This window comes from Maylandia zebra, linkage group LG15 (genome assembly GCF_041146795.1).
Source record: "Maylandia zebra isolate NMK-2024a linkage group LG15, Mzebra_GT3a, whole genome shotgun sequence".
In the NCBI taxonomy this organism is placed as follows: domain Eukaryota; kingdom Metazoa; phylum Chordata; class Actinopteri; order Cichliformes; family Cichlidae; genus Maylandia; species Maylandia zebra.
Window position 1 is genome coordinate 40,235,092 of NC_135181.1, and position 142,774 is coordinate 40,377,865.

Sequence of the window (142,774 nt, forward strand, 5' to 3'; positions counted from 1 at the left end):
TCCACGTACACGTCGTTTCCCGGTGATGATGTCAATTAGCGTTCTCTTGACGTTGCGTAGACAAAGCACGGAGTTCAAGAATGAAGCTGTTGAAGCCGAGAGACGCAGACACACCAGCAGTTTGAGAAGCCAATTATTTTCCAGTTGCAGAGGCTGTGAGAATGCACAGCTAATTATTGAAAACTGAGCTTGTTCAGTTGCTGAAAAGCTGCAGATACTCTAGAACAATTTGCTCCCATTGAGTACCTAGGCTAATTAACGTCAGTCTTACATTTGAAAGAACATTTTTTTAGTTATCCATTTACGTAACACACTTTGATGCACCACCTTAACTTCAAAAGTATTTTAAGCAGCTGCGACGCCGGTGAAAGGAAACAGAAGTTTGAGGGACCTTGAGTGGTGCATGTCTTCCTTTGGGTACATATATTTAAAATGTCATCTTCAAAAGACGGGGCTTTCTGAGACATAATGGGAGCAAAATAACAGCTATGATTACTAAAGTGATTTCATGCCGAATTACTATTCTGCCAGTGAAACAAACACCCAGTTGCCTAAATACACAATAGAGACACACACAGAGAAACATGCCTACACATAAATGCATGCACACAAATTTCAGATTAAGTTTAGGAAGTCTAATATTACACATCCAAAAAGGGAGAACAAATAAGGTCCGTGATGTGACTCCACACCTACGATTTATGAAGCTAATTGTGGCAGTCTTGATCTATGGGAGAAAAGCTTTTTGTGAGTCACTCTGGGATATTTACCAGACTAGACTAGACGTTTGCTTTCACAGAACGGTCCTAGATACCCCCGGAAAAAGTCACAGGAGAGGTCGTTAACACCGGTGACCTGTGTCCGGCTTATTGGTGCGGGATAATGGCTGGAACAAAATGAAACACGGGGACCTGTAACAAAGACAGTCAGACAAGCGATGTGGAGTCAGAAAAGATAAAGGGATTGCAGACAGTGGAGGGGGAAAAAGAAGCTTCCAGCTATAAGAGGTTAGCACGGTCACCAAATAAATTCTTTTTTTTCTTTTTTGACACAGAATGAGGTCACGCTGATGGCTTTTTAAGTCATTTGAGAGGGATTCAGAACGGTTGCTGGCTCCAGAGACTAAGTTGTGGTTTCTGCAGTTTCCACTGCGCAGGAGCTGCAAGCAGACAGGCCAGAGAGGGCTCCCCGTGACTCATCAGGGGGGTAAAGTGAAGATTTAGAATGATTTGCTGCTACCTGTTAGTCAAAAGCCAAGAGGTGAATTTTAGAGTTGAATATTGGAAAGTGCCGTAGCAAGTCATGCATCCATTAACCTCAAATCATTGAGGGGTCTCAGCGATGTATCTGTGGTTATGCATTTAGATCAAGGTTATGCTTTTTCTTTCAATTTAAAATTAAAGTAGACGATTATTGAACAGACAAAGCGTAGTATTCACAGTAAGAGTGTAGAATGGGAGGAAAATTACAGGAAACCATAGAAATATCATTTCTTTGGCATTCATTCAGCACCCGGATGGTCTCAACCATTTGCAATTTTCACAAGTAAAATACAAGGTCAGCCTCCTCATTACACAAATGGAATATAAAGCAACTCTGAAACAAAGTGGAGATGGAGATTTAAAATACAGGGGCAGTGACACTGACACGAGACCGCACACAAAAAAGAAAAAGCATTTCCTTTGGAACAAGGCTCTTAAAAGGGGAGGACTAGTGTAATTACAGGAGTGGGCAGCACACTGTAAGTGTCGGTGTACCTCAGCACCATCAAAGACACGGGACCGAACAAGAAAAGAGTGGAATAAGATTATGAAGCAATCTTTGAGAGAAGGAGCTGAAAATAAGTCCATTTACAACGAAGGCTGAAGAAAAAAGTTCGCAAACAGAGTGAAAAGACGAGACTGAGGCAGCCTTTGAAATAAACTTTGAGCAGGTAAAGATGACGCAAAGATGGAGGACTAGTTGGCAGAAGCTCCAGTCAAACCAGCTGTTCCCCCTTACACTGATGCTCAGCAGTAGACTAATAGGCAGTGGGAGTCAGTGGCTCCGTCTCCTGTCTCCCAGGCTGCCTGAAGGGGCTGTATTGATAATATCCTAGCCTGCAAGGCTCAATCCATCCCCTGGGGCGCTCAGCAGCAAGTGGATGAAGAGTCCCCGGACGGTCTTTTGGCTCCACCGCTAGACATTGCAACAGAGGAAGAGATCTGAACTCGCTCGAGTGCAGGTACACGCATGCACAGACACACACGTGCGCGCACAAACAGGCACGCTGCCCGCGCACCTTCCCCACACCTCATTTATTCTCATTTTGAGTCTCCCTTCTCACACTCGCAGCAGAGCGAGGGGCAGAGAGCAGTGATCACAGAGGAGGCGAGGAGATGTATGAGGGAAGGGATGGAGAGACGGGGAAAAGAAAGGAGAGGAAATGACAGCCTGCGCCAAGGAACGTCCTGCTCTCTTCTCTCCCATCAGAAGTGCTAATCCAACCAGCGGAGGTGCAGACCACCGCTCACATCTGCCTTCTCCTCTCCATCTTGTTAGGGACCAGATGGGAGAGAAAGTGACTTCCCGCTGTACTTCCACTACATGGCTTGTTCCCTCACATTAATACCTTCGCTGCTCAGCTCCATTTGTTACACACACTCCAGACACACACTCAGGGGGAGCCTCGGGCTGTGAATGATGGCCATATGCAGAACTGCGCTCATCTATAACCCCCCGTGGCTGCAACAAAGTACAGTAGGCACCTTGAGTGTTTCAACAAAGGTTAACATTTAGAAGTTCTGCGGGCCTGTCTGATTCGGCATCTCTGTGTAGTGTTCTCAGCTGAGCCGTAAAAAGTTATCAAACTGGGTTTGTAGGTAGAAGGTCACTGGTTTAAGTTCACGTGTGTGTGTGTGTGAGTAAAAATCCATCAGGAAAAGTGAACAAGTAACTCAGCATCCGCTTCAAGCAACCGCTGTGAGAAGTCACGTGACTGCTCTGCATCCAACAGCAGCCAGCAGTCGCCGCACAGCTTCCAGGTGTGAGAGCGTGTTAATATGTAATTTGGAAACAAAGCAGAGGGGGAAAGCGTGCATGCTCAGCACAACATTTCCCCTGATGGTTATAAAAAGAAAAATACAACACAGCTGATGAGACGAGCGAGCGAGCGCCCGTTAACGACCAGCTCACCATTAAAACGAATGAAACCAACAACGACCCGCAAACCAGGGGTGTGTAGATTAATACACAACGAGTGGCGTCGCGAACAACTGTGTGTGCAATCGGCTAGCTATTTGTTTATTTGCAGAATGCAACTTTCTTTATGAGGTTGGCTGTTTACTTTATGTTCACTTAAAAACGACAGTCATCACCGTGTGCACTTCTAAATGCAGCGCTTTTGTTTTCGCTCCCATTTTCATCAGCTGAACTCAAACATCTGAAATTTTTTCTACATACACAAAAGACTCATGACTCTCAAATGTTGTTCTTAAATCTTTATAAATCTGTGTTAGTGAGCACTTTTCCTTTACCAAGATAATCCTTCCCCCCTCCCAGGTGTGGCATATCAAGGGGCTGATTAGACAGCATGAATATTGCACAGGTGTGCGTTAGACTGCCCACAATAAAAGGCCACCCTGAAATGTGCACAGTTGTGCCACCATTTGCCTCACGCAGGGCAACACATCTCCGTCGCATAGAGTTGATCAGGTTGTTGATCGTGGCCTGTAGCCTGTCCACTCCTCTTCGATAGCTGTGCGAAGCTGCTAAATATTGGCAGGAACTGGAACACGCTGTCGTACACGCCAAACATGCTCAATGGGTGACATATCTGGTGAGTATGCTGGCCATGCAAGAACCTTGCAATATGGGGCCGTGCATCATCATCATGGGGCCGTGCATCATCATGCTGCAACATGAGGTGATGGTCATGGATGAATGGCACAACAATGGGCCTCAGGATCTCGTCACGGTACCTCTGTGCATTCAAAATGCCATCAATAAAATGCACCTGTTGTTCATAACATACGCCTGCCCATACCAGAACCCCACCGCCACCATGGGCCACTCGATCCACAACGTTGACATCAGCAAACCGCTCACCCACACGACGCCACACACGCTGTCTGCCATCTGCCCTAAACAGTGAACACCGGGACTCATCTGTGAACAGAACGCCTCACCAACGCGCCAAACGCCATCGAATGTGAGTGTTTGCCCACCCAAGTTGGTTACGACGACGAACTGCGGTCAGGTCCAGACCCCGATGAGGGCGACGAGCATGCAGTTGAGCTTCCCTGAGACGGTTTCTGACAGTTTGTGCAGAAATTCTTTGGTTATGCAAACCGATTGTTGCTGCAGCTGTGTGGGTGGCCGGTCTCAGGCGATGTGGAGGTCCTGGGCTGGTGTGGTTACACGTGGTCTGCGGTTGTGAGGCTGGTTGGATGCACTGCCAAATTCTCTAAAACACCTTTGGAGACGGCTTATGGTAGAGAAATGAACATTAATTTCACGGGCTCAACAGCTCTGAGCTTCCTCAACAGCTCTGGTAGACATTCCTGCAGTCAGCATGCAACTGCACGCTCCCTCAAAGGTTGTGACATCTGTGGCACTGTGCTGTTTGATCAAACTGCACATTTCAGGGTGGCCTTTTATTGTCTAAGGCACACCTGTGCAATATTCATGTTGTCAAATCTGCCCCTTGATATGCCACACCTGTGAGGTGGGATGGATTATCTCGGCAAAGGAGAAGTTCTCACTAACACACATGTAGACAGATTTGTGAACAATATTTGAGAGTCATGGGTCCTTTGTGTATGTAGAAAATGTTTCAGATGTTTGAGTTCAGCTCAGCGAAAACAAAAGTGTTGCGTTTATAATTTTGTTCAGTGTATATATGTGATCCTGTGTGGATTAGAAAAAGTCTAAAATAAATTCAAACTTGTGTGACCAATTCTTGTTTTTTAAAGACATTAAAGACATATGCTGTACAATCATTCCACTTCTGGAAAACAGCTGCACAACTTGTAGGAAGTTTAGCTCTAACCAGTAGTTGAAAATTGTACAGATATTAATAATAGGTTGTCTTGTACATGTTCAAACGTACACACACGTGGTTTTGGTTCATTCCTGCATACACAGTCGTATGCACACATATTAGAACAAGCAGCTACAAAAAACTGGGGAAAAGGTTAAAGAAGTGCAAACAGAAATGAGTTTTCAGCACAGAAACCACAGATTCAGGCGATCGAATAGGCCTGTTCCAAAGTTTAGTAGCTACTGCTGTATACACAGTGCCCTGGCCTTTTGGGGCTTTATGTGATATTGATAACATTTTTATGTTACTTTTGAATTTCACTGGAAGAAACTGAAGGGGAGCAAGAATAGGGCTGATGTCGAAGTGTTGTTAGCCGAGCTGCTGCCTTTGGACCAGCTGAGAAATCACCTCTCAGTCGTTTCTCGTGACTGTAGAAACAGTGAAATGGGAGTTTCCAAAATGGAAACAGGAAAAAATTAAAAGTGTGTAGTGTGACATTTATAAAGAATTGTTGAAGCAACTATGAAAAGGCTCTAACCATTCAATTAATGACCTAATCTATTAGGCCGTTATTTAAATTGTTGGTAATCACGCACTTTGTGTTTGAGCACTGCTCCTACAGACACTCATCTGAGGAACAATAGGATTATCCTGTCACGTGTCCCATTTTTATAGCATTACTGCACAGCCTGCCACAGGTTATTATAGAAATAAAGAAGAAGTAAAGAGATCCCTCCACTAACTTCAGAGGAGCTGTTATATTAGAATCTGGAGAAAATTAGCAGATGCGCTAATGCTCACAGCAGAGCCTTTCTATTTAAAGAGTGAGCAAACTGTTCAGACCATAATCTAGTTAACTACATTAATGATGGGATGAGATGCATCAGGATCTGTCTGATTCAGCTCAGCAGGTCACACTCTTTGATTGATCGCATTACTTTGCGGTAATAAATCAGAGCAGCGACTGAATGCGGGGAAAAGTCGAGGCAAAACGGCTAATCAGTTTCCCAGGGAAGTGAACGGAGACCTCTTATTTAAATAATTTTACACCCAGTTTAAAATTTTTGCTCATCTGTAAAATATATGAAAATAAAAACTTTACTCTGAAAATACCAATTTGTTGCGGAGAGGCAGAAGCGCACACGCAGTGAATAACTGGAGCCGGCAGGATGAGACCGTCCAGGCTCCGTGGCGTGCATGTGTTTGTTTATGTGTCAGTTACATGCAGGATCCCTGCTGAGAGCAAAGATGTTGCTATCAAGGCACCACACATAATGCACTGCAGCGTGTGTGTCCCAGTGAGAATACACATAAAAACACACACACACTCGGATGATGTCAGGACAGTGAGGCAGGTGTGAGGCCTGAAAAACTAATAAAATACAACTCATGTGAACATGCTACACACACACATACAACAATGAGCCAAAATATAACTGATTTTCTTTTCACAGCAACACATGTGGGGACACAGAGTATTACAGAGCTGGTGTAGAATCAGTTATTGTAGTGAATTGGATGTGGTGGAAATGGACAGTAAAGGACTAAGCAACTTTAACAAGGGCAAAGTCATTATAGCCATATGTCAGGGTCAGAGACGAGCGACAGCCTCAGAAATGAAGCTGCTGTAGAAAAACAATGCAGTTCCTCTAATGTCCACTTGAGGCTTGCAATAAAAACGAGCTTTTTGTCTTTATAGCTCATTTCGACCTGCACGCTTTTTCCTCTAGCTCAGCCTAACCTTAGTAGCTGCTGTGAAACTAAGGCTGCTCACAGAGGTCTAGAAAGCAGTCAGTAAACCCCTCCCACCCTGCGGTAACCGTCAGTCAGTACGGGAAACTGGTGGTTGCTGGAGGTTAGCGGCAGTCACCAGGAACCCAAAACATGCTAGCTGTGTTTTATCATGATTCATATAATACTGATGACGGAGTTTTAGGCTAATAGTCAGGCTAACACACGTACCAATCATCTTTTCTTTCCTCACAAAACCACTTCTTTTAAGTGTCTTAGCATATTTTGGTTCCTGCAACTGGTCCGTCGGGTTATTGTTTCCCCAGAAACACTTCCCTTGTGCTTTTGGAAATCTGTTTTTTCCTATTTCTGTTTTCTTTTTTCCTATTTCTGTTGTGTTTTGTGTGCTTTTGCAGCTGGTGTTTTCTTAAGTTGTGTGTTTGGCCTCTCAGGGCCACCGTAGACTTGGATCATTTCCTCATTTACTCTATTCTAGCTCTAAAATCTAAGCTGGACATTTCTGCGTTTGAGATGCTTAAATATGTTGGAGAGAACTCACACAGAGGCGATTCGGATGTTTGGGGGTGTCTCTGCCCACGATATCGCCATGGCAATGACAACAAATCAACACAAGGAAAGTTAGCTACACTTTGATTAGCAGATAGCATCATCCAAGCTAGCTTCCTGTTAGTAACTCTGTTTGTCCAGACCAGGTTGATTGTTCACTGGAGTGATCAACTTCTCCCACATTCTGACACCAAAGTGCACAGGTAACCATGATGCTATCTCATGATATTTGTATAGTATGGCTGATCCTTCAGAAGTTGAATTACTCTCAAGTCCCCCTAGTCAGCAACAGTGATTTCCTACCAACATGTCTCCAAGGAGGGACAAACCATTAACTTGCAATAGAGGATGTGTCAGAACAAGTCTTATCTGCGGCAGCTCCACCTCACACCTTTCAGGACTTAAAGGATTTGCTGCTAATTTCCTGTTGCCAGATACCACGGGGCACTTGCAGAAGACTTGCATGTATGGGTCAGAGCTATTTTGGCAGCAAGCAGAGGACCAACAGCAAATAAGGCAAGGGTGGTCATAATGCTTTGGCTTAAGTGTACAGCGCATGCTGCCATTACACACCCCATTGGTAGGAGAGAGTCATAATCCACACACACAAACCCCATGTCATACACAGGCAGTAAACAGGCAATATTTGTCTGATAAGAAAGGTCACTTTTGTTATTCGAATGCACACAGACCACTACAAGCTCCACTTTTAAAGCTTCGATTGAAAGAAAAAGGAGGGCAGCTGGGTTTCTGGACACCTCGCTCAGGCAGTCATAATTACAGAATAAACCACGCTGCTCTTTTCCCTCCATGTCATTTGGAATAGTGGATTAAGAGCAGATTTGAAGCCTTGCCATCTGTGTTTTGCACCAGAGTGTGCTTCCTTATCTCATCTGAACCATCCACCTCTCAAACAGCTCCCAGTCGCTTTTGTACTCTCCAAGCCGAAGAGGTCGGCTTAGGGCCCCGAAACTGGGTCATCTGGGTTTAGCTCAAAAAAGAAAGAAAGAAAAAAAACCAGGCTGGACTCTGGCTGCAAAGCTGCCTGGACCACACACAGGTAGGGGGAGAGAGGGATGGAGCAATCAGTGGGGATGGGGATGAGGGGAGTGACGGGTAGAAAGGTCAGGACTGAACAGTGCAGTCCCATTGCAAGGGGGGGTGGGGGTATTTTTGGATGGCGCGGCAGGGTCACAGAGCCAGACAGTCACTGCCCCTGCTCTCGTCTGGTTGTGGGGGCCGTGGCCAAGGCGAAGGCCTCAAGGTCACGCCCTGCAACTCTTCTGTTGACAGGAACGGGGAGGGCGAGGTAGAAAGGGCACAAGAATCTGTAAGGTTAGCTGCTGTTACAGGTCTAAATAAAACTGGCTCTGTCCTCTGTCTCCACACGCACAGACGTCAGTGCAGGGTATCTACAGGTCAAGACAGAACGAGAAATAGCTGATGCACACACGCTCTCATTTCTGAGGCAAGTGGCGGGTCAGGAGTGTCACCTGTCCAGCACGGCCTCTGCTGTGAAATGTAATATCAGTTGGAGGTTAACCCACATGGATATCGAATGGACAGGGAGTTTGAAAACCATTAGAGTACAGCAGCACTTAAATTAAGTGTTTGCACTTAGTTACACTTGAATTTGCCTGTTTGTTTTTTTTCTTTTCACTTTCCATTTCAACACCTACAGATTTTGACTTAATGGTTCTCGCTCAATTATAACATAACTGTCTCAGGTCAGCATAAGAGACAAAGTTATCCACACCTCGAGTTCCCAGACTCGTGGCAGGCCATTAAGTTACTTCACAGCATTTTTTTTTGTTTACACTCATCTGCAGTAATTAGCCTGAACTTGATGTCGTGGTTAGGTTGTGTTCAGGCTCTGAAAGCTAAAAGCATATTTAGTCACCCCACTCCCACTTAGTCATCACAAAAAAGTCTGACTTTGTGTTTATTGTTGAGTGTTTTGTACAATTTAAGGCAAGAAAAAAAAGGTCCTCCCGGAGTGTCTTCCCCTCCTCTCAGCTGACTGGAGGGGGTGCGTCAGGGTCTGCGTTTGATTGGCCTCCCACCAGCTGCTGCCAAAGTGTCAGCACTACAGCAGGGAGCGAGAGCCAAAGTAAAGAAAGCTGTTCTCCTGTGTCACGGGCAGACAGTGTGTTTGTGAAGAGTGACGACCACACCGGCATCTAACCAGACCCGAGTGACATTTGCATTTACATTTAGATGCTGTTAAAAGCGCTGCAGCTGAGCAGCTAATTATGTGTTTAGCCTGGAAACCAACCCCAGCAGTGAATGGCTGTTTGACACCCTAAACTACATGCTACAGTTCAAAAGTTAAATAAGGCAGATACTTCAGGAGAGAAAAAAAGTTTGCATGAGTCGTTCAGAGTCGCCTTCGAAAACGTAAAAAGTAGTCCATCAACTCAAATACCACAACAGTATTTGACTCAGTTACTGCGAGAAATAGAGGGTCCTGTCCACCTGTACAGTACAGTTTGCATCCAAGGAGCCAGACTTGTCAGTTTTTATATGCTCCTTTATTCCCAAGAGGTTGACACAGCGGGTAGCTCTGCATACTTTGATTGGTGGGACTTTTTACACTTGGCTTTTTTCCTGATGCATCCCCCAAATGGATTGATGTCTTATCCCAGGATCAAACTGGGAATCATTTGTTTGTTTTCATTTGCAAATGTATAACTGCTACACTACGGGGCCACCTGTAATTTTTAAGTGGTCTGGAGTAATACTTCCATTTTTTCTTTTCTTGCTTTTTCCACTCATTTTCAGTCCAGTCCTTGTACCTGATCATTTTCACAGGAATGTTTTTATGTTAAGTCACCTAACACAAATTTCTTGAATCATCCAGGCACAAAAAAAGGCACCAAACACAAAGAAATGAGCAGTGGTGCACATTGTTGTGTGTTTACATATAACAGAAAAAACTCAGTAAAGGACTAAACTGCATCTTAGCAGCCTCTCACAAAAAAACAAAACATCTTTTGTTTCAATTTCTTTAGCTGAATCTATGAAAAATGCCAAAGATAACTCAGTTTGACAGGCATAAAATAGTACTTTTTAACAGCAAGGTACTTCTCAAAGAGCTATTAGCCAAAAAAACTTGGCATAGCTCAGCATAGTGTGCAGTGTGTTCTTAAATCTTTTGAGAGAACTGGACAAGTGGAAGACAAAAGAAGAAGTGTCGAGCTTGAATTTAGAATTGATCTGCAGCAGGTGAACGGGTCTGAAAGTCATGCCTTTAAGAAGAAAATACAGCAAAGACTTGACACAAGACTCAAGAGATGCATCTGTCTCTACAGTTGATCCAACTACTGTTCACTGAAGCCTCATCAGAAATGCTCTCAGTGGAAGGATGGTTTTCACGAAGCCATTCTTAAGGAAAGGAACCAGGAGGAAAGGCTGAGGTACGCCAGGTTACACGAGAACTGGGCTGAAAATCAGTGGCAGCAGGTCTGATGAATACAAATTAGAAGTTTTGGGGTCAAATCGTTGTCAATATGTAGAAGACCTACAACAGTGAGTGTCTACAGTCATCTGTGAAACATGGCAGAGGCTCTGTCATGGCTTGGAACTGCATTTCAGCCTGTGGTGTTGGGGATCTGCTGAGTTTAAGAAAAAAGTGCCATCAGATTAAAGTTTTCATTTTTCAGCCACTGCAGTAAGTGCATAAATGGGTAGAAATGGAGCACTATCAGTCATGGATTAGCCCAGACCTCAACATTATCGAAGCAGCGATGAAAGGTCATCTCGACAGAGACTGGAACAAAAGGCAGCAACATCCAAAAAAGAGCTTTGAATGTCCTTCGAGAAGCCTGGAGGACTCTTTGTGGCCGATGGGCCTGGTTCTGCCGGAGGTTTCTTCCTGTCAAACGCGAGTTTTTCCTTCACACTGTTGCCGAGTGCTGGCTCGTAGCGAGTCATCTGATTTTGGGGTTTTCTCTTTATTATTGTAGAATTGTCACATTACAAAGCTGTTCTGATTTGGTGCTATAAAACAAACTGAATTGAATTGGTGGTCATAACAAATATTGACTTTGCACCTATTTCCCATTTTCATGTGGCTTTCAAGGGTTTGCGGACGGGGTCGTAAAAGCGAAACTCCTCTTCACATTTTCTTTTTTAAAATGTAAGTCATACTCGGCTTACTTTTCGTCTCCTTTTCACAATCTTCCATTTAATCTGCGTTCTCTGTAATTTTCCAATTCAGCACCAAGGCTACATTTGATTGAAAAGGAAAGCAGAGCACAATCTGTAACTACACTGCCACTTTTTAAAATAGTGTAAAAAAGTAATAATAATATTAATGAATGAGAAAAAAGGTGAAATCAGTTTGTTTAAATATTTTATTGCTATGTAAAATTAAAAATCTCATACCTCCAATGAAAAAGTCCGGCTCTTAAATAAGACAAATCAATCAGGCAAAATAAAAATGTTTGGCATTGTGAACGGATGCTGGGGACGAGGGGAGAGTTCAGTTTGAGCAGATTTAGCGCAGCATTGCTGCTACACTTGTTAGTCAAAACTGTTACAAAACGCACCGTAGCGTACAGACTACCATCTTTGAAATTCTAGTTATCAACTCATGGGCTAGTACACATAGTAAACTACGAAACATGGACACAATGTTTCTCCCTATTAACATTTAATCATTTAACCGAAGGCTTACAGTAGTTCATGACACATTAACCTTAAATAAAAGTCAACCAACACATGATGCAGACGTGCGTATTATTGGCACATCTGTGAAATCCCGAGCACTTAACTACAGTGCGGTGGTGGGTGTTGGGGGGGGGGGGGGGCTGTAGCTGCTCATCCCAGCCAAATCTCTGCTGTTACAGTACAATACATTTGAACAGATCAGCCAAGTAATTCAGCGTGTCGAACAATCTCTAAATCGTGCAACAGATCCTCGTCATCCCTAACGCATCCAAACTCGAGACGACAAACATAAAAGTGAAGTGTCTTCTTTTCAGTGCAGCCAAACACAAAGAAGATGAGAATAATTAATGTCAACGCAGAACTTCAAGTATATTCCAAACGCAGCTCCTTTGTCTAACCACTACATCAGAGTCTAAAGGGACTAAAATCTAGTCATGCAAGCCACTTTTCTCTCTCTGTTACAAACTGCAAAGTGCATATTAGGAACTGGTGTGTGCTCTCTGAGAGGTTTGGCTCTTGATGCTGTGGCATTAAAGTCGTCTCATTCTCTAAAGAGGCAAATAGGCTCGGCTTTACTACACTGACATTCTAACCGTTGTGTTGCTCAATAGTGCTGCACTTAATAATATCACACAGGGAAAACATGAAGCGTTAGCGTTCAAAAGGCGACCCGTTTTCGGGTCCTCCGGGCACCACATCTGGACTGCAAAAAACCTCCAAAAGCGAGAACATAAAGTGACCGTTGTTAACATAAAGCCTCTTATAAGTTACGAAATAAATAACATTTCAACATTTCAGAAAATGGAAACAAAATAACTGATTATAGTCGGCAAAAATAAGTTTTGTACATCCACTTTTTTTTAATTTAAATGATGGATAGCTTTGTTAGTCCATGTGCATTATGCATCAGCATTCACTGCAGTCATGGAAAAACCTTAGAAAATAAATAAGTACATAAATAAATAATCCTTGCATTGTTTTAGTGTTTGTTATTCTTTTCTTTTACAGTACCATGACTTGTAACTGTACAGTGAGTATAATACAGCAGTTACAATGAGAAACGCGGGGCAAGCCCATCGCCTGGCATTCGAGGGGCTAGAGGGAGGGGACCGAGGGTAATGGTGGTCTGCTGAGCAGAGTGAGCAGCTCCCTTTAGCGATCCCAAATCATCCAGCCTTGCTTTGTTGATCTTCCACAAGGAGACTGGGCCAAAACCAGGCCCCAACCTGGGGTCCAGAGCAGCACCAAATTCAGATCTATACCAGGACACCTAAGATCTGGGTTTGGCTAAAAAAGTCAAGGGAGGCGAGGTTGGGGAGGAGAGGGGAGGTCAAAAGGCCAGGGTTGCCACGGTGACCTCAGAAGTGGCCCATCCTGGCGGCAAAAAGGTTACGGGAGCGTGGCACGGCTGAGGAGATGCTGCCAAAGCTGGACGAAGGCCACTTCATGATGAACTGGGAGGTCACTGGCAGCAGATACCTGGACAGACGGACAAGAGCGAGGGACGGAGGGATTAGGAGAGAGGATGAACATAATGAGAGGATTAGTCATGCAAAGGTCGCAATTTAGAGGTCGGGGCGCCTGAGTAGGCACTGAGACAGCATATAGCCAACTTTTCATTAATGGTTCTACCACTTATGACCATCTCCATTTGCACAATTCAACTTTAATATTTGCTTGGAAGTTTGAAGATTAAAAAAGGAAAGAAAAGGAAAGAAAAGGAAAGAAAAGAAAAGTGAAAAGAGTAGAAAAAAAGAAAAACTGGAGACTTGTGAGATCCGTATGAACTGCAGCACTTGTTAAAACAGCTACGTTATTTTTTTAGAAAATTCCAGAAGAAAGTAAAAAGCGCCAGTTGTACATATCACCACGGACCAAGATGGCATCTTCAGATGTTTGGTTTTGTTTGTTCAATGGTCCAAAAAGCCCCAAATAGTCTTTTTTAAATCACATTTAACCAAAACAAACAAATAAAAAAATCTTCACATTGAAAAAGATGAAAATAATAAACATTTGGCTTTCTTCTCTTTGCTTGGCGATTCTTGCGTTTATCAAAATAATGATTTATGTTCTAATCTTTTAATCTTTTCAGCTCCAGTTTTGTGTAATGTACCAAATCTAAAGTATCATACACACAGAGCTCTTAGCTGCGGTCCTGTTTAATTAGGTTATGTGCAGTAATTATGCATCTGCTCGTACAGTAATAAATCATGGACCTCATACCGACTGTCTTTTCTCTCAGTACAACTGTTTTTTGGGGGTTTTCAGCTTTGATCCTTACATTATTTGGTATCATGAACATAAAATCCTCACCTATCATTCCGAGGCACAGGCGTCAGTACCTTTCTAAGACTTTTCTATGACACCTTCCACCGAGACAGAGCAGTGAGGCAGCTCCTGCTAACAGCGTTCCAGTACCTGAGAATGAGACCAGTGTCAGGTTGAGTCAAGGCGAGGGCTGAACCCCGCTTCCATCTTCCTTAGTTAAGGGAAATGAGTCAGGTATGGTTGTCAGAGAAATGTCAGATGAGATGATCGGGATCCTGGACAAGGTTAACTGAAGGTTATGCAAATGTTAGGGTAGCGTTCAGAAGACATGAGACGGGATGCTTGGATTCTTCTAGACTGATCGCTTAGAACAAGATTTACATTTATGGGCTTTCCCAGCACACATTCATATTGTGATATGAGACATTATGCGATCTTATTGCTATATCCGTGGCAAAAATCCTAAGCTAATAATAAAAATACATCTAATATTCGTTTAGTTAAATGAGTACAATGGTCAAAGGGAACGGTCCCCATGGAAGCTCTTAAGATGTGACAATCTAATCAAAAGGGAGCCACTGGCGCTGAGGATTACAGAGCGAAGAAATAATATCTCCTTTTAAGCCAGAGCAGCGATAGCACACTTTTTCTCTGACAGCCCTCGTTTCTTGTGAAATAGCTCTTGGACAAATTAGCTGAGCAGCTTCTTCTGAAGTCGACCGGAAAAGGGGAGGAAAAAAAAAAGCATGTCGCTAAGGGCATCTGTTTCAACACAGCCCCAGACCCAGGAGAGTTAGGAGGGATTCAAATTAACTTGATTTACTCCAATGAGAGTGTCCTTGAAACGGCTTCAAGTGGGCCGCAGGTATCCCTCCAGCACATCATCTTCATCTGTGACTGGACTCGGCTGAACAATGGCTCAGTCCGACACTTCATCTCAAAGTTCTCCACTTAAACCCCAGAGAGGTTTGCAGGATACGCTCTGCTCTCGGCCTTTCACATACGTTCCCAGCAGGTAGCTCAAAGTGCGCTCTTAAAAGAGCCTTCTAACGATTTTATAGCACGGTGTTGGGTGCCACCCTTTGGATTAACTCCTGCTTTACTTATGTTTCTCCTCTCTGTGCTCGACACCTTAAAACATGTAAAGATTCACCCTACATCCACCGGGAATTCTGTAGCTTTGCAGTGTCACGCTTCAGTTCGTTTCCAAAGTTTTTGCTGTAAACTCCAAGAAAAGACACGAGGGAGGAAAAAAAGATAAGAAAATTGAATACTGAACATTCATTAGGGGCCAAGTGTGTGTTCTCTGAGATCCTCGGCTAGTCACTTTGAGAATATTCAGCTCATAAAAAGAATCACTGTGGTGATACTGGCAAGGGGTGAGATGGGGTGAGATGAGGGGGGGATCTTCTCATGTCCAAATGGCTGTCATCTCTGCAGGCTGCATTTAATTGGACCCTCGTTCAGCTTCTTCCAGGTTTGTCCTCTGTTTGATTGTTAAGAAGGTCTTGGCAACAATGTGCATGCTTGAAAGCCAGTGGGTTGCGGCTCATTCATGCACTTGTGCTTTACTTCAATCCATCAGTTGACAGGCACACACTCTATGCACCAATCCATACATGCAATGCTACAATCTAGTGCAGTTCCTCCTGACAGGCCGATCTTAAGTCCTCCATCAAAATTCGACTGCCGCAGTGAAATGACAGAGGCCCCGACAAAACAAAACACCATGACTGAGGAAGGAGAAGGAGACTGCTGCGATAGCTGATGCAATCAGAAATAAGAGGTACAAAAGAGGCTTGAAGGTTATCTGCAGCCCTCATTCAGCTCCACACCCCAATTAACCCTAATTACTGCCACAGTTTTCAGACAAATGAAAGTTAATAGGATCTGAAACTTTTGTCATCATGGCAAAATTGTCTTTGGGTATTGACAGCAATTCCAAGCTTAACAAGAAAGTCATTAGTGGGGCTATTTGGCTACTCCTTCTCATCTGCCCACACAGGACGAAGGACTTGCCTATAACCCCGCCAGGTTGTTGACACACCTGATCGGGGCACTTCTCACGGGGAGGATGCTTGAACTCGAGCAGGCAGGTGTGGTCAACAATGGAGACCCCGTGGACCCGATCAACGCTGATGTGTGACAAAGGCTGGTGTATGTGTGTGCACGCACATGAGACAGTGGGTTGAATTTACAGTACAAAACTCATTTAAATGTTGCATAGCAAACTGTTTGAGGCCATCATAGCTATCTATAAGATTTAAAAAGGAAAGCCCAATACAAATGGATCATTCTATGAAAAACATGTCCTTAAAAGCCTTTGAGGAATAAGAAATATGAGTGTCAATAATGAATATGGTCTTATTATACTGCAGTGTTGCAGTCTTTGACAACAGCAGGTGGATGAGTGTATTTCATTTTTCTAATTCAGGCCTGAAAAGTTCTGAAAGCTTCAGTTTATTATTGTAAAGTAATTAGTAACAATGTATTTATTTAAAAGTCTCAATTAAAGCAACCATTAACCACATTCTAATGTTTAGGTATAATGGTCATTACTTGTGTGATGCAAATATTCATTCTGTCTGTCATGCAAAGATGCAGTGTGTTTAGTCCAGCTGATGTCGCATCACCAAGAAAACAAAAGCAAGCACCTTCCAAAGTTTAGCGTGAATTCCACTTTTTGTGGAAGATGTTGCTTTAAAAACAGATAAACTCAATCAAACAGTGACATATCCTCCAAATTTCCTGTGCAGCTGGATGGGAACAGAGCAAAGGAAAAGTAGTTGGAGGTTAGTGGAGTGCGAGTTACTGAAGAGGGACTGATGATCGTTGTGTAACAGTCACATGACATGTGCATGCACACCCACGCGCTCTCATACACACACAATTTACCCTCTCATAAAAAGCTTATGCATCAATGACAAAATAATCCTAATTGCTTCTCAGCTATCTGAAGTGGTGGTGGGTTGCAACTGTCCCCTGCATGCCTGATGGAGAGATGCGAGCCACTTGTGCCGTGAAACTGCAAGCCACGCCATGTGAGGCCGAGCCAATTTCTGCCTTCTTGTGACAAGAAGAGAGGGGTGCTTAGGGTTGATCATGGCACTGATGCGGTGCAGGTGAGACGCTCAGCTCCCGCCGAGGCCACTCGTACTGAAAATGCACTCGGGGTGAGATGCTCTTGATAAAAAGCACTGAGTGAAAGGCGCAGTTGTAAAGCATGTGGTTAAAAAAGGATGATGCGCTGCAAGCTGGCCGAATGGTTGCGGGGTTGACCAGCAGAGCTCCAAACAGTCTGAATACGCCTCTTTCCCTCTGAACACACTTTGTCACCGTTTTGCTCTATTTGAGCATTTAAAACACATCCTGTTCTTTTGCCGTATCAATTAATCTCAGCGTGGCTTATTTATTAAATGCTAGTGAGGGACAGAAGAGGAGACCATGCTAGACTGTTGGTTGTGCAGCCAAAACAACCATCTCTGGGCAAGTGGGATCAAGCCTGTGTTACAGCTGTGAGGGTGGTGGAGGCAGCAGAAAGCAGTGAGTAGGGACAGTGCTGGAAGATGGTGGGGAAAGGGAGGGGGGCGGGGGTTTAGCAGAACTAAACCAAGCAGAGACCTGCATCGAGGGGCGAAGAGACGGAGGAGGAGGAGGAAGCGGCAGCGACAGCAGCAGGAGTGGAGCCATGGGTAGAGGTTGGTCCAGCAGCAAATGGGAAGCTTTTTTTACACAGACATATATAGACACAAGAAATAGGGAGAGACACACCAACGCGTGCTTAAAGGATACCTACAGCGAGTATCTGGACACACTGGGCTTGATGGAGCTATGAATTCTAGTTGTTAGTTATTTCATCGCGTTATCACATCTGAACAAACTGAGTTAAGAAAAAACATGAGCAGGATAGTCAAAACCTAAACCGGCTCTTCAACCATACACAAACCCTTAATACTTTTTTAACAGCTGAGGTTTTTATACAGTAGGTGCAAAGTGATAGCCTGTTAAAATATGCGCAAGAGTCATGAATCATGTAAAGTGAGGCCCCAGGAAATAAGGAGCTCTCTCTCGTAAGGTCATTTGCTGCACAGGCTCATCTGGGGTCTAATTGAATTAAGCAGGCCTCGAGGGGCCCCGGGCTAACCTGAGCGCTAATCTGTGGGCCATTATTTCCTGTTAACAGCACACTCCCTCTCTCCCACTGCCGACCCAGCTCCCTCCCTGTCTGCCAGCCCAAAGCATATGTGATTTAAAAGTTCACTCATTACAAACCCAAGCTGCTGTCTCCTGCGGGGATCAACCTTAAAAAACAGAATGAGGCTGATTTTTTTTTGCTTGTTTGTTTTTATCAGGGTCTCCTAATGAAGATGATGTCTTTAAGGCTCTGCGGAGGCGAGAGAGCAAATGTTTTCTGACAGAGGTATAATGATGATAGGGCTGGAAATTTTAAATCAGAGTCTTTTTCTGTCTGTATCAGTGACTTTAATCAGTTTTGTTTCAGTGGGTTTTTGTCAGAGTTGTAAGTTTATTAATAGGTGCTTTAACAAGTTTCCAGCTACACCTAAATATTGGAGGAAGACACTGAAATAAGTGTCTTTGTTCAGAAGCCCAGTGGAGAGATGTGCAGAGCAAATAATGTCTAATTCCTTTAATTTGTTGCGATACCATTATGGCTAAACTGTTGCTGGTAATTAACTGTAATAATAATGAATTTGAGACCCATTTCTAAAGATGCCTCCTGGACCAAGCCATTACCATTTTTTTAAACAGTTCAATTCAATTTTCTTTGCAGGAGTTAATCTCAACATTGTGCACGAGGATACCTATGACATTTGAACACCCTCAGATCTTATACAGTATGGAGGATGGATAATTAGCTCTCTGTGGCAGCGGGAAGCTAGAAGAATCTTTCAAAAATACAGCTGAAATGCTCGGATGTCCATCTCACCTGGTGTCATCCCACTCCGGGCTGAGTCCGGTCAAAGAACCGCGAGACTCTGAGACAAACTTGTAGACGACCAACAGGCAGTCTCGGCACAGCTGGACCAGCCTGCGACAGCACTGCAGCTCCTGGGGTGACACCACCTCACTGCTCTTGCTGAAGATGGTCTCCCAAGATGAACTGCAGAGCAGAGAGAAGTAGTTTAACACACACACACACACACACACACACACACACACACATATATATATTTAAATTCTTCTTTTTCGCTTTAACTCATCATTATGAAGTCAATGTTGCTTGCACAATGTAATGACAGCGTTGTTGTTAAATTAGTTCCCTATAAGTCTTTGTCGAGCCGATTCGGTCTCCCTCCAGGCACAAAATTACCAGCTGGATGTCAATGGCATCTAAAAAGTATCATTTTAATGTACAGTGTCTAGTGTACGCATGATAACCACATACAAACACGCAGCCTTTCCCTCTCCATGCGTGCGTACACAGCGCAGACATACAGGAAGACAGACACACTGAGGGGGATAAAACAAATCCTGGTACAGTTAACCCCCTTTACAACCCCGGACATACCCCTGACTGTGAGAGAGCCTCAACAACTGAGGAACACAACCCCGGGGGGTACTTTTGATGTCTACCCCGTTTCACTTCTTGGGAGGTGGGGGTGGCTCCTCTGAAAGGGTTCAAAACAGTGTGCGTTTCCATTCTCTTCCTCAAAGTCGTTTTCAAAGCCTGTTGAATTCATCAGCAACAATAGCTGCGAGGCTGTTTGATTGTTGTTAAGTCCCTCAGATAAAATATCAAACAACAGACCGAGAGGAGGTTGCGGGGGGAGCGCTTCCCCTTGGATTTGGCGTGTGCTATCCGAGGTGCGCCGCTTCACTGTCTCCATGTGATATCAGGGCCCCCTGTTGGGTTCATCCGTGTTGGGGCCGTGGCCCGCTGTAGGGAGGGGCCAGACGATAGGCTAGCAAGCTAGCTGGATGATCCTGGGCAGGCTGTGATCAGACAAAAGCTGGACGGGGTGCAGCATGATGGGGGTGGCTGAGGCTAGGGTTGGCTAATCCTCATGAGCCACATGAGCCAATAGCCCTTCTGCCCAATCTCTCTGCTCTCTTTTTACCGTCTCTTTCTCACTCGGTCGCTCCTCCACTTTTTCTCCAGCCACACTTCCATAAAACGGGAGCTTTCACCAGGGAGCAGCACTTTTTGAAGGAATTCAACATGTTTCAACCACAGGGAACCAGGTCTAAATTAAGTTCTGGGGTAATTAGTTTAGCCCCCTAAAAGCCCTGGGAAGGTAGTATTTTCTGAAAGTTCAGGTCCTCTGGGGTTGGAGCTTGAAGCGATAAAAAATGTTTGATTGGTCGAGCACTCGGAGCGTTTTAGCCGGCCTGAGACTGACTGTGCGATCACACAGTAAAAATAAAAAAAATAAAATGTTTGCTTACTTTCAGAAATACAGCAGGAATTATCGGTTACTGTCTGTAAACGCCACGTTCAGACTGGGACAGACGGATGAGAAAAAGCGAGAGCAGAAGTGGTCAGTCGAGTGAATGAATAGAGGCTGTGTGTCCAGAATCATTACTACATATTATTTAGTACACCAGGAAGAGTTTCAGTGGATCCCCGTATACAGTAGTTTGTAAGGAAAGCTGCAATCAGTAGTGGAAGTCAAAATTCGATTTTAAACTGAAGGAGGGAGCAGAGTTATTGACTGTGGCAACATTTTAACGCACAAACAAACACACTCAGCCCTCCACACCTCTGCACCACGCTGCGGGGAAGATTTTGTGTGAATGGTCGGTGGACTAATTTGCATCATCTTCAGGGCTCTTCAAGACCCGAAACGTAGACAGCCATCGGTCAAATTCCTGCAAACAAAAGTTTGGAGTTGTCCAGCTGCTGTCTTTCTTCTCTCACTGCGTATCAACCCCTTAATCTCCATCACCTTCTCACTCTCCTCCCCAGTCTCCCTTAATTGAGAAGGGACAAATGGAGAACTTAGAGCAGCGACTTAGGTTACATCCTCTGAGCCCACTGCATCAAGAGAAAAGTCGCTGCTGAACAAGTGAACTGTAAGGAATATGGAAGGAAGGAGATGTGAGGAAGTCACACCTTTATCCCAGAAGAGACAAAGATACTGGCAGCCACCAGCGTTACCCCTCAGCCTCCTAGTAGATGCACCTATGGAATAAAAGTAGTAGGTGACTTCCTTCCTAAATGATTGCACTTGGAAAATGTTCAGCAGGTCGAGATCACTGAGATTCAAACAGATGAAAATTCAGTAACACTTGATAATATAACCCACGGCTAAGGGCATAATTCCTCTGTTATTAATGGAATTTCAATGTATTTTATTTGAAATTACAGCATAATTATAGTTACGAATACTTAAATGTAGGCACACTAGAATAAGGGGGTAACAAGTCAGGCTTTTACAGGAAACAAAATAATTGCACTGCAAGTAAAGTGTCTGACATGTCTCGTGGAATAAAAATGTATTTTCCCACTGTAGGTATGCGTGTCTACTTTTTGCGTGTTTAAGCAAGTGGAAACTGGACGGTGCGTCTTCCTGACATGATCAAGTGAGCTGTGACCGCAGTGATTCATCTTGTGAGGATTCATCTTCTGTCGCTTCAAGAAGCGTAGAAATAAATAAATAAAGGCACAATAAAACTTCAGAGTATCAGATAACAACCTAAAGTGAAGGAACTCAGAGGCCTTCACTCACCTTCCCCTGCTTCTGTCCCTCCCCTCGCTTTCTTCTTGCTCTCACCAGTGAAAAAGCCTTGATTAACAGCCCAGATTTGTGACCTGAATCTGCACCCTGTCTACAAAGACTAACATGTTTCTTTCATGCCCAAAAGCTTTCAGGAAAGTGCAGTTAGGTCTGGTTGGTCTGTCACTCATTCTCTGTCATTCAGCTGCCATTTCTTCCGCAGTCATACTGAAAGAAAATGGCAAATTGTCCCTGCTGTCAGTGAAACTGATATATTGATGAAAAATGGGCTTAAGGACATGAAGGAAATTGTGTAGTGCAAGAACCTCTAGTTATGGAGATGGAAGAGTGACATTATGCAATGAATAAAGTAAGTGTAATTGGCCTGCAGCGTAATCACTTGTTTGTGTTGTTTCTGAAGAATTAGACTCCCCGAACATTTCCATTCATTCAGGCGACTTCTTTTTGATAACACGGGCAATTTTTCAAAGTCTCTTTTTTAAGTCCTGATTTAAGTAATTGCTTACCGTCTAAGTTGATGTTACATTATAGGTACGAGGCTGGTTTCATTCAGAGGTGCGTAGATTCGTTTTTACTGATCATTTTTTTTCGCATGACCCCGGAGCACGCTCAGCTGAAAGAGCCATTTTAGCATCAGTGGAAATAATATCAGCAACAATTGTCTGTTTATCTCCGTTGCAGCACCGCTCTGTGTGCGTCTGCAATAAAACCTGCTTGTTGGATCCATGCACACAACCGACGTTTGACTTTGATATTTGGTGTGTATGCAGCCTTCAAGAGGTTGATCTTTTTAGTGTCCATTTAGAGAGAAATTACGCAGTGGATGGATGTCAGTAAATATAGATTTTCAACCTGAATTTTATTTCAATAAAAGATCCGATGTGTGATTTTAGTGATTCTGTGCAGAGATTTCTTCATCAATTAATTACTTCTTTTCTTTTTTGCTTCTGCAACTTATCTTCAAGTTGTTTCTGTCCATCCAGTCTCTTTCTAGGAGGTTTTCTACCTTGAAATATAAAATGGCACCAGGGTGGATGAGCTAGCTCGCTTCCAATAAGTTTGGGTGAAATGTAAAAATTTTCCAATTGACAATCGTCAGTCCAATAACCGACGACAGGCGATACATTTGCACATGCACAGACTTTTTGATGGACGGAGCAATGCAATCATGCACGGACTGATTTGCACGTTTAGAACACAGAAGAAGTCCAAACATGGACGAACGAATTGCCCAATTACAGACTGGAGGCGAAGGCGCAGATAGAAACGGACTGTTAGCTCAGCGAGGAGGTCGTAGGCGGAGAAGACGATCCACTGGTCTGGACAATGCATCTCCCAGTGAAGTCACGGAAATATACCAGCCACAAGCACACCTCCAGGACGCATGTTCAACACCGCCGGTAATATTGTTAACCACCTCCGCAAACATTGCAGTAAACAGGAAACATGCTTGTTTTCCTGTCAAAGAATTTAAGTTTTGTTTGGAGGGAATGAAGCTACTCTTTGGATTATTCCTTTATTTATTTATTTGAGACTTAACGTTACATCGCAGCTGGAAGAGACGATTTTTAACTTGTTGTTTGGTCGAGTGTGTCAGACAGATAAACACTGGATCGGCCTGTAAACAGGGTACAGCAGAAAAAAGAAGCCAGTTTGTCTTTGTTTCCCTCCCCACCATTGTGTGTTTTGTTATTTAAATAAAACGCTTTTTTCTGAACATTGGCTACTGCTGTTCTTTCTTTCTGTCATGAGTTTGAGTAAATGAATCGCTGCTACGTTTGGGCGCACTCTGAGGAGGGTGCCGTTAAAACAGCGGTATTATTTATTTCTGTTGACTGCTTCAACCAACATTATCAACAAACTTACTTAAATAAATAAATGTTCCTTGTAAAACCCGTCGACGACAGTCGATATATTCGCCCAAACACCCAAACTTACCTACCAATAACTCCTTTGTCATTCTAAGGCCTCAGTCACAGCAGAGTAAAAATAGGACAGCAGCCTCCGACAAACACTACAGACTGATCGCATTGAATTTCTTTGCTGGCTGGGATCCACTGTAAGCAGTTGCGTTGACAAACTGGTTGCCCAGAGGTTCAGTGTGCAGAAACCTCAAACTCAGTCTTTAGAAGCACAGGTCACCTGGTGTGAGGCAGCCACAAGCTTTGCAATTAATTTCCATTTAATTTATAAACACAGAAGATTATTGTGACCAGCTGGAGTCAAAGAGCGAAACTCCACTCCATGAAATAATGAAACATTTATGGCAGAACTTTTACTGTAATTTGCACAAAGTTTAACACCGTAAAGCATTTCTTATTTTGCACTCAAGATGCGAGTGATAGTTGCCGCGTTGAGTGTTTAGTCCTTTGGAAGGAGAGGGAAGGAGTCCGTAATTCACACAGCTGGATGTCTCAAAGCTGTGAGCAAAAAATCCCCAAACTTTGGCTCTGTCGTTTCGCTTTTTTACTCAGGCTTTCGAGCCAGGAGCATTTCCAGAATATTTTAAATGGAGCGGCGAGAATGCAGCAGGGGAGCCACAGGAAATCAGAATATTCAGTCAGAAATATTTAATAAGTGTGAAAAACTGGTGTAGCTCTAAATCCTGTTGCAGATTTACTATGTGAAAAGTGAAGCTGCATAAGAATGTTAACATGTTGTTGTTTGCAAAGTGAAAAAAACAGTGATTTAGGTAAGAAGCCGTGTCTGTCTGTTTTGCAATAGGTGTATCACAGTTAATTGTGGCATTATCGCAAACACATTACACAGAAATGCCAACTTGACTCTGTTTAATCAAACAGCTCAAAGCATCAAAGTCGGTTTGATGACAGCGACTGACTGCGACCGGTCCCAGAACTGCTCCCATCTTTGAAGCAATTTCAGAGACCAGTTGACTGCACACAGTTGCAACAACTGTGGCCGAACCCAGTCCATCACCTGGCTCCGACTGGACCTACCCGGTGTTGGAGAAGCAGTTCCACATGCCCTGGCCGTGGCTCCACAGCAGCCTGTTGAAGACGCGATTAAAAAGCCGGTAGAGGTGAAGGCTCTCCACGTCCGGCTCCTTCCAGATCCGCTGCAGCACTGAGCGCACATTGGTACGTACAATGTCCAGCACCTGAGTGATGGAGAGAGTGAGCGGGAGTTGGGGATGAAAAGGACAGAGAGGCTCAGGCTTGAATGGGAACATGAGGGAAAAGTAATGCTACACCTGTCATTTCTTTTCTCCTTCGTTTTTTAATCTCACCTTAAAATCAGCAATGACGGAGGCCAACACAGAGAGCAAACTTGCAATCGCATATATACACATAATGTGCATAAAGAAAGATAAAAATGATTTGAGCGGGTTTATCTCCGGATTCAGGCCTGTGGACTCGTGCAAGACTGCATGCAGAGACATGCAGCCTATTTCTCATTTGTGTGCTTTTAAGGCTCTTCTACAGGCAGGACACAAAGTGCCGGGGCAGACAGTGGCGAGCACGGCAGAGGACTAATTGCTGCACCAACGTCAGTCTTGGAGATAAGGTGTCAGAAGTTCCCGGGCGGTCTAAGGACACCTGCGCCAGCCTTCCGTCATCCCTTCTTCGTTTTCCCATCCCTCCCCACCTCGCTGACTTCTCTTCCTTCCTTTTCTTTCTCTTTTCACCCCGCTCAGAGTGCAGCACTGTGGCTCTTTTGACTTTGATTCCTCGCTCCTCATTACTGAAGTGCCCATCGGACGGTGTGTGTGTGCATGTGTGTTTGGGATGCGAAGAGGCAGATTTCCCAACAGCAATATGAGGCGAGTGAGACATGCATACACACTCAGCCAAACTGATAGATGAGTAAACACACACGGATATGTTTTGGTATGGTAATCAGATAGCAGAGCGGTGGGCGCTATGTTCCTGACCTCTGCCTGCTGCTCATTAGGCTGCTCCACTCCAAATAAAGCATCAGCTCGCACCACCGCAGCCCACAACACGGCCAAGCGCAGTTGTGCAGAAAGCACTGGCTGAGAGATCACATCATTACTGACACGCCTACTGGATGCCATTACATGTCTTGTCCCCTCTTGTGTTTTGTTTACATCCTATTTGGTGTGTCTGCCTCTCACTGTCTGACATGGTAATGATCTTCATGCTCGTCTTATTTTTTTCTCTCGCTCTCTGAAGTTTGATTTCGAGGTTATTTTTCGTGCTTTAAAAGTTTTACAAAAGCTTTCAGAGAAACAGGTAGGAGAGGTGACATCTTTGTCACATTCGCCGGTTTTAACAACGTCCATTCTGTACAAGGTGACAGCGCAGACCCGGTGCCGGCAAGGGCAGGCAATTTATGCAGGTGGCAAAAGAAAAACGGGGATCTTTTTGTTTTACAGTTCCAGGATTAACATATCCAAGAATGACGCCAGTGTGTGAGGCACTGATTAGTATTTTGACGAGTATTTTTAAAAAGTTCTAATAACTAGACAAAGATCAGGTTTTGGGACGTTGCTCTCTGGAATTCAAAAGTCCACATTTCCGTCTGTCTTTGCAGATGGAAAAAAAAGCTACAACTTTATTTTTTATAACCTCTTTTTTGCAACCGTCTCTTGTTGTTTGCTGGGATTGCCTTCTTGTCTGCTCCCAAAAGCAGTGATACTCAGTTGGCCCTAAATCCACCAGAAAGTGACAATTTGAAACAAAACAACGGGAGCTGATACAGACCAGGAGCCAAACTGTTCTATGAATGACGAGTCAGGTGACCTCGCTCAGATCTCCTGAAATGTGGACGTCTGCACAGATTAAGAGGTTTGGTGTAAAAAAGCCCATTTGCGACTTTTTCGTATATGTATTTCTGGGAGTTCCTTTCTCAAGGTGCAAAATACGTAAGCGCACAAACTGATTTAGTAACCTTTACTTTTACTGGTAGTTGCACCTATTTTTATCTTTTTTTACTGACACGAACAAACTGGGCCTGGGTTTAGGAAACAGCGCAACCTTTGCTTGCTCTCACATGCCATTTCACATCTGGCTCTAACACTCACCTTCCGCTGTTTGGTTGAGTCCAGCTTCACCAGCCAGTAGGAGGCGACCTTTGGTTTATGATATTTCCAGTTATCCAGAATCTGTGGAAGAAAAGTAGGAGTTAACAACTGAAAGGTAACCTTAAAACCTGCTACAGATTACCTGCAGAGAAGTGCAATTATTAATAACAGCCTCTGCATCGTTCCAACAAAAAACAAACCAAAACAGACTACATTGCTACTGCTGTCTCCCAGTAGCAGTCCATCATACCTCGGGGTTATTACCGTGTGTTAAAGGGCAGTTACTGTGCTGTGCAGTTCAGTCACAATAAGAAAGCATACGAGGCCAGGAATACACCTCCAGGGGGAAACAGATGCACCTTTTTGACTCCAGGGCAGGCGGGTCTTGGTCAAACTTATTCTGTAGAGATTCCCTGTCCTCATTAAGATACTATACAACAACTTATCACTGCCAAGTTAAAGAGTGCAGTGCCAGAGAACAGTTAAACCTGCACTTTTACAGTACTTTAAAACTGAGAGAGTATCTCAGAAAAGCTGTAAATAAGAAAAATGCACATAAAATATATCATTTACATGTAGCACAAAAGAGTTATAATGATAATAGATTTTTTACAGGTTATGACCCTGTGAGTCAAAAACCCTGGATGTGTTGTTATGCTCAAAAGCTGTCCTGGATATTGCAATGCACAAGCTCCCACTGCCAGCATTACTGTGTGACTAAAGGCACTGTTATTGTTGTCATGTTGACACAGTCTACATCTCCCCACTGGTGCACATACCTCACACGTATCGTGCTAGATCCCCTGCAAACACTGCTCCCATCGGGAAGCTGCAGCGCAAACTTTATGTGTACACACACACTCACACACACTCACGCTCAGAGTTGGGTTTCCATCATTTCAGAGGACATTACGTTGACTTTCCTTTACATTTACCCCGTCTATTACCTCTTGCCTGCCCCTGTCACCCTAACATTAAACCAAGTCTGCAGTTAAACTTGGACAATTTGCATTTTTATCCCCAAGAGAGAGACGAGTCCCCACAGTGTGACAGTATAAACATCTATTGCCCCCCACCCCCTACACGAGTAACACATGTACACACCGTACACAGACAAACCAATGCAGCAAATAATTTGTTCACATTCTAGAAAGTTGCTTGTTTACTTGTTTAGCTTTCTCTCTCAGTAAGAACCCAACAAACAAGGTGAGAAATTGGTTACCGCAGCACATCTAACGCTTCTTACGTTTTGGGTCTTTTTTTGTCTGGTAAGCTGCGTGCTCATTTGTCACAATGTGTTTTGTACAGGCACAAATTACCCTCAATTTCATCTTTTTATTGGTTCCAACGCCGGCAAAAGAGACGGTTCTGAATGAAAGATAAAGGAGCCAATTACACGGATACAAACACATCATTAGCCCAATTAGACCCAAGTTTAAATCACGGAAAGCAAAAAACACCAAAGATTGTTTTCATGCCAAGTGAACACTCGTTTTCTCCTGAGGCAAAGAGTCAACAGTACAGGTGCAGCTGTTCGTCTGCGTTTCCACGGCGCTCTCATTAGGGTTCGTTAACAGTACAGGTGTGGCGGTAATTGTCTCCCACAACCCTGACACACCCAGATGTTACCCACACAGACACACACGCACACATTTTGCTTTAAGGTGTTTGTGTGAGAGCCACTAATAAGGTGCTGGTGGCTCACCCTAACAACAAAAAAAAATGCTGTTAATTTTTCAAGAATTGTCACTTGTTTGTCCATTTTTACATGACTTACCTCAACATAATGAGCATTTAACTTTTGACATTTAATAAAGTGCCTGTCTGACCTCTCACATGATGGCCCAATTTTTTTTTTTTTTAACGTAGGCCTTGCTTGGATCCAGACCAACACTACATTTGCTTCTGTCGTTGTTACTTTATTGCATTTTAAGAATGTGGTTACTTTGCTTGATATATTTGTAAGTTTTATCCTCGAGCTTTGCATGGTTTGCATTTTATTACCTGGCTTGTTACTATCATTTGGAAAATGTGTGTATTAATCTCAATCTTTAGCTACCTGCACACAGATGCTGATTGTTTTAACAGATATTTAAAGAAAACAAAAGTATCCTTCATTGACCACTATTTTAAGTTCCTAACTCCTAGGTTTAGCTTTATGAGCCAATTTCTTTACGTAAATTTGAGTAATAATTTGTAGCACAATCACACCTGTGAAAACACGAACACACCGGGATGTCCAGGCCTGACCAGAAGCAGAGGAGGAACTGATTGATACAAAGGGGCAGTGGGGAATAGCGCGGGGCGGTAAACTGTTCGACAGGTTGCTGCTGGGGTCGTTTGAAAGACAATGGGAACCGAGCCAGAGCAGACAGGCTATTGTGAGGGAAGTGAGGAGGTCACTTTTAGTTAGGCTGCACAGTGACCGCACCTGGTCACAGAGGGGCTCTGGGAATACCGCGAGTCTGGACTCCCGCTCGACACTACTCCGTGTTGTCTTCCACTTTATTTTTCTTACACGCAAAAATAACCTTTTGATTATTTTGTGAATTATTTTCACATTTTGCACAATGGCGATCCTTGACTCACCTCGTCCAGCACACCCTCGGCCTCCTCTTCAGTTTTGCCCGGAAACCTAATCCTCATGGCGGTGAGCACTGCCAGGGTCTGACGCACCAGCTCTGCCTCCTGCTCTTTACTCCTCAGATTTATCAACGGATCGCCCTGCACACACGTAAAGGCAAAGCATTAAAACTCGACAAAAAAAACAGCTTTTAATTTATAATATTGTGTAATCGGATGTGTTTATTAGGCCTAAAAAAATCGGGGGAATTACCAGATTATTTCTGTTATAATTACTCATTACTTAATGGTATTATGTTCTTGAACGTGACGAGAAAATTCTATTTTTGTTTTATTATCACATTTTGAGTTCTTCGGAGTTGCACTTGAATATATTAAGTTTTTAGCATTTATACATAATGACTAATGTATTTATACTGCTCACATTTTATATATGTGTTATAAATATATTATCAGTTATTATTTATTTCTATTTATCACAGTAAATTTAGCTTGAGATTTATGTGCTGCCAGTTTCACCAATAAATTTTGCTCCCGCCTGAGTTTCCGTAACGTTCAAAATAAGCTCAGTGAAATACAGCTCATTATGCTACAGCAGCGTATTCACTGCTAAACCTATATTTAGTTTCCTGTGCAGTTGAAGCTCGTGTGCAAGATGGCGAAAAACTGGGTGAAATTAGTGGATCTCATGTCATTTCGTATTCACGTGGAAGGACATTACGTGTTGTGGTGCTTGCTATGGCCTCTTTCAGGATGAAGGCTTTCCACTTTGTTCTGCTCTCAATGCCAAAACTCATTCGGCTCTATTTTATTTGATTCCACTGCATCCAAAGGTTACCAGGGCACTTTAAAAAAGGAAGGGGAATGGAGGAGACAGGTGGAAAGCAACAGATGGCAACATAATAGAAGGTTATTGTTGTGGGCTCCAGCGGGCCTATACAGTATTGACCGGACTGTTTAAACGATACTAAGCGGGTCTGGGTACAATATGTCAGAAAGGGTGAAAAGGGTAACGATATGATGGAATACGCACCTCCATCTTTAGTGATAAAGCTGTACAGTAATTCTCGATTGTTTATTTTAATCCTAGCTGGAGCATTTTAGAACATTTCTTGTGACTGACAACTCGCGACATATTCTGAAGTCTAACCCTACTTTGCGTGCGTGCGTTGAGTATCTTACTATATTGGAGTGGATGGTCCCCAGGCTGTTGCTGTGAGGCACCCGGTGAGCGGAGCCGCTGCGGCTCAGCGAATGCGAGCGGAGCGTGGCGGAGCTCGGCCTGACGAGGGGTGTGGCCACGGGAACCGTAGGGGAAGGCCTGGTGGACAACGCCCGCACTTCATTTGGCGACGACAAGGAGGCGATGGAACGAGGGCACGAGATGGAGCGCCGGATTGGCCCAGAAAGCGACGGTGACGCGGACGGGGCAGTGCTCGTTTTGAGCGACTTGATTGGAGGTTTCCAGTGCATGCGGCCTGTAGAGAAACAGAAGAGACGGAAAGAGTAGTGGGGGAGGAGCTCACTGACTCGCTGTCACACTTCGGTTTCTTCTCCTCAGCCTGTCTCAGTGCCGCCGTCACTGTCAGGCTCTCTCCTCTGGTTTCTATCTGTCTCCGGGTGGCTTTGGAGATGAAGTGTGGCATTAAAACTCCCACAGCTGCACTCTGGCACACTGGCCCAGTGATCCACTGTGTGTGTTATTAACAACCGCAGCATGTGTAGCCAAAACCAGAAACTAAACATTAGTCCTGTCTGGTTTGGGGATGGATTAAAGAGCATGCTTCTGTCTGTCTCACACACACACACACACACACACACACACACACACACACACACACACACACATTAGATGAACACATGTACACAGATGGAAAATGAAGTAGAAAACCCACAGTGACACTTTCTATCACCCTTGAAACTCTTCCAGTTTGTCCACTAGCCAGTGTATTAGTGTGTGCTTTCTGCTGGTGCACTGTGTGTGTGTCTGACACCAAGTGTGCACACAAGTATGGGTGTGTTTGCGTGTGTCCATGTCGCCGCTAACCCTTCTGAGGATCGGCCATTGCCAAATGAGAGCATTATGTGGCTTAGCCGTAGCAGTCCTTTGGTGGCTTGGTATGGAGTAGGGCTTGGCAAGGTTGCCGTCTCTCTCTGCACACACATGCACACACACACACATCCGTAGACGCTTTGTCCAAAAGTTGGGCTTTTTCATGGCTTTGTCCTTTACTTTGTAACAACTAGAATGAGCTCATGCAAGGGTCCTCTTTTTTTCTGGACTGGCAACCCATAATGCAACCAGGGATTTTTTTTTCTTTCCTTCCAAGGTCGCCACATAGGCTGCAGTGAAAGCTGCTCCCTTTCTCACTTCTGAGGGCTGAAAGTGAGTTGATGTATGCGACTTATGTGAAATTGAAGGAATGCTTGAGACTTATCACTCTAACTATAAAATAGACTATTTCAGCATTAAACTCAAGGTGTTTTCAAGGTGCACAACAAAGTCCTTTTTCTCTTTCTATAAAAATTCCTCCTTCTCTTCATCTCTGCCTCTGCTTTCACCTTCTATTCACTGGAACTGCACTGGTCAGGACACTTTTCTTCCCTCAAGTGCTTTTCAGTGCTGCAGCATTTGTGTATGTGTAGGTCCACAATTGTGAGACGTCTTTAGTGTGAGCAGCTCGGCAACAAAGATCCACGTTCGTCAAGTCACAGGCCACGGTCACTCTGCTTAGGCTTTAATTAGACGACGAGAAGGCTGATGAACACCTGTTCGCAGCACTTGCCAACTCAAACCACCAAACCTGACCTGCTTTGTTATTGAAGAGCGTGCACCACAGACGCTAATCAAATCAGCAGTTCTCGGCATTTGTGTGTGTCCGTGTAACTGGAAATGGGAATTTGCAAGTCTAAACGTGCTTTTTCACATGTTGATAAATTTGAAAGATACACCAGTGGGTGCACTGCGAAGCAAGTTCAACCTAACCAGGCTTTCCTTGGGTCAGCTGGCTTCACAAAACCTAAAATCCCAGTCACCGCCTTAAAAAACGTTCTTTGTTAAATTTGTGCGCTCACATAAAAGGGCGAGATTAACACGTCACTCGACTCTTCCCTTGCAAAGTCCTCACCCCAATCCGAGAAATTATGAGAGGAATGGATGTTAGAGCAGAACATAAAAATACAACACTGTTGCTGCAAATAAGATTAGAGAGTAACGCTGCAGAAATTCACTTCTTTTGAAATCGCGATCATCACAGGAGCACCAAGAGCGGTAAAATAAATATACCAACTTGAGTTAATATATTTATTTTAGAGCTCTCGATGCATTCCTAATGCGACAGCTGCACATTAGAGCCCTGCAACTTTAAAGTGCATCCATTTAAACATTAAAGCTTACTCGCTTTGTTTAGCTCTGACACTCTCCTGTGGCCTAATAAAGAAGACGCTAAAATCACTTTAGTGAAATCCATTTCACTGATTGTACAGATAAAAAACCTACCAATGTATCTGATCAAAGATACATTAGCAGGCTTTGTAGGTTCTTTCCTAATCAGTGCTCTATTAGTTGTTATTGGGACACCATGAAAGAGCCAAGCATAAAAACATTCATGCATTATGCAAACATTTCTGTGACTGAATGAATGTACAGGACAGTATAACCAATGTAAAGCACAGTTTTCTCACTGCACAGTTTCAACTGGTGGTGCTACGGCTCAACAGGTTGCATATATAATAAAAAAACATATTCATATAGTTTAAAAGAAACAGCCAGTGAAAAGGTGATTTTGAACTGAAACTCTGAACATAATCTTCTCTGGACCAGGTGATGCTTTCAGTATCAGTTACTATGGTGATCTACGAGGTAAAAAGAGAGCCACCTCTCTGAAATCTGTCTTAAAGCGCAATATAGCTCGCTAATCAATTAATCTCTCTTTGCAGTACATCCTTCAGGCTGCGTATCATATGTCTTGAAATTCTAAGTGCAAAGGTCAGGACATACATGTCAGCTTTGTTATACATTATACATTAGTCCCACTGTATGATTCCAGTCTGACTATGACAGAGACTGAGATGTAAAGTAAATCCTGACAGAGCTGAAATTCAAACACAAAATATTAAAAATGTGCAAATATGTAGGCGTGCGACTGTTCACATTCACAAATCTCAAAAACAAGGTTGTTTTAGCAATTAGGGTAATGCTCGTAATCAGACGGCTTCAGCTGAAAGAGGAAGAAATAAACAAACGGCAGAAAGAAAAGAGACGACTGAGAAAAGGGGAAGCGAGCGCAGAAGAAAGTAAACAAGGACAGATAACAGCTCCCTTTCTGTGGCGTTTGCATGTTCTCTCCAGGTACTCGGCTTCCTCCAAACACATGCAGTTAGTGGGGTTTAGGTCAAGTGATGATTCTAAACTGCCCATAGAGGTGAATGTGAGTGCAAATGGTTGTCTGTCTCTGTGTGTTAGCCCTGGTGACCTATGACCACGATAAGGACGAGCGGATGGATGGCTGCTTTCTGTATTAAACACGCTCTTAGACAACCTGCTCCTCTACCTGAGCGCTCAGCCAAGTTCTTCTCCTTGCTCTCGCCAAGGTCGTAGGAAACTTTCTTTTCCCCTCGCTTCTCTCCACTTCTTCTTCCTCCCGCCTTCCTCCTCTCCTCCTCCTCTTCCTCGTCTGAAGAGGAGCAGGAGTTATCGGCGCTGCTGCCGCTGGTGAAGTCGGCCAGGTAGTCTGGTCGCTGACGTCTTGGAGTCTGACTGCATTCTGGCATGCCGGTCAGGGGCTGGCAAGAGTACACAGATACAGGACGTATTTACACTCATACTATAGAGTAGAGTAGTATACATACATTCATAATTATACAGGAAAAAAAGAAAGACAGTTCACACATGGATACACACTCTTGCACACATAAACATCTTTTTTGCTTTTATCCTCCTGGGACGCTGCACTGAATTTATTTGCTTTTTAAAACCAAACCATCCAAAATGACCTCATTTTGGGAAAGCGTCCTCCTTCCAAAGGTCTGCGCCTCCACCAGAAGCTCACAAGGACAAAAGTGCAACGAGATAAACACACACACATAAATATGAAGATGTTGAGACGCTGTCAGCCTCACCTCACCCAAAGCTCATTACCATCTGTCACTGGGAGACCTGCCGGTGACACGGCCGGCCCGCATGCCCACACCTGTGCACGTAATTGCAGCCTCATTATGCACAAATACACAATCGCACACCTTCGCTGCTTTCTAAGCTGTCCCTATAAAAAGGAACATGGCTGGCTTCACGCGCAGAACAAATGTGGCCTGATTAGACACGTAAAGGTCGAGTTTAAAGTGAAGCAGCTTTTTGTAAATGCTGTAATTTTTTTTCTTTAACTAGTTTAATAAATTTGTTTGTGCAAATGAAAAAGCGAGAGCTCTGGAAACTTTTAAGAGCGCCTTTGACACCAACTTGCTGCTGTAATATCTGCTTCTGTAAGTATTTTCACCTAAACGTTCAGCTGTGATGCTTCACAGACGCAAGCTTTCTTTTGTTGCTTTGGTTTGTTTTACTTTTTGAGTTTATTAAATTTAGTGTGTGGAAAAGGACACGCTGAAAGCATTAATAAAGCATTTACACATCTGTTATTCAACAGTCAGCTCGGGCAATGCTGTCAGCCCACCCAAATTAATGGGCAGGAAGTGATCAGGGCTTACACAGCCACTGCTGGGTAGTTGTGTGGGTGAGTGATGGAGGATAGAGACAGAGAGAGATTAAATACATGAGAGGAGAATAAAAGGGAAGATGGGAACATCAGATTGATGGGCTGAGAAATAAAGAGGAGGACAAGGTGAATCTGAGTATGGCATATACAGAGAGGAGGCACTGAATAGATGGAGAGAAACGGAAATGAACATGGAGAGAAAGGGGCTCTTACAAGAGGACAGAGAGAAAAGGATGCGAGGACAGACGGTGAATAAACAGTGGAGGGTAAAGACAAAGGGAGAGCCCTGAAAGGATGAGATGAGAGAGAAAATGTGTAAAGAGAGACGTGGGAGTGACTGGGTAAAATCAAGTGATGAGCTGAGGAGAGATGGTGACACGATAAGAGCCAACTGTGATGAGCTATATGTCAAAATTAGCAGAGTTGGGAGTAAGAAAGAGCAAAGAAAGTCAATAAGAGGAAAAAGGGGACGAAAACCCGAGGACACTTGCTCGCTTTCTTTGTGCCTTCCCGCTTCTCTTCTTCTCCACCTTTTGTTCTCTCTCCGCCTGAACATTTTTCCCCATCAATAACAAACCTAGCTTTGTTTCCTTCCCTCAGAAATCCTGTTCCTAATCCCTCTGCCTCGCTCCTCTTTTCTGGCTTTCGCACACTCGTCGGTTCAGTTTCACCAGATGGCTCGAGAGCGCTACACCCCAAGGAGCGAATCTATCCGTCACAGCGTTTTCTTTCCCTTCCTCTCGATGTCTCTCTCCGCGCGCTCACTAACATCGAAATTGACGGGGCCCAAATTAATTTGGACAACAGCGATTGTGTCTGAACAAGTCCTCATTCCAGCTAAGGCCTCTCTAATGTGGCGCTGAACTGCCCTGTCGAGTCCCTAACACGCTCTAAGTGTTCCAGCCAATTTAGCTCTCGAATGAGGGATGGATGTAGATGTGCAGGAAGAGAAAGGGATGGAGAGGTGAAGGGAGGAGAGTGAAGCAAGGTGATGGAGGGAGTAATGTGCTGTCGTGGGAAATCGAGGGGGCGTATAGGTGCATATGACAGCGAGAAAGAGGAAAAAGGGGGAGATAGACAGAAAGAAAGATAGCAGGGAGAGAGTGAGAGAGACAGCCTGACAGCTCTCCCCTAAGGGAGTTGGGTCTTTTCTTTGGGCCTCTATCTGATTCTTTTCTTTTCTTCCTAACCCAAGACCCCCTCCTCTTTATTTTTCTGAATCACGTCCTATGTGCTTTCCGTGGGCGTTAGCTCTAGGCATTTGACTACCTGCCACCCTCTTCCCTCCCTCTTTCTGCCTCTGTCACTCTTCTTTGCACATTTTTTTAAGGGCCTCTGATGCATGTGGCCCCTATTCTCCCTATTCTCTCCTAGCTTATGTGTCTTCTCTCTCTCACCCACCTTAGGGCCTCTTTGCCTGGAGGATTTGCCCATCAGCTTCTCGTCGTCCAACTCGCACTGTTCCAGCAGATCCAGGATGTCCTCTTCCTACACAAAGAAAACACGAGATGAGAATATGGCAAAGGTGCTGATTTCGGTAAACAGAGCTTAACGGGGTAGTTAAAACCTCGAGGAAGCACTGATAAAGTTTAATAGGAATGCTTTGATATTTCACACTTTTAAGCAAACTTAAATCATCAAAAAAGAAGAAGAGATGAAAAAGTTTAACTTCAGAGCCATGCGAGCCTTATCTGGGAGCGAGGGTTAGAAGCGAGGCCCCGGCTGAGCACGCACTGCTCGCTGGCAGCGCTCGTGAAGGCAGCGTCATGGCGGTCGCCAGTACACTGAAGCCTTGGCCATTTGGCTATTGCTGAAATGCAGGCAAAGGTGATTAATGTTGCTTCATGGCTGCGACATAACAAGCTCCCACTTGCTGCTCAAATGCAGATGAAAAGTGATTGTTTTCTCTCAGATAAGCCATCAAGCTGCTTTCGGGGTTTGCGAAAAGGTCAGTGTGCCCCTGGCTCACAGTGTTGGTGAGTGTGTGAACATTTACAGTGGCATACTTCACTGTCTGGAAGACTTTGGACTTTATGGTAAAGGTATGCATCACTGGGTTCATACAGTTTGTAAGTTTTCGCTTTTTTCTGATTGCCATGCGGCTTTTCGGTTCGGTTGTTTTGGCGAATTGTCACTGTGCAGTTATAGAAGCTGCTCAGACAGCTGAGACAGAGCCACGTGCAGATTTACAATTCTTCATCAAAGCCTCGTAATTTAAGAAGCCCGGTAAAAGAAAAAGGAGAGCTAACAGGTAACTGCTGAGTTATTTAGGGCTTGTGTCCATATATTTTCTCTGGCAGAAAACAGGCAGGACGCTGAGGAGCTCCATCAAACAAAGCACCCCGTCACTGTGTGTGGGTTTTGTTTCCATGACAACAATATCCTGACAATATATCGCCGCTCCATGCATTGTCATGTGACAGAAAAGCATCACTCCTTTGCGTTTTATTATTGAAGCATAAAATGGACACAGCAGGGACAAACTTCTCCTTCGTTGTCTTGGTTATCGGGGTGACTAGTACTGTATGACACGCTTCCTGAAAGGCAGCAGAAGTGAGAACGCCAGTGCCTTTCTGAAAAGTTCTGAAAAGGTCCCGAAGCGTCTGCAAAAAACGTCAGAGTGCTCTGAAAATGACGCCGAGTGCAGGGCTTTCTCCCCAGCCTGCTGCATTTGCTCTTTCATCATTAGAGTGACTGAAAAAAGACAGACTGAGATGAATATGCTGTATGAACACAGTCTGAGTCAACTCCATCATTTTAAGCTGTATTTAAGTTTTTCATGATAACAACATTCAGTGTTGCGGGACGTCTATTGCAGTGAATGTTGAAACGCTGTTTATATTGTGGCTTTACTTTGCATTGCTCTGATAAATTCATTTACAACTTGCAGCCATTTCTATGCAGTAAAGAGCATGCCAACTCAATGCTCGCCTCCTTTCACGAGGTGAGCGCTTCCCCACCCACAGTAGTTTTAAAATCACTGAAGGACCATTACTTTGTTAAATTTCACCAAAGCAGATTACATGGATGCTTTCAAATGCTTTACAGTACGTGGGAAAACCAAATCTGACGCATATACAGAATTTAAGAGAAGCTGAGAGCTATTTAGCTTTTCTTAAGTACTTTTGTTAAGAGTTTATAAAACTGTGAAATTTAGGCTGCGACCTGCTACACTGTCACTACTCAGCTTTTTGTTCCTACTTTACTCCCAAAATAAACATTTTCAGCCGTGTGCCTGTGTGCATGTTACGTAAGCTGCATGTTATAGTACTGCACTACCAATGGTCTCTGTCCGTGTCGGATCCATGTAGGATAATAAACTGTATTTTACAAACACAGTACTTTTTATGTCACTGGACAACAAATTGTGTAACACAGAGGTCTTTAGGACTAACCTTTTTCCCCTTTTTAACACTGCAATTTGCTTTTAAATATTAGATACAGCGAGACTTACATGTTCTTACCATTCTTGTATTCATTTCATATATTTGCACCCCTTACCGCTTTCATGGGCTCTGCAATTGCTCTGAAGTGCTTGGAGACATCTTGTGCAGTTTGTATACTTGTGCTGTTCTGTTTCATTGGCAGAGCTCCTCAGGCAAACTGAGCGTGCATCTGCTTTACATCCTTTTTTTCCAGTCAGTATCCAAGTGAAACAGTTGCAGGATTAGGAAGACGTCACCTGAGCGCACAGGGAAACACTGGTAGCTAAGATAGACGAGAGGACTAACAGCCCGACTCATACCTGTTCCACCTAACTGTAATCAGAAAAGGAATAAAGGTGAGCCGAACCCAGTGGAAACCAGTGCAACCTGTGGCTGGGCTGTCTGTAGCACAGTGGTCCAAGTCAGGAGGGTGCTCTACAGTCAATCAGCATGTTTACAATGCAGGTTTTACTTTCCTTTGATCGTGTGACAATCCATGACATTTTTCAATTCGTGGCCCCAAGAAGCCCTCAAAGGCAGCAAACGTGAGTCTTGCAGGTACAGCGTCTGTCAAACATGATAAATGGCATGCTGGCAAATAACCTCTGGCTTATTTTAAATAAAAAAAATGCCTGAGGTAGCAGGCAGTGCTTGCCAGATGATGAATTCATAAACATGCAAAACACGAGATATTATTTATGTTACCAATAATAATGGTTTTGTTTCAAGTAAAGCTTAAGATGAGTAGATTTAAATTAGATTTAAATTTGGTCTATAATTTGTTGGCCAACGACACAATCTTTTTGTGGTTTTACCACTCTACATCATCACAGTGGATTTTAAATCAAATAATCATCGTGTCACTGGAGTGCAGGCTTTCTGGATTCATTTCAGTGAGTTTGACACACATGTTAATACACAGTCTCGTTATTAACTAAATTTACTGGCAAAACTGACAGAAATTAATTACAAGGATTGTTTTTAATACTTGTACTAATGCTAATCCTCTGCAGTCATCATTCTGGTTCACGTTGGTTTTATCTCACAGGCCGTGTACAGCCTCTTTTCTTGTGTGTAACTAGTGGTTTGCACTTATAAACCTCTGTTGTCACTGATGAATGCGTCTCTTGGTCATAGACTCTGGCAGTGAAACGTGTAGGTCCTTAAGAACATTCTTGACTTTGTTATATGTTGTTTTTTTCCTAATCATTGAAATAATTCTGTCATCATGCACTTTAGCTGTTCTCTGTGATCTGTGGGTGTTGCTGAGCTGATCAATGCATTCATTGCATTTAAGAACGCGTCAGGGAGCAGGCCTTACCTGGATATGAACCTGATTGTCAGTCCATTTTCCAATTAAATTTGAGTCTTTGAGACTACAGTATTGCATATAAAAATGTCTGTAATAATTGTAGATTAATGGACGTTTGTAAAATCTGCTGAATTAAAGCTAAAAGTCTTCACTTCAATGAAATGTTGATTGCTTGATTTAAATTCCACTCTTGGTGGTGTACGCCACGCTGTGGAGGCAAAAATACAAAAATTGTGCCTTTGTCCAAACAATTATGGACATGGCTCTGTACTCAAAATTGTAAACTTTCAGTTAAAGAAGTTTTAGCGTGGTTAATCTGGGCCAGAGGTGCTTAACTCATAGATACACTAAGAGTGAATATGGTTAAAAAAGGCACAGAAATGTGTTCTGTCAGCTATGAAAACAAGTAGAGCAGGTGTGTCAAGCTCAGTTTACATCGCGGGCCACATACAGCCCACTTTGACCCTAAGTGGGCGAGGCCAGTGAAACTCTGACTTTCTGTCAGTTACAAGTTACATGTTTAATGTTTTTCTACATGATAAAGAAAAAGCTGCTGTGACAAAGAAAGAAATCTCTCAGCTCGACTCTTTGGACTAAAATGACAGAATAGGTTCTGGTAGCTCAATGCCCAGACTGTCCAGGGTTTTAGTTTTAACTGTAGAAACTTCTACAGCAGAAACGGAAAAACAATCTTTTTCAAAAAAAAACTGAAACTTTTCTGTTTTTCACAAAGTTGCAAAGGTTTTATTAAAGGCATAGCTAAGCGTATTGCAATTTGCCCTAATTTGTAAAAGTTAAAGTTTCTTCTGTACTGAACAGCAGAAATTAGGATCTCAGAAACGCACAGAGATCGAGCTGTGCAGGAAGTGCAGCCAAAGCAAGAGGGAATCCATGACGATGTGCGAAGCGTAGTTTTGGGCTATTTAGCTGCTGGTTCAGTGAATTTTGGTCAGAAAGTGACAAAAACCTGCAGTTTCAGAATCTGTGAGATGACGCTTTCAGCATCTGGCGGCATGTCTGTGTTCATGCTGTCAGGTGAACAGACGGATCTGCGTTTTGTGTTTTTCCAGGTCAGGGACAAGTTCCTGCCCCAAGTGGAGGAGTTTAAGTATCTCGGGGTCTTGTTCACAAGTGACGGCAGAAGGAAGCGGGAGACAGACAGATTGGTGCTGCAGCTGCAGTGATGCAGACGCTGTACTGGTCCGTCGAGTTGATTTACCGGTCGATCTACGTCCCTACCCTCACCTACAGTCACGAGCTGTGGGTAGTGACCGAAAGAACAAGATCACGGATACAAGCGGCAGAAATGAGCTTCCTCCGAAGGGTGGCTGGCCTCTCCCTTAGAGATAGGGTGAGAAGTTCAGCCATCCGGGAGGGGCTCAGAGTAGAGCCGCTGCTGCTCCACATCGAAAGGAGCCAGCTGAGGTGGTTCGGGCATCTGACAAGGATGCCTCCTGGGCGCCTCCTGGGTGAGGTGCTCCAGGCACGTCCCACCGGGAGGAGGCCCCGGGGCAGACCCAGGACACGCTGGAGAGATTACATCTCTCGGCTGGCCTGGGAACGCCTTGGTGTTCCCCCGGACAAGCTGGAGAAGGTGGCTGGGGAGAGGGAGGTCTGGGCCTCTTTGCCAACCCGTTCTCACTCCCAAAGCGTAACATTTTACACTAGGTGACAAATCGTCACCATATTACGTTTTCGGCTACCCACCACGTTCCTAAATGACGACCTCGGAAAAAGAGGAAATATGAGAACCGTCTGGACTGAACCTACACATGTTCGCTCTTTTTCTTCAAATCGCTTAGAAACACGCTATTTAACATCATTAAAGTCCTGGTTAAGGTCAGGAATAAGGTTATGGTCAGGGCTAGGGATAAGGTTAGGTTTAGGGCTGGAATACAGGGCTGGAACGTCTACTACCGCGGGAGCGTCATTGCACTGGATTCCAGCCATAACCCGCCGCGTACCATAAGAACGCCGAAGGTCTCCTTTCGCGTTCCTCAGGAACGCCGCGGGACGTGACAAAACGTCGACATGTTACGCCTCGGGAGTGAGATCGCTCTGTCTTTGCTTAGGCTGCTGCCCCCCCAACCCGGCCCCGGATAAGCAGAAGAAGATGGATGGTATTTACATGCTCTTTTTGCTGTTTTAGCTTTTTGGTGGTTGTTGAAATGGTTTTGTGGGCTTTTGGATGAGATTCTGACGTTTCTGTGAAAACCACACGCTTCTATATTTAAATAACAGATCTGGCGGTAATTCCAGATGTTCTCCCTCTCGCCTCCAGTACTGGGGGCATTGGGGTTCAACAAGTTAATTGTTTATTGCTTAATTACTTTGTGTTGTATAAATGGCCATATGGGAGGTTTTTATCAGTAGGAAAAGCTGTGAAACTTGTGAAAAAGCAGTTAAAAGTGCAAAATTTGTGCTTGTGCTTGTTGTGGTGAGCGGCAGATTCAACAAGTTAAGAATCATAAATGGCTTTAAACGCACATTCAGATTCATTTAAACAATCAGAAACCCAGAGTCACTGAAATGCAGCCAGACGCTGCTCATTTTACATCTTCACGTGTTTCTTCCATTTTTCCCGACCGGCTCCCGTCTCTTTGTACCACAACACTTCCTGTCTTGGAAACGCCCCCTTCCTTCTTTCACATGATTATCCCGTATGATCCCAATCTGCCTTTGCATTTGATTGGCTGCATGGTGTGCCCATCTAAGCAGAGCTAAGGAATGATGTCTCAAAGAAAAAAAGCAACATCACGAGTAATGAAACTCCCTGATAAATTAAGTTTTTAATGCTAATCTAACTTAAACCAGTCTGGAGGTATTTTCATTTTTACACACTTTCTATTCGGTTCTCTTTAAATTCTGTTTGATTTAATTTAGACTGTCAAACAGTCTCAGCCGCTGACAATGACAGAACAGCTCTGGCTTCTCTCAGTCTCTCTTTCTCATTTTGTTATGCTTGGTTTAACACTTGTTGGGAAGCTTTTGTTTACAGTAACATAACAAGTTGTCATCTCTTCGAATGACATTATCTTCCTTTCACTTGTCTCTCAGCTGCTCTGCTAGGTGTGTTTTGCAAAGGGCACACAATAAAACAAAGAACAGAAATGGAAGGGAGGGAAACTAGTAGAGCCATGCACGACAGCAGACGCATGCACACGGAGCTAAAAAGAAAGCTCACTAATTTAGCATTTGAATCGTAATGATACGACCAATAACTATGAAATATACACCCACCATCTACTTTGTTAAGCACACCTGTAAAAATGCTTGATAAGGTTAATATCCAGCAATTAAGTGCATTTAAGCAGAAAAAGGCAAAGTCAGAGGAGAATGGCTGGTTTGCTTCGATCTGATAGGAAGGCAACAGTAACTCAGATAACTACGGGTTACAACCAAGTTCAGAAATGCAAAAGAGCATCTCTGAACATCACATCACATCAAAACCTGAAGCAGGTGGGCTACAGCAGCAGAAGACCACACCGGGTGCCATCCTGTCATATAAGAACAGCACGGGATCACTAACATCATCGGAGAAAATTGTACAAATAATAAACGTTCTGATGCTTGACGATTTCTGTAGCACAGTGTTGTTTAAACACTCTAGCCATTGTTTCTGACCACGTCCATCTCTTCATGACCACAGTGGATCCATCGTCTGATGGCCAACAGGATAACGTGCTGTGGCACAAAACTCTAAAACATCTTATTCTGGTTTCACTGAGTTCACTGTATCCAAATGTCCTGCACGATTACCAGATCCCAGTCCAACAGAGCACCTTTGGGATTTGGTGAAACATACGACGTAAATCACGGATGCTGATGAGAAAAAAAACTGTGACGCAACCATGTCAAGGTAGACCAAAACCTTTGGGGATTTTTTTAGCACCTTGATGAACTAAAGCAGTTCTGAAGGCCAAAGGGGTCCAACCTGGTGCTAACAAGGTGTACCTATTAAAGTGGCTGGTTAGTGTGTAACAATTTATAAGGGACAAGCAGCAAACTTCGTGTTGCCGAGTCACGCCTTACAGTGAGTCTGCTCCATCTGTGAGCTGACTATTGAAAATTGGCGTGCTTTATGTTTTCTGTGGGGGAATAATGAAAGTGTGGGGAAAGCCAGTTGGCAATTGTCAAGAAATGTGTACATGCTAATGCAGTTTTCTGAATAGGTCCAAAGTTGACACTGTGCATAGAAGAATAACACTTCAGACCGTCTGTGGGTAACTTTCATTCTCTCCATTCTGTGTTAATTCTTCTCTACTAGTGCGACGTACCTATTAAAGTGGCAGAGTAGTGACTAAACATAGAGCTTGGCTCCACGAGCCGCCTCCCCCACTGCTTTTAGAAAGGTACCTGAAAACACCCGCAGACTCTCTCAAAACTAGAGGAAATGTTTAAACATAAGGCAAGAAAACGTTTGCATAAGATGTGTTTTTTGTGCTCTGATGAATATCATACTGCAGTTCAGGAACATCTTTTTCCCCATAAATGGTTCAGATTAGTATCTCACACTCTGTCTCTGAATAAGGACAGTCGAGTTGTCACTCATGATCGTGTTATTAGATAGGAAACACAAAAGCAACACTCGCTGCCTTTATATTTTGTTTCGGCTCTGACCAGTCTTTGATTGACATCTCTAAAAATGCTCTGCAGAGATTTCCATTCTTTAAAGGACACACAATAAGTTTTTGAAAGAAAAAAAACACTGCGACAGGGTGCAAACTGCTGAGGCAGTTTCCACAAAAGCTCCGATGGCTCCATATGACAGTACTTTGATATGTACTTGTAATGTCAATACTACTGTCAAAAATATCCACATTCTGCACAGTATTCACTTCTGCTATTCAGTTGCCAAACGCAGTTAAGGCTTTTTTGTTCTATCTGCATCATTCCTCCTCATCATTGCTTCTTCGCTCCGTGTTTTTAAATATCCCACGGTTCCCTCCCCTGTGTCTTTTCATTCCATTGATTTGTTCCTCTTGAATACATAACCAGACATGAAAACCAAAAATTGCCCCTTTCTCTCCATTTTTTTGTACTCTAGTCAAGTCAAAACAATAGTAACAAAACAACTCTCTATCAGTGTCTCACCATCTTTTTTACTTTATGACTATATTATCCTCCGCTCATCGTTCCTTCATCTCCCATTCTCATCTTTCTGATGTAGATCAGCCGTTGTCCTCTCTTCATACCTTTACCTTCAAAGCTTAACTGAAGATGCATTCCTCCTGATACTGCAGAGTGCTGGTATATGTGTGTAAGTGCGATAAATATGTAATCAAACTGCATAAAAATGCATTGAAATGTGTGGCCAGCAACTTGGTTAACCTTTGCAGAAAGGAAGAAACGTAGGAAAACACAGAAGAAGAAAGAGGAAGTAAATAAAGTAATAAAAGTGACATTGTTGTTTGCTTTTAAAAGCTCATGTGCACAACATAATGAATATTTGTGAAAAGGCTGAATGACAGTGGAAAGGTAGAGAGGAGAAGAAGGACGTATTTTCAGGTGTTCTAACAAATACCAAGGGCTGCGGCACACTTTCGCGCTATTTGTGCATCCTTTTTGTCTCTATGGGCAGAATCTTAATAGAAATGTGTGTGTGCTTCTTTTCTTTTACGTTTGCTTGTCCACAAGTGTCTGAATATGTTTGGGTGTGGGTTTCTGCAGTTTTCTTTGCTTGTGTGCGTGTGTGAGTCCGTGACAGTCTGCCACTGACGTACGTGCCTTCATTCGTTTCAGAGGATTATTCATTTCCTTTTGAAGTGAGGCAGCTCGCCCGGCGAGGAAGGTCTGAAAGGCGGCCGAGAGCAGGCTTTCATACTTTTCCAACAGCAGCTTGTCGTCTGGGGGGTAAATACGTCTGTGGACCGCAGAGAAGGAGGGAGAAAGGAGAAGAGAGTGAAGACGAGGTGAGGAACAATGGACAAAGGAAAGGGGAAAATGAAGGGAAATGATGGGTCACAAATGGGGTCATAAAAGTAGAAGGTGAAAGAGACGGAGTGGAAGAATGAGAAAAAGGGTGGTTCAGGTTAAGGAAAAGAGGGATATGGGGTGGAAAGAGAAGCCGTGAAATATTCAGGAAGTCAGTGGGGGTAAAAAAAAAAGTGGAAAAGGGGTAAAGAGATTTAGAGAGACAAAGAAAATAAAAAAAGAACAGGGATAGAAAGAAAGATAAAGATGAGGCACAATAATTGGTGGGAGAGACAGAAAGGTCAAGGTGCAGCAAGTGCAGAGAAAGACAAACAAAAGGTGAGAGTGAAGGAGGAGGAAGGAGGCAGCAAAGAGCAAATACAGACAGAAGAATATTAATGAGACCTTAAGTGAAGAAACTGCATGAACATCAGTCAATCTTTTCACTCGGTGCATTAATACAACAGCTTTCTACACGCTGTACACCGACGTGTGCACGAGCTTCACTGTGTTTGCAGTCTTTGCTAATGCGCCCATTCACACATTCACATTTGTGCCCTTAAGACTAAAATAACAGTGCTCGGTGTTTATCCAAGGCCTGAGGGGATTAGAACAATGCCTGGTTACCCTCATAATACATCTGCAAACTCCCAATGCCATCGCTTTAGCCATTAAGTCAAAACAAGGTTATTGTTTTAATCAAGATAAGAACTGGCCTTAGTTATTGCAAAAGCATGAATGTAGTCTGGCGTCTGCACAGACGATATTAAGTGCTAAACTCCCCTCAAGTTGGTTAGAAAAACACTCACAAGCACAGACCTGTGATTAAAAGAGAAAACTATAGAGATGAATGAAGTCACAGCAAGGACACAGCAGTGGAAAATGTTCTACCATGGCACAATGACAGGCCGGCTCTTTTTAAATATTGATTAATAGGCTTTGAGCTACTCACAGATACACGTGTATGTGTAGCAGATTTCTGTGTAATGCCACATAAAGCTGAACTATTTAATTGGACCAAAGCCGTTACCCAGTATTATGCAAACAGGTACATTGATTGTGAGACCTGAGATAAAGCTGCCATTTGAATCCCATCCCTTGAATTCACTATATGTGAGACTTCTCAGTTTCTAGGGTGCATGTAATGGTTCTTTTCATTCCCAAGACACATTTTTATAACGGTCACATAAACGAAAATGGATTCATAACATATGAAAAGAGCCAGAACGTTTCAATCCTAAAGAGCGTCATGAATCACTCGACTGAGAAGCTTAAGGTGAGGCACTTTAATAGTGGGTGTTAACTGCTCAGTCTTTTTGGCAGCGTCTATCTCTGAGCAAATGGACGTTTTACGTGGGGGTGACCTCTCACTATTGTTTAACTAAAACGTTTGCTGGGCCTTACTTTCAGTCCTCAACTGGAGTTAAAGAAAAACTAACATCTGAAACTCTACTGAATAAAAACATTTGATTTGGTCAACAGGTCTTTAAAGTTTGCTGTCGCCAGACATTTAAAGGGGCCCGTTCACTCTGGGAGTGTGAACCACATCCCAGAGTGCGCAAAAGATACAAACAGCAGGCAGACAGGGCTTTATCCACTCGCATTAAGTCGACAGTGCAAAAAAAACCTGTCTAAAAACGAGCATTTAGAGTAGTCTGATGTCTGAGGGTCTGCTCACGGGGATTACTGTAGAGACATGTGAAAAAAGCAAGTGAAAACCTAAATGCACGCCATGATTCAATAGCTCACAGAACCACTTTAGCAGCAATAAGTTGAAGTAATTGTTTTCTGTATGACTTTATCAGTCTCTCACATCACTGTGGAGGAATTTTGGCCCACTCTTCTTTATGATGTTGCTTCAGCTGATTGAGGGTCTGCTCAGCATTTCAATCGGGTTGTCTGCTGTGGATTTGGTGGGATCGCTGTTGCATTGCCCAGTTTAGGCCGAGGGACGGGCCAGCTATCACCACTTTGGTTTTGTCTGTGTAAAGGAAGTTGGTCTACAAGTCTTTTATCTCCGAAACTTTCTTTTTCACATTAATTTACATATGCTGACCTTTTATTTCTATTCTTTATTTTAATATGAGCATTCTCAACTGTAAGCGTACCTCTTTGTGCTATGCACACATATATATATTACATGTATATATAAAACACAAGCTGTACCCTTTAAAGAATCCTAACTGAAGAGCAAATACCTGCTGGGTTTCCCTCGGATCACGGTCATTGTCTGTACCTGATACAGTTTCATCTAATAGCACAATGTAAGTCAGTTCATTACCCAAACTCATCTAATGAGAAGCACTGTGTTAATCAGACTTCAGCGTTGTGCAGGGACACTATTTGAATGCTAAGAGGTCTTTACCAGGGTGCTCCAGACAGACGCCAGCCTGCCTGATTGACTGTCTGACTGCCTGTCGAAAAATAGGAAGGAGGTGACAGCACTTCATGCAGGCCTGGATCAGCATTCAAAATTCACCAGCCATTCACTCAAGTGATGAGTCAAGAAGTCACTTAGAGTTGGGAAGACAGCAAGAAGGGTGTGTGTTGTGTGTGTGAGCCAGTTGTGACTGTTTGTCTTTGTTTTTGTGTGTAAGTGGGTGAATGAGGAACATACTGGGAGAGAAAAGCGAGGCGGGGGGGGTATGTGTTGGATTAAGGCAGGAAGAGACACAGAGGGAGGAAAGAGCATTAACAATTTATAAGGGACAAGCAGCAAATCTGAACTTTGTGTTGCTGAGTCATGCTGTAAGGTGAATCTGCTCCATCTGTGAGCTGACTATTAAAAATTGACACGCTTAATGTCTTCCAGTGTCCCTGCTGGATTTCGGGGGGAGATAAAAGTGTGGGGAAAAGCCGGCTGCCATTTGTCAAGAAAGGTGTACACTAAAGTAACTTTGTGGTGCACACTGTGCATAGAAGAATAACAATTTGATCCTTGTTCCTACACATCACTGGACAGCTTTCATTCTCGTCATTCGTTCAGTCAGTTCTTCTCTCCAAACAATAGATTCGCTTTTGGTTGTTCTTTCTGCAACAGCTTTATTTGTTTTCCTGAGAGCCTGGCACTCTCGAGATGACCCCCATAAATGTAAGAGCACTGGCACAAGTACAGTGGGTGGTGTTCCTGGAGGGAGAGGCTCTTCGCCCCAGTTGTCTGCCTCTTTCCTACCTGTAGTTCCCCAGATGTTGCTTTTCATGCTCCTCCCTTGAAATCTGCTTGCGAACCTGCGCCAGCCGCTCTTTCTAAACATAAGAGAAGAGCAAAGAGACAAATGACAACTTCTTCCAGATGAAAGTCAGTGCCAACAAAACAATATATTCTATTAGAGGCAAAGACAGAATGAATTCCTGCAAGAAAGAAAAGAGGACAAAGAGTCTCACTCATCAATGACTCATAATTTAGTCCATTTACTCTTTTATTAGTATGTTACAAAGGTGTAATTGTGGAGCTCAGTTGGCCAATTTGGCATAAAGACGAAAGGAGGGGACCACTTTCCTACCAGCACTGCAATCTCATTTAGCTCTAAGCAGCGTGTGCCTTTCATAGATCCAAACCTGGTCTCACACTTCAGCCATAACAGCACTCGAAAACGAAGCGATGCCCTTTTTCTAAAAGGTGCCTTTCCGCCATCTTTCCTCATTCCCACTGATTAGTGCCATGGCTAATCAAAAGGCTAATCAAAGAGGGTGGGAGGCGTTAAAGTACTAGTAGCTGCCACTTTTCCCCATATACATGAGCAAAGCTCCCCCGACTTCATTTCAAAGAGAAAATAATTAAACGGTATGCTTGTGTCAGAAACTTTTGAGTCTTCTGACACAAAGTAAGAAGTAACTGAAACTGAGTTTCTGCTTTTCGACTTGTGTTTCAAGTGCATAATACAGCAGGGTGCTGAGACATATAATTTATATGTCAAATATATTGATGTGCCAGCTGATCGGTGTGTTAAGTAAATGTCTGTAATGACACGTCACAGATCTCTGATGTGAGCCTGTCTGAAGCCAAACCACCTTTTTGTGCACATTTTCGTGTGGCCTGCAAAGCTTAAAAGTATCTCATGACTTACGACCGCCGCTCGAGACTGTGCAGTCATTGTTCTAATCCCCAGGCCGGTTTTGAATGTCCAGGTGGGGAAATGAATGAGTAGCGCTCTCAACTCCCTCGACCACAGTTAAGGAGCACCGCCTTGTACAGGTGCTTAGCATCGCAGATGCTGCCCTGCAGTTTGATACCAGCCAGCGCTTTAGACAACTGTGGTTGTACCTGCGGTGGGACAGTGTGTGTGAAGGAGTGGATATAAAGCCCAGTATTTGTGAATTTAAAAAAAAGTTTTAAATGAATGGATTTCTGTTCCCCTCCTGCTTTCTCTTTCTTTCTGCTCGTCCTCACCAGCTCTTCTCTTCGTCGCTCCAGCGTGTGACGTTGTTTCTCCCAGTCTGAGGAAGCGGCCGAGAGTTTCTTCATGGATCCGTGTCCGTACAGCCGTCTCTGAGCCTCTGCCTTCTGCTGGGCTAGGTTGCGTTTCTTATCACTCGCCCTGGATCAACGAAAAGCAAGACAACTAACATCGCACATACACGGAAAGGGTTCGGATTTAAGAGCTAACTAAGAGCAAAAACATTCTGATCGCACCTTTTAATGTTTGCTGTCACCAAAGCTCTCTTTGTTTAGTTTTGCTTTGCATGTAATGGTTATTTGTAACACTAGACAGTACTGGGAAAAACACACACGCACATAATCAACGGAAAAGGGTTTTTAAAAGTGTCATAATAAAGCCTGACAGCTTGTGGGCCTCCTCCCTAGCTGACCTGAATATCTGCCTTATCACATCATTGTGCTGGTTTAAAAAAAAGACAGACAAAAAGCCCCCACAAAACACTCAACAATACAAAAACAGAGATGAAGCTGAGACACAAACAACTCTGGGATGAACAGGACCAGACAGCTAATTCTGAACAAGTGGGCCACTGCGGTCTAGAGAAAGGGCAATTCATTTTAGTCAATCGCTGGTCCTTTAAATTGGATATTGAGTGCTTTTGGGGGACTGAGGTTTATCAATGTCCATGCCCGACCGGGTCTGAATTGATCCCATTTGATACAGTTGATGTGGTGAGCAGAATCAAGAGCCAAGCCTACCTCTACACAGCACCAGCTCCTCCCTTTGGGGGAAGCAAAGTCATTACTATACAAGGAAAAAGTGAGCGAAGCCCCCCCACACTCACTGTAGCGTGAACATAAGCGCTATGTCCAGTGGAAAGAGCTTCCCCGTGCCTTTCAAGCCCTCCTACGACTTATTTGTCATAAAATAACCAAATCTCCCTTTTTAATCTGTGGCAGCACATTAAACATCAGCCATGTAACAAATCACTTTGAGAAGAGATTTGTTTGGCCCACATGAATCCATTCAGGAGGATGGAGCCGGTCTTTATGTGGGCCCGGTGCACCTCACTTGGCCAAATTAGATGTATACGATGTTGCATGTAATTGATCCAGTGTGTGTGTGTGTGTGTGTGTGTGCACTTTGTTTGTATATATGTGTGTGACTAGCAGAGCTGAGACTATATTTAGAGCAGTAAGAGGAGGACAAGCACACAGAGAAAAGAGGGAATAAAGAGCAGAGGTCTGGTGTACAATGATCAATCAGGACAGACTCTCCGTAGCCAGGGGACAGAAAAGCATGCCAGCAAACACAAACACGTGCACACAAACACGCACCCTACCTATACGACAAATACATTCCAAAATAAAAACCGTGCGCATTTAAAAGAAAGGAAATACACCCACAAACCAAAACAAAGAGCAGCAGAGGAAGCGTATGTAGATATACGGACCACAGATCAGCGCACAGGTTAAAAAAAAGACACATTCAGAAACTCACAAACACCCAGCATCTCTGATTGAAGGGTTCACAAAGCACACAGTGGATGGTATTGCATGGCTTTGTACCTTGGCCATTATCCGTCTTTTTATCCACCACAGAAACACCAACACACAAATTTAGAAAGACAGCAATTTATTTGTCCAAAGCTTCAACTTCCTGCTGCGTCCACGCTAATGTCACTACTGCCTCATCAGTCTGAAACCAAAACAAGATAATGGCCGGATTGTACTGTGCGTCAAAATAATTTTAAAAAGATAAATAAATAAATAAAAGAAACCTAAGCACCGATTGGAATTCTGAGCATTTAAAGCCCTTTAAAGGAAGGCTTGATACAAACTTCGAGTGCGTCTGCGCACAAAACTTCACCAACTAAACAGAGCAATTGTGAAGTTTGTTGATAAAACATGTAGTGGTCTTATAGGCTTCAGATCGAGCGTGCCAGCAGCAAGGACTCAAATCTTTCCATGTTAAATTCTTTGTTTTCCTGTTATTTCTTTTTGAATGCATAGCTAAGGCTACACATTTATGTGTTTACGTGCATCCATGCCAGACACCTCTACTGATTTCCAGCAAAACTAAGAGGATAAGGCAGCAGGTGACCGGCTGGCTGAGAGGAACACATTTTTTTTAATTCAATGTAAAGGCTCCACATTTTTAGAGCAGCAGCATAGTTACTTTCCATATTTATATTCAGCTACTTATTTTTGTGAAAGCCACAGGGAGCCACTAGAGACGGGCAAAAGAGCCGCGGGCAGGATTTGCAAACCGTAGATGCAGTTTGTTGCATCTATTTGCATGGGTGTGTATGTGTAAGACAGGGTGGAAAACAATACCTGATGTTGAGGAGTTTGAGGGCATTGAGCAGCACACCTTTCTTCACATCGTAATCAATCTTCTGATCTGTCCCAAAGCTCGGAGCTCGATTGATCTGTCAGGTAAGAGAGAACAGACACATTCAAAGGATGCTCAGTATTTTTTTCTCTTCTTGTTCTGCTTCATATCACTTTTTTCTCCTTTCTTATCAGTCCAACAGACAGGCTACGCAATTACAGGAGTGAGTTTAGAGCATCTTTGGAGAAAAGAAAAAAAAGATCTATTCCGACAAGGAGAGAAGTAGTGAGAAAGAGATGAAAGTTGAGGGTTTTTTCTCTCTTTGACAGACACTTTGCAACTCTTAGCCTTTGCCTGGGCATAAATCCACTCTGGCACTGACGAGTGTATGCCCGTGCATTTAGAAGAGCATATTTGCGTCAGAGTGAATGCATACAAACAGATTGTGTGGGTTAATCGCTCACCCCATAACTGACCCTGGTTCCTGACTCTGTATCCTAAGATTGCTCGCAACAGCCCGACGCCTCGACGCGCACGTCTTTGCGAGCATCAGAGAACTGCCGTCGCTCAGCTCAGTGCCATCACGGACAATCAAGAGCGCTCAGAGAGATTCCGCTCAGCAAGAAACAGAAAGAGCCACCTCGGATTCGAGGTACAAAAGCAGGTATCATCTGGGGAGAAATTCAAGAGCAATGTACCATTCTTAACGGAACAATTTCCAGCACCAGTGCAAGGTATTCAAATATCAGTTATTATACCTGACACAACAAATCAATTCTTTTTACTCTTTGTTATGTTCCCACAGTGAGAAAGAGATTATGTGAGACAACAAAGGCTGCAAAAAATGGAAGAGAAGTGCAGAGGGAGGGTGAATGAACTGGCAACCGTGAGAGGAATGGTGTCTTTCTATGAGCTGACTTCAAATGACAATGCAACAGATGCCCAACGAAAGGCTGGCCGAGTTTGATACGGCTTGATTTTGGAGATAAGTCGGCTCTTTCATTAACAATGTCCAAAAGCCTTAGACCGCCCATTTTCTTTTTAACGTCTGGGTGATGTGGTCGTATGGGATAAGGGTTTATTTGTTGAGTAGCGAAGGGAATTTTGTCACTTTGTTGCTATAAATCAGTTCAACAAAATCAGAGGTTATGAACAGCAACAGTTAACATCACCTTAATAGACAATGTCCTCCTATTAATATATTTTCCGGGGTTTTTTCTCAATTCATTGACAATGTTTATGTACCCTGAAGTCAAAATTATCTGCTTTTATGAATGAAAATCAAAGCCAACTGTCTGGGCGTCTAGCTGGAAATTCAACCTCTCCCAGTAGCCTTACTCTGCAGTCAACGTGAGTACTTGTGTCACAAACACTATTCCTCTAGTTCCCGTCTTCCTTTGGAAAAAAGCCGTTGGATACAGTTGAACACATCAAAGCAGGACAACAGCCAATCACAAGTCGGGATTTCAGTAACAGAGCAAAACTGAGCTAATCACAGGTTTTAGTGTCTATTACAGATCCCGTTCTATCCACCAATCAGGAATGTGGGGTAAAGGACGGTAAAAGAGATGGATGGAAAAAAAGGCTGGCGTGCAGCATCAAGCTATTTGGAACCATGAGGTTTTCCCGAGCACCAAAATTTGAAAGCCCCTTTGGAGACGGCATGCAAAGCCTCTCAAGGGTTGTGGGGGTAGTTCTCTGTAACTCCATCCCTCCTTCTCTCTCCTACATCTGAACTACCCATTACTAATCCTGACATAAAGGTGCTCAGTGCTGTGTGGCAGATTCGGGAACAGTGATGTAAGATAATATTTACACCGCTGCTAGACTCCCAGGAACTGCGAGAGCCAGAGCGTGTGTGCGTAACCCCCCCCCCCCAAAAAAAGGCCGTAACTGCTGAAAGACTGCGCATTAGGATCACGAGGCAGCTATAGAAAATAAAATAAAGGAGAAAAAATGTAAATCTGCACCTTCCAGCGATCAGCAGCTACACCCAAACTGACCTAAGAAACGTGACTGTTGTGATACCAGGAAGCTTTTTATTCTTGCTATTTCCTCAGAAACTCGATACTGAGCTGTGGCTGTCTGTAAATATGCATATAACCTTCCCTGGGCTGTCACTGCCTGAGTCCCTTTAACTAGTTTAGGCAATAACTCCATAAATATCACAGGTGAGCTACAAAAGCCTCACAAATATGAAGTGTGTTTGTACGGACGTGCCCTTGTAAGCGTGCGTGTGCGTGTGTTTTTTATTATTTTGTATACAGCAGCCATTTATCAGTACGGGGGTGATGAATGTGTTCTAGCGCCATGAGGAAAACAGGAACAGAGAGACCCTATGCAACTCTTTCGCTCAAAAGAATGAAGTGTACAATCCTCTCTGTGCCGAGGAGGACGGCGCTCCACTTCATCCTGCAGTTATCTTATCAAAGAAAGCGAAACATTACTAAAGAAAAAATAAATAAAAGAAGGTCTGTGTTCATTTAGAGCGCTCGCCAATGTGACAGCCACGGTGAAAACAGTATGGCTTTAGAGCGCCGTAGCCCATAGGTAAGAGCCAGACTGGCAGTGATCCTGGTGACGCTCGTCTCGTTACTTGTCTTCGTTTCTTAGTTTGATTCGTGGTGTCAAGCTGTCACAGGAGAGACTGGCATCGCAGCGCTCGCTGGCTTTCTTTGCTCTCCCTCAGCTGTTTTGTCTCTCACCTTCTTCTTGCAGCCAGCTGCACTCCTCTCCTCCCTAGTTTCTATTTCCACTCTGTCTCTCACCGTGTTTTTCTGACTGGTCACCACTGACCCTGCGCTCCCCTCCCGTCCCCGCTCCCTCCCCGTGCTAGCCCTCATTCTCCGGTCGTTACCTCTCTTCATTTTTCTCTCGCTCTCTGTGTTTCTGTGTTCTCTGTTTCCTCCCTGGCAAAAGGAAGTTGAACCAGTCTGGTCCTAATGAACCCCTGCAGGCTCCCAAAACCCCCCACTCTGATTTCCTTAAGTAACTCTGGCAGGGTCTTAAAGGAGCCCTCGGTTGCTCCAAGATGCATTCAATAAAAACGTCAGATGAAAAGATTAGAAACTCCTTTTTACTCATTCTTTGATTCGGTTCAGCTTCAGCGACGCATCGCTGTAGCCAAAATATCACTTGGTCAAAAAGCATATCGGTCTTTAATTCTTTCACAGGACCCTTTATCCCCATCTGATTACTGAATTAAACGTACAGAGATGAAAGGGTTATAACAAAAACAAAGACGGGAAATGTAAAGCTTTTATTTTCAGCACCTTGAGTCGTGGGATTGAGATGGCTCATAAAAACAAAGAGAAAACCGTAACCTGCCATCGTTCATGAAGACCACTGTGAAATACAGGCTGTTGCCGGGGAGCCTCGTGAGACTTTTTTTTTAAACCATCCATTTGGTTTGAATTTTCGGTGAACAGCAAGTCCCTCTACTGATCTTTATTTTGAGCACTAAAGTACAAACAAAACAGGGAGAAATGCAACCGGTAAATTTTACATGGCTTATTTAATTTGATAATGCCTGGTGATTTCCAAGTGGAAAATTCCATTCAGCCACTGGTTTGAACATGGATCTGTTGATGTTTGATCTGTTGAAGCATCTCATTCAAGTAAATTTAATTCACTTTTATTGATATAGCATCAAATCATAACAGAAGTCATCTCAGGGCACTTGATACATAATGAAGTTACGGCATTATAACATTAAAATTGAGATCTAAGTGTGTTGCCCAAGGATAGCCAGTAAGCAAATATGAGCCAAACAGCACAATAAATGCCTAACAATGAGATCACTATAAACCGGGTCATAGGTCGTTCTGCACAACTACAGAGAATAAAGTCTCCACTCGTATTATGATGAGACGCTAACTGATGCTCTGTCTGTTGTTATCACTTCAATTATGAATAAAACCATTAACCTGGCGATGACGATGCGTCTCGCTCGCTGCTAAAAATGCAGCGGACGTTAAACAGTTTGTACCTGTGGCTTCTGCAGCTTCGCCGCACAGACCCTAATAATATAGCAACGGCACCGGATCAACAACAATCAGCTGCTTTATTTCCACAACAAATTGCCACCCCACATCGACATTTATTCTGCGTCTGGAATGCTCTCTAAAACAAGTACAAGGGCTGCTCGTGATTAATCGGTTCAGAAAAACGACCCCCTCTTATTATTCCTGGCAGAGTGTAAACAACCACTGCTTTGACAAGCCTCCCATTTTGCCCCGCACGCTCAAGGGTATCGGCACAGTTCAACCGCTGTCAGAATGGAGTGTTTGTTGCTGCACAATGGTGGAATGAGAGAGGGAGGCAGAAAGGGAGAGGGGGAAACCGAGCATGAGTAGTAGAGCGACAGCAAGACAGACAGCCAGCCACCCTGTTAAGTCGCTCTCTTGTTTCAGCCGTCTTATCAATCACCGTTTTGTTCTTTTTGTGGCATTTTACGTGGTCCACTCGGATGCAGGGACACTCTAGCGGAGTCTGGTAAAGGTCCTGGAAGTGAGTGGGACACTATTTAGCTTTGCTGACCTCCCTTGCTTTTTGAAGACATGGAAAAGATGCAAGGGATACAATCCAAGGTAGTTAAATGCGGTTTAAGTGGATCTAGTAAGTCACCTATACAAGAGTCTTCAAACAAAAACAAATCATCAGTCACAATCTGAAGTCCAGAGCTGACTGTCACAAACATGAAGGGAAAACATGTCTTCCCTTCAAAGATGCCACAGAGCCAGCTGTAGCTGCTGCAGTTCCCTATGTCACTCATAAACGTGCATCTTCCTTCTCAGTCACACGTGCGCACACAAACACACTGACACTGCCGTACACGCCTGATGATAAATGACTAAGAGTTGGTGTATGTTTTCAACTGCCCCACATACAAAGCCCGTGCGCACCTAATTTGATACTTATTCCATGAAATAGTCATGTTGGGGGAAAATGGATGTGGATAGAGACAGACAGTCCCATACATCATTCTAATTATTCTTTAATAAACCTCTTTTAAGCCGGGGAGTGGCTCGCAGGTCACTACTGCCACCTAGGGTTTACAAGTGGAAGGACAACCCCTCAGAGCGTAAGGACGATATCCATGTACATTTAAACAAGAATGAATCCCACTAAGTGCCAAAGATTAATCAAAGACAAAAGGAGAATGAAAGGTGGAAGAGGGCAAAAGAGACTCGGAAAGATAATTGAGAATATCAGACTGTATGTATTCTCCTCTATCATTTACCCTAGAAAATTCAATCATGAAGGGATGAAAATTATTTGGAGAGCACAGGTAGCAAGTAAATTCCTCTTTAATCACTCTGAATACACAATAATGTTCGAGTCGGCTGTAGCAGGTGTTAGGAAACACTTCTGAAATTTCCTCAGGAAATATGTGAAAGGCAGGCTAACCTCTAAATCCATCCTCTAAGAGTAGCCGGAAAACATCTCTACTCTTTACACTTTTATGAAAGGCTATAAGAACATTACATTTTTACCTCATTCTCCACAGATTAAATAGAATTTCTACTGGAAATCTGAACAAGTGTGAGTCACTATTTATTCCACCCAAGGCATTAGCAGTATTTCCTCAGATCCAACTCATTTGGTGTCTGTATGTGGTTGGAAAATAGGAAAGTGTGAAAACTATCGATGTGTTTGTCTCTGTGCATCTGTTTACAGTTGCCAATGCTGATTACTTCCCACAAACACGCCAAAGAAAAAGGAAGTCTGGATTACGTTGGCTCTGATGGGCTGGAAGGACAAACCAAAACTCATCTTGAAACAATCCGAGACACAAAGCACACAAAGAGGGGAAAGTTGCAGGAAGGGGTGAGGGGAAGGGTGAAAAATCGCCACCCATGGGGAAGCAGCCCAGCTGCAGACTGTTGGTCTGTTTTTGTAATGGCCAGTCACACATACAAACACACAAACAGCCCGTGACGAGCAAGCCCGTGCCACAGTTTGCCTAACCACGCCCGCCTCATTAGCTGCCAATCATTTTGCACGGCGGTCCTAAAAAGGGGGACAGGACACGAAGAAAGAGCACATGAGATGGATGAGGGGATGGTAGTGAAATTGTTGCCGTCAACAATCAAGCTGCCTTTGTGCAACGCTATCTTAACATGACACATAAAACGCAGTGAAAGTCGCCCAGCTTCTTCCTTCTCTCTTCCTGAATAGGCCCGTGTGTGTTTCAGAAGAGTAAAACCTGCCAACCTCACTGAATAAAAGCAAGACTATGGGCTGGAGTCGGTAAGCAGATGAGGGTAGCGTACCACACACTACAGAGGGCTATTCCCAGAGGGGCAAAGACCATTCATCCAGACACACACGCACAGACACACACGCGGACAGGGAGTAGAAGATTTACACAAAATCGCAGACACATCCTCGGCTGTATCTCTCATGATGTGTTTAACGTCCAGCCGAACACAGTACAGTACCAAACACTGCAAACATTCACACAGTGCAAATCAAATTTAGACACGCTAACTTACATTCACTTCTGCACACACACACACAGACACAAGCACACCGTCACATGCTGACTGTAGCCCTAACAAGCAGGCCGACCAGCCTCTAAGCTGCCTGGAGCCCGGCACTAGAGAGACAGCTTCGCGGGGACCGGGGAGGTTTCTAATTATTCATGCTCACTACAAGCACTTGTTTCTTCTTATTTAGAGTTGACCAGCTGGAGCTTTTTTATGCTGCATGTGGGGAAACAGCTTAAAAAATGAAGTGAGCCAGAGCCTGTAATGAGGCTGGGCCTCAGTTCACTGGTCCTTGTGCTGGGGGTCCGCGGGTACCCATCAGGACCTCGTGAGAACGCTAAATTGCGCTCTTTGTCAGATTCTGTTTCAGGGGTGGAAAATTTAAGGCAATAGTTTTGTGTGTGTGTGTATACGTCTTGTCCTCTCCCATTTTTATATTTTTCTCTGTAAATTTGAAACTATTTGTCATGCCAGCTTACAGGCCACGGGCCCTAAAGAGGCTGCAGGGTCGAGGGGTGCGGGGCCGTAATATTGTCCCGCTGCTGCATTTCCCCAACAAGTAAATGCACTCCTTACACCTGACGCTGGATTTTTTGAAGCTTGCTGGTTCCTTTGGCCTGTATAGTGCCATCTGATAACACCACTACATGCTAATAGAATTCATGAGCTTGTGCCATGAGGCAACTACTGAGCTAAACAGAACACGTGCAGCGATTTTTACTTTTCTCCTGGTTTGCTTCGTTTTTTTGTTTGTTTTTTTTCTGGGTTTTTTGCTTTTAAAAGAGAAAGAAAACACTCAATGAACCGCTAAGAGCAAAAGCCTTGGCCTTGACGATAGAAACTACAGTCTAGGCAGAGAGGCGTGTTTGAATGCGTGCTTGGATATGCAAGTGAGTGTGTGTGCGCGCACTTGAGTGTGCGCCTGCATGAAGCAAAGATCACGGCTCAATGAAACGCCTTTCCTATACGAAACACAGATGCTGTCTGGGCTGGTTTAATGAAAGTGAATATCTCAGGTTACGCCATTTGAGCAAGTGCGTGTATGTGTGTGTGTCTTTGTGCGTGTGTGTGTGCCTATGTAGTGCTGATGTTTTGAATGTCAATAGGAGGTAAAACCTGTGTTGAAAACTCTGCTGAATTAAGACAAGGATCGCACAAAAGCCTGTCTCTCTCCCTCGCTCTCGTTTTTAGCTTCCCGTCTCCCCTTTCTCGTTTTGCTTTGAGCACAATGCGCCTTCTTTGATGGCTGGCCGTGGTTTGAGACTCATCACCCCCTTGCCTTTTCTCTACTCACCGGTGTGACAAGCTACTTAGCAGGTGTCTGCAGGTCTGTGGAGTGTCCCTCTTTATTCCTCTGTGTTTGTTATCAGTATATTTCCAATGATATCTCTGTGCTTGTGTCCACTTACAAAGAGATAGTGTACTGTATCACAGAGGGTTTTTCCTTTTTTTGCAGTTGCAACAAAGAGGCAAATGCATCCTCTAACACAGGAGTTTGGAGCCTTATTTTGAATATCACGCTGCCCCACTGAAAAAAACCCTCGTGTCTCCTTTCTGAAGGTATAATTGGAGGATGTGAAACACAGCCTTTTTCTTCTTCCCTCTCCATCCTCCTACACGCTCTCAAAAACAGCTGACAAAAACACAAACGCAAAGAACAGGGATAATATGATCTGACAGTTTCTTGTATATGATACCATCTAGCTTTCACGTATCCAACTGGCTTTTGAGTCTACACAGGTTGAACATTCATTTCCTGGTTGTGAGTTTGCATGTCCGACAACCAACTCTGACATTTAAAAGAGCAAGAGAGGACAGTGTCGGAACAGCAGTCTGGGTGAAGCCCCAACGAAGCATGGCACGTGTAATTCACAGTGACACCAACAAGGAAACCTGAGTGGTGGGCGTCCACAAATCCAGAACAAACCCGTAAGACCTAGATTGTGGTTCAATTTAATTTCTACTGTTTCGTATCGACTCGAGGGCAGGAAGAAAACAGAAAGTTAAAACAAATGGTGAAATGGGCTGAAATAGATTCAGTTTACTACAAAATGTTGCAAAGCGATCTGCTGAAAAATTAAATTTAGACCTGAGGGCTTGCCATAGGGTACCGTTTGTGGAAACCAGCCTATGGGCCCGCCTGCTTGTTGCGTCCCTGCTGAATAGCAACGAACGTCGACGGGCTAAAAAGTGGTAATAAAGTTATTTTCAATCTTGACAGTGTACGCAGTGAGGATTTGAGAGGGGGTCTCTTTGCTAGCAACTATCCCCTGACTAATCAGTTGAATTTGGGAAATAAATTATTGTTGCTGTAAATGTTGCGTGAAAGAGAAGCAGGGTTGTGTGTGTGCGTGTGTGCGTGGGATGTTAATTGATGAGACTTATAGAGAGCTGCTAGTAGCACAGGGGGGATCATTACTGCTGGAGTGGAACAACTGCATTCACGGCTGTTTGCTATGTCTCATACACACACACACACACACACACACACACACACACACACGAAATGCTCACAAATGCTGTCACGGTGCACCAGCAGTCAAAAGGAACACCATCCTCTTGCTCTCTCTTGTACATCCTTTTGTCTTATACTGCAACTGCTCAGCTACACAAGAAATGTCACGTAGGGTAATAATAGCACCCTAATTCCAAGATGATAGAAAATGCCAGCACCTGAAAATACCAACCAACTATCAAATGTCACTTTGTTTCTCCAAAATCTCAGAAAAAAACCTAAAAATGTTATTTTGGGTTGGCATGATGGGGGGAAGAAACCCCAAACAATTATCCCCAAGGCATTTCCCCATCCTCGAGTCAATTTGTGGGATGGGGGTGGAGGTGCAGCCACTTTGGGTTAAAGGATTTAGGTCACACTTTAACTCACTTGCTGACATCAGAGCAGTGAGATAGAAATCCTGGAGTGGAATCTGAATTTGACTCAATCTCCTGCATGCCTGACACTCGAGAGACTGACACTTGAAGAATTACTAGTCAACCTGCTATTCTGGCCTATATTTTAAAGCCTGCAGGGGGGTATGGGGTGGGGTGTCTTTATCGTGTCTTATAGGCTGCTGTATATTCATGCATTTCTGTATGCATCTATGGGTGTGCATGAATGCCCGCATGCGTGTAATCAAGCGTGCATGGCTGCGATTGTGTGAGTTCCTTTCATTTTACAAGAGTCTCTCCGTGTGTTCGGAGGCGGGTAAACACGTACTGCAGACCGTGCGGGTGTTTATGTGTGGGGACCAGAGCGTGTGGGCACAAATCAGTGTGTGTTTATGCTTTCTGTCAGTGTGCGGTAACGTCTCCCTGTCTCCTGCTTATACCACATTACATCAGTCTGGAGCCGCTGTCACTTCAGTAGCAGCGCAGACAGGTGAGACTTTACAGAAACGTTAGAAATCACAGAAGACAGAATACAAGTGTACCTTCACTCTTTGTTGAAAGTGTTTTTAAAATAGCACACACAAATAGTAGCTTAGCATGACATACTAACAGTATACAGAAAAATAGTAATAGTAGTCTAGAAATTAAATATCTCAAATTATCTAGTGAAATTACGCCTCCAAAATATATTCTAGCTTTTGAGAGAAACACACTTCTCCAATTTAACCAGCTTTACACACACATGCATGCTGTACATATACTGTAGATAAACAGAATTATACCTCCAATAGCCAGGGTTTGAGTTTGCGGTCCAGAATAATGTCAAAGCCCAGGACCTCGAAGCAGACGCTGTCACTCCCCGGTGGCTGGCCAGGGCGACACATGCGGTAGGCGTGCAGCACGTGGGGCTCAGCTACTATTAATGTCTTCACCACCAGCTCCTGGCAAGACAGACACACAAAGCCAGAGAGAATCAGCCAGCTGCATTTACAAAGAGAACTCAATTGTACTTTTTTCTTTAGTAGGTTTCGTTTATCCTAAGAAGCCATAGGCTGTGGGCTTCATAGCTGCTGATTAAAAGGTCTCCTTAATCAGGAAATGGTGAAATTAAAACTCTTTGCTTTAATTTCATTTTAAAACTGCAGATAAGGGATTGTACCTTTGTATTTAGGACAAAACTGACAACGAAGCAATGGTGACGGACACACTAGAAATGCAACCCACAGACATGCTCCACAGAGGCGCGAATGAAATGTTTATTTAATCCTGAACTCGAATGCGTTATAAAGACAGTCTGTCGGTTTAAAAGCTAAAGCCTTTTGAATTGCTCTCACACAGAGACTTTCACAAAAGTTGGTGGTGGTCCATCTCCGTTGCTTGTGGTGCCCAACCTGTGCGCATGTTTGTGCTTGCACCTATCTGTGCTGGCTGCTACCAGCCTGCCTACTCCCAGCGTGCAACTGGGGTAAACATGCTCAGTCTGACACACACACACACAAACACGTTGCACATAGCTTACCCTCACCAGTCAAGCCCCACACAGTGCTGCTGGCCTGCAGTTTGCCCAGTCCAGACTGACTGCTGGGTGCAGGAGAGGTGTATGGTGGTCTGGCCCTGGCCTGATAAGGCTGCACCCCCCTCTCCCTTTTCTATCTGTCTGTCGCTCACACACCTCCAACCATATGACAATCCATCCACCCGTCTGACCCCACAGGCTGCCCTGCACAAACACCTGGTCCCACTACCACTGTTTATGCCCAGAGTCCCCAGCAGTGGCTGGTGTATGCACACGCGTGTGTGTCCTTTGTCCCTGCCCACATCACCTCCCTCCTTATCCTGAGCCCCCAGCACTGGCCACTGCCTCGCACCTTATGTGTGTGGATGCGTGCCTGTATCTTGCTAGCTTTGAGCTAGAATGGTTTAGCCTGCTTCTTTTTAAATCATTTTATTCATTTTTGTTTTTGTAATCTTTATATTTATCCAAATACCAAATTAATACACAAGTTTTTTTTTTTCATGTTTCGATCTGTGGCTTCCTTTGTTAAATTTACGTAACAGTATCACTGGATTAAACGAGGCACATTAAAAATAAAAAACCAAAAGGAAATATTCTAAAATGCAATAAAGGAAAATACTGAGTATATGGAGAATAAATACTGCATTACTCTGTCAGTGATGTATTATTCTGTCAAGGAAACTAATGCATAAAAACATGAGAACTTTTACATATGAACAAAACGTATCTTTAGATGTTGGAAAAAGTCTAAAATGCAGTTTCAGATTTTTTCGTTTTTATTTATTTATTTTCGCCTCAGTGTGTGTGTGTAAATATAAAAATATAAAATCCATAACTAGCTCATTTGTAGTCAGACGCTGTTTTCAAAATGACCCCTGTGGTGGACCACCAGGTGGCTCCACTCACACCCGGTGTGAGGGGAAGTGAGAGGGTTGGGCTTTTGGCGCCTTGAGTGTTGAGTTGTGTGAAGCCGAGATTAAAGTTGAAGTAAAATATTGAGATCTCTCGTGTTATCCTTTCATACCTCCACATTGGTGACACCTGGGGCGAACATGCTAAGGTCCGAAGAGGAAGTCAGCTCCTGCCTGGAAGCATCGGCGGCTGCCGGACTGCCACCTCGGCCTACAGCTGCTTTTGCTGCTAGCTTGCGACTATAGAGTGCCTGGGCATTGTGCAGCGTTCGTTATCCCATTTCCCACATCCAGGATTTTTCCGCCCCAAAACTTGATTCTGTTCATCTGGAACGTAGCGTTTTCATCCAGGTGACTTCTGAAGAAGTACGTGAAAAGGAAAAGATCACCTCTGAATCGAGGAGGGGGGCTGAGGGTACATCGTTCACCGTGTTACAATGCTGTGAGTGCAGCCATTCTCCAACTCTCTGTGAATGGTACTCATGGCCATTGATCAGTGGGCTTTGATCAGTGGGCTTTGATCAGTGAGCTTTGATTAGTGGTTGTTGATCAGTGGTCACGATTTGCATATTAATGATCAAGAAACTGACCTCACAGCCCATTAATCATGCGACGTTTCCATCAGCCGCCCACGCTCGGTGGTTCCCGTTTCATGGTGTTGTTGCGTTTTTGAATCGGCACATGCTCTATCACACCCGGGGGTCCGGGCCTCAGCTCCAAGTTTGTTTGGGCAGGCCTTCGCAAATCTGTGTAGGAATGGGCAGTGGCGTGCGTTTCATGCCAGCGCGCAAAGGTCCATAGACACACTAAGGCACCCCTTGCGCCATTCCTCATCCCTGGCAAACGTTTTGATCATGTGCATTTTGATCTGATGGGTCCCCTACCACAAGGTTACAAGCTACTGTACCACCTGGTGGCCAGAGGCGGTCCCCCTGTCATCCAGGACCGCGGCGGTGGTGGCCAGGGCATTTTTGTCAACTTGGGTTTCGCGTTTCCCCAGCTGACATTACCTCTGACAGAGGCCCCAGTTTGTTTCGGAGCTTTGGGCTGCCATGGCTGATGGCCTGGAGGTCGGGATCCACTGCACCACTGCGTACAACCCGCAAGCTAACAGGATGTGTGAGCGGTTCCACAGGTTGCTTAAGGCTGCGCTCCATGCTTCTCTAACAGGTGGCAACTGGGTTGACTCCCTACCATGGGTTTTGTGGGGGCTGCGGTTAAGGAGGATCTTGGTGCTTCCAAGGCTGAACTGGTTCTTGGTCAGCCCCTCTGTGTTCCCAGGGAATTCTTGCCCGAGAAACCCCCCAGCCAATCCCCCACTCCTTCAAGTGGACTTGGCTCACATTCCTAGTCCAGTGCACCATTGCCTGCCTGACACCTTTGACCCAAAGACTTTAGAAACTTCTAAGTTTGTTTTTGTCAGGCACGATGCCCAAAGGACACCACTGCATCTGCTGTATGACGGCCAGTTCAGGGTCCTCGAATCGAGTCAGAAGCATTTTGTTTGAGACTTCGGGGGTTGTAGGGAGACTGTATGTGTTGATAGACTTAAACCTGCACCTAGCGGGGCCTGGCGCCTGTTGCTCGGTCAGGCCTCCTCCGGGGTGCGGGGGGCACTCAGGCCTCCGGCCTCTGGGCCTGCGGCTCGGTTCACTCTGGCACAGCTGGCTGCCGGCAGAGCCGGCGGGCACGCCGGTGCAGCCCCCTCTAGCTTCTGCTCGGTGGCTACTGGGTGACGCCTCGTCTGGGGATCCTCAGCCCTACCCAGGAGGGTGGCACGGATACCCCTCCGGTTGTCCTCCTTGGGCTCTCGCACTGTGGGGCCTCTGGATGTCTGGGGCCTGGATCTCCTCCATGCCTGCTTCATGCCCTGGGGGATGGGGCTATGGCTCTCTACATCCTCTTGCAGACCATTACATGTGGAAACCATTTGAATACAAGCGCGCTGATCCACACAGGTGTGCACACGGGTGTTCACTGCTCGTAGACTTAAATTACACCTTTCTTGGCTACTACTTCGAAGCACATTGTGCGCTGTCTGTCCTGCGTGCTGCACAACAACATTGAATATTTAGTATTTACTGCTGTTTACACTTAGCTAGATTAATGCGATGGTGTTGTGTTTAGTATGTTGCTTTGGTTTTTTTTGCTTGTTTTCTATTCTTTTTCTCTCAACAGGTGATCCAGGAGATTTTTTTTCTCCCCCCCTTTCTCACTGTCCCTCTCCCCTTCTGTTTTTCTTTTCCTTCCTCTTTCTCTCTCCCTTTCCTATCCCTCACTCATGTCTGTCCCGTCTGTAACATCTGAAAATAAAATATAATAAATAATAAAAACAAAGGTCGATCAAATGGACCAATACGGCAATGCCACGATGATCCATTTGGCAAAATAAATCCATTGGGTATCCTTGTTGGTCCTCAGACAACAATTCTGATGGCTAAAGAACCAAATGAGACAGGCAAAAAAAAAAAAAAAAAAAAACCCTGCACATGTTCTTGCAAACAAAATTCACATTTAAAAAAACAAAGCTACAGCTCTTCAGAAACCTAGGTCCCATACAGCACATCAATAATGCCTTCATACGAAAGAGATGTCAGTGTTTCACATAAAATAGAATATATATATATATATTAGGGGTGCAACGATACTCGTATCGATATTGAACCGTTCGATACAGTGCTTTCGGTTCTGTACGCATATGTATCGAACAATACAAAATTTTTAATTTATTTTTATCAACTTTCCTTCTGACGATGCTGTCTGTGTTGAGCGCTCAGTGGATCTGCGCTCGACAGTGCAGCCTAGGCGGAGTAGTCGAACGCAGATTCACTGAACGCAGGGCAAGCTAGCCAGACAGAAGTTAAGCTCTCCTTGCAACATGGACCTCCCGCACCCTCATTCAGATCTGACCTTTGGAACTATTTTGGTCTTCATGTGACGTATGACCCTGAAGGTAAGCGAGTCATGGACAAAAGTAAAACAGTATGTCGGATGTGCCACGCAATGTTCAATTACATGGGTGGGAGCTAGTGCGTTAGCGCATTTAGCTCGTTAACGTGTTGGCTGTCCAGCCCCACGCACAGGGCGATCCGCGGTAGCTCGTTAACGGAGATTGGCCGTGTTGTGGCGTTAAGGTCATTTCAGATTAAGGCTGACAGCACTAGTGGGAACACAACGAATATGACTGCACATTTACTCCGACAGCATCCTAGTGCAAAGACAAGTGGAAGCAGACAAAAACAACAAGCATGCATGCTACAAACTTTACCCGAGTCATTTAGACAGCTGTTAGCACAGGATCCTCCTTATGGGGACCTGATATGTTTAATGTGCTGCTGAGAATATAGCCCAGAAGAAGCGTATAGTATAGCTTTTATTTTGGAAAGAGACATTTCTCTGTAATAAACTCTCTTTTCCAAAGATGATCAGATAGATTTATTATTTTATTACTTTGTTGTTTCAGCAACATTAAATTTAAAAACTGTACTTTTGAGTTAAAATATATATTTATAATTTTAATAAATGACAAATTAAAAAGGCATGAACATTTTTTTGTATCGAAAAAATATCGAACTGTGACACCAAAGTATCGAACCGAACCGTGAATTTTGTGTATCGTTGCACCCCTAGTATATATGTGTATATATATATATATGTGTATGTGTATATACATATATATATGTGTATATACACATACATATATACATATATATGTATATATGTATGTATATATGTACAATATTCTTAACCTGTACAGACAAATCTTTTGGCAAACACTCTCTGACTGCCTGACCATGAACACTGGCAGGAAGAGTCGGGGCAGCCTGCTAAGGTCTGCATGGTAACAAAATGTAAGAGGAGAGATGAAAAGAGAAGAAGAGGGGAGAGGGCGCAGAGAGCATAAATACAGAGTTGAAACAAAGCACAGTGTGTGAGTGCAAATGTACAGCACTAACACCAAAGTGGTGCAACTTCTGAAGAAAGCTCAGAGAAAAAGAGAAAGAAAAGAGAAAACAACACAGAGAGCAAGACGAGAGGTGGACGTTCTGGCTGAGTCAGGAGGTGACACGCGGTGTTACTAAAGGACAGAAAACAACCAAAAAAAACAAGAAAACTAAGTAAAATACAGGAAAGGAAATGTTAGTTCCTTCACCAAATGGAGCACATGGACACATCACACAATGTGGATATGAGACGGGAATAAAGAGGGGAGAAAAGAAAATGTTATCTAAACAACACATTTTCCCAGCAAGTAATGTGCATGCCACATGAACATGAAGAAACATTAAAATTAAAAAAAGAGGCAGTAAGGAGAAGAGAGAAAAGCTTTCCTTGAGTACAGAATAATAACCAAAGGGATTTCATTTTGGTTTTGAGTGGTGGTAGCATGAGAGCAGGCCGTAAAGCAGGGAACAAGTACTGAGGGACCACACAACTCAAATGATTATGGACAGCAGGACAAAGACTCAAGGTCAGGGATAAAAGAGAAAATAATACTGAATACTGAGCGCATGAAGAGAACCTAAAAAAAATGGGTCAAACAGAAAGGAGCAACTAAAAGAGTAGAAACAGAAAGATAAAAAGGCGCATGACCGGCATGGATGGATGTACAAATTTAAAAAAGAAGGAAAAAAAGAAAAATCAATGAGAAGGTGAAGGAATTTTACAAACAGACAATGATGAAAGAAAATGAACAAGGTTAAAGTGTTTGGATGAGCAGGGAGCAATGCCAAATCGGGAGAGCTCACCCTCCAGGAATGATGTTTCCACTGAGCTCTTCCTGGAGTTAAACAAGCTCACAGAATCACTGTCATAACAAATCATATCAAGCTGTAGCTCGTCCACTTGTGCATTGCGTGCAACGGGTGTTGTTAGCAGGAGCAACATGTGTGTGTATACACACACATATATATGTGACAGCCTGCGTACAGATTACTTCTGAGGATGAAGTCATTCACTGTTTGCATTTGTGGAGTGTTTTGTTATCATACTCTACATCCTTGCTTTTGGAAGTGGACGTCAGGCGCAGCGCGTCTGAGTGTAACTGTATCTGTGTTTGCACGTGTTTTGGGTGGACTGCCCACGTACAGAGACGTCGCCCCAGAATTTGGCCACATCATAGTCATTGGTGCGGAGGAACTCGGTGAACCAGCTGATGGACCTCTTGCTGCCTTTGTCCACCGTCTCATCTCGCTCAAAGTTCTCGTTGTGTTTGTTGACCGAGTAGTTGGTCAGATGCATGTAGAGCTGGCTCTGTGGAGAGAAAAGGGAACAATAAGAGGCTTTTTGCATTACACGTGTCTCTTTTACATAAGTAGCCTGATATAAATAAATATGCTCAAAACAAGCTTTGCCCTTTTCATTTATATGGAAGAATGCAGTATATCTGATGATAATTCGACTAAATGTGACTGCGGGATCCAGCGTTTGGAGTGAATAACAATAAAACTTCTTTTTACAAGCTCTAACAACCTGTTCAGGAGTGTTCGTGAATTTATACTACAGAGCACCAGCTCACAATATGGTGCAAAACATTTTCTCTAAAAGTAAAGTAGGTAAATAAGACTGAAGTAAAAATATTGCATGCTAGTCCCTTGGCAACTTGAGATGGTGGAATGAGTGTTATAGTAAAAGAAATAAAGAATATATCACTGTGTGAACTGGGAGATTATCAGTGATGTATTTCAGAAACGCTCCTTGGGTGATTTCCACTTATTCTCATGAGAATAAGTGGAAATCAAGCCAATAGCTCAATCTTACAATCACAGACCTGCAAAATCTTAAGAATATAAATCTGAGTTATAGTGCCCAATAGTGTATGGTTAAAATGTTTTATTGGATGGTTGTCTTTAACTTTTTGTATCCCTCTCTTTAAACACCATCCCTTACACCTGAAGACAATACATCCTTGTCCTTAGCCTACAAGGTAATAACCGCTGTGACCGCAGGCCACTCCAGCACCCGATGGCTGTCTGGAAGCCACTCTCTGTGGGATTAAACATCCATCTCCATGGCATGACTCACTCCATCATATGTCACAGACTAACACAACGCACGCTTCATGTCATGGGAGAGGTCCTGCATGTCTATGCGTGCACGTGTGTGCGTGCGTGCTCATATTTTAGATAAGTACCGTGCTTGATAGGAAGCGGTGATACAGGCATTACTCATGTAAATCTATTTACACACATTATGAGGCCGTGCCTTTCTTATGAGGACAAAAAGCAAGCACCCGTAACGTAAATCATTAAATTTAAGGTGAAGACAAGTTTTAAAGACGGGGTAAGGTTAGGTTAAGGCCAGGGCAGCGGTTAGGGCTCGGCAAATAGCAGTAATGGTTAAGACTAGAGCAAACCTACAGGAATGAGTGTAAGCCACCATAATGTCCTCTGAACTCACTGAGTGCGTGTCTGCGTGTGTGCACGTGTGTGTATGTGCGTATGTATCCCATCATCAGCAACAGACTGTGCTTCAGCAGGTGCAGAACCTCAAGGCAAACACGAGCGGCTTGATATTACAGGAGACATCTGGCATGTGGGCATTTGTGTGCATACAGTATGTCTGCATATTTTGCGTCCGTGTGTGTGCGTGTGTGTATGTGAACAATATCAGTTATTGCCAATTGTGGACTATTTATATGTGTGCATGCATGTTCTTATGTAAAGACAACACTGCTTCCAACCTTTGTTTCATCTGTTTTTAATCTGATTGTGCTGAGTTGCACGAGGCTATGGCTGCAGGTCATGGAAGTGCATAATAAATAAAATGTTAGCAGTGCATTACTGAATTTATAACACGCTGAGCACTATATATGTATTGTTTTTAGTAATATAAATGCACCACAGTGCCATGCACTTTTATCAAACTCAAGAAAAAGGCGCAGGTGTGTGTGAATACCTGCATAATAGTAGCTTCATTATTTGTCACTCACCAGGTTGGCTTCGCTGGGTGCATGGTACTTCTCTGTGCCCATACGAACGAGGCCGTCGTTGTAAAGGAAAATGCGGAGAGGGTCGCAGGAAGTGACGAGGATGTAGATCCGCAGGTCAAACTTGTAGCCCTCCATCAGGAAGGGCTTGTCTAGGTACTCCTGAACGATAAAGTGCTCCTGCGCTGGCAGCTTCTCACAGTTACGGATAAGTGAGATCCTGGATCGAGAGAAACTTTATTAATCCTCGGGGGGGAAATTATGGTGTCGTCAGCAGCATAATAAAATATGGCATAGTAAAGACAAAAAAGATAATTAAAAAAATGATAGATGGGAGCACAGCAGAGACCATGAACATGACTGATGACATTGGCACTGTCTTATATACATGTTGAAGGGAAAAAAAAGGAGGGGGGCAAACAAGATACAGATTTTATGTGTCTCAACACAATATTTCATTTCAAAGTCATCTGGAAAAGTTGGAGATATATGTCTGGCTTGCTGCAGATGCCAATACTAGTGGTACTTTCAATCTTCGCATGCCAAGAATAGCTTTAGCCTACTAATCAATAGATGTAGTTGGAAGGAGAAGATAACAGTATGTCCTTGCTGAGCACAAAATGATTAGAAATACTTTTATAATAAAGGCATTTAGCATTAATAGCTGAGAGGGTCAGAGTCATGCCCTGATGGTATTCAGTGAGCCTCCACAGCCTTCAGTGAAAATATGTAAAAAATGAGTCCAGTCTAGTTTGAACAGGACGAGCTGTCTGGCGCTACGACGCATTCGACCATCCAAAAATGCTGTTACTCTATTCATTAACTTGCCATCTAAACAGAACGGTTTGAGAAATGATTGCGCATGAAGCAGACAGGTACAGCGCAAATAATGGTTTGTCTGGGCCATAGCCGGCCAGCATCTGGAGATTATTGTGATTTTCTGTAGCCAAACTCCATTCAGTCTAAATGGCACAGTGCATCACATGTTCTAATAGGGTCATTTAGCCATGCGCAGGTTAATAGCAGCAGACAGTGCGCTCCGTTTTAACCTCCACTCTAATTCATTTGCTTTGGTCTCATGTCACTGGCACTCAGTTCTTATGAAGAGCAGACTGTTGCCGGCTGGACTTAAGATGTGTTTTATTAGTTTGCGTACGTCCACGTGGTTGTATGTGTGAGGGGACGACATTCGCAACAGTGTGCGTCTGTCTGAATGTGTGTGGTGTACATACGTGTGCAGTGCGGGTGAGGGGTCATTTTTAAACGATCTTCCACTATGCGCGCACAAAGCGACTGACCTATATCACCATCACTCATAATTAAAGCAGACTCGGGCTAACCTGATTACGTGCACAGCCAGGAAGGCTCCATTATACGCAAGCGAGCAGGAACACTGCACACATAAACGCAACACAGGGCTAAAATGTGGAGAACTGATTGCTCCAAAACAAACACACACAAAAGTAATTTAACTATTCAAGAGTTAGGTCAGAAATTAGAGGTCAAAAATTATTAGGCCCCAGGTAATCAGAATATATTCTTATTTAGTTTAGGTGCTCAGTCAACTTCATCAACTCCTAGCTTACCAGAACACTGCACTGTTGTTGATAAGCCTCAAAGGGGGGGGGGTTACTAAGGTTTAGTTTTTCAGGTTATGATCAAATAAGGTCTTAGCTAAGCTTGATTAAAAAAAATTCATTACTTGTAGATCTACTCGAGTATAATGTCGCTGTTACTTTGGGTTTATCAATTAGCGGCGACTTCTCTACTACAGACGAGCGTTTTACCTGCCTGCTTATTGCAGCACTCAAAGTTTTTTCAGTTTTTATGTGGAGGGGGGATTTCATGGACGATGTGAGGGGCTTTCCAAACAGGCAGACAGAAAGCTGAATGATGAAGACAGGGTTAACAGTGTTAGTTAGTCGAGTGGAAGTAGCAGAGGAGACGACATGATTGATGAGCCAGGGTGTCAGATAATCACGGCCCACTCTCCCCTGCCTATTTAATTTGGCACTGGAGGGGATCTCGCCTTTTTAAGCTCTGCACGCGCTTTTATTTTGTTTCCCTTATAACAAGCTGGGCTTCAGACACAAACAATAACTTCATTTAGTTGGTTGACGGAAAAATAAATTACAGGGGGTAGATATAACTTAATTTCCTGCCGCGTCACACCATGCAAAAAAAAAAGGAGAAAAAAAAGAGAAAAATCTAATCTTGTGAGCCGCCTGCCGTTGAGTGGTCGAGCTAAACTCATCATCTTTCATATTCTTAATGTATTGCAATAATTCAGCCTTTGCTGCCTTTTATTCTTTAATAAATAAGGGCTTAGTGCAGCATGGAGTTATAAGTAATGCGCACATTATACCAGAAAGGACAAATTCAAAGAGAATTAGAGGGAGAGGTGAAGCACGCTGAGTTATTTGTACTTCAATATCCCCACCTATTGGCGCCAGTGATGATGGCACTCCAAAGGATTTCTTCATACACACACTTCAGGGATCATATTTTCAAAGAATAATAAGTCAGAAAGAATATTAAATAAATATCTGGGATTTTCAGAAATTTCAACATATTCTACAGAGCTTGAGATAGAAATGGTGCAACATTCAAACCAGATTATTTTCCCATATTTTAGCCTCTAAAAATATTCCATCTATTCATTTATTTATTTTTCTATCCTATAAAACTGTATTAGCTACAAAAACCAGCCTGGCCTGAATATTTAAAACCGAAACCACTTCACTTCCTTTCCGCTTGGCTATGTGACTGTGAGCACCACACAGCTTAAATCGACCCTGACTGCCTGCTTCATGTCAGAATATGAAATACAATTTAGGATATTTACCTTTTTCTCTTTGATATTAAATAGCAAAAAAAGAATGAGGTGCATCATCAGAGCGCTGTGCCCCTCCACCCCCTGGACCTCCTCAGGATCTATCGAACGCACACTGTTTTGCATAACTTTTGTCTGCCTCCTCCTTTAGGCACACCTCTCAATATAATGCCAAAAACATCACTGGTTACATCTTTGAAAGTTACTCAAGTTGCTCATCAACAAAAGCTAAACAGTTCAAACTAGGTCAGTTGTGTTGCTTGCCGGGGTTTTGTCTCTTTGCTTGCTTACAGTGCACACGTGTACCTCATACATTTAAAAAAAATCCAAGTCTCTGTGCTTGCATTTGGTCTCTTCATGTTTCAACCCTCCTGTAGTCAAAACATACAACGGGCGCATGACATCACAAGCATGAGATAGGCACTCAGCCCATGGGACCGCAAAGTATGAAATATGCATTCAGGTGCCACAGCCGGCTCATCTTCTGATAAAGCGATGCTATTGAGAGACGGAGTCCCCTGCAGCAGCCATCGTTGTCCATTTTCTAATCTGACTGGTCTCTGCTGATGGTGCCTCATAAAGGACTCCAATAATCACATGCAGAGACCTTCAGGGGGGGAACTACAGTAACTGCCAGCAACCATGTGTGCATGTGTGTGTGTCCTCCAATGGCGGCGATAACCTCTGATTTATGGAGAGTGTGACCATCGAGGACAATGAAGCCCACAATGAGATTCACCACACCCTCTCAGCTCAAATACTCAATCTGGTCCCAGCTATAATGCTATTTCCACAGACACCCATGTCAGGGTCACAAACCTCTTATTGCCTTGTTTTGTTGTGCTTGTCCTCCATTTGCTCTAGCGCTAATTTCCTCCTTCACCCACTTACTTATCATCTCCTTCAGCTACTCTCTCCTTCTGCTCGCTCCGCTTTCCTCTGGATGCGTACAGATTGCACCAGCGCGCTCGCTAGCCTCTGACCTACCCGTGGCCCATGGCTCCGTTGGCAGGTTTGACTATAAAGGTCTTCTGCTTGCGTTTCCTGCGTAGCTCTTTGACGTAGTTCTGGAACTGAGTGTACTCAGCAGGGAAGATCCAGGTTTTGGGTATGAAGCTGTACTCTTGAGGCTGGCACTTGATCATTCTGGAGAGATAAAAAAGAGAGTAACATAAATGTGTTTTATTCTCTCCTTTTATAACTATCTAGAGTCAGCCACTTGTAGTTTTTAAAGGTGCGGTTGTGCTTTCACTGCAGTGTCTACTTGTTTGTCTCCTAAGTGTGCAGTGCTGCAGACACCCTGTTGTACCTTGTAGCGCATGCAGGCTTTCACGCACATCTGCAACTCAACTCGTCTTCTAATTTAGCCGGTGTTGTAAGAGAGGAACAAAAAACTTACTTGGCCATGTTTCTTGCTAGGCAGTCTTTTCGGCAGATTTCGCCCATCCCAGGGAAATGGTTAATTCTCTGCGACGGGACAAGCAGACATAATAATGTTGTTAGGGCCATTACGCCACTCAATTTCACCCCCACCCCTTCATAAAAATGAGCACATTAAAGGCAGCAACCTGAAGTGAGCTTACAATGTTCTGACATTTATGCCCAATTACGGACTCAAAACAAAAAGGTGACGCTGAGACCTTTCTTAACCTTTATTTAGTTTACCATGGGTTTTTTTTTATACTTTAAAGGTTGGGGAGGGAAGAGGCGAGGAAAAAAAAGATCAATCTCAACTCAGAGGGGCCAAGGTAATTGGTTCTGCATCGCAAGCTCCTGCAGTGACAGTTGAATGAATTGCTTTGAATGTGCCGAAAGGGAGGTGGGGGTATAGGAGAAACTCTGGGTTTTCTGTATTCTTTGACCAAATGAGCCTGAACAGGGGCGTTAATTAGGCTCATATGAAGTGAAACTTGACAGCAAACTCTCACAGTACATCACTAAAAGGAAAAAAGGAAAAATTAAAAGAGGGAGAAAGAGTAGGAGAAGGGAGGGGGAAAAGGGAAAAAAAACAAGGATGCAGAGGGTAAAGGGAATGCGTGATTATTATCCAAACGAGACGGACGTAATTAGGGATTCGGAAGAGATTGCACAATTATGCCAATGCTGCGAGACGACGTGACTCGTGAGGGGAAATCAAAACCAATTGTTGAGGGACTTCTACTTTTCTTCTGAAAAATTATCTCATGAAGCACCACGGCAGCGTGAGGGAGCACTTAAAAAAAAGAACATCACCAGTTCTACGTGAAACATTAGCCACGTTACAACATGTTAAGCTGTTACACTATTTGTAATATTCAATCTACTTAGCTGAACTCTTGCTGCCCCTTTCCTAACAAGCCATACTATTCCTGACTAGCCTGTGATTTAATCGATCATTAGTGCCCAGTCTAATCAAATAAGCGCTCGAGAAGATGGATAGCTAATGCTCAGAGCTGACCGGGATCAGCCAAGTTCACTCAGCAGGGCGGGGGGGGGGGGTCAAACAGAGGTAAGATCACTCTCAGACCAGCATGGAGAACTCAGAACAACTCTTGTTGTTCAGGGCCTTCTTATCAACTTCACAGGTGACGTCTGAAACCCGCCCAAACATCCCCTGCTGCTCACAACTTGTCAGTTTACCCGTCAATCTTCCCGTCTCTGTGGAAGATGTTTGCTCTCATTGGGCTCACCCCGCCTTACTATTTGCTCTCACTCCTCTGATGGTTTAAGGAGGCCAAGAAGCCAGACTCTGTCTTCTGCCAGCTTATCACTTTTCCTTTTGTTCAGTTATATTTTATTAAATTGTTCCTATTATGACTTATTTAATTGTTATTTAATTTTTATTATTGTAAGTGAATGCTCTCATTCAGTTGTCTTCCAGCAAAATTCTCCAAATACCGCCTCCTTCCCATCTGTTCTCACCTCCTTTCTTTTTTAAATATACTCACAGTTTAATAGTTGTCATTTGGTGGTAGACAGAAATAAGGCAGACTGGTACTGCAAAGAGACCCTGGGTGGGATTGACCACATTGTACAGAAACACTTGGGTTCATCAGGTTCAACAATCCCAGTCACGATCTTCATGGAAACAGCTGTTTCCTAAAGTTTACATATGATGCTTCCTGTGTTCATTTATTTGATCAAAAGCTGAACGTCAGCAGGTTTACACGCTATAAATTTGACATGTTGTGGTTTACACAACCGAAGGATAATAAAGCAGCGAACCCTCCTTTTCTTCACACACACACGAATGACCTTTTTTTGAAATTCTATCTTTAATTCTTGGCAAACCTCTGGTAGCTAAGATTTATTCACATTTCATTTAATAGTTTGTTCTGACTATGTAAGAAACCGTCTATGGCATCTTAAAAAGTAGAGTTTTAATAGAAAAATCAGTTATAAGCAGCATGGTTATTACAGCATCTAAATCTTGTTTTTACTGACAGTGCATTTCAATCAGAGGCATCTTTCACATTCTTCTAATTAAACTCTTGAGGAAGGTAAAATCTCACCTTTCCTACTCAAATAATAATCTTTTTCAGATGTCTCGGTCCATGTTCTTGAGCTCCAAAGATTAAGAGCCATATTTTCCTGGTCAGCAGAGGAATTGAACCCTTATCCAGAGAGCTCTCCTCTATAACCTCTAGATCAGCGGTCTCCAACCTTTTTTGCGCCACCTTTTATGCCCGACAATATTTTCACGGACCGGCCTTTAAGGTGTCGCGGATAAATACAACAAAATAAAACTAGTACCGGTACCGAAAAAAAGATTTATTCATAACACACGTGAAAAGACCCAGGAAAACCGAGTTAACGATAAAAACGATAACAAAATAACGCTGAAAACCAATAAAAACCCTGAAAACCAGACATTTCACACCTGAGCCTCAACTCTCGCGGCCCGGTACCAAACGACTCACGGACCGGTCCGAGGCCCCGGGGGTTGGGGACCGCCGCTCTAGGCTATTGAACCACTAACAAAGGTGTACTGACTTAACATGGTAACCATGTATACCTGATAATTCCTGAGCTCAGCGATTTTCTCATGCTGCACAGCTGAGTCGTTCCAGATGAGGTTGGCAGTCTCATCATCATCACGGGTCTTGATGAAGTCCATTTCATTGATGACTATACGAACTGTGAGGGAAACACTCTCATTAGATTGTATTCCATTAATAGAGTGAGACATGCAGTCACTTAAATAAGCTTTACATACACTTTGATTTTAGGAAAACACCCCCAGAGGATTGACTATACATATCCACGACGGCAAAACAACTCAATGATATTGATGCAGAATAAGAATAAGAAATGACCTGGACCCACAAATCAATTATTTCTGCTTTGCAGATCAATATTTCACTCAAACATTTTGCAAGGCTTAAATTTTGTTTTTGCATACATTAGGGGAGGAATGAGACCCGGAGATTATAGATCAAAAAGCTCACAGCAATATTTACCATTCATGGCATGGTTGCAGAGCAGCCAATCGTAATGCCTCTCTTCAAAAAGATAAATTAATTGTCTGTAATGCATTCAAATCCCACTGGAAACCCCATAGTATGAGAGATAGGTGGCAAGCCCATTTGGACATTAATCCAACAACTATTCATTATTCAGCGAGTAATGAAAAATTCATATGCCCTAACGAAACAAGGTATTAATTAATTTCTTGAAAGCCTCCACAAACCTGGAGAAGGCTTGCCTAATGTTGCGTGTTTCCGATGTGACTTCATCCATCTGTTAACGTAGGTAGAGGCTCACAGTGTTTTGCTAACTGGAACAGGAAGGGTTTACATCACAGCAGGCCTATGCTTGCAGTTACTAGCAGGGCTTTGAGTCCAAAAAAAAGATTTCATCGGCCTTTCTTACACATCTTACTAAATCGACATCCTCAGGGTAGAGTCGGCATTCCCTTCTCAGTGTGTGTAAAGCAGATTTCCAACCACATACTCCCTAACCTTTAACCTTTTCTCGTAATGCTATCAATTCTGAAACAGAAAAAGACAGCTGCAAAAAAAGGTAACAGCAAAAATGAGCCATCTATCTGGCCCTTAGTGTTAATTTCCCTCCAAAATAGCTCTGCTCTACTCTCAGAATGGCCACTGTGAGGGTCTCGTCACAGCTAGCTGACTGACTCACAGCTGGACTTCCATCTACCTGCAAGATCCCTGCAGCATCCAACTTCTACTTTCTGCTGCTGACTCTTTAGTTTCATAGGTTGTAGTTCACCCCTGAGAGCCCTGCTGCCACATAGTATATTGAACATGGGAGGAATGCTTACAATGCTATTTCAGCCAATCTAAAAAAGCTCACCTCTAAGTTATATTACCTCAACAAAGATTTATGCATGTATATGAAGCCAAGCTGTCTCTTTGAGAAGTGTTTTGCTGGACTGCAACTCTTTTAGTTTTAACTGAAGCTATTAAATAAAGGTGGTATCTTTAAAAACAATCCAACGCAGCAAATTAGATTTTATTGTTGTGAAAACACTGTGATTGGATTTTGTGGGGTTTTGACAGACAGAGTAAGCCGTACTGAGGGCTGTTTCCGAGATTAATAGAAATTCACCTTGTCAGAGAACATTAATTCTACCACACGAGTTGCTGGTCTCACTCACAAATGAAATTTTCACAAGGAATGAATCAAAATAAAGATTCAGACGCTTGAATTTCGGAGACTCTGCGTTAAACGCGCTGTAGTGGAATCTTTTACGAGCTCCTCAGTCATGGTGAGAGAAGATTTCATCTTTCCCGACACCAGACAGTGGCTTGTATGTTTATTTTACTCATTTTTTTTCTATTGTCAAAAAATTTCAAATGCTTCTCAATAATAAATACAAGAAAGCAAATTACAATACCAATTTCATATTTTGTGCCAGCGACGTTGGCGGTAATGGTGCCTTTTTTCTTTTTGGTGTGCACCTTCCTCTTCCCGCTGCTCTGGTAGGAGCCCACAGATGGCCTGTTCACGGGGGACGCTCCTTGATCCTCTGGAGGAGGAGAAAACATACAACAAGGCTAGATACAGTCACAGCTTGTGCTCCAGACTGAGTCTTCTAATATATTTTGCTCATTTCTGCAGGGGATTTACTCTGGTGTGTTTATGAGGCTAGAATGTAAATGGTTTCGGCATCTATTTCGGCGTAGCTCCGTGCGTCATGATCCCTAAATTATTTGTGTGTGTATTTCTGCTAATGTGTACTTTTATAGGTGGTGTATGCACACACACACAAAAAAGTTGAATCTCTCTTACTCACCTCCATCATTGGGAGGGGAGGGCATCTCAGGGGTTGGAGGAGTAAAGGGACAAGCCAAGCTTTCTGCCAGGCTTGGCAGGTGGGCGGGCCTCACAGGGTGCTCGCAGCACCCCCAAGGACTCTCTCACACTCACACTAGTTAGTCTTCCCTGTCTAGGGCTGTGTGGACGAAGTGGTTCACAACGACCCAATGGATCATCTGAGCATCTCCCTGGCACCTTTCAGCTGCATGAACAGCAGTGGCGGTGGCGGCAGCAGCAGAGTGTGAGTGGGCAGGGAAGTCAGAGGGGGTAGCAGTGGTTGGGAAGAGCGGGAGTGGGAGGACTTCTCAAGGGTCTGCACAACCCCAGCTTATTTACATCCCCAGCAGGAGAAAGATGGGGAGGGGGTGGATGGGGGGGGGGGAGGGGAGTGAGTAGGAATGCCTGTGGAGGAGAAGAAAAACCATATTTTACAGCTGCAGAACAGTAGTAGTAGGTTGACTGCTCAAAGGGTGACTGCAGTGCACAGCGTGGATCAGTGTGTGCTTTCGACTGGAGCGCACTGGACGTGCTCTTTGATGTAAAGCAGCTCCAGCAGCAGCACACAGGCCTAACCCAGGCTACATCAGCCAATCTGACACTGGACAGAGTTCAGTCAGGACTCCATACAGCCGCGAAACTGCAATACTACTAATGAGATAAAGCTGTGTGATGGCTACAGTAATAATTGCCATTATTTGGAATCACTGTGAAATATTAATGTGGATGTCAAGTAAAGAGTTCTCTGCTACTCGTTGTGTCTTGTGCCAGCTGGGTTTAATTGTATGCCTGGGAGGTCACTTCATTCAAACAGATGGCATCTTTACAGTGGTTTGTTAAAAACATGCCCCGGGCTATAAACTGTGTGGGAAATTAACACCAGTCACCAGCCAGATTCTGTTATTATTTGGCTGTGGTCAGGGAGTGTGTCTTTAAACCTCTTTTGAATATAATCAACCATTATGAAGATTAAAACGGTCGCTGCTCGGGTAGCACAGTGTCTCGATGATTGGTAATGTTGCCTCACAGTGACACGTGTTGGACTAGGCTTCATTTCCTGCATTGTTTGTGTGTGTTTCTATGTTTCCTATGACTTCAGCAGTCCCTGTGCTCTAGCTGTAAAAAAAGAAGGCAGCATCAGTTGGAAAATCTAAACTGCACACGCATGAATCTGTGTGACTTAATCCAGTGATGGATTAACAAGTAATACACTGAGTGTGCTCACACAGAGCTGATTTTTAGGGTTTGGTGGTTGTGTGTTGCACTGAGCATGAGTTTATCGTGGTTTTGAGAAACCTGTATATACTACATGGATGCTGGATACTGTATGTATGTTTTTAAATTGCATTGTTTTTTCTGTATTGCTTTTATTTATTTATCTTTTTTCAGCACTTTGTTTGAAAGCACTTTATAAATAAAGTTATTATTATTATTATGTAATCACCTATTATACATTTCGGAACATTTTCTGCTTGTAAAGAAAGACGGTGGTTGAAATGGTGAGAAACTGAATGCACCATACAGAGATTAAAAGAAACCTGGCAGGGTTTCCTCGTAAAAGTTGGTGCTTTGATGTATCAGTTGAAGATACATGTTTCCATTCAGATTGTCCGAGCTGAATATTCATTTATCAACCTGCACTGTTGTTACTAATGAATCCTTTAGTATCTGTACTTCTACATGTGTCTTAGTTTCAGTGTCCCAGCTATCTAAATGTTGTGCACCATGTCTGTGCACTAAAGGACAGAAACTTCCTTGGGTCATGCAGCCTTACAACTTGGTCATTGAAAACCAGTTCTAGATGAGAACTGGACTTGTGACGTGTCATCAGCCACAGACCAAGCACTGTTCCAATTCATAGTACGCATCAAGCCAAGTATGCTAAAAATTCCAGAATGTGTTCTCGCTCCTCCCGTTTTATCGAGCACGCATCGGTGGTGACTTGTGTCAACTTGGTGCAGCCAAATATCCCAGAATGCATTTCATCCAAAACTCAGCTGCGGAAAGCGGCTAAAAAGTTTGAAATGTTCCTCTTTCTGTGTCACAAAATAAACTTTTAAGATATTTCAGGCGAGAATGTAGCTGTGGAAGCTTCAAATATCTGCTCGATTTATCGAGACATCACATGTTTGCAAAAGCGCTCAGACGTTTTCGGAGACGTCTGTTACCCACCAGCTCGATAGCTGACCGGGAGGTCAATGTTCACCAGGGCCGGCGAGAACAGCGGACTCCCAGCACGTCGTTTTTAACACCCCCGGTCTTTCGCTACTCAGGTTAAACATGATATATAAGTCACTTAGGTAACTTCTAAATGTTAATGTTTGGTTTTTTCAGTGTTTTATTAGTTCCTGAGAAAATCTGTCTGGCTAAGATTCAATTTAAGCTTCATAACTGGACCATTTTATTTAATATTGAAGTCTTGGAGAGCTGTCAGTTTTGAACTTCACCTGTTCTGATTTAAACAGCTGACTCTGAATTAAATCAGAACATTAAAAATATTTAAATTCGGGAGTTGACATTTTCAGCGGGAGCAAATCCAGCATGTTAATACACGGAGATCCCGAAGGCTGCTCCAAGAATTCTGATTAGATTTTAAATATTTGTTCATTTCTCTTCCAAACCCCTGCAGCTGTCTGTTGTAAGTTTTGAGTGTTTACTAAAATTAAAATAAAAGCATTCTAACATCTCACCTGTTTGTTTTTATTCAGCCATACATGTATACTATTTTTATTAAGAGAGAGATGAAGCTTGTGATTCTGTCACGTAGTGATTGTGCTTAACATTATGAAACAGATGATGCTTAAAAGCGAATTTCGCCAAAGTGCTTAAGATACTTTTTTAAAATATCTTTTTTTCTTTAAAAAAATCTGCTACATCTTTCCATTGCAAATATTAATCACAGCTCAATTAAGAGGGAATGGCAGTAAAAACTCCGGAGCAGAGATGTCATCGAGCACACCGCCGTGCCCTTTGTAGAACGATCGTGCTGTGTTCGTGTACTTGAGAATTGAGAAACGGCCAATATGTAAATAGATTCTAACATTTGCTGTATGTAGCTGTTCTTAACTATGACAATATGACATTCAAAATAATGTTTTTTTACTGTCACAAGAAGTCGTGTCTTACTCATATGTTCTGCCTGACTCTGCTTGGAGCAGCTGCTTGTTGTGTTTGTGGAAATCCAAACACACACTCCCATTAGCGAAGCTACAGAGTGCCCTCTGGTGGACAAATAATGTAACATCAGCACTCGTGACATTGTTGAAGGGTGTTTCTTTTGTCTCTTCTTTACTTCTTACATTTTCATTCATCATAGGCTGTAATAGTTTTATATGTCAGACAAAAAAGGATCAAGTACTCTCATCATCTCATACAATGGCTAAATCCAATTTGACTGTCAAATTTTAGATTTGATAGCAGCCATGACGCCTGGGTGCTTTAATGTCCACACATGAATAACCAAGTTTATCAGGGCTACAGTCTGAATGTCAACAAAAGGATTAAAAACCTGGATGCTAGACAAACTATTTCAGCCACTCATGATTCTCACAATTAAAAAGGAGAGTTTGTAGAAGCTGATCTTTGAGCAGTGATGATTACTAATGGCCTGACAGTTTTGAATCTCCACAAGAGGTTCTGTGATACATGTGAAGGGTTCTGAGGCAATTAACAAGACGCTGTGATTGTTTTTCTGTGACCAACTTATTTTTTTTACTTTTTACTTTTTAATTTAATTTTAATTTTTCATTCTATTTTTGAATGACATTACATCATGCCTTTTAGACATTACATTAAGTCTAAAAGGCAAAGTGTCACTGAAATATGTTTTCTATGACAAATGCTATGTGTTGCATTTTGGACAACGCCGACTTACATATAATAATGCATACATTTGAAATAAATTGATATGATTTTCAGCATAGCAAAGTTAGCAAGATAGCAAGATTAATAAGTCTGTGAAATATAGTGATACAGTGGGGCAAAAAAGTATTTAGTCAGCCACCGATTGTGCAAGTTCCCCCACCTAAAATGATGACAGAGGTCAGTAATTTGCACCAGAGGTACACTTCAACTGTGAGAGACAGAATGTGAAAAAAAAATCCATGAATTCACATGGTAGGATTTGTAAAGAATTTATTGGTAAATCAGGGTGGAAAATAAGTATTTGGTCAATAACAAAAATACAACTCAATACTTTGTAACATAACCTTTGTTGGCAATAACAGAGGTCAAACGTTTACTATAGGTCTTTACCAGGTTTGCACACACAGTAGCTGGTATTTTGGCCCATTCCTCCATGCAGATCTTCTCGAGAGCAGTGATGTTTTGGGGCTGTCGCCGAGCAACACGGACTTTCAACTCCCGCCACAGATTTCCTATGGGGTTGAGGTCTGGAGACTGGCTAGGCCACTCCAGGACTTTCAAATGCTTCTTACGGAGCCACTCCTTTGTTGCCCGGGCGGTGTGTTTTGGATTGTCATGTTGGAAGACCCAGCCTCGTTTCATCTTCAAAGTTCTCACTGATGGAAGGAGGTTTTGGCTCAAAATCTCACGATACATGGCCCCATTCATTCTGTCCTTAACACGGATCAGTCGTCCTGTCCCCTTGGCAGAAAAACAGCCCCATAGCATGATGTTTCCACCCCCATGCTTCACAGTAGGTATGGTGTTCTTGGGATGCAACTCAGTATTCTTCTTCCTCCAAACACCACGAGTTGAGTTTATACCAAAAAGTTCTACTTTGGTTTCATCTGACCACATGACATTCTCCCAATCCTCTGCTGTATCATCCATGTGCTCTCTGGCAAACTTCAGACGGGCCTGGACATGCACTGGCTTCAGCAGCGGAACACGTCTGGCACTGCGGGATTTGATTCCCTGCCGTTGTAGTGTGTTACTGATGGTGACCTTTGTTACTTTGGTCCCAGCTCTCTGCAGGTCATTCACCAGGTCCCCCCGTGTGGTTCTGGGATCTTTGCTCACCGTTCTCATGATCATTTTGACCCCACGGGATGAGATCTTGCGTGGAGCCCCAGATCGAGGGAGATTATCAGTGGTCTTGTATGTCTTCCATTTTCTGATGATTGCTCCCACAGTTGATTTTTTCACACCAAGCTGCTTGCCTATTGTAGATTCACTCTTCCCAGTCTGGTGCAGGTCTACAATACTTTTCCTGGTGTCCTTCGAAAGCTCTTTGGTCTTGGCCATGGCGGAGTTTGGAGTCTGACTGTTTGAGGCTGTGGACAGGTGTCTTTTATACAGATGATGAGTTCAAACAGGTGCCATTCATACAGGTAACGAGTGGGGGACAGAAAAGCTTCTTACAGAAGACGTTACAGGTCTGTGAGAGCCAGAGATTTTCCTTGTTTGAGGTGACCAAATACTTATTTTCCACCCTGATTTAAGAATAAATTCTTTACAAATCCGACCATGTGGATTCATGGATTTTTTTTTCACATTCTGTCTCTCACAGTTGAAGTGTACCTCTGGTGCAAATTACTGACCTCTGTCATCATTTTAAGTGGGGGAACTTGCACAATCGGTGGCTGACTAAATACTTTTTTGCCCCACTGTATATATTATAGTTTGCCATAAAAACACGTTTGCCCACTTCCTGATTTCTCTTTTTGTTTTGCATATTTATCACACTTACATGTTCAGATCATCAAGCAAATTAAATATTAGATAAGATAAGCCGAGTAAATGCAAAATGCAGTTTGTTAATGATGATTTATTAAGATGAAAAAAAGCTAAAAAAGTAAATGCACCCTGATAATTGGCCAGTCTTGACAAAAAGAACTGCAATCAAGCATTTGCGATATTTTTTTATATCATTTGCAAAAATGATTTTAATCCAGCCAAACTGGAGGCTTTTCAAGCATGAAAGGCTCGGTTACAGTCACACCAAAGAATTCATTTGGATTTAAATAAGGACAAAACTGACTTTCTTTCTATGAACTGATGTTAGTTTCACACCAGATGTAACGAGAAGCAAACCTTCCAAACAGTTCAACTCTCCTCAGCCTGCAGAACATTTTCCCAAACGTCTTGTGGATTCAAGATGTTCTTTTTGTTCAGCAGTGGGTTTTTGCCTTGGAAATCTCCTATGGATGCCATTTTTGCCCAGTTTTTCTTAATGTTAATTCATCAACACTGACCTTAAATTAGGCAACTGAGTCCTGCAGTTCTTTAGATACTGTTTAGTGCCACCCTGGATGAGTTTTTGATGTGCTCATAGAGTGATTTTGGTAGTCTAACCACTGCTGGGAAGGCAGGTCGGTTTATTTTTGAGATCTTTTAGCTCAATTAATTTCTCATATAAATTTTATTTGACTCTTGAGTCAATAGGTCACACAGGGCAGGTAGATTTGGATAGCATTTTGCCCTTAAATGAAATGATCATTTAAAAACTGTGTTTTATATTTTTTTGCATTATCTTTGTCTAATGTTAACATTTGTTTGATGATCTGAAACATGCAAGTGTGACAAATATGCAAAAAACTAAGAAATCAGGCAAGGGGGGCAAATACTTATTCGTGGCACCGTATAAAGAGCACATATATCATAAGAAACATAAACTAGTGATACATCTACAGTGCACCGTCTTGTGGCGTCGCCACTGCATTTCATAAAGAGATCAACAGCAGCCTCTAGTGGCGAGAACACACAGAAAAGTCCATTTCCTATCGACCAGTGTTTACCGTCCACACACTCTCCTGTAGGAGCACAAGCACATGGGCTAGCTTGCAAAGCGACCTTATTGATCCCATCAGCAGCCTCTGGACAAATTAGAATGAGGAAACAATCTGATCGCCTTGCTTGATCACTCAGTAGTCGTCACTGTCAGCCTCTTGGTCTGCCTGCGGAAACCACGCGGCATTGATCCTGGGACGAACGGAGACTAAAGTGAGCTCAGCAGAGAGGGAGGGAGAGCAACAACAAAGAGTCAGGGTGATAAAGTGAAGCAAGCTGTGCTGTTGACAATCTTCCCCCACCTCCCAGTGGTGTACTGGCTCTCTGTACAGTAGGCAGGGAATACCGTCTCCATAGGAGCAGCAGACCTTGGTGTCACGTGAACCCTCAGGAACAACGGTGGAGCTGACGAGCACATATGATGCAACTAAACTAACACACAAGCAGAAAGTGCACACAATCTCTAATGCAAGTATTTTAAAAAATGAAAATGATACACAGTCCCCAGGCAAACGCCGTGTTGTTGCTCTTAATTATCCTGCACAGTATTGCAGGGTTATTTATTCCTAATTTGAAGAAGAATTTTTTTGAAGAGGTTTTTTTGTTTTTAATCAAGATTTATAATAATTATTTTTCAGATATGACAGACATTATAAATTACACTTAAAAAAAAAGAAAATAGCTACTGTAATAAAACATGCTTCAACCTCAAACAACAAAAAAACCAAGATACACATGCGCATAAATATATTTATAAGTATGTCAGTAAATATGTCACTGATTCGATGATTTAATTTCCGCTCCTTGTATCTTATGGAAAAAAATGTCGACACGGATTTTTCTATCTAGGCTTGTTTTTGCGACCATATAAGGTCACAGGTGAGACATTTCAGCGGCACACTGATGGATGATCCAGCAAAAAGAGGCCTGCTGTTGCTTTGCTCGTTTGTTTCGCTGGTAGCGGTGGCTATAAACCACGAGATGGCCTGATTTTACCTGAACTCACTTGAAGCTGAGGATTTAGTGTTATTAACTTAAAAAAAACATTATTTTGTGACAATCATCCTGTCAGTCTCTTCTGTAAATGCACCTTCAAAAAATGGCAGCAGCTGCATTTCTTTAACAGCCACAGGCCCCCTGTAAGTTTGTTAATCTGGTCCTCAGATTTCTATTTAAAGGACTCTGTAATGAATAGAAACACCAACACAATCTGGTTTGGAGGTTTTAATAACTATTTGTCACATTTGTCATATTCATAAATACTGACAGCATTATAAGTACAAATTACTATTCGTCCCTACATATAATCGTAATAAAGTGGAGTTTCCACTTAATCCTCTGCTGCAGTAGCACATTTTCACCAACAGGGTGAGCCAAAGGGCCATCTGAGAATTTGCAGTGCTATGACTGCAGACCTGGTAGAGATGCTTAGCTCATGCACGTTCCCTCCCTGCCACACGACACAGAAAGGCTTCATTGTAGCGAGTCAGCTCTTCATGCTGCTCAACAAATGCATATCTGTCTTTCAGGGCATTGTTATGCACAATCTCACCCTTATTATCCAGCACAGGTGGTAAATGTGTAGTCAGACTACTACACACCGTGGTCTCCCCACACAGTCAAAGTGGAAAAGTAAAGGAAAACAATTGAGTCCTTGACCCATACAGTGGCTCTGTTTGGCTGTGGGGGCATTTTGCTGGTATGGTTTGCAGTTCTTCTTCATCCTTAGAGGAACGTGCAATACAGGATGATACTATCTCAGTATTTTAAGATGACAGCAAATCACTCTTTATAACAACCTCTTTTATACCAAAAACAAATCCACAAAGACCACGTAAATAGTCTGAAAGCAGTGAGTCAAAGGAAAAGCAGAGCTTAAGCAGAAGACTGTGTTTGTACATGACAAGGTTGTGTCACACCTATTACACAAGTCCTGTCAACAACCAGTGGTACATCCCAGAGGGACTTGTTTTATATTCCTCCAGCCTAACATGAAACTACTTCTTGAAAGCAGAAATCAAATACAGAATCAATAGAAAGTCCTGGGGAAATACCATTTAGCCTTGTGCTAAACTGAAAGAGCAGGATTTCCAGACAGAAGTTCTTCTATGTACATAATAGTATGCCCGCCATTATGGCAGCACTGGGACCCCCGGGGATGTACGAGCATTCAGAAGAAGGCACTGGCTAAGAATGGAGTCATGTTGTACTATTACAGCATGGCTCCATCACAGATAAAACGCAAATGTAAACAAAGAATTTAAGCAGAAAACTGTGAGTGGCATTTGACATTTCATGCGTCACAGTTTTTCTTGCTCTTTCTGCAAAATCGTAAACAGTTTCCATCTATTTAGAAACAATTTGCCGACTTCATTTGAACTTTTTTGCTAACCTGGTCTCACCCAGTAAAACATATTTTTGCAAAGAGATGCTCTTCTACTTTATAATGCTACAGCAGAGCTGTGTTTAACATTTCACATCTTACCCAATATCACATTTACTTAACTTCTTACTTGATTCACACTTCTTGTAATCATGCTGGATAAGTAAGAAGTGAAACTGGACACTTTCAAAAGGAAATAACAGTATTACACAAAGTCATGTGAAAAAGAAACATTTCACAGGACTCTATGCAGTCCTCTGCAAACTAATTACACCCTTGCTGCTTCCATAGGAATTAAGAGGGTAAGCAGCAGCCAGAAGCTGCTAATTAAATGAATTTGATTAATTGATTATCCAGCAACTGTGACCACAGCTATAAATATAGATCTTTAAATCTGATGTTTTGGTAGTTTGATAGTCTGAAGCATTCAGGCATGCTAACACAAAGCCAAAGTGTTCCCACGAGTGGACCTAAAAGACCCGAAGGTTAGAGCACACAACGTTCAGAAAAAGTGCAGAAAACACAAGGGCTACAACTCAGATTCTACTGGCCTCATTTATCATGTTAAATGTTAAAATTCATGACAGTACAAATACAAACAAGTATGGCGTCTTTGAAACCGTTACCAGGAGAAAGTCTTTTCTCTCTATAAAAACATGGCAGCACAGCTTAATCAGAATCAGAATCAGAATACTTTATTAATCCCGAAGGAAATTAGGGTTACAGCAGGCAGCACGCTAATGGCGCATGCCAAGTTTGCAAAGTTGGATCTGAACAAACAATAAAGCTTCTGCAACAACGTCTTTTAGGTAGACCATCCAAAAATGGAGATGTGCCATGATGCACAGCACCATGTTTGGAGAAAATCAAACACAGTGTATCAGGCGCAAACACTTCAAGTATGGTGGTGGAGGGATCATGATTTGGTTTGTTTGCAGCCAAAACCACCAATAACCATGAGCTCCTCTATATGCCAGAGTATTCCAGAGTCAAATGTGAGGCCATCTATTAAACAGCTGCAGCTTACATACAATTCTTTCACGCAACAGGACAATAATCCCAAACATACAGGCGAATCTGCAACCGAATGACTGAAAATTGTAAAAAAGAAAAAGAAAAAAAGAATCAAGGTGTCGCAATGGCCCAGTCAAAGAGATTTGCCGACTGACATGGTGCAATAAGACCTCAAGAGAACTGAATAAGGTCTCTTCAAGAAATGAATGTCCAAACTTCAATGATTTTGAAGCAACTTTTGAAAGAGGAGCAGGCCTCCACAACAATGTGAGAGACTGATATTGTCACAGTCTGGCAGTTCTCCGCTGTTGTGTATGTGTGTGATGTTTTGTGTGTTTCTCCCTTCCTCCCCTCCCTGTGTTTATGTTTTGTTACAGGACGATCGGGACCCGGAAGCTTGGGCACCGAGGGCAGTTCATCCTGGAAGCGTTCCCGCGCTGGAGCTTGCCACACCTGCAGCTCATCAGCTGCTGCCAGGTGTAGCTGATTACAGTCTGCACCAGCGTCCCTTCTTAAACAAGTAGCTGAGCTTCAGTCGACGCTGGATCGTTGAGTTCGACTCATTAGCACAGCCACGGCTTTCTATTTTTGAAAACCTCTTTACCGAAAGGTACCTAGTCATCGTTTGTGTTTTGGAATTTTTTCACTAGGAGTCGAGAGCGGGGTGTTCCACGGGAGCAGAGCCACAGCGGGGGATCGGAGTTCGTTGTCGTCACGATTCACGCCATGCACGTTTGCACTGTGAGGAATTCGGGAGGAATCATCTTGGGAGCCACACTGCTGGAGCTTGCACATTTATTGTTCGCTGTAAATAAATGAACTGCCTTTTTAGAGTTAAGCGTTTGGGTCCTCTCCTTACCTCAGACGTGACAGAAAACAATTACTTCAATTCAATGACTTAAGTAGCTGCAGCTAAAATGGCTCTGCAAGCTATTAAATAATGGGGTGTACTTAGGTTTCTATTTCGTTTTTCACATGACTGTAAAAATAATCCCCTGATAATATCAAGTTAGTGCTGCTAAAGGTTGTTCTGCAGGCTACTGAATCGTGGGATGTGAAAGCTTTCTTTTTTACATGACTGTATATAAATCCTGTGAGATACAAAACACATATAAAACATACACACTTACAACATGTGTTGTTCTATTTCTTTTTCTTATGTGAATGCAAGATGAGCTGAACAATCCATTCCCAGCTGATTCTCGTTTACTGTAATCTTGACTCTTTACTGTGTTTCTGTATATCACTTAAGTCCCCCAATACAACTGTCCTCCGTTAAGTGCCGGTATTGGGGGGGTCCAATTTGTAATTTTTACTCCATATATTTTCAAACTTTATAGAATTTCAAGAGTTTTGATGTGTTTAATAGTTTTACCACGTTTTGAGAACACGTTGGAAGGATTCAATAAACGCTGCTCATGTGGAAAACTGTAAGAGTGACGCTGCATATTTTAACTGTGAAAACCAGGAAGTTTAATAAAATAAACATAGCATAATTACATTTATTTAGTTAACTATCTGACCACTGACACCTCAATAATGAGGGCTAAATTTGTGGCCAATTCTCACAGGAAAGCAGAGAGCTTTGAATCGCAGTGGATCTAAAATTAGCTCCAACCAGTGACCCAACACTGACTTCACGCCTTCCTCAACATATGAAGAGGAACAAGTGTGGGAGCTGTCAGCCCACAGGGTACTGAAATACAGCAACAGTTAAATGTTAAGGATAACTTCATCAGAAATAATTTATGCTAACTTGTCAAATGTTACATTAAAGCCACCACCTTGGAAAGGAAATTAACTGAATACATTAACTGCAACCTACAAGCTTCATCTACATAAAATGGGACAGGGTGAAAAAACATGGACAGTGTGGACAGTGCTCAGTCCACAGTTGCACAAAGCTCTGAATGAAAAGTGATTTACAAACAGAAAAAGGGCAGAAAGCCTTTGGCTTAATGAAATCATTTGCTTACTATGCAAAGCATTTTGCACAGAGCACAGGGGACATAGTAAAAAAAACAACATCAGCAAACGCCTGTAGTTTGTAAAAATGTGAACCTCTCTTCAGTGCTACTAGCATTTGTGGAATGGTTGAAGTAAGGTTAAATTTCTCACACGAAACCTTTACTCAAATGTAATAAAGTATATTACTACTACACATCACAAGATGTATGAAAATAAGAGATTAAACATATCATATTTATATTTATGTCAAAAACCGTGTGTCTGGCATATGGCCTACAGGCAGGATGACATTCAGAATATGTTAAGCTTGTTATTAACATGTAATCCATCTGCGCGGATGGGAATGGTCACTAGCAGGGTGCCCTGTCGGCATGTGGTCTGCAAGTGGCACACTCGACTGCAAAAAGCACAGAATCAATCCAGTCTTCAAGCTCCGTATTCATCATATAATTAAAGCTTCTCATTGCTCACCCATATGTTGGCGCAAATAAAATAGGGGTTCTTGCAAAGCTGGTCTGAACTAAAACGCTTTGCTGCACAAGAGTAAAAGGGGGAATCTATGCATGTCACAGCAAAGTAGTCAATATGGTATCTTCCAGATCAGTGGTGGGATTATAGGCCATCCCCCCCTCTTTTTTAAAATATCTTCCTCGTATTTAAAGATTAGCACCAAATACGATTACTTACAATCTCGCGTGTAATATATCGGCTTTTCAAGAAAACTGCTTGTGCTCGCAAATGAAATGTCACATAGCCTGAGCAGGTGTTTTCCTGCCATGAATGAGTTGCTAGCAAGCAGTAGCTAACGCTAGGCTGCTATTGCATAGGTCAGGTGGAAGAATCAAAGCACAAGGAAACAATCTGGCAGTGTGGCCATCCAGCTAACTTTCAGTGTCACTGCAGCGTTTACAGTGTAGTCGAATGAGAGCATTTTTATTCAATTTTGTAACATAAAAACAAATAATATATTCCCTAATGACACAATTACTCAAAGACAACATAATGACCCCCAGGCTATTCTACAGCTAGCTTAGCTGTAATGCCTAGCGAAGAATGCACAGGCGAAAGCAAAGTAGCCCCTCAACGTTACCTTATTTATTCCGAGCGCTGGCAGTGTAGCTTCTGCTGCTCTCATCCGGACGACACAGCCACCGTTTGGAGAAGTCTTTGCAGAAGCCCTCCAGTCACTGGAATGTTTACAAGACTTTAGCAGTGCCTGCTTCGTGTTACCGCCACTAAACAACAAACAGACGTTGGCTGACAGACAACAAAAATCTGTATATTGTAGTGCTCTTGTGTGCTAGGAGTGCTGGAGCGAGTCCATGGGCAAAACCATTCGGTGTGTAAGAGTGGGGGGGAAGCCTGAAGGAAGTGCTGAAGTTTGCATTCGCAATTTGGCAACTACGTGACATTTAGCACCCTGAGCGGCTTATATGTTAAGTCAGCACATATTATATTTATCTACTAAGTAGCTGTGAAGGAAGGGAAAAGTGATACCACTACTGCGAATGAGATTTCGTACATCTTCAGGTCGTTGTTTAGTGTAGGTACAGCTCTTCCTCCTCAACTCACTGATACAAACACAGGACAGCTACCTAGCAACTGTGTCGCTGACCATGGTGCTAAAAACAACCCTGCATTTAATGGGCGCGTCCCGCTCCGAGTTCATTAACGTGTCCAAAACTACAGCCAGATGTGCCACATTTTAAGACTCGTGGGGAAGAACCTGTATTTTCGGAATACTAGTTTATGATAAAGTTTTATGACAGATGTGAACTAAAACATTTTATTTATTTATTTTCTTTGTTATTTTTAGTTTTTATTTTTTTTTTTGGGGGGGGGGGAGAGAAGCTTAAAGTGTTTGTTTGTTTGTTTGTTTGTTTGTTTGTTTGTTTGTTTGTTTGTTTATTCTAGAATAACAGTATGGCTTTTCCTTTAACAAAAGGGTCGCCACAGCAGGTAGCTCAGCATGTTTGATTTCATTCACCTGACATGCTTCCTCCCTAAAGAGAGATTTGTGTCTCCAGCTGGAACTGAACTAGCAACCCCTGCTTGCCGAGCAAATTTCCAAACTACTGGTTATAATCTTTTATCATCCGTTGTTATATTCTTATAACCGTCTTATCTGCATTTCAGTTAACAGTGACGCCTCACAGCATGAAGCCCATGGGTTTAATCCAGCATAGGGCCTTATTTGTATTGGTCTTATATATTCTCTGTGTGTACACCTAACCTCTCACCCTGTGACAGCTAGGATAGGCTCCAGCCCTCCTTCAACCTTAAATTGGATAAGCAAAAGAGAAGGGTTGGATGGATGCATGGATGGGTTCTCTCTGGGTGCTCAAGAATCCTCCCACAGTTTAAACACATGCATGGGGTTATGCATGAGTGGTCGCCTGCCTGTCTGTGTTAGCCCCATCTCGCCCTATGACAGCTGGAATGGACATCTTATTTTGTGAGCAGCTGTATTTTTGTGATATCAGCTTAGATTTATATGTGTGTGTTTATCCTTTAAAACGTGCTTTAATAAATTCATTTATTGCAAGTAGAATGACAAACTTCTGTTAAATGCCAAAAAATGACACAGTGGCCATCAGGTCAAAGGCCATATTAAATCTTTTTATGAAAACAAACATTAACTTGAAAGACGTTTCTATTGAAGAGGTGAAACACGAAAAGAAAATATAGTCAAATATACCAATAAAAACAAGAGCCAAAAACAGCAACACATTAGGTTACAGCAGTTTTACATAATCAGTATAATGTAGACATAAGTCCACTATTTCTGACTGGTACCTGAAGGCAACATTGCACCGAGCAAGCCTTGCCGGGGTATTCCCATATGACCTGAACGCAGCACAAAACGACAGCAGTCAGAGGTGAAAAGTCTGGATCATGTTGTCATTCCAGCGGAGGCATACTTGAATGACAAAAGGACCTTGATCAACAAGGCGGTGAGCAGAGCACATCGAAGTTCTGTGCACAAAGGGAAGACATTGATGTCGTTTTCAACCAGCCAGCTAGCAAAAGCTGATATTTGTTAGCTAGCTAACGGAGTACCCCCCCCGTTAGCTAACCGCCACCATCATCGCTCCTAGCCAGCTGTGGATCGCCCTGTCTTCCTACCATGGGAAACGCAGCAACTGCCAAGAAAGGCAATGAACAAGAAAGCGGTGAGCACCTGGAAAGCATCCAGCTGGCCTCGCAGCCATTTAACATTAGTTATTGTGCAGTGTGAGCTTGCTTATAAAAGTGAGTGGAGAGCAGCCTTTAGCAGTTGTCCAGTGTTAGCGGGAGACTACAGTAATATGGTTTGCAGAGAAGAACCATCTTTGGTAGGGCAGTTTATGAGGTGTGTTTGCGGTCTCGTAATGATTCGTGTTTGTTTACCTCAGCGGAAAACGGTGCTACAATTTTTACAGTCAACTAATTATTGAGAAGGATAATCAAGGATGTGGTAGTGTGATCCTCAGCATCATATTCTTTGGTTATCTAAATCACTCTGTGTTAAAGACAGCATCTCAGAATAAACTGTATTAAGGCTATGCACTATAACACTATAACGATTAAACGACAAAGCATCGTTTGCAGTTTCCAAAGGGCGAATATCGCGTGTGTAGACCCAGATAACATCAGCAAACATTTGTTTCCACTGAAGCCGCAGAACAAGGCCTGGTCAGTGCTAACAACAGGTATCTGATAACCACTGACTCACAAGCTGACCAGAATGCTGCTTGATGTGGTTAAACCAGATTAATGGTCGTGTAATAAAACATGTAATTGCTTTGTTTTCCACACAGTGGCTGCATAAAAAGAAATGACACTGTCTTTCCCACCTGGTTAACACTGATGTGCCAAGTCAGCTGTCAACAAGTCTGCTGTAAATTAAAGCGTTAATGCCTCTGATCACTGCTTTCTTATAGTGATATTAAAGTGTTGTCCTGATACTGTAACATCCAAAAACAGCAAAATCTTAGTCAAACTGCGACTACTGGAGAGGAATTTTGCATCCTAAAGCACTCTATTAATCACTTGGAGACGTAGCCAGAAGGCACTCTGTTGTGTTTGTGAGTAGTGACCAGCCTAATCCATTAAACTGTGCCATTCCAAGTGTTCTGTCTGGAGAGCACTGTTCTTGACCTGCTTTCTGTTTGGCACTTGTTCACACAGTCTTAGCGACTCATGAGACCTGTAGTTTCTGCAGGGAGGGGCTTGGAGTTGAGTAGAATAACACTGTGATGAATGAAGAAACTTAACACACTGTTATTCTGTGTTATCTAGATTTCTGTTCAAATATTACACATTAAATTAAACTTATCAATACTGGGTTTATAGGTACAGAAAAAAATGTTTTGCCATCAGGATGTTGGTCAGTATGGTTCCTACATATACATATGCAGATGTGGTCAGGTGTTTACATCCACTCATCATGGAAGTGAATATCATAGCAATTTTGGGCTTTTGATGATTTCTTTGAAGTGTTCTTTTTCCAAGGTGGACTGATTGTATGGCATACGTCCTTAATGACTTTAAAAGCAAGAATTGGACCAAAAGTTTGAATATTTTCTTTAATCCACACAGGGTCAAAAGTATGCATACCAAATATATATATGACTTTTAAAAAGTGTAAATGTAACTGTTTTTTATATAGCACTTTCCTACTCTATCTGAGCACTCAAAGCACTTTACGCAACTTGCCTCATTCATTCATTCACACAAGCGTTTTGTGCTATGCTTTTTCTATATAATTGTAATTAGACTCTGCAACCATGTTCTACCGTTTTGTGCTAGTTCTGGTCGTTTTTCTTAGTTTATTTCTACTTTTTTCACGCGTGTCTGGGGACCCAGAGCAGGGATCCTTTGTTTACAGTAAGGATCAGCTGTTAGCGCTGCGTCCCGCAGCGGTACTGCCGGCGGACAGACCCGACATTCCCAGCGAGCTGAGGAGGAAAAGACGGGGGTGTCATGCTGGGAAGGAGCGCCGTCGCCCGAGAAGGAGACGTTATCGACCATCTCTTCCTTCTGTAATCATTGGAAACGTAAGATCTTTGCCCAATAAGATGGATGAGCTCACGTCGCTAACCTGGTCACAGAGGGAGTACCGGTGTTGTGCCAAAAAGTGATTGTCTGCCAAAAACTGATTTCCAGTGTTTCTGTGTATTTTTTATGTGTAATATCTTTACGTATGTTCGTAAATAGACTTCGGTGAACAGGGGATACAAAGGGGTTACATAAAGAATTAAAAAATTATCTGTTTTTTAAGTATCTTTACAACTTGTACTTACATTATAACCAATCCGGTCCTTTATCCCCACTTAAAATATTTTTACAGAACTATTGTAATATTTGCTGCCGTTTCTGCTGTCCTGTTGGGCAACTTACTCTTACAAAATACATTTTTAATGTTAATGAGATTTTTTTTACTGCATAAATAAAGGTTATATAAAGGTCGCTGCCAAAAACTGATTGCGGCTTGTATCTTGTTACACGAATGTTGTTTGTGGCTCAAGATGACTTTATGTCATCCATAAGGGATGCATTTGACATATGTTTAACATATTATAGCCCAACAAGTTACTTATAGCACTTTAAATATGAGCAATCGCTTTTTGGCAAATACCGGAAATCAGTTTTTGGCAGACAATCACTTTTTGGCACAACACCGGCAATGTAGCATCATGATGCTAACGGAGTCGTGGCTAACACCGCTAACTCCGGACACAAGCGTGACACTACCGGGATTTCAGCTGCTGCGAGCGGACAGGACGAGAGAGAGCGGTAAGAGGAAAGGAGGGGGACTGGCAGTTTTTGTGAACGACAGATGGTGTAACCCTGGGCACATCACTGTGAAAGAACAACTCTGCAGCAGAGACATTGAGCTGTTAGCCGTTAGCATGCGTCCGTACTATCTGCCCCGGGAATTCTCACATGTTATCGCAATAACAACGTATGTCCCCCCCTCGGCCAACGCGGATGCAGCCTGTGACTCTCTCCACTCTGTGGTCAGCAGACTGCAAACACAATCTCCGAGAGCCCTTCTCATAATATCAGGGGACTTCAATCATGCCTCTTTGGACTCCACACTGCCCACCTTCACCCAGTATGTGACCTGCTCAACCAGAGACAATAAAACACTGGACTTACTGTATGCCAATGCTGAAGAGGCATACAGTTCATCACCTCTCCCTCCACTGGGCAAATCTGACCACAACCTGGTGCACCTTGTCCCTGTGTATGAGCCCTTAGTGCGCAGGGAGCCACCAGCCACCCGCACAGTGCAGAGATGGTCAGAGGAGAGCGAGGAGGCTCTTAAGGACTGTTTTGAGTCGACTGTGTGGGAGGTGATCTGTGACGACCATGGAGAGGACATCGACAGCCTTACTACATGCATTACTGACTATATTAATTTCTGTGTGGATAACACCGTACCTACCAGGACTGTACGGTGTTTCTCCAACAACAAACCTTGGATTACCCCAGAAATTAAAGCTGTCCTCAAGCAGAAGAGGAGGGCCTTCAAATCCAAAGACAAAGAGGAGTTGAAAAGGGTGCAGAGAGAGTTGAGGGGACTGATAAGGAATGGGAAGGACAGCTACAGGCAGAAGATGGAGAACCAGCTTCAGCAAAACAACGTTGGTGAAGTCTGGAGAGGCCTCAGAACCATCTCAGGCCACAAACAGCAGAACTCTCTGCCTGGGAGGGATGTGAGATGGGCAAATGAACTGAATCATTTCTTCAACAGATTTGACTCAGCCATGAGGCAGTCTGCAACATCGGCTGCAGACTCACCCACCCCCACTGCTGCTGTTCCACCTCAGACACTTCACACCTCCTCTATTCACCCTGCTCACTCCTCCCCACCCCCAACAACAGCATCCAATACACACTCAACACAAGGCTCCAGCCTGTCTCTCTCAACCACCCAGGTTAGGAGGGAACTGAGGAGGATTAATGGCAAGAAGGCAGCGGGTCCAGATGGCATCAGCTCGAGGGTCGTTAGGTCCTGCGCGGACCAACTGTGTGGGGTGATGGAGCACCTCTTCAACCTGAGCCTGAGGTTGGGAAGAGTCCCACAGCTCTGGAAAACCTCCTGTGTTGTACCAGTGCCAAAGACTTCACGCCCCAAGGACCTCAACAGCTACAGGCCGGTGGCTCTGACATCCCACCTGATGAAGACCCTGGAGCGGTTGGTCCTGGCTCAGCTTCGGCGCCTAACAAGCTCATCACTGGACCCACTTCAGTTTGCCTACCAGCCTGGCATTGGAGCGGATGATGCCGTCATTCACCTCCTACATCGTTCCCTCGCTCACCTGGAGACCGCTGGAAGCACTGTGAGAATCATGTTCTTTGATTTCTCCAGTGCCTTCAACACCATTCTTCCCTCGGTTCTGAAGGACAAGCTGGAGAACTCTGGAGTGGACCATCACCTCACTACCTGGATCCTGGACTACCTCACCGACCGACCACAGTATGTGAGGACTCAGGGCTGTGTGTCGGACAGGGTCGTCTGCAGTACGGGGGCCCCACAGGGAACGGTTCTGGCTCCGTTCCTCTTCACCATCTACACTGCAGACTTCTCCCACAATTCCACCCAGTGCTTCCTGCAGAAGTTCTCTGATGACTCTGCAATAGTCGGCCTCATCACTGATGGGGACGACAAGGAGTACAGAGGACTGACTCAAGACTTTGTGGACTGGTGCCAGCTGAACTACCTCCAGATCAACGCCAGTAAAACCAAGGAGCTGGTGGTAGACTTCCGCAGGCACAAGCATTCTCCACTGCAACCACTGAACATCCAGGGTATGGACATTGAGGCTGTGGACAGCTACAGGTACCTTGGTGTTCATCTGAACAACAGACTGGACTGGACTCATAACTCAGACGCCCTCTACAGGAAAGGCAGAGCAGGCTGTACCTGCTGCGGAGACTCAGGTCGTTTGGAGTGGAGGGCCCACTCCTGAAGACCTTCTATGACTCTGTGGTGGCTTCTGCTATCTTTTATGGCGTGGTCTGCTGGGGCGGCAGCATCTCTGCTGGGGACAGGAAGAGACTGAACAGGGTGATCCGAAGGGCCAGCTCTGTTCTAGGATGCCCTCTGGACCCAGTGGAGGTGGTGAGTGACAGGAGAACGGCGGCTAAGCTGTCATCCCTGTTGGACAACGTCTCCCACCCCATGCAGCAGACTGTGACAGCACTGAGCAGCTCCTTCAGTGGGAGACTGCGGCACCCACGGTGTGGGACGGAGAGATTTCGCAGGTCTTTCCTCCCCACTGCTGTCAGACTCCATAATAAAGACTTTAACTGAACAAACACACACATCCACACATGTGCAATAACACTAAGTGCAATAATCCTTTCTGGCATCGTTGTATTTTTACTCAGTTGTATATAGCATTCATATTCTATTTTTATCTTATTGTATATCTTTATTCTATTTTATTCTACTGTATATAGTATATTATTTTATTCTATTCTGTACAGCTGTGTACTGTATTTATTCTTATTGTATTCTAATTTTTGCGTCATAACTTTTGCACTGTCCACTTCCTGCTGTGACAAAACAAATTTCCCACGTGTGGGACTAATAAAGGTTATCTTATCTTATATAAATGCTTTCTATCTAACATTCACACACATTCATACTCCAATGGATGCATCAGAGAGCAACTCGGGGTTAGTGTTTTGCCCAAGGATTGGCATGCAGGCTGTGGCAGCCAGGGATCGCACCAACAACCTTTCAGTTAGCAGATCACTACCTGTCTTTGCCAGCATTTAAAATAATTTGTTTGTCAGTACTTATTGGGATGGACCAATACTCAGAGTAACGAGAAAGTCCAAGGAACTCAGTGCAAGATTGAAAGTTGTAGATGTACAAAAGCTGAGGTATCTAAACCACATACAGATTTTAAGACAATCAGTTCAAACAACTGTATGAAATTACAAGTTAATTGGATGTGTCACCACTCTGCCAAAGTCAGAAAGAATACCCAAATTCTCACCCGCAGATGAGAGTATGTTCAGGAACAACCAAGGCTCAACCCTGTCATGAACTGGAAACTGCTGGAACACTTGTGTCACTGTCTGCAATGAAGCAAGTCTTATAGTGCCATGAACAGAGGCTGAACTGCTACTAGTGGTACTGGTACATTTCACAAAGAAGGAGGACTACCTCCAGATTTGTCAACTTCACCTCAAACTAGGGCTGTTTGATATAACGATATATATCTGATGACGATATAGAAACATCTATCGTTTCATTTTACACTATCGTTTGTTTCGTGGTGTCGCAAAATAAACTGTTTACGGCAATATTTTTCATGGTTCTGATGGTCACTGTAGTGGCTATATTCATTTCTTAAAGTTCTCTCTTTCTCTTATATTTAATATAACCACACTACAGACGAACAAGCGCCTGTTTTTATGCGTTGTGGTTAGCAACAACGACGGTAACAGCATCGCGTGTCCGCTTGTTTATGTTCCACACAAACCTTTCACAATAAAGCTCAAGATCCTGTTGAGACTTTTCAAAATAAACTGAATCACGTGAAAGAGCAGATTATTTACTGATGAGAAGTAAAAAAGAGCCGCCAGGTGCTAAAAAATAAACCTTAGACTCAAACGTTAGAACAGGCTTTTCCCCGCAGCACGCTGTGTAATAAATACTCACAAAGCAAACGGCGGCCGTTACAACTTATGTCTAAAAATGTATCGTTTCATGCATCGGTTAAAAAACTCGACTCCAGCTACACGAGCTGGAAACACTTCACACAAGTCGAGCTGCCCGAGATTCACAAAATTTACAGAAAACGTTACATTTTTGTAATGCGGTTTTCGTCCTGGTCGCGGAACACTGGACCAGCTCTTTATCCTCTCCAGGATACTTGAGGGTGCATGGGAGTTTGCCCAACCAGTCTACATGTGTTTTGTGGACTTGGAGAAGGCATTCGACCGTGTCCCTCGGGGTGTCCTGTGGGAGGTGTTGCGGGAATATGGGGTGTCTGGCCCATTGCTACGGGCCATTCGATCCCTATACAACCGTTGCAAGAGCTTGGTTCGCATTGCCGGCAATAAGTCGGACTCGTTCCCGGTGGGTGATGGGCTCCGCCAGGGCTGCCCTTTGTCTCCGGTTCTGTTCATAATTTTTATGGACAGGATTTCTAGGCGCAGCCAAGTAGCGGAGGGCTTTCACTTTGGTGGCCTCAGAATCTCATCTCTGATTTTTGCACATGATGTGGTTCTGTTGGCTTCATCGGGTGAGGGCCTCCAGCTCGCACTGGAACGGTTCGCAGCCGAGTGTGAAGCAGCGGGAATGAGGATCAGCACCTCCAAATCTGAGGCCATGGTTCTCAGCTGGAAAAGGGTGGAGTGCCCACTCCGGGTCGGGGATGAGTTACTGCCCCAAGTGGAGGAGTTCAAGTATCTCGGGGTCTTGTTCGCAAGTGATGGGAGAAGGGAGCCGGAGATCGACAGACGGATTGGGGCTGCAGCTGCAGTAATGCGGACGCTGCACCGGTCCGTCGTGGTGAAGAGGGAGCTGAGTGTAAAAGCGAAGCTCTCAATTTACCGGTCGATCTACGTCCCTACCCTCACCTATGGCCACGAGCTGTGGGTAGCGACCGAAAGAACGAGATCGCGGATACAAGCGGCAGAAATGAGCTTCCTCCGAAGGGTGGCTGGCCTCTCCCTTAGAGATAGGGTGAGAAGTTCGGCCATCCGGGAGGGGCTCAGAGTAGAGCAGCTGCTGCTCCACATCGAAAGGAGCCAGCTGAGGTGGTTCGGGCATCTGACAAGGATGCCCCCTGGGCGCCTCCTGGGTGAGGTGTTCCAGGCATGTCCCACCGGGAGGAGGCCCCGGGGCAGACCCAGGACACGCTGGAGAGATTATATCTCTCGGCTGGCCTGGGAACGCCTTGGTATTCCCCCGGATAAGCTGGAGGAGGTGGCTGGGGAGAGGGAGGTCTGGGCCTCTTTGCTTAGGCTGCTGCCCCCGCGACCCGGCCCCGGACAAAGCGGATGAAGATGGTGGTGGTGGTGGTTACATTTTTGTGATTTATATCGTTATCGGACGATAGATGTCTTATATCGGGATATGAGATTTTGGTCGTATCACACAGCCCTACCTCAAACTGCTAAATGTTTGAATCCTTGACACAGTTGCATATTCCAACAGTTCCAGCAGGTCAATGATCCAAAACACATCAGAACTGGTTTTGGAATGAATAGAGAGGGCTAACATTTAACTTCTGGAATAGCCTTTCCAAAAGACCTGACCTCAACCCTACTGGGTCTGTGCCAAAACACCAACCAGTTTTAACAAACTCTATTAACTCTCCCAAGAAGAGTGTGGTCAAATACAAGAATTTCGCCACAGTCTTTCTGATTGCTACCAAAGCCAGTTGGCCATAATGCAACGTGGAACATTTAACCAAATAATTGTGACTTGCGATCAGAGAAAATCCAAAATGGATTTTAAAGGCACTTGAGATGACAATAATTTCTCCCTAGAAAAAGGACAGCTCAACGAAATCATCAAACGTCCAGAATTACCATGGCATTTATGCCCATGATGAGTGTATGTAAAAGTCTGACCACTACTGTATACTTTGCAAGTGATTATAAAAAAGACAAAAGGATAAGATCATTGTTTTATTACTTCCCAACAGCAGTATATTTGAGAAAATACTTTGCAACTCACCATAAAGATAGCACTTGATTGCACACTAACATCTGCTCTGCTGTGATCGTACTCTGCTGCATGTGCTGCAGATAGTGCTGAAAGTATTGTAAACAACAGTCAGAGCTGTTCTGCAGGACAAGCTACGAGTTCACTACATTCTACACTGTTTTCTTAAGTTCCCTATTACCAAATATCAAACAACATCAAGATTTTTCCCCGACTAAGAATGGACGTTTGGTCGCCAACTATGCCAACACCAGTATATATGTGCCATTTTCTTTATCTGCTTAAACGACAGGATTCCACTTTTATTGCTGTTACCCAAATTGGTGTTAAGCCCCCCCAAAAGTCACCTTTTTACTGCCCCAGTATTTGCAGAAGTGTGCTTTAAAGGGTCAGCTCAAAAGAGTGACTTGGAGCAAATAGGAAAGCTCTTTAAAAAACTGCATTGTAAAGCATAACCACCAGAGAGCACAATAAGCCAGAGATAACTTCTCTTTCATGTTTTTAGTGGGTGTAACAGGCTTACCGATGTCTTATCAGTCGCCTGAATTAACCCGCTGCACTGTGGTTTTGACAGGACTTTGCATGCATGCTGTTATCAAACCAGTGTTATCTTTTGTGAGTGAGATAAAAGAAAATGCCTTTAAATGATTCTGCACAGAATTACTGGACATGCAGTTGGCCATAGAAACTGAAGCAGAGCACTTGAACAGGAAGCTTAACTTTATGTGGTTAGCCAAGCATCGCAGAGCCTTTGAGCACATACAGGAAGTCCCATCGATGCTCTGTCTCAAAACGTACTCACTTTGCCTGTGAGCCGTCGTTCTCACACACCAAAATATTTGCCTCAAAATGTCCCAGGGAAAGGATCAGTCCTTCGCCAGCCGTTTTTTTAACAAATACAAAAGTAAAGGTAGCCAAGAGAACAGAGTACAGGAGAGCGACGTGCCGCATATCTCTGAGTTCACCATCATGTGGGATAAGTGCAGTAAGTGCAGTTCATTGCTTTACTCTTAGATTTGCCCGCCACTTCTTGGGTTTCAGGTTTGCATTTTCTACCTTTATAGTTCCGTAGAAACACTTATTAAATCAACTGATTCTGTATAAATTGCATTATTTCGAATTATTTTTTGGCACGCCTCTATTTTTGTCATTTGCAAGAAGCTGCCTAGTTTGATTACTGCTTTTAACTATTTAGAGGTACCTTAACCATCAATTTAACAACCTGTATTTGTCCATTTTTTTAGATCTACCAGAGAAGGCATAACGCTTTGTAGTGCAGCCCATTTGTGGTGCTTCAGCTGCTTACATTGTCTTAATATCTGTGTCTTGTCATTGTGTAACGTTTTGCAAGAAAGAAATGCATTTTATGTAAACCTTTAAAATGTCTCTTCAATCAGTGTTGTCCTTTGTTCTTCACAGACCAAAGAAGCCTCTAAAAGTGGCACAAAAGATAGAAAGAGTTCGATTTAATTGCTGAATACAGTCTAGTGTTAAAAAAAGACTGTGGGCTAAAATAACTGCTTGTTGCTCAATTGTTTAAAAAAAAGAAGAAAAAAAAGAAACTATTTTCTTGATGTTGCACAATAAGACGTAAACTTCCTTAAATATTTTAGCTGACGTTTTCAGAGACGATAAAGGAAGTCACCAAACCAAAATAATCACATTACTTCAGTGTAGAAGAGTTTTATAAGTTTTAAATTTAGTCTGGCGGTAGGCTTTGCCTTACGTTGTCTCCTCTGTTATCATTTTGTTGTGTGAATCTAAAATGTGTTTTACATTATTTTCTTTCAAGACTTCATAAATGCTTCTTCCTCTCTTTCTCTTCTCCATCATTTCCATCCATGTGGATGAATGTTCCTGCAAACCCTTGGTGAACTGTAGAGACTTTTGGTATGCTCATTTTTCCATGAGGCGTCCCGAGTCAAAGAGTGAAAGTTTGTTGTCTCACTTTTAGTCAAACGCAGCCTTGACTGTATAGATTTAAATTGGTAGCAACATACCAAAGTGTAGCGGCACTGTAGGCACCATCTGATGGCTCTTTGACTTTGGAAAGCTCATGTCTGCAGTGACTTTCACAGTACGCTGTCTTTCTGTGGCTTGCTCTGTAGTCTCAGATCTGTTCTGCATTTTGTCTGTCTCACTACCTGCCTCACTGCCTTTACCCCCACCTCCTCCTGAAAGAGATGCAGAATAGCTTGCCTTTAAATTGGCCAACTTGTAAAGTCCTCAGAGCTCTTTGCATCACTTTATGAATTAACATGTCCTGCTAAGGTGTGTGGTTTGAGGGTTTGGGTTGTTTTTTTTTCAATAGAAATATTTTTTCCTCTTTTGTCAAGTATGACATTTCCTCCCTGGTACTTGACCTTTGCTTGACCTTGCCTTGATTGTGTGAACTGCCCTTGTTTGTTTTTCTTGAACATGTTAAACTATCCCAGTTTGTTTTCCTGAGCATGTGCACTGACCTTGTCCGGTTATCTAAACTCTAATTCTAATTATCAAAACCGATCTTTTCTTTTATAGTGAAAGAGTTCTTAGCTAAAGCCAAAGAAGACTTCTTAAGAAAATGGGAGTGTCCACCACAGGTGGGTTGTTGTTTAAGGGTAATGTATAAACGTTTTCTCTGATTAGTACACTTTGTACACTTTTTTATTCTTATTTGAGTAAAAATGAGAGATTCAGTTGTGCCTCGTCATTTCCTTCTTGTTGACTTGAATGCTGGCCGATTGCATAATTGTGTCAGAGGCATGTGCTTCAAAAACATTTCCATTAAGCTTGTGTTTTTGAGCTACAGTGCATGAAGATAAACAGCTAGTGGCTTCCATAAGTACACATAGTTTAACATTTGCTAGTGTTGGTTGTTTTCCTGCCACTGATAATGTGTTTCCTTTAGTGCACAACAAGCCTGGATGACTTTGAAAGGTTCAAGACCCTGGGGACTGGATCATTTGGACGAGTAATGCTCGTGAAACATAAAGCAACAAACCAGTTCTATGCCATGAAGATCCTGGACAAACAAAAGGTAAGCGAATGGCTTGCATTTGCATCCATAAGAGCTGGTGTTGTAAACTGCAAAGATGTTGTGTTTCTCATAAAAGGAAATGGAGCGTTTCCTCTCAGCACTAACATTATGTTTTTGAAAACCTCAAAGGCGCCTCACGCCGCAGTTTCGATCTTTAAATACTGATGTGAAAGTTTAGAGGCAGATTGGCCTGCCGGTAGTGCCTTGCTCATGTAGCAACCTCGTGTTCCCCTGAATTTCACCATCAGCTCAAGAGGTGAACCTGTTTAGCTTTTGGTTTCGCTCAACAGTTACAACCACAGCTTTCACACTTTTTTTCCACTGTATGGATGTTATTGTTTGTTTCTGCAGCCATTACTTTCCACTAGCGTCCTCCGGTACAGCATGAGACTATACCGTCGAAAACATAAACTGTATATCCTCTAAATGTCCTGCTGAGCGATGTCTCACAGTTTGTTCGGGTTGGTGATGTCTTGATGTCTCAGAATTAACAGTAAGCTTATAACCAAAAGCATTTTCTACTTTCAGCTTTTGGCTGCATAGCTCGTGGTGTGCACAGCGTCACTGGGCAGCGGTTTCTGCAAGGTTTTGTGCATCAGCTCGTGTTAAATAGATTTTTTATCTTTCGACTGCGTGACCACGCAGCAATAACAGGACTTAAACACCACAGGAAGTCCTTAGTGATGGATTATCTATCTTAAATTGAATAGTTTGATTTTAATCCCTCAACAAAATTTACTCTAAACTGTGTGGAGAGTCACAGAAACACAGTTAAAAAAATGTAAAAATGTAATACGTTTGAAGCTGCGGTAAAACATGGAAAAAAACAAGAGGGCACCTCAAAGAGTTATTAACATCACCTGGAAAATCATCGGCCACCCCTTTCCCTGCCTGAAGGACCTCTACAGCACCCGCTGTCTCAGACGGGTACACAGCATGGTGCCGGTCTGAGGAACACCCGGGACACTGGGCGTTTTATCTGCTGCCCTCTGAGAGATTTGGTCACAGACAAATAAACCCAGGGACAGTTTTTACAACAAGCCAACGACTGTAATCATTGCTAATACCTGACCTGATCTGATTAGCTATTTTCTTATGTTTATGTCTCTGCACACACATTTCATTTTTACACTTATTGTATATATTTTATTCTGTACGGATGTTATTTATTGAGATTACCGCTTGCCTTTATTTTAGCGTGAGTGTGGGACAGCACTGCAACTTCGTTGATATGATTTTTTTGTTTATGTCTCTGCCTTTTTTCTTTTTTCCCCTTTAGGTGGTGAAATTGAAGCAGATAGAACACACGCTAAACGAAAAAAAAATATTGCAGGCCGTCTCCTTCCCCTTCCTCGTCAGACTGGTGTACGCTTTCAAGGTAAGGACAAAACAAAGGTGTAAAGATTGTATTTGTTCCAGACAGTTAATCCTGTCGGTTAATTGGCCAACATGTCGTCATCACATTTAGATTAAATACCAAGTCCCCTGGTTGCTTTTGTCCTGTGACAGAGTTATTTCACACAAGATGACCGAGTCCAAAGAACAGAAACTTAACTTTAAACTGCACATGTGGTTAGTCTCTTGTCCTAATGTCATTAATTTCTCATATTTATATACATATATATATGTATTCTTTAAATTAACAGGACAACTCAAACCTCTACATGGTAATGGAATATGTTCCTGGTGGAGAGATGTTCTCACACCTCAGACGCACTGGGAGGTTCAGGTATTATGCACATAATTATTGTTAGCGTTCGGTTGTTTTTTGTTTGCGATTGCTGTTGTAGCCACAAATAGCTGAACAAAAGCAATTTCAGGTGTTCTGTTTGGTCTGTCAGAGCTATAAATGAATTAGAAACCTACACCTATATAGTGTTTGACTGAGTTGTCTTTCATTCAGAAGAGACTTGAGTTCCTTCATATTTTCCGTCAGTATCTGACTGTCTGTGTTTCCTTCTCTCAGTGAACACCATGCTCGATTTTATGCAGCTCAGATCGTGCTCACCTTTGAGTACCTTCACTCCTTAGACCTCATCTACAGAGACCTGAAGCCTGAAAACCTGCTCATAGACCAACATGGGTATATCCAGGTATATAGTCAATGTAAAGAAATAAAAGTAGTGGAAAGGCATCAGCAAATCAGAAACAGTGTGTTAATAGGACAGCCTAGGGGCTGAAGCCTTCAGATGTTAGTTTATAGCTGGACAAAACTGAAGCAAGATACATCTTAAAGACTTTAGTTGACATTGTTCTGTGTTTGCAGTCAGTCTAAAACCAGACCTGAGAGGTTGTGACATGTACGTGCTCGATGTTGTCTCTAAAATAACGTTCTATACGTAACGTTCTATAAGTCGTATTAGCCTAAATTATTGTAAATAAACATATAAAGAAGACAGGATTTTTAATAATCTCTACCGGCAGAGATTAGAGCCACTGAAACTGTCACTAGATTAAAAGCCATGATAAAAAGTCTATTACACCAAAACAGATCTGCCAGTCTGAAATGTTAATTCGAGTGGTAAACTCTGCGTTGTAACCTGGTTAAACAGTTTCAGAAAACCACAGTTCTCACAGGTCCTGTGTGTAGTTCAGTGGGTTTTGATTTAGTGCGTTTCTGCCTGTGACAGTAACATTTGTGTCTGTCAAACCTGTGATAGTTCAGTCAACCTGCACTGTTATAGTCCTGCATGGTTACCTTTATGTATTTATTCTTCTTATAACAATTGTGTTGTTTTTTTATCTCAGGTCACAGACTTTGGCTTTGCCAAAAGAGTAAAGGGCAGGACCTGGACGTTGTGTGGAACTCCTGAGTATCTGGCTCCAGAGATCATCCTCAGCAAGGTGAGGCTTCATACACAGTTAGCCCATCTTACATGTTTGAATGTCCGGCTGGAGGCTGCTGGGTGATGGTTCAGTTTGTGTGCTGACCTTTGTGCACAAATCCACATTTATATTGAATCAATTGTCATTTAGAAATTCAAACAAACAGCTAATTGATCTCACTCCAGTTAAGCACATTTTTCACTGGCAGCCTTTGACACCGAGTGTCAGCTGATGTCTTTCCTTACAGATTTGAGTCAGTGCTGAGGTTAAATTATTCTCTGTCCCATATAACTACGGGATATTAATACATCAGGATATAATCCTTGTATTAGTCATACAGTGTAGATCTAGAGGCCCACAAAATAAGCCGTGGAGAGAGCTCTACCAGTACTGCCTTTGTTTTGTTTAAAGCTCGTTCTGCTGTAGCACAGAGGCTTTACAACAACGAGCCACTGTCCTGGTCTTTATCTGTCTCGATCGTGGCTCAAGAGTTGGGAGTTCGCCTTGTAATCGGAAGGTTGCTGGTTCGAGCTCTGGCTCGGCCAGTCTCGGTCGTTGTCCTTGGGCAACACACTTCACCCGTTGCCTACTGGTGGTGGTCAGAGGGCCCGGTGGCGCCAGTGTCCGGCAGCCTCGCCTCTGTCAGTGCGCCCCAGGCTGGCTGTGGCTACAGTGTAGCTACCTCCACCAGTGTGTGTGTGTGTGTGTGGGCCATTTACATTCTTCAGTATCGCTTCATATGTTTAGAAACGGGGACACTGAACCTTCTCTCCTCGGGGACTGTTTTTGCAAAAAGAGCTTAAACATAAATATTAATACATCAGATAAAATAAATAAATAGTAAATTACACATTACTGATCTTTCTTTGAAGTCATTTATTTAAAAAAAAAACAGTGATGGAATTAATTAACATTGGCATTACATGTTATAATTAATAAAATGAGAGCCTGAGAGTCCATTTTACCAAAAATGTTCTTGAATTAAATATTAAGTATCTGGTCCGGGCCTATAGAGGCCCCCTATGACGTCTTCCAGGTAGTTCTTTTGCTACTGGCTCAAAGAAAGTCAGCTCGTTCCCATTAATGTTCAGCGGACATGTGAACTCTGGCTTTAAAACGAAAAGTCTGACACGGAGAGTAGATTATATCATCAGAGGCATCAGTAGAAACATCAGACTAGATAGAAATGACTTTACTATTACTCTGTACTTGGACAAGCGAGTACAGAGGGTGGTCAGTTAAGAGATGCCCCTTATCCTGGAGGTCAAAATTGCAACTGTGCCCTGTGTTGGGCTTCTTTAGCTCTCTGAGTCAGACTATCTCCAAATTTGAGATAATTTGTTACTTTTGCTTTCTAATTAAAAATAGACCAAGAAAAGTCTTTAAAATTTGATGAAACATTTTTTTCTTTCAGGGCTACAACAAAGCTGTGGACTGGTGGGCTCTTGGAGTTCTTGTCTACGAGATGGCTGCTGGTTACCCTCCTTTTTTCGCTGATCAGCCTATCCAGATTTATGAAAAAATTGTTTCTGGCAAGGTATGCAAAGATAAGCAGGAGCAATGTTTGAGCTTTACTTTTTCCAATGTTTAAATGCTCTGATATTAGTTGGTGAAGCTAGATGAGTTTAAATATCTGGGGTCAACCATCCAAAATGCACAAGAGAGGTGAAGAAGAGAGTGCAGGTGGGGTGAAGTGGGTGGAGACGAGTGTCAGGGATGATTTGTGACAGAAGGATAGCAGCAAGAGTGAAAGGGAAGGTTTACAAGATGGTAGTGGTGTTGTGATGTGCGGCTTGGAGGCAGTGGCACAAGAGCTGGAACTCTGGGTGGCAGAGTTTAAGATGCTCAGATTTTCAGTGGGAGTGACCAAGAGGGACAGCACAGGATGAGCGGTTTGGAGACAACGTTAGAGAGGCAAAAAGGAGATGGTTGAACATGGAGCTGCTGGGCCAGAGTAAGACCTCAGAGAAGATTCATGGATGTAGTGAAGGAGGACATGCAGAGGATTGGTTTGGCAGACGAAGATGCTGAGGATAGGGTGGAGGCAGATGATCTGCTGTGGCAACCAGCCAGAAGAAGGAGGACACTGCTGACTACCATCGGGACCAGCTTGCTTTTGGCTTTCCAGTTGTTCTTTAGTGCTTTTAGCTGTTTTATTTCAGCGTAATAAGCGAAACAGTGAAAGTATTTTTCTGCAATTTGTGTTTCATAACCCACATCTTTGATTTATTTATGTATTTTTGCAATTCTGCAGGTTCGATTTCCCTCTCACTTTAGCTCCGACCTCAAGGATCTGCTGAGGAACCTGCTTCAGGTTGACCTGACAAAGAGATTTGGGAACCTGAAGAATGGTGTCAATGACATAAAGAATCACAAGTGGTTCTCCACAACAGACTGGATTGCCATCTATGAGCGAAAGGTTGGTGTTGTTTTTTTTCCCAGGGAAAATAATCAGTGTGTTGCTCGCGCTTCCTTTTTTGGATGTGGTTCATATTAAAATGGAAAATTCATATCCTCCTAAATTCTCAGGTTGAAGCTCCCTTCTTGCCAAAGTGCAGAGGACCAGGAGACACAAGCAACTTTGATGACTATGAAGAGGAGGAGATCCGTGTATCGCAAACAGAAAAGTGTGCGAAAGAGTTTGCTGACTTCTAGTGAACGAGCAAGAGTCCCAATCAGGGCTCTTGTGTTTTGGGATATTTGCACTCCGCTGAGGGTTAAGATGGAACTGAGGCCATCACGTGCTCAAACAAATGCCTAGTTCCTTCAGTCCACACAGCCGAATGAGCTCCTTTTTTTGCCATGATCCTGCGTGCTGTTAGCACTAATCTATACACAGGCACATTATGCAGACACCCCTCGTGCTGCAACACAGAGTACCAGACCACGTTCCTGTTGTGTTTCTTTTTTTTACCTTGTTTTCTATGTTTGCCACTGTCTGTGTCCTGTCGTCCCTTATTTAAGTTCTTATTTGAGAAGCAACTTGAAGACGAATATTAATCTTACTTTGAAGCAGCTAGCTGGTGTTGCACATGATGTGGTTTTTAGGCTTTTGGATAACTAAGGGACACTTTTGGGCAGAGCGTTTAAATATCTGATATCTCATTGGCTGTTACACGTTTTCTGTTACATGACTTAGTTTCCCGTAGGATTCAGTTTAGTATTCCTTAATCAGAAACACTGAAAGTAAATCTAAAGCTAAAGCCAGGATTTGAAAATAGACGGCGCCTCTCGCTGCTGCTCTCCATCTCCGTCCGAAGCCCCTCCCATCAGCCGAGCACAGGCTGCAAATGCAAACTTTTGGCTTCACGCAACATCCAAACCCATCTCTACAAGGTGAAAGTTAGAATTCTAACCCACGGCACCAGTTTGTCTTTATTTCTGTGCTGATGTTCTCCTTCCTTTTTATACCACTTTACCTGGTGTCGTTTGAAAGACCCGTGATAGGCCAGAGTCTCCCGTCACATGTCGCGTTTCGAGTGGGCTTTAGTGGAGATGCAGCAATAAAGCTCCCTCTAAGATCATTTGAAGCTAAATATGATGAGAGGTTAATATAAATGTTTTCTTTTTTTTTTGTCCAAAAAAATGCCGAAAACATGTTGCCTAGCCCAGCTTTAAATATCATTATTTATCCCTCTGTTGCCCTCGAGACCTGAAATTGTGTATTTGTGCATATAGATGTATGATTTGATTTCTTTAAAGAACGTGTTTCCTTAGGGCATGACCACAATTCAATGAAGGGAAAGAAGCGGTGATGGCTTCTTGAAGTTTTGGCACGCTCAAAGAAGCGGATCAATATTGACAAGTGTTATTATGAAGCAGAAACTTGTCAGTGTTGTGCTGATCAATCTGTAGCATCGTTTATCCATATCTGGTCGCAGGACTTTTCCTTTTTACCTCAGTCTTGGTGTGATATTAGCATAATGGAATGAAGTGATATATTTTTTCTGGTACGGCTATGTTAGAGAGAAAGGGAACTAAGAGAATTTGAGTATATCACTGTGCACAACACAACATTTACATGGTTTGTTTTATACATTAGTGCGTTTTTCAGTAATTGAAAGGTCAGGTGGTGATATTTTCGTGAGGTTTTATCATGAAGGGGAAGCAGTGTTGGTCTCATTTAGGTTGCTGTTTGTTTTGTTTTTTTGTCTTTTAACTGCTGTGTTTTGAGCAGAACAATCGCAAGATGTTGTGTACCTGCCATATTTGTTTGTCATTTTTTCATGTTTGTATAGATGTGTCACAACAACCTGATAACAGCCTAAAAATGTTCCCACTTTTTCGTTTGTTACCTTTTAAATTGTTCCAAAGCCTCAGGCATTCATGCAGTAAACAAGTAAATTGGATATGGGTTAAGAAAGAAACACAACATTCACAAACAGTGAAGAGAAAACTGAAATATCATCACCTTAAAGTATTAATTCAACTCGGCCACGCTTGATGCTTTTTTCGCTCTTTTTTTTTTTTTTTTTACATCAGTAACACAGCTGACAAAAATAATAGTTTTCAAAGGAAATAAGCTCATAAGACTCCAAAATATCAGTTACTCCTTTTAATTTATTGTTAAATCATATTCTATAAGGTTTTATGAGCAACTTTCATGACCCATTAATTCTCACTCTTTCCCTGCCGCTAAGTAAAGAACAAACAACTCTCCGGTTACAGGTTAACATATCTAAAGGACTTTTCTTTCATCCAGACATCAGAAACGTTCTTTTCTTTGTGAACAGAGGTTTGTCTCTGCTGTCCACACGAATGTCAGAGTTTGATCCTCACAGCTGTGTGAAAATCGAGTTTTACATTTCACACTGTCAGGAATAGCAGTGCACTATTGACAGTGTTTCACTTTATGTCCCTTAAGTCTTGAGAAGCTTCGTCATAATTTGACAAGATGCTCAAGTATTTGTATGCGAGGAAAATGCAATTGAATCAAGTTCAACAATCATAGAAACCAAATGTGAAAAGATTTGCAGACTGAATGCTATTTTGTAGCATTTTATACATAAATATTGGCAACATGTGAACTTTTATTTTACTGTTTGAGCCCAGCATGTGACATTTTTTTATTTACCCTTGTTTTCATTTCCGAGACAGAACTGTTTCGTATGCTGTTTTATTTATATTTAGAGATAATGAATAAACACTGAAATGTTTAATCGTCTATAGTTCTCATATAAAAGACTCCAAATGTTTTATTTGCAAGTGTTAAAAACAGTGAATATACTGAAAAGTTTTATCTGTGTAACTTTTTATTTGCCCTGTTAAGACTTACGTTTATGTACACTGACACCTCAAATGCCTATTTAAAATGATAGCCTTTTGATTTTAACTTATTTTTTTTCATTTCCTTTGTCTAAAGAAAGATTTTTTTAAATAATCCTTTAAAAACAGATTTACCAAAAAAGATCCAACAATTTTCTTCTTCTCACTTTGAAGTCTGGACAGGATTTAATGGTAAAATCCAGAACAAATATTCAAACAGGACTTTGAAAAGCACAGTCCCAAACAGCTTGTGTGTGTGTGTGTGTGTGTGTGTGTGTGTGTGTGTGTGTGTGTGTGTGTGTGTGTGTGTGTGTGTGTGTGTGTGTGTGTGTAAATCTTCCCAGAAACTGTGTAGGAAATCCATATCTCTCCACATCTGTATCTCCGTATCCTTTATTTCCCAATCTGTGTAATCTTTGTCAGATTTCATGTAAATGATGGCACTTTTTCCCTGAACCACCTCACACTCCTGACTGCAGGAAATCCGTTTATGAGTTCTCTGTAGCTAGTCACATGTGCCAGTATGGGATCAATAATCTGAAATGTGTCTCTATTTAGTTTGTGGAATTTTTGCACATCATTTAGACGGCTGACACGTTTTTTGTTTTTTGTTTTCCCACTCATATATATTTGTGTTTGCAAGGGGAGTATACTTTGCTGTAGCAGATTTTATGTAACAAAGAATATGTCACAATAATAAATTCTTTTTATTAAAAAGTTTGGTTGTGAGTTTGCTCCTGGGTGATCATCAGCAAGTGTCTAATCTCACTGAACTGCAAACCAAGGCGTTGGGGACGCAAAACTACATTACCCATGATTCTTTGGTGCCCTGTGGGTGATGGAAGCGAAAGCGATGAAGAGGGGGCTAGTTGGCTTTACTTGATTAAATCTTGATTTTATCAAACGACCGCTGTCGTTTAATAATTTGTAAAATATCGTAGTTATTGGAAAACTTTTTAAGATTTAAACTACGTGTAAACGTCGGGCGGGCCATTTCTGTCAAAGCGCGAATCTCTAAAACAAGGTAACTGTTAAATTTTGTATTAGCAAGCCTAGCTAACTACCCCTGGTAGCTTAACGTTAGCGTTAACGCAGAATACGAAGTGGCAGTGATTAAATATCTGTCGTCATTTAACATAACGTTGTTTTCTTAACTCTCCTCTCTGATAAGGTAATTTTTTTTTACTTTATTTATTTATTTTTTATGTTTCTAATGTAATTCTATGTTTTTAATACAGCTAACAACGTGAGTTTTTGGTCGTCATTTTCACACACTACAGCTCTCCCCGTTGTCAGTCAGAAACGATTGGATTTGTTTTGTTCTTTAGCTGTGTTTCGGGTTTTTTAAATTAAATGAATTTTGTTATTTACTGTACAACTGTTTTTCCTGCAGAAACATCCAGTAAATGGCAGACTGCGAAAGATAAACAATGAGGGTTTTTCAACTGCCAGCACACTAAGTTCCCCGAGAGAAGACGTCTGATGAAAAATTACTGTAACGTTAAAGATCGTAAGTGTTTCCTTACACCTAAGTCAGTGATTAAACTAGCAACGCTTGTGTTTAATCAGGTAGTCGTGTAAGGTTCCTCTGTGAGGTGTTTGGGCTTTTCTGTTGCTTGTGTAACCCGTTGGTAGCGGTATAATTACAAAATACCTGCCATCACAATGGTTGACGGAGTAGAGGAGTAAAAAAAATAGCTCAGACATTTAGTTGGTTAAGTTAACCAGCTGACAGAGAACAGTTTGATCGCACACGATTAAAATGTGTCATTTTTGCAAGGAAAAAAAACACCAAATTCATATTCTTACACGTTTTTAAACAAAATATTTGCAGGTTTCTGCATATTTTTTTTAATAGCAAACTGAATGTCTTTACACTCTGTATCAAGTCATTTGAAGTTATTTGCCTGTTTATTCTAATTTGAAAGAGAATTAGAAAATGAAAAGCATTTTAGAAAATACTTGTAATTTTCAAATTGACTGAATAGTTTCTTTTTGCTTTTGTAATTTTCTTGTTATTTTTTTTTTTTAAGCTACAGCCGACATGGAAGACAAGGCAAATGGATCAGTTGACACCAAAAGGTGTGTAGGATCTTGTTGATTGACAAACTATTTTAGATATTTTAAGCTGCTCTTAAAATTAAGCATACATTTTATATTAAGATGAATACATTTAATTTCACCTTACAGCCCAGTGGAGAACGGTCAGCTGCCGGACCCTTCCAACTGGGCAGTTGCTGATGTTGTCAATTATTTCAAAGCAACAGGGTTTGAGGAGCAAGCCATGGCTTTCCAGGATCAGGTTTGACTGTTATTTCCTGCTCAAAATTGCTGCCACATGATGCTGACAAACTAGGGAAAACTAGAATTTCTGTCTTTATCTGACAGGAAATTGATGGTAAGTCCCTGCTCTTGATGACGCGTAACGACGTCCTGACGGGGCTGTCGATAAAGCTCGGCCCCGCACTGAAAATCTACGAGTATCACGTGAAGCCGCTGCAGACTCAGCACCTGAAAAGCAACGCCTCGTAGCGCCGCAGGCCGTCCCAGCACCCACGTCTGTGACAATCATTGTGTCAGGAGAGCCCAGGTTAGCCGTCGTTTCGCAGAGACTTTTCAGCCCACAGTGGCTTCTTAACAGGATTTTTGAATGCTGTATTTTTTCTTTTTGTTTGTGTTCTTTTTATATAAGCGTGGACCCCAAAAATGGGTTGCACACAGTGTCCACTCAGCCGTTTACCCTTTCAGCCATTCTTATATCTGCTGCTTGAGATTTTTTTTTTTGTATTTTTGTATTTTTTTGTGTTTTATTTAAAAGAAGAAAATTTGGGGAAAATACTCTGCAGGTATGGTTTTTGTGTGCGTGTATGTGTGTGAGTGCAAAGTGAATTAACCCATGAAGGTTTAAAAAAATAAGTATTTGTATATAAGATTATATTATAGTTGAAAACTGTGTATGTTCTGTCGCATCTAAAGACTTTGATACATGCAGATAATGATTCTGGTGCGTTGCCCTTTTTCCCCCTGAAACTTTCTATGTTTTAAAATGTGCATCTGAGTCAATGAGTCGTCTTCAGCATGTGACCGTGAACCACTTTGTTTTCCCAGACACAACGACCCGAGCAAAAGCCACCTTGTTCCTGAACATCTACATTATTCAGGCTTGAGACTCTTGATATGGAAATATTTATGTGTATATATTATTATTGTTATTATTATTATTATTATCTATCAACCTGTGGTGCTTTCAGCATTGTCACACAGACAACTGTTCAAAAGTGTGTATGACCAATGTACATGTGCAGCATAACACTGGAGTTTTAATATCCGAATCAGAGATTTGCAATAAATGGTGCTCTTTTCTCACCAAAGATCAATGTTAGTTTATGAATTTATCAACAGCCGCTGTCTTTAATTTCATTTTATTTGGGTTCACATCACATCATCACGAGCTTTAGTCAGGCTACAAATATTAACTTGCTGTTGTTGGAATATTTGTTTGAAAGGTTAATTCAGATGGATCTTTCTGTTAAACGGCCCACTCGGATTGTTTAAATCCCAGCAGGGCCTTCTTTCTGTGGGCGCCGTTAGAGCCGTGCTCGCTGCTTCCTGCGTACTGTCCCCGTTATGTTCCCTGAGGGATTATCCAGAGGAAGGAGTACCTGTGATGGGAAAAAGATACTAATGTCCACAACCCGATCATTTAAAGAATATGAAGGGTCATTTGTGAGAACAGAACTTACTTCATCATTGTTGACAATACCCATTCTTGTCATGTCTATGGTGAAGTAATGCTCATTGGGCATGATGATCTCTATTTCATCCACCTAAAAGAAAATGTGTACTTTAGCATGCCTGTTATATACAGTATGTAGCTTTTTATTCAATTTCCAACAACTGTGGAGATGTAATTTGCATGTTTGTCCTTTTTTAGGACTCAGAGTTGGTTAGATTTCAACTGTGAAGTTGTCTAAACAGTTTATGTATCTCAAAAAGTGATAAGATTGAGTTTGATGATTTCACGATCTAAAGGAAGTACCTCAGGAAGTCGATCCAGGACTAGAACCTGAGTTTCATACAGGGTCTTCTGCACTGAGGGCGAGTACTCCCCGCGATCATAGGGGCCAGCAAACTTCTCAATAATCGTCTCCTTCACAGTCTTCCTATAAGAATGAAGAATATAAAGCTTCAGATGTGAACTATATTTATGAACTTTGAACTATATTGGTATACGTCAGCTGAGGTCTTTCTTGACGCTCGTAAGTCAGGCAGTTACCAAGCAGCGTCAAAGTCAGTGTCCTGGATCTTGTTGTAGCGCCACCTCGAGTACACAGAGGTGCAGAAAAACCTGTCCTTGGCGTCTTTCAGAGTAGTGAAGCGGTCTCTGTAGAAACCTTCAAAACCAGACTGGGTGGTTTTCAGCACCTTCATATTCTTCACCCCACTGTGGACCACAGGGATGCCTGCGTGGAGCACAGATCAGCCCGTGAGGGTGGAGTGATGTGAAACATGGCAAACAACTTATGAAAATGGTGCTAATCATGAACCTGTGATCAACAGTGTGCAAGGGCTTTAGCTCATAGCTTTAGCTGCCTTTGTTAACAGTATTTGCACCACAAGTCAAATAGTACGTTTTGATTTACTAAACACGCTTCAAGAGTTAAAACTTGACTCAAAGTAATTTGTGACAGCCATTAACCTCTGATGTTTGTTTGTTTTTTTACATGTATTTGCCGGCTACTGAGCAAGTGGAGGCTGCAAAGGGAGAACGCCCTCTTCAGCAGAACAGAGCTCAGCGATCAGATCTTGGCCTACCTACATGCTGTAGTTCAGGCGTGGGCAACTCCAGGCCTCGAGGGCCGGTGTCCTGCAGGTTTTAGATCTCACCCTGGGTCAACACACCTGAATCACATGATTAGTTCGTTACCAGGCCTCTGGAGAACTTCAGGACATGTTGAGGAGCTAATTTAGCCATTTAAATCAGCTGTGTTGGTTCAAAAAACCTAAAACCTGCAAGGACACAATGGCCCTCGAGGCCTGGAGTTGCCCACGCCTGCTGTAGTTTGAACTATCATGATAGTGCAGTGATTAGCACCGTCACCTCACATCAAGAAGGTTCCAGGTTTGAACCTCTTACTTGGTTGGGGTGTTTTTGTCTGACAAAAGTATGACAACACACACGTAAGTTTAGCTGTAAACTATTGTAACCCTGGTGATGGACTGGTCATCTGTCCAGCTTAGGGTAACACTAAACTTAAAAACTAAAGTAACTGAAATCTAAATAAAAATCTATACCTTTGGAAGAAAATTAAAAACTTAAATAATTGTATGTTAAGAAAACTAATTTAAAAATATAGCAGAAATGTGCTTGTCTGTGTTTACACATTCAGCCTAACCACACTTTGGTCCAGCTATTTATTGAGACTTGGGATCACGACATGGGATTAAACGGTGCTGTATTTGTGTAAGATCTTCTGAAAAGCTTTAATTTTGTCTCCTGACAAATTGCCTCCATATAATCATAATTAAAACTAACAATGAAAACGTTGCTAAAAGGAGCAAAAGTAATTTGGAAACTAAACTGGAAACAAAAATTCTAAATTAAAAAAATACAAAACTTGAATTAATATAATAATTATTATTATTAATACTGTTAATAAACCAGAGTGTATTCAGTCCGTCACTGTCCAATGACAGCTTGGATAGCATGTAAGCAAATACACTGTTTGCGTGTTTTTGTGAGAGTGTGTGATTACCACCGATAGTCTGTTCAACATCACAGAAGCGGTAAGCTTCTGGGCTGAATATAAACGCATGAGCATGCTCTACCCCACTCTGAGAGAAAAAAAAGACAAGGGTCATGTTTTACGATGGATTATCACCTGCAACATTTGATCGGGTTAATGTGCGCTTGATTTATGTTGCTGCTCAAATAGCTGTTAAAAAGGTCAACTCTTGTGAAGCTGCACCGTCCTGTGTTTTACCTTCTCCAGCCTTCTCCACGGAGCTTCCTCCATGTAAACTTTGGCCTTCAGCACATGGTTAAAAGAGGTTAGGAAATGATTGCAGATATCCAGGGAAAACTGTTCGATGTTCTTTATCTTGACAGAGAAACAAGCAGGTTGACAGGCTGTAAAAGACCTCAATAACAAATATTTTAGCAGTTGAAATAGCAATAACAGGTCTTCCCTGTTCCTCAAAACGGTGTTAGACTCACCCCTCTGAGCTTGGCCAAACCGTGGACAGTGTTTTTAATGGTGTCAGTAGGGATGATGTCTGAGTTGTCTCCAGTTAGATAATCTTTGTGTGACTTGAGCGTGAGCTCCACATCAGCCTTCACCTCAATGATAGAATGCTGTCTTCCCTGCCTCCGGACGACCAGCACCTTCACCGTTTTCTTGCCGTAACCTGTTCGCACAAACTCCACTTTCTGCATGTGTGAGAAATAGTTGTAATAAGATGGCACACTTAAACAGTTTCCAGTGGTAGAGGTGTTTCGTGCCACAGTGTCATCTTAGAGCTACAAATATAATATTTCTTATCCCTTTAAAATGTTGTCTTTGGATAGTTTGCAGTGAAGTTTCTTGTGTGCATTTGCAGGAGCTTGTTAAATATATCTCCGTATTCCAACATTAATTAAAAAAATCTGAAATCAGATATTGTCTGAAAGTACACGGGTACTACAACATCAAATAAAAAAAAGACTTTTACTTTGTGAGGAATTAGAAATGTTTTAAAAACTAACCTTTAAAGATCACGGTTTGACCCTGTGGCCACTGAACCCTGAGATAATTTCCAGTGCTATCAATCTACCGTCAGAAACATTAGTCATGTTCTATCGTTTAAGTTTTACTGTTTCCTTCTACAACTTTCTGAAATGTTACCTGATCTGAAGCGTTTGCCATGGTGCCTTCCTCTTCTTTACCTGCTGCCCTTCAAACAGTCTCCAGTAAATGGGGCTCCTGCTACAGGAGGAGGACTTTCTACAGAGGGTGGCATTAACTTTGCACTCAGGCTATTGGAAGCTGAAGTTTAACCTCTTTTATTTGTACTGTGTGATGCACTGTATTCCACTCAGAGAAATGCAGAGGCACGCACAAACACTGTTTACATGTACAGCCACAAAGAGAAAGATGTGAGTGCATTTCACATGAATTCATTGTTGCAGTCAGGTTCAATCTTGACCGACACCTAATTTCTTTATATTTTGCCAGAAAAATAAGAAACAGGTTTATTGAAACACATGCAAACATAAACGGAGATGCAGTAGATGAAGCAAAAACATCTGAAATTAGGAGTCTGTACAGCACTGTAGTTTGCACTCCCTATGCTCATATAAAGACTATAAACTTTTTTCTTCTAAATATAAAGAACAGTTTTGAGTTTCCACCTTTATGAATTACATTTACATTATGCTTTTTTTGTTTTTACGCAAATGCGCTGTATATTGTGTGGACAGCATATTGTTTTTTTTTGTTTTTCTTCCTTTTGCATATGTCACACATAAATTTTAATATTAGAAAAAGATCATCAGAGTAAATAAAAAATAAGGTTTTTAAATGATGATTTCCTTTAAGTGAAATTAAGTGAAATAAGCTCTTCAAACCTGCCCGTGTAGGGTTGGAGAGTGAAAAAGTAATTTAGAAGTAAACCTAATACCAGCCTTGGTATCAAGATCTGTGCCTCCTTGAAGGGGTCTTTTCATTTCCTCAGTAATAAGAAAGTTTGGATGGTTCAGCTCAACATGTACAATAGTGATAAGTTTAAAAGTTTAAATTCAGTTACTTTGATGCAGGATGTTTTCTGTCTGAACGTGCTTTGCTTTAAATTTAAAAGAATATCTTTATAGAAGGATGCTCTATGCACCGTGTGCGCAGCGCAAAGGACTGATCAGTCAGCTGCTTCCACTGAGGAACTAAAGATCCCGTTAACATAGTTTTGTTCTCTTTTGGTCTCTTGTGTTCTGGGGGCCTCTGGATGTCTGGAGTTTTGATCTCCTCCACACCTGCTTCACGCCCTGGAGGACGGGGCTGTGGCCCCCCCACACCCTCTAGCAGATCATTACATGAAGGAACCTTTTAAAAAAACAAAAAACAAGCGCGTCCATGCTCACAGGTGTACACACGGGTGATCACACCCACAAACTACACCCTTTTTGGCTCCTACCTCAAAGCACACTGTGTTCTGTTGATCTTATGTGCTGCACAATAATGTTTAATATTTGGTATTTACTGTCATATTCCCATATATCATTGTGATGTTGTTTATTCTATTACTCTTGTTCTCTTCTGCTTGCTTTCTTTTTTCTTTCTCAGCAGGTGATCCAGGTGATCGATAGATGCATTTTTTTTCTCTCTGCCCGTTCTGTTGGTTTTTGTTTTTTGTCCTTCTCCCCCGTCCCTCTTCTCAGCTGTTTCTCTTTCCCTCTTTCTTTCTCCCCTTCTTTCCCCCAGTCAAGTCTGTCCCGTATTCAGTAAGTGAAAATAAAATAAACAATAAAAGGTGAATCAAATGGACCATTACGGCAAGGCCGGGATGGTCAGTTTGGTAAAGTAAATCCGTTGGGCATCTTTCTTTGCCTTTAGACAACAATTCTGATGCAAAAGAGCCAAACGGGACAGGCAAAAAAAACAAAAAACAAAAAAAAACAAAACAAAACAAAAAAAAACAGGATGAGGATGAGTTTAAAAGCATCTTAAACTGGGTCTTTATGCAGCTCATCCTCTGTGCGAAACAAGCCATCTCTTTAAGACTTGCATATTTTAATTCTTCACCCTCTGATACCTTCTTCTGGTCACCCTTGTTTCTCTTTCCCGAACTGGTGTCTGACCTGCTTCCAGAACAAAATGACTGGCTACGCATCAGGTCTAGGTATACCCTTGGAAAAACCTGGAAATTACTCCAGATAGATGTGTAGATAGCCACATCTATATACTGAATTGTCAACCCTGACGGTCTAGGGTACTGGGGGAGGTTGTCAGATGTCTTTATGGCAGAAAAGAGTAAAAGCCCACTTTCTTCTGATTGGTTGCCCCTCGCCTGACATCTGAACCTGGTGCTTGTGAGCACCGCTTCCTTCGCTTGCCAGCGTTTTTATTTTGTTAATACCAAATTCAGATGTTGAAAAGAACAAAAACATTAGTTTGTAATCACAAAAGTTTTGCAAGATTCAAATTTGTCAACAGAGCCCCCCCAGATTTATGAAAACAGTGTTTGTATTTTAATAGATGTTTTAAACTTATTAAATCTCACCCCTGACACAAATGTCATATAATGAATAAAAAAAAAAAACTAAGCTGAAAGAGTCCAAAATCCACTATAAATTCAGTTCCCTTTAGCTTTCAAAGCCAAAAATAAAACAATACAGGCCTAAAAAAATTCTGCCGTAACCAAACTTGTAACCAGTAAATTACATTATCTCAGATCCATTCATGCACGCTCTCTGACTGAGTATAATGCAGATTTAACAATGGTTACCTGCTTATTGGAGAGAACAGTAGGTTTAACTTTCACTCACTGGTTGTGTGAAACTGCTTTCATATTTCTGTTAGCAGGCATTCATGTGGGGGAAAAAGGCTGAAACGTCAGCTTAGTTTGAAAAATTTCGTTCTCTGAAAATACCGACGGCAATCTAGTGAAACTTTACTCTGTCACCGTCTGGACTCTGGTCAATGAAAACAGAGCTCTGAAGTTTTATTCTGCTACTGAATAAAAACATTTTGCATCGACAAGTTAAAATTTCAGGTCAATTATCTCAAAATATAGATATTTGAATCAAAATCTTTCCTGGGAATTATTGTTCAAATGTGTTTCTGTGGCAGAAATGAGCTTCCATACAAAACAGTCTGTTTGGCTTTCCTGAAGGAATAAACACAAGATTAAAATTTATTTCACAACCAAAATGGCATTTTTAATTAAAACCCTCCAAACTTGCAGAGTAGTGGGAATATTTTACAAAACCAAATTTTCTGACCACATAACATGGACTTGTTTACACATTTAACAAGTGAAAGGCTGCTGGTTTGATTCCAGCTGAAGACAACCCCAAGGGGATTTGTATCAGGAGGGGCATCTGGTGCAAAACCGTCAATTTAAACTTGCGGAGCGACCCTGCTCCCGAGGAAGCAGCAAAAAGGTTGCTTTTATATGAAAACCCCCTTTATTAAACTTTAGCAACACACAAGAGAAGGAAAAAATAATTTTTGAAGTTATTAAACCTTCATTGATTACTTGTACATAGCCCAAGCTTCAAATAAGTACAGTGTATCGATACTGTGAGCACTGTGTACATGACAGAAATGTATAACAGATCCACTTCAGGGGGAGAAAAATAAACATGATTTTGCAGTGGTATCTGTTAGACTCAAAGAAACAAGAAGGTAAAGCCAGTTCCAGGTAAGCATGAAGATTATTAATAAAGCAATTTATTTGCCAAATAAGAATGCCTTTACAGTATATACAGTACATATGACAGCCTGAATACCACCAGGAAAATGCTGGGCAAAACAAAAGTTGACTCCCAGACTGCATGGAAAGAGAACAATCATGACTATTTTTTTGGCATTTTGGTTCGTTTTGAAACACGCAGTGATATATAACGAGGGATTCCTGACCCCCCTGGGCAATTAAATATACACGATGCATTACCTATATAAAACAACAATAATCTGTACACCGTTGTATGGAAAATACGATTGCACAACCCAACAAGTCCCACAGTATGTCTATATCTGAATCCAAGCAAGGCCTTGCTGCTTAATCGTCGATTAAAGAACATAAAGAACTCTTTTGGCAACTCCACCACCACTCGACAGACGCTTCCATTCTCGCCGCTGAGGAGGAAGAGCTCTCCCGTGTCAAAAGAAAAAAAACAAAAAAAAAAAAAAACATAGTTTTGTTCTTAAGGAGGAAAATAGTTCTTCTGTTTATTCCTACATGCTTTAGTTGCTTCACCGTTTGAATATATTTAAAGATCCATCCATCCATCGTCTTCCACTTATCCGGGGCCAGGTTGTGGGAGCAGCAGCCTAAGCAGAGAAGCCCAGACCGCCCTCCCCCCAGCCACCTCCTCCAGCTTGTCCGGGGGAACACCAAGGCGTTCCCAGGCCAGCCGAGAGATATGATCTCTCCAGCGTGTCCTGGGTCTGCCCCGGGGCCTCCTCCCGGTGCTGCAGACCCCCCTGTGAATTGCTACCTTATCGTAGTGGAGGGGTTTGTGTGTCCCAGGAATCCCAGGGGCTATGTTGTCCACGGGCTTCTGCTCCCTGGTAGGGTCTCCCATGGCAAATTGGTCCTGGGTGAGGGACCAGACAAAGAGTGATTCAGAAGACCCCTATGAGAAGAACACTTCACCCCGCCTAGGGTTACCAGGACCCTGCCCTGGAGCCAGGCCCAGGGAAGGTGCCCGAGAGCGAGCATCTGGTGGCCAGGACTTAGTCCCTAAAAAGGGACATGGGTCCATCTTCCTGCAGGCCCACCACCCGCAGGAGGCATCGTAGGGGTCAGGTACATTGTGTGCCGGGCGGCGTCCAGGAGCGGAGCACCTGGCAGACCGATCCCCGGCTACCAAGACTATGTTTAAAGAGTTTCCTCAACAATAAACTGGATGAGCTTATGAAATCCAGTTTGGCTTATAAACATTACAAAAAGGAGCTCAGAGATGTGACTTTGTCAGACTTCAACTATGAGTTGTTTTACCAAAGAGACGTTTCCCCTTTTACAGTCAACATGTGGTTTCATTGTAAAATTAAGACCTGACCAGTACAGTAATCAGGTGTGAACAGTACTTGATGCTGTAACGAGGGCAGTTTGCATAATTAAAAATCAGCAACACAAAAAACATTAACATACAGTACATATATAAATAATACGAGGACAAGTAAAGTAGCTGATCTGTCAAGGTTGGCAAAAAATAAAAATCTATAAACATTCTGAAACATTTAATTGCTGACAGAGTCATTTCAGTATTTTCCCGTCATGTGACAACATCTTATGACTTCCCATTTTTGCATCTAAAAGCAGATGTGCTGGTTTCACAATCAGAAAGCAGCAGATTTCAGATTTCCCTTTCGTCAGTCGCTGCCGTGTTGACTTCAGCTGCAAGAGTCACTCAGGATGATCTCACGCTTTAGTTTATCCTCACAGATTTTTGTGCTTTTGTGTTGCACAGTTTGTGGTGCTGACATTTCATGTAGAAATGAAGAAGGCGAGGCAGTCGATTGGTGAGTTAATATGATATTTTTAAATATTAATGCCTCCATATTCATACTGATGATTAATTCCTTCAATTTTCCCAAGAAAAGACACGTGGTTTTCTGTCTCTTTCCTTCTAAGGTTTATCGTCTACAAACTGCCTAAATACAGAATCGATGACATCGGCAGTGGGGTGGAGTACATGTACTTGGATTCATCAAAAGAAGGCTGGGAAATGAGTAAATACACGATTAACTCCAGCCAAGGAGCCATAACAAACACACTGAACCAGCTTTACATGGGAAAAGAGTACAAGGTGAGATTATTCCGTCTTTTTGTGGGTTTTTATATGATGAGTGAGACTTTAGTTTGTTAATGGGAATTATCAGAGATAATGCTCGTGCCAGTTTGCTGAGTAGGAACTCTTTTATTTAATATGAGGAACTGAGTTGACACTGAACAGTCAGAAACAACACAAACTACCAGTTTGGAGTGTATGTAAGTCTGGAGTTTATGTAAGATCTTAAAGTAATCAGGACAAATAAACTAGGTGTCAGGGAAATATTTAGTTCAGTTTCCCCAGGCAGACAGAAAACAAACATTTCTCTGAAATATCTTTGCTATAAGAATGAAGCCATTAGCTGGTTATTGTGGCATTCTTCTTCTTCTTCTTTGTTCTTTCAGTTGGTCCCTTATTCCATTTGCCATTAACGTAAGCCAAAGTGTAATAAGGTGTAATAAGCACTTTGGTTTTGCAGGGCGTCCCTAATGTCACCTCTCAATTATTCTTCTTGTATAAAAGAACTTGCATAAATAACTTTCACTTGTATAAAATAACAAATGTTGTTGTTTTGGGGGTCTTTTGGCAGTCAAACACCTCAGTGTATGCACTCTATAACGACGCCCCACCAGACCTGAAATACATTCAAAAATATGGACACACTAAAGGTACGGTACAGTCGGCAGGAAGAAATCTGCTTCTTTCCTCTTCTTTTCATCTCAAGACTTTTATTCATTATTGTGACCACGCAACAAGATTGATCAGGTTTTATTCCCAGAGTTTTCACTGTCAGCAGAAAATATAGCAGCGCTATGACTGCCATAGTTTTTCTTCACTCTGTTGACACATGTGCAAAGTAAAGGTGGAATGTCCAGGAAAGTCTGTTTTACATTTTCCACCTTTAATAATAATAATAATAATAATAATGGATACTTTATTGATCCCCATGGGGAAATTACTTGTTTTTCTCTGCATTTGACCTATTCACTCAGTGAAGCAGTGGGCAGCCCACTAAGCAGGCGCCCGGGGAGCAGTGTGTAGGGACGGTACCTTGCTCAGGGGTACCTCAGGGTAGCCGTTAAGTGGATTCGAACCGCCGACCTTCCGATCATGGGGCGACCACTTTACCTACTGAGCTATCCCTGAAGGTAGTTATTGTGTATATATGTAGCCACACTATGTTACATGTACAAGTGCACAACTATTCCCCATGCAACAGTGCAAGTTACAGCATGTTTTGTGTCTGTGACAGTTACCGGCAGATGCATTTCCAGACTGCTAGTCAAGCTTTGGAAAAAGAAAAAATCAATAGGGTTTAGGTTTCCTCTGCCTGCAATAGGGTGTTGTAGGGGGAGGACACGGGCAAAGACCATCTGTCCGATAGCTCCAACTGCACATTTGACTCTTATCAGCAACACAACTGATGGAAATCTTTCTGCATCTGCGTGCTGGTTCGCATGTATCTGTGTGTAATCATTCCAACTTTCGTATGTTTGTGTGTGTCCTGCAGGAGCACTGCTCTTTGACCGCGCTCAAGGTTTCTGGTTGTCGCACAGCATTCCCCATTTCCCTTCCTTCCCCGAGAAAGGGTACCTATACCCGTCGTCTGGCAAAGTCAATGGCCAGACTGCACTGTGTGTGACCTACCAGTACCAACAGTTTCTTCATATAGGTGAGCTCTCATGAAGCACAGAGCGAAAATCTCCTTTTTTTCTGTGAACCCACTGAAAAAAACCTACAAATATGTAAAAAAAACCTTTTAATAGTTGATCTATTACTTAATTACTTTGGTGTCGTATGAATGAGGGAGATTCTTTACCAACAGGAAATACTGTAAAATCCTGGTAAATGTTCAAAATTATGCACTCCTTCACATTTTCCACAGCCTAATGGTGGGCCGGACTCGGCTGGGCCGATTCTGGACCCCGAGCCTTATATTCAGCACCCCTGGTTTAATGCAAAGCAATCATCAGCTTTTTTCTTTTACATGCATACACACAGTTAGGCCCATAAACATCTGGACAATAAGAGAATTTTTGTAATTTTGCCTCCGTTCACGATCACGATGTAATTTGAATCAAGATGTGAAATCCAGACTTTCAGCTTTAATTCAAGGTGATGAACTGTTTGTTCAATTGTTGAATTACAGGCAGTTTTATACACGTCTCCCCATTTAACGGTACATAAAGATTCAAAAATCATTTTAAATGTGCGCAGAGTTTTAAATTATTTGGAGTTTTTATGCTGCTCTGCTTTTTTCTGGATTTCTCACTGAGCAAATGTGTAAAATGAAATTTTAAGGTTATTAATAAGGTGATTTGTTTCTTTTGTTTGGAAACCCCACATTGCACACAAGTATTATAATGAACCTGTGAAATTGTTTTTGCTACGAAGCGTGTCTGAGGGAAACTTTAGGGGATTTCCTCACACGTGTTCAGCTACTCGGAATTATTCTGTGTTTCTGTGGTGATCATAACAGTTTCACTATAATAGTATTTTATTTGAATTACTATGTTTTTTATTAATAATCAATTTTTTCACATTTTACCAAGTTAATGTGTCAACAAAGTGCTTACAAAGAAAGACTGGAGGACATTTAATTTAGCTAAATGTAATATCTGCTATATGAAAAGCCTTGAATGCGAAAATTCGATATTTGCCAAGAATTTAATTAATAAACTTGATGAGACTAACAGTAAAGAATCAACATCAGTGTCATTATCGTAAATGCTCATTGCGGCTGTAAGGAATACTCTCGCTATACGACCATCAGCAGGTTGGATGCATCAGCAGGGATGATGAGACAGAGTACCGGGCTGTGGTCGACTCCTTTGTCACGTGGTGTGAGCAGAATCATCTGCAGCTCAACGTGGCAAAGACCAAGGAACTGATCGTGGACTTCAGGAAGACCAGGAAACACTTGACCCCTGTTTCAATCCAGGGGGTCAGTGTTGACATTGTGGAGGACTATAAATACCTTGGAGTACACATTGACAATAAACTGGACTGGGCTAAAAACACCACAGCACTTTACAGGAAGGGCCAGAGTCGTCTCTATTTTTTGAGGCGACTGAGGTCCTTCAACATCTGCCAGAAAATTCTGAGGATTTTCTATGAGTCTGTTGTGGCCAGTGCGATCCTCTATGCTGTTGCATGCTGGGGGAGCAGGCTGAGGGTCGCAGATGCCAACAGACTTAATAAACTGATCCGTAAGGCCAGCAATGTTGTGGGGATGGAGCTGGACTCCCTCAAGGTGGTGTCGGAGAGGCGGATGCTGTCCAAGATAAAGACAATGTTGGATAACACCTCCCACCCACTCCATGACATGTTGGTCAGTCACAGGAGCTCGTTCAGTGAGAGACTGAGATTACCGAAAAGCACCACTGAACGACACAGGAAATCATTCCTGCCTGTGGCCATCTCCCTGTACAACGCATCCACTTAACACACTGTTTGCTGCTACAACTACACATGTTTTTTTTCCAACTATTTATTTATAAGTGACTTATGTATGTATGTATGTATATATATGTATATATTGTACTATTCTTAGTTAGCGTATTGTCTGTCTTGTCTTAATGTTGGTTTAAAATGGAGCACTGTAACAAAAAATAATTTCCCCCAGGGATCAATAAAGTATTCTGATTCTGATTCTGATTCTGATCTAATATACATCATCTCTTATTTCTCTCCTCTTCAATCTCCAGCAAAGCAGTTGGTCTACCTTTACCCACGTTTCTATAACTGCTCTGTTCCTGCTGCATTCTCGGCTGACCTGCCACAGCTGGCCCAGTTATGTGCGGACTCCAAACCACAGCTGTCCTCCAATAAGAGAATGGAGCAGCTTTTTTCAGCTGGAGGGGAAAAGTTTGTCAGTTTTGCTAAATCTGAAAACTTTGTGGATGGTAAGATACCCCGCATGCCCTTTTTTAAACTTTTAGGCATTTACTTGCTCATCGTGTACATTTTAGAAGAGCAGACTTCTTTCCTGTAGCCTGCTGCCATGTTTGCACATTTCACTCGTCGACCACAGTCACTGATTATCAGGCGCAGACACGCTATCGTCGCTGCACAGTGACGTGCATTATCACGTCCCAGCCGGGGCTTTCAAAGTATACTCACAGCTGCTTTGACTTTTGGATCTTAGTTACATGCAGTATTTTGTTTCTCAGTTTGTGTATATGTATATTTTTATTATTTAGAGAGAATAATTATCCACACAAAGGTTTATTTATGCATGAAAACAACACAGAGCTCACAATGTATTTATTTTACCATAATCATACATAATGCAAAAGGAAGTGTGAGCTTATCACGTTTGCATTTCCTTTATTCTCATATCATTTGGCAAATTGCCAAAACAACTTGAAAAATGCTATTTAATGGTATAAAAACATTATACGTTTCATTTAGCACAATGATTCGAGTACAGACTACTCTAGTACCTGACATGTTTTTCTGTTGGCTTTCATTCAGATATCTACACAGGCTGGGTGGCTCAGGAACTGGGCGCCGACCTTTTAGTGGAGTCCTGGCAGAGACAAGGTCATGACCTGCCCTCCAACTGCTCACTGGCCAAACACACCATGAACATTAAGAAAATCCAGCTTCCCAGATCAATCCTGTTTTATTCGCACTACGACCACTCAAAGTGGTGCGTGTCACGACTTTATGAGGACCAGGTGACCTGCCTGGGAGACCTGAACAGAGAGATGGGCCAGCTGTGGCGAGGTGGCGGTCTGATCTGTTCCTCCAACCCTTTGATTTATAAGGCCTTCAGGCAGGTGGTGGATTGGTACATTCAGTGCTAATTGAGAAGGAAAAGCAAAGTGATTAAGAATCAGTGTGACACTGGCTGACAGTGGCAGAGCGAGACACTATGATTCTGTCTCCAGGGTTGACTGCTATGTAGAAGTAACATAGAGACTCACATATAATAATGTATGTGTATAATTGAATTCAGTTTTATATATACAGCTCCAAATCACAACAACAGTCACCCGAAGGTGCTTTATATTGTAAGGTCGACCCTACAACAATACATACAACAATCATATGACACCTTATGATCAAGCACTTTGGCGACAGTGGGAAGGAAAAACTCCCTTTTAACAGGAAGAAACCTCCAGCAGAACCAGGCTCAGGGAGGGGCGGGGCCATCTGCTGCCACCAATAATAATGTATTTACAATTTAAACTGGTGAATAAGCTTTTGAAAAATAGCAGTGACTGCATGTTAATTATGTGGTGGATACACTTAGTTATCCACCTTTGTTTGAGTTAAAGCAGCTGTATGGAACCAGCAGCCCACAAGTATAAATAGATTTAAAAAAATAATACTTTCAATTCAATAAAACAAAACAGAAATAAGGTTAGTAAGACTGTAGATCACAGCCGCACATTGTTTCAGGAGATGTCAGCGGCTGTGTGTTTAAACAACCATGTCTGCACAATGTCTGCACAATGTCTTGTTCCTTTTACAAAAGGAGCAAGAGACAAAATCATTGATCTATGTCGCTTCCTTTCATCCAGCAGAGATGAAACTATAACACTATTAGTGCTACAGATAAAAGGTTTTGTAATTTTCTTTTGAATCTTTGGGTGTTTGTATTCATATTATTTTAGCACAGTGTGTGCACTTGTGTTATGATGCTACATATTTGAAGTTGTTTTTACGTTTTATAAGTTCTGCAATAAATATATGGAACCATATGTTGTAGTATGATGTGCAACATAATAAAGACTGACAACATTAAAATCTGGTCTACTGCTCAGTGAGACTGAGGTACATGTAGTCTAATGGAATCTATTTTATTTTATTTTGTTTTATTTGGTGCCTCTGGAGTAGTCATCATCATGTTTGTTCAGTTTCTATTTCCACTGAAGAGGCACTTGGCCTGTAACTGTGTGTGCGTTTAGTGTTTGGGGTAAATAGTGTCACCTACTGGCCAGACCAGGTGACTCATACAATTCATTCAAATGATTTTCCGACTATCTACAATTCGATACTACTCATGCAAACTAGAGCAGGCAGTAGAGAAGAAAGAGTACAACTAAAATCCAGTAAAGTGCAATAAGTAATATGTATTATAGACAGTCGTGTGAAAAGGAGAGTACAGCCTCTTTCAACAACAAGCTTTTGTTTATCAGGGGCATATTTAAAAAACACATCTGGTCCTCAGCAGGTCTTAAAATTAAGTTAATACAGTGTCAAATGAACAAAGGTGAAGAAAACTAAGTCAAAATGCAGAAACAGCAAATGAAGAACTCAGTATGCTCTCAATGCTTTCATAGGAGTTAAGAAGGTAAGATCAGGTAACATAATGGCAAGAAAGAAAACATCAGCAATGATAGAGAAGCAAATGTTTCTGCTCATCAATCTGGGAAGAGATATGAGAAATTATACAGTGAGAAAATGGAAAATGTTTAAGACAGCTGACAATCTTCCCAACAGTGGATATCGAAGCAAATTCACCCCAAGGTCAGACTGTTCAGTGCGCAGAGAAACTGCAAAACACTCGTGAGCTACATCTCCTGCTCTACAGGCCTCGGTTACCATGGCAGATTTTTAAAGTTCATGGCAGCACAGTTAGAAAACAAGCCGTGCTTGCTCAGCAAGCCATGAATACAAGTTATACATTCAGTCGTTTTGTTGCTTAGAAAAAGAAAAAGCCTTTTCTCTCTGAACTGAACAGCTTAGCTTTACAATGTTGCCTCTGAATAAACCACAAGACTTCTAGAACAGTGTCCTTTGGACAGACAAGGCCAAAGTGGACATGTTTGTCCATAATGCACAGCGCCATTTTTGGCAAAAACCAAACATAGCATATCAGCACAAACAGATCATGTCACCTATCAAGCATGGAGGTAGACAGGTGATGACAGGATCTGGGCTTCTTCCAGTCACCGAGTGGACGATGAAGGTCTGAGGTCGTCTGCCTGACAGCTTGGACTAGGTTGAGATCGGGTGATGCAACAGGACAACAACCATATTCAAAGCAGCAAATCAAGAACAGAATGAGTGTAAAAATAAATAAATAAATCACGGTGGCCAAATCTCAATCCAGGCAGTCAACCTGACTGAAATACTGTGGCGTGACTTTGAGAAAGCTGTGCAACAAATGCCCACAAACCTCAGTGAACTGAGGAAATGTTGTAAAGAAAAGTGGGTTAAAATGACTCCACAGTGACGTGAAAGACTGATAAAGTCATACAGAAAATGATTATGTCAACTTATTGCTGGTAAAGGTGGAGAATTATTTTTTTTGCACGCTGTTTCCGAATTCTGGTTTTGTTTTAGTTCAATAAAAAATGTTCTTGTTCATCTCAAATTGTATTTATGTAATGATAAGACAAGCTAAGGGTCTAAGTCCGTTTTTTACTTGAACTGAACTTTCTTTTTCACCTGACTCTGACATATTTCTACATGTACACTATGTGCATGAGAAAACTGGTTCTAAGAGCGCAGCAAACAATTTTGTTAACTGATTGAGGATCTGGATGCTTAAAATGTTGCCATGTGGTTGCAGTAATTGAGATTGTGCTAAACCATGCATCAGTTTCACAATGACTACACTTTCTCAGAAACATAAGAAAAACAAAGTCACATATATATTCTTTCAAAAAGCAAGTCAAACTGGAACATGCAGGGCTCAGACGGCACAAAGCCTCGTGACAGCGTCACCTGGTCAAAACAGGCATGGCAACATTGTAAAAAACAAAAAAGGAAGATCTATGGTGACGGCTTTGAGCAACAAGGAAGTTGTTGCTGACACATCGAATGCAGATATGGGTGACGGTTTCAGTTAGATGTGACAAAGCAGCTTTGTGAAACACATCTAAAGCTCACTGAGAAGGAAAATGGAAACAAGTAGATATGTAAGTAAATGTTTACATATTTCAAAATATATTCTACAAATAATAACAACTGACCCGGGTGTGTTGCATAATACTGAGATGATCTATTTACATAAACAGGCTGAACACAAAGTAAATGCAGAGTTATCCTGTGTATAAAAACACAGTACATGAGTACCGTGTGTCATAGCTTATCAAACACAATGTGAACAGAATATTACCACATGAAACTAGTATTGATGCATTTATCATGACCCTAGATTACACCCACCAATAAGCATGCTATTATAAAATGCAACAAACTATTTTATACTGCTGCATGATTTGGCATTATTGGCATTATAATACAATGTCCATGGTGTGTTTGACTTGCAAATATATTTTTCAGTAGTGGACGACTGACCTCTTGTAAGCTGAGGAAGTGGCTTGACAGAAATGCAGAAGTCTTACACACTTACAGATTGTTTACATCAAGGATCTTTACTTATAGCGTCCAACATATAGCTACAATAAGAAAGTGAGGATGTGTGGGATCACAACAGAAAACCTGATAATGCAGCGTTCATAAAACAAACACAGATTAGGTCACGTGATGACAAGTTTTCCAGATAAGACTGTAAACCCTGTTCATATTTAGAGATGTTTAGAGTCTATATTGTGTTACTCGAAACTGAATGATTGAGGTAGATCTTGAGTTGTATTGCCGCTGTGATGAACTGATACATCTTTCACCATTTTATAAACTAAAGCGTGTTGGGGGGGCAGAAATGTCAGAAGGAGAAACGGAAAATTTGTAACTTCATAGGCTGCCACGCTGGGAGGCTGTGTTTGGTAAATGATGTGAGCAGAGACGTGTTACATGTGTGGTAAGTGGTGCAGCTTAAGTCGTCTGTCTAAAGTAGCTCGCAGGGTTTGCAGAAGTAAAGACGTAACTGACATAAGTTTATGTCAGTCAGATAAAGTTCATCAGTGTTTAAACAGAAGCTGCAGGTTCACTGGTGGCTTTAATTGTGCTACACTGTATTAAAGACCTTCTGCTTTGTGACGGTGTTGTTGAATGCAGACAGCCTCCTGTTTTTGTGGTTCTAGCAACGGTTATGTTTGACTGTTTCAGACCAGTGTGATGGGATTCCTCTTGAGTGTTGGGATCCTTTTTCAGGGGTGTGACTCAGCGGTAAAATGCAGGAATGACAGAGGAGACGAAGTTGACTGGTTTGTAGACATTTTGAATTTCTGCCAATGGGTTTAATGTAAATGCATAAGAAAACATCTTCATCTACATTCTTTAGGTATATTTTGTACAAGCGTCCCAATGAGGATAAACTTGGATTGTCATACTTTTACATGGATGAGAGCACCAACGGATGGATACTCAGCCAAGAGAACATCAACAGTGATTCTGGCACTCTCGCAAACACCCTGAGACCTCTTTTTGACTTCTATGACAGAAAGGTGAGGTATTATAGGATATATGTCTCACTAGCATGGCACAGTGAATAATCTGAATACCATTTCAGAGTTGTTGTGGTGTTGCTCGTCTATCCAGATCGAAGGCTTTGGATACATGCTCTACAGCGACCAGCCTCCAAAGCCGTATGTTGCTCCTCCATCGTTTGGTCACAGTAAAGGTGGGCACAACATTGTCTCAGCTGACGCGTCCTCTGTCTGAAAGACCCAAATGTAGCAAAGCTCAGTTTGTGTTTCTGACTTTCTACAGGAGTTGTGTTGTTGGACAAAACGTCTGGAGTTTGGCTTTCACACAGTACACCCAAATTTCCAGTATATCGCAGTAAAGCCTTCTGGCCTGATAATGGAAATGCAAACGCTCAAGCATTTATGTGCGTGACTTACCCGTATAAGCAGTTCAAAGAAATAGGTATGTCAACAGGTAAACAGCTCAAATCAGTTTCGTAGAACTAGTGAAAGTGCACTTTAACAACTTGTATCTGAATTCTTAGGAGTGCAGCTCAAGTACATCCATGCTTATTCGTATGACTCTGAAATCCCAACAACCTTTCACAATGAGCTGCGGTGTGTGGCACAGCGAGACTGCTACCCGAAAAAGGAACCCTGGTTTAGTCAGGCGACGCTGACTTCTTCACGCGGCCGTAACTTCATCAGCTTTGCAAAATACACACGCTTTGGTGATGGTAAGTGTTTTCAGAAAGAAGACATATTTCAGGAGGGATGAATTCATGTTGTATTGATCACAAACATAAGACCCTGTAGATTGACAGTAAAACACACTGTACTCTCCACAGTACGGGCAGAGCGCACTCTTAATAGTGTTGTTTTCCTGTTTTGTTTTCCATACTATTGCAGATCTTTACTCTGGTCTTGTTACAAAAAACATTAGGGGGAATCTGTATGTTAAGAGCTGGGGAAAGATGCACCACAATCGCGGTCTGCCTTCTAACTGCAGTTCAAGCATCCCTAACCATGTGTACAACGTGAAAGAAGTAAAGCTTCCAAACAGGGAGGCCTTCAGTGATACTGTGGATCACTCAAAGTGGTGCGTGACTGCAGACGGTGACTGGATCTGCATCGCTGATATGAACCGAGAGGAGAGTCAGATGAAAAGAGGTGGAGGAGCAATATGCACTAATGACAGAGTAGTTGGGATGGCTTTCTATGGACTGATACGCAGTTTTGAACCATGTAAAGATCCACGCTCTGTTGGTAGACGAGAGCTGTGAAGGAACAACCCGAGTGTTGGACCAATATTATAAAAACCTCCGTTTAAATAAGCACATCAGCTCAGCTGTCCAGTCTTGACTCGTGCAGCTTTAGGTTCAGTTTGTTTCTAAAAGAAATCCAGAGATGGTTACAGAGTGCCTGCTTTTGTCCCTTCATTGTTCGCACGACTGGACCAAAATGCAGCAATCAGAGTTTTTAAATGTCTCGATCATGTTGTTTCATTTTTTTAATCTCTTATTAAGTTTTGTTTTTATTTCCTATCATGTCCTGTGAAGCGCTTTGTAACTTTGTTTTGATAGGTGCTATATAAATAAAGGCATTATCATTATTAAGAAAAATCGATGGACTATTAAAAACTTGATTTTATTACACAAACTTCTGTATCTGGTAGAAAAACAGTTTCGACCTCAGGGTCCTCTGCAGTGTCCTCCGTGCACCGTTACTTCAAACTAAATGAATTAAATGTGAATGATTTAATGCTCACTTGGAACTTATTGCCAGCTGTGCAAACCAAGCTCTTGCTGCAGCTCCACACATTGAAAAGCCTTTTGTACACCCTGAACCCTGCATGTTGACGTTCCAGTGGAAGGACAGGAGGAATGCCAGATAGTACGGTGTTTGTGGCTTTGCTTGTCTGTGCATGTCTATTTTCTACTTTTTCATTTATATTTTTTGGTTTTTGACACTGAGCAACTTCCACTCGCCTCCTATGTAAAAATGCAGTTCTTGTCCTCTTTGGCAGCGTCTGCTTGCAACAGGTTTTCAGCTTTCAGCTGTTTCTGTGGCACCAAAATGTTGCACCTGTAGATTAATTTCCAGAATCTTTCCAGCTTGTTCATTTTTGTGATGCGGTGTGTTAAATGCAAAACACCTTGTCATTGGAGCTGAGGTAAACAAAAGAAAAACATTTCTTTTTTTAACAGTGCAAAAACTGACAAAAATAATGGAAGGTCTTATTTCTGAAGTTTACCATAAAGTGTCTTAATTGCATTTTTTAATGTTAACGCTCCAGGAAGTGGCTTTTTAAAATAACATGATCAGTCCTTGCCCACACCACAGCTTCCTGTTCACACCACATGTCACACTATCATGCTTAATTTTAAAGACCTACATTACTATAATTATTATAAACTGTGCTATTATATCCATATAGTATAATCTCAATTTTTAGGCAGGTGATTAAAGATGTAGGACAAATATTGTAATATTGTATTTGTTGAATCACAAATATAATATTATTCCTCATAAATGCAACTTTGTGTTCACTCATTTTCACTGAGAAACACTAAAGAAAATGCTCAAATTAAATGTGCTGATGTGTTAATGATCACTTCTGTGGTTCCTGGTGCAGATAAACTCGTGTTGTCTCTTTCTGGCTTTGTTTAATTGTATTTAAGCTGTCAAATGATCACAGCCTCCTCTTCCTCCTTTAGTCCTGAAGGTGATGGTTAGACCTTCATCACTGATATGAACAGGCACAGTTTCACTGTCATTTCACCGGTTTTGAGCTTTCAGTTTAGATGCCCTCATTTACTGGCGTGCCATCGAGCCATATCTGGCATTTGCAGCAGTTCTTATTTGTGCCCCCACCTAATGTAAGGTTTATGCCACAGCTTCCCTAAATTAAGAGTTTTTGTAATTACAAAAACATTTGTATGTTTCTGTAATGATTAACTATGAGCTAGATCTTTAACTGAAATTATATTTCTGATGCTAAAATATAATTATTGTTATCTATGAATTTTCAAATGTATGGGTTTATTTAAAGAAGCAGAAAAACATAGTAGAGTATGTTATTATTTATTTTTAAGCCTCTACCTGCTCTAACAAAAAAAAATCAATTCAGTCTTTTTTAGCCACTTAAATTGTCTTTACAGGATTGTGAGTTTATATATGTTGTGACTTCTCCTGCCTTGTTGGCCAGTTCACTCCTGAAAAAATACATTTTTAATCTCAATGAGACTTTTTACCTGGATAAAAAAGATTACAGATTACACTGATTACAGCTTCCAACTCCTTTAAGGAAGGTTTTTTTCTGGCTCTAAATGACTTGATATCATTCATAAGAGATATGGTTGACAGATTATAGGTCAACAAGTCATTTATAACAGCTTTCCAAGAAACAACAGTGATGTGTGGAGACGTAGCAACTACAAAGGTATAAAGATCATGAGCCATATCAGAAGATACGAGAAAGAGTTCTTGAAGGAACAGCAGCATGGCTTCATGTTGAGAAAGAGAGCTACAGATTAAATGTTTGGTTTGAGAGTGCTGAGGATGAAGTGTGTAGAAAGAGCCATGTGATGTTTTTGTGAATCTGTAGAAAGCATATGATCTGGTGTGATACTGTATGAGGAACACCGAGGAACAGTGGAGCACCGAGGAACGGTGGAGCACCACCGAGGAGCACCGAGAAACGGTGCACATTGCTGCGCTGTGCACCGCAGCAATTTCCTAATGTTGCAAACCTGCTCAACATTTGGCAATAAAACCCTTTCTGATTCTGATTCTGATTCTGAAGCAAGGGTTTGGATTACGTCAGGGATCGTCTCCGAGCATCTTCTTGTTTGCAGTGGGGATGGATGGATGGCCAGGTGAGGTCAGGCAGGAGTCTCTGTAGACTGTGATGCTCACAGATGACATTGTGTTCTGCAGTGAGAGTATGAAGTAGATGGATGAAAGCCTGGAGAGGTGGGGGTATGTTCTGGAGAGCAGAGGAGTGATAGCCAGTAGTAGCCAGACAGAGACGGGTGTTAACAGTGAAGATGATAGGACTAGAGGTTTGAATAACTGGGGTCAAAAAAAGCCATGGACAGTGCACAGGAGAGGTGAAATTGAGAGCGTGTAGGCAGGGTGGAGTCGGAGGACGAGTATCAGGAGGGTTTATGACAGAACATTACATAAAGCTGGGGTATTGCAAAAAACGGCTGTATTTAGGTTCTGCTCTATTTCCCTACTTTACAGTGGGACTCTGTCTCCTCCTCACCACTAGAGGTCACACTTGTTCTTCACCGAGTCTTCATTCGGCCACTTCCTGTCCCACCGGAAGTGAATACGCGAACGGGGCTGCTGCTTCCAGTACACACACGTGAGAAACAAGCCAAAACAGACAGCAGATACAAGATGGACATTACAGAGGTCTCAACAAGTCAGGACGGCAAAGGGAAGAAGGGCAAGAAAGCGAAGAAGAAGAGCGCGGAGGTTGATGGGGAAGGCAGCGCGGGGGAGGAGAAGAAGATGGTGAAGAGCGAGCTGGCTGTTGCCTTTCCTCCCGCCTTCAGTGTGTCAGAAATCAAGAATAAACAGCGAAGACACTTCATGTTCATGAAACTCAAGCAGGAGAAGAGAAAGGTACCGATACTGGGTCATGGCTGGTAATGGGGGGAGCTTCCGGTACTTGGGACACTCACGTGCCAGTTTATTAGGTACAGCGGGGCGTTAAAACGGCACCGTTTTACGTGAGCAAAACTCCAGTGTGTTTCAGTAGAACTGTTAATGTAAGAGAATACAATAGAATACAGTGATCAACATAAAAATATCAATGTCTCGTTTTAGCACGTGTTTTTTCATTAAACGTCAACATGTTACGTCTGTCGTTAGGCTGCTTGTTTTGCTTGGGTCCAGTTTATTTAGACTCTGACTCCTTATGTGCTGCTTAACTCACCACTCACCATATTTCATTAAAGTGAAGTATAGTCAGGGTGGGTCTTCTTGTTCTTCTATTTATGAGGGAAAACAGCCAAACAAAAATCATTAGGATCAGCATTTGCTGATATTAAAGTTGGACCATAATCATTGCATCCATAAATATTAAGCACACCTGTTAATGTTAATAACTTAAGAGTAGGCTGGTAAATATCTAGTTACCTATTTATTTTGTGTCAGTATTGTGAGGCCTTTAGAGTTTTTAGTTTTTTTAAATACTGTTATTTATGTTATAATCCGGTGCATCTTCTGATGATACTTGTATGGAATCACAATAAATTTTATGTGAGGTAACAAATGGCCAGGTTTACTAGTTGTGACACACAGAAAAAGGTACATCTATAATTTTATTTAAAACATCACTGCTTATCCAGATCAGTTCTAGCAGGAGTAATCGATAAATCACTTTATTAACTTTGAAAACCTCCTTGAAGATCTATTAACTTCTAAATTTGTATTTCAGCAAAAGATGCAGCTGAGGAAAAAGAGAAGAAAAGAACGTGAAGCTTTAGGTGATAAGGTGAGTCTTCTCTTTGTTTGTTCTTCACTTATGACTGTGTTTTATGATGGATGTGTTAATTCTACCAATAAATTGCTGTCGTGGGGATTTGATGGTAAAGAGGGGCTCAGATTAGAGCCACTAGTCCTCCAAATTAAAAGGAAGCAGTTGGTGAAGCATGTCCTACTGGGAGGGGCTGGGGGGCAGACCCAGGATATGCTGGATAGATTATGTTTTGGCTTGGGAATG

At 42.5% G+C, this 142,774-nt stretch overlaps 7 protein-coding genes and 1 long non-coding RNA gene across 15 annotated transcripts in view; 6 read left to right on the forward strand and 2 right to left on the reverse strand.

Moving 5' to 3' along the window:
• Positions 1-11,664: 11,664 nt before the first annotated feature.
• Positions 11,665-93,829, reverse strand: ttll7 (tubulin tyrosine ligase-like family, member 7). 4 transcript variants are annotated; one of them, XM_004561491.2, is made up of 23 exons: positions 93,594-93,829; positions 80,426-80,850; positions 80,027-80,158; positions 78,182-78,303; positions 75,587-75,654; positions 75,175-75,333; positions 71,358-71,574; positions 69,515-69,679; positions 62,782-62,940; positions 52,622-52,716; positions 50,297-50,444; positions 49,079-49,152; positions 45,721-45,856; positions 36,658-36,744; positions 34,099-34,330; positions 30,728-31,023; positions 29,552-29,686; positions 26,963-27,043; positions 24,915-25,075; positions 19,206-19,379; positions 17,879-17,979; positions 14,303-14,407; positions 11,665-13,468 (listed from the first exon to the last, which is right to left on the reverse strand). In XM_004561491.2, the coding sequence occupies exons 2-22, from the start codon at positions 80,448-80,450 to the stop codon at positions 14,325-14,327; spliced, it is 2,850 nt and encodes a 949-aa protein (XP_004561548.2). In that variant the 5' UTR covers positions 80,451-80,850; positions 93,594-93,829; the 3' UTR covers positions 11,665-13,468; positions 14,303-14,324. The 4 variants fall into 4 exon arrangements, with proteins under 4 accessions (XP_004561548.2, XP_004561550.1, XP_076730557.1 ...); XM_004561493.2 differs by lacking the exon at positions 17,879-17,979; XM_076874442.1 differs by lacking the exon at positions 14,303-14,407.
• Positions 18,518-22,385, forward strand: LOC143412729 (uncharacterized). The gene is made up of 4 exons (XR_013093273.1): positions 18,518-18,677; positions 19,050-19,396; positions 21,186-21,417; positions 21,733-22,385. It is a non-coding gene; the product is annotated as an uncharacterized LOC143412729 (long non-coding RNA).
• A 1,514-nt stretch (positions 93,830-95,343) lies between the features above and the next one.
• Positions 95,344-116,013, forward strand: prkacba (protein kinase, cAMP-dependent, catalytic, beta a). Of its 2 annotated transcripts, none has more exons than XM_004561496.3 (10): positions 95,344-95,676; positions 106,707-106,768; positions 107,077-107,205; positions 108,485-108,583; positions 108,852-108,934; positions 109,172-109,298; positions 109,954-110,049; positions 111,446-111,568; positions 112,286-112,450; positions 112,561-116,013. In XM_004561496.3, the coding sequence occupies exons 1-10, from the start codon at positions 95,631-95,633 to the stop codon at positions 112,684-112,686; spliced, it is 1,056 nt and encodes a 351-aa protein (XP_004561553.1). In that variant the 5' UTR covers positions 95,344-95,630; the 3' UTR covers positions 112,687-116,013. The 2 variants fall into 2 exon arrangements, with proteins under 2 accessions (XP_004561553.1, XP_004561551.1); XM_004561494.4 differs by lacking the exon at positions 95,344-95,676 and adding an exon at positions 104,785-105,171.
• An 85-nt stretch (positions 116,014-116,098) lies between these two features.
• samd13 (sterile alpha motif domain containing 13) lies at positions 116,099-118,673 on the forward strand. 4 transcript variants are annotated; one of them, XR_191444.4, is made up of 6 exons: positions 116,101-116,320; positions 116,690-116,806; positions 117,330-117,378; positions 117,487-117,598; positions 117,685-117,886; positions 118,405-118,673. XR_191444.4 is itself a non-coding variant. In XM_076874444.1 (5 exons), exons 2-5 carry the CDS (start codon positions 116,779-116,781, stop codon positions 117,826-117,828), a joined length of 327 nt encoding a protein of 108 aa, XP_076730559.1. In that variant the 5' UTR covers positions 116,099-116,320; positions 116,690-116,778; the 3' UTR covers positions 117,829-118,673. The 4 variants fall into 4 exon arrangements, 3 of the variants coding, with proteins under 3 accessions (XP_076730559.1, XP_004561554.1, XP_004561555.1); XM_076874444.1 differs by having other exon boundaries at positions 116,099-116,320; positions 117,336-117,378; positions 117,685-118,673; XM_004561497.5 differs by having other exon boundaries at positions 117,685-118,673.
• A 29-nt stretch (positions 118,674-118,702) lies between these two features.
• uox (urate oxidase) lies at positions 118,703-122,319 on the reverse strand. The gene is made up of 8 exons (XM_004561500.4): positions 122,181-122,319; positions 121,514-121,726; positions 121,281-121,397; positions 121,053-121,131; positions 119,573-119,759; positions 119,336-119,459; positions 119,040-119,123; positions 118,703-118,958 (listed from the first exon to the last, which is right to left on the reverse strand). Exons 1-8 carry the CDS (start codon positions 122,199-122,201, stop codon positions 118,884-118,886), a joined length of 900 nt encoding a protein of 299 aa, XP_004561557.1. The 5' UTR covers positions 122,202-122,319; the 3' UTR covers positions 118,703-118,883.
• A 5,018-nt stretch (positions 122,320-127,337) lies between these two features.
• dnase2b (deoxyribonuclease II beta) lies at positions 127,338-133,531 on the forward strand. Its single transcript, XM_004561501.2, has 6 exons — positions 127,338-127,517; positions 127,630-127,804; positions 128,358-128,436; positions 129,279-129,440; positions 131,476-131,673; positions 132,245-133,531. Exons 1-6 carry the CDS (start codon positions 127,411-127,413, stop codon positions 132,577-132,579), a joined length of 1,056 nt encoding a protein of 351 aa, XP_004561558.1. The 5' UTR covers positions 127,338-127,410; the 3' UTR covers positions 132,580-133,531.
• A 1,958-nt stretch (positions 133,532-135,489) lies between these two features.
• LOC101475875 (deoxyribonuclease-2-alpha) lies at positions 135,490-139,520 on the forward strand. The gene is made up of 7 exons (XM_004561502.4): positions 135,490-135,645; positions 136,739-136,836; positions 136,914-137,076; positions 137,171-137,252; positions 137,342-137,500; positions 137,583-137,774; positions 137,947-139,520. The coding sequence occupies exons 1-7, from the start codon at positions 135,628-135,630 to the stop codon at positions 138,318-138,320; spliced, it is 1,086 nt and encodes a 361-aa protein (XP_004561559.2). The 5' UTR covers positions 135,490-135,627; the 3' UTR covers positions 138,321-139,520.
• A 1,818-nt stretch (positions 139,521-141,338) lies between these two features.
• rpf1 (ribosome production factor 1 homolog) overlaps positions 141,339-142,774 on the forward strand; it is a 4,816-nt gene continuing 3,380 nt past the window's right edge. Inside the window, exons 1-2 of the mRNA XM_004561505.2 lie at positions 141,339-141,672; positions 142,490-142,546. Coding sequence (XP_004561562.2) covers positions 141,445-141,672; positions 142,490-142,546 — 285 coding nt within the window. The 5' untranslated portion in view covers positions 141,339-141,444. The remainder of the gene's footprint in view (positions 141,673-142,489; positions 142,547-142,774) is intronic.

Coding starts and splice junctions, on each gene's coding strand:
- ttll7 (XM_004561491.2), bottom strand. CDS start 80,450: ATGCCCTCCCCTCCCAATGATGGAG. Junction 69,680..71,357: donor CACCCAGCGAAGCCAACCTG/GTGAGTGACAAA, acceptor TTCTCTCCACAG/AGCCAGCTCTACATGCATCT. Junction 62,941..69,514: donor AATTCTGGGGCGACGTCTCT/GTACGTGGGCAG, acceptor CTGTCTTGCCAG/GAGCTGGTGGTGAAGACATT.
- prkacba (XM_004561494.4), top strand. CDS start 105,036: ATGTCCCAGGGAAAGGATCAGTCCTTCGCCAGCCGTTTTTTTAACAAA. Junction 105,172..106,706: donor CATCATGTGGGATAAGTGCA/GTAAGTGCAGTT, acceptor TTTCTTTTATAG/TGAAAGAGTTCTTAGCTAAA. Junction 108,584..108,851: donor GACTGGTGTACGCTTTCAAG/GTAAGGACAAAA, acceptor TTAAATTAACAG/GACAACTCAAACCTCTACAT.
- samd13 (XM_004561497.5), top strand. CDS start 116,779: ATGAAAAATTACTGTAACGTTAAAGATC. Junction 117,379..117,486: donor GGATCAGTTGACACCAAAAG/GTGTGTAGGATC, acceptor TTCACCTTACAG/CCCAGTGGAGAACGGTCAGC. Junction 117,599..117,684: donor CCATGGCTTTCCAGGATCAG/GTTTGACTGTTA, acceptor TTTATCTGACAG/GAAATTGATGGTAAGTCCCT.
- uox (XM_004561500.4), bottom strand. CDS start 122,201: ATGGCAAACGCTTCAGATCAG. Junction 121,132..121,280: donor CGTGGAGAAGGCTGGAGAAG/GTAAAACACAGG, acceptor TTTTTCTCTCAG/AGTGGGGTAGAGCATGCTCA. Junction 119,124..119,335: donor TCCTGGATCGACTTCCTGAG/GTACTTCCTTTA, acceptor ATTTTCTTTTAG/GTGGATGAAATAGAGATCAT.
- dnase2b (XM_004561501.2), top strand. CDS start 127,411: ATGATCTCACGCTTTAGTTTATCCTCACAGATTTTTGTGCTTTTGTGT. Junction 129,441..131,475: donor CCAACAGTTTCTTCATATAG/GTGAGCTCTCAT, acceptor TTCAATCTCCAG/CAAAGCAGTTGGTCTACCTT. Junction 131,674..132,244: donor ATCTGAAAACTTTGTGGATG/GTAAGATACCCC, acceptor GCTTTCATTCAG/ATATCTACACAGGCTGGGTG.
- LOC101475875 (XM_004561502.4), top strand. Junction 136,837..136,913: donor AGAGGAGACGAAGTTGACTG/GTTTGTAGACAT, acceptor TACATTCTTTAG/GTATATTTTGTACAAGCGTC. Junction 137,775..137,946: donor ATACACACGCTTTGGTGATG/GTAAGTGTTTTC, acceptor ATACTATTGCAG/ATCTTTACTCTGGTCTTGTT.